Source organism: Sminthopsis crassicaudata, chromosome 2 (assembly GCF_048593235.1).
Source record: "Sminthopsis crassicaudata isolate SCR6 chromosome 2, ASM4859323v1, whole genome shotgun sequence".
NCBI classification, from domain to species: Eukaryota; Metazoa; Chordata; class Mammalia; order Dasyuromorphia; family Dasyuridae; genus Sminthopsis; species Sminthopsis crassicaudata.
Genome location: NC_133618.1, coordinates 314,802,110 through 314,914,181, shown reverse-complemented (window position 1 = coordinate 314,914,181; position 112,072 = coordinate 314,802,110). Strand labels below are relative to the sequence as shown.

The window sequence follows — 112,072 nt, the reverse complement described above, 5'->3', positions numbered from 1 at the left end:
TATTACCCATTATTTAAGAGTCTGATAGTTCAGATTCTTTTACGAATCTTTGAGATGCAAATAAAATGTTGAAAGAATGACAGTTAATAAATAAATGGCTCCTCTTCCAATGGGGTCAGAGAGAGACCATGTGGTTATTTGGGTTTTGTTGTTGTTGTTGTTTTTCCCCTGTGATCCATGAGAATCTATGAAGAATTTGTATTGTGTTCATTTTTCTTAGGGAGTCAGGGAGAGAGTGTGTACTGTGGACTTTTTGTCTATGAGGATCTACTTGACAAACTGGGGAAAGGCAATTAAATTGATGGGTTGTGAGGAACTAGAAAGATGTCTCCTGTCATTGCAGGCAACAAAGTGGGTAAGACAGAGAGAGGAAAAATGTGAAAAAAAAGAAAACTGATTTCAATTTTATCTAATAAGTAGAATTTAAGAGGCTTTATTTGATATTTTGAGAGACACTGGAATAATATTAAATTTGTTGACAAGTAAAGAAACATCAATTACTGATACTTTAAGGGTCTGAAGTAATTGGTGGTGATATTGTTCATAGTCAAAATATTACAAATAATTTATATATATGTATATACATTTATACTGATTATTGCTCTTATTTTTTAATAAGCAATATTCCCAAAAGACAGGGCAATTTTAAGCTTCAGTAGTTTTTATGTTCTTAGTAATTTTCATATTTGTTTAAGTATAGATAAATAAGAATAATTACTAGGGGAAGCACATTGGTGGGGCTCAGGAGCTATATATAGCATTAGGAGTGTGTCAACTCAGAAGTTTCTCCCCTAGAATCCTGAGAGTTATTTTAATAGCTAGCCATTCTTTTGAGGACCCAGCCTGCAATCATTGGGAAAATAAATGGATTTTGGGTGGGAGGGGAACACTACACACAATGGAGGAAACTGAGGTTGACATTAGTGAACAGCCTTATTCAAGAATACATTGCTAGTGGCAGAACCCAGTTCTTTTGACTCCCATCCATGACTCATGTATCTCTGAGGCTTTGAACTATATTTTGAAAGGCCAGGAATATAGTAGTTAGGATGGTAGAAAGAAGAAAACATCTACCTTAGCATCTGGGCTTACTTTTGTGTACCTTTCCCTTACTCATCTATATTAGAGAAGAGAAAAGACTTTAGGTCTGAAAATTGGGAAGTATGAGTCCTAAAGCAGTTTGGTAATTATTAAGATAATTGATTATTATCTGATTTCAGTCTAGCTTTCAGAAATTAAGATTGGGAAGTATATGGAATGTTCACCATAAACTAGAATGTATACTCAGACAGAGAGAATCAAGCCCCTTGGACAGGAAAAAGAGTTCAAATAAAAGAATAAAATAAATAAAGACTAAATAAAAGTCTGAAGACATTGGCTAGCTGGAAGATCTTGTTCTTTATTCTACTAGTTTAGTATCTGTAGTTCTGAATAGTATGAGCAAATTCCCTGAGAGAATCTGAGATTTTTTTTATTTCTGGTTTCTAGGAAAAGAGTTTCATATTTTCTAAAACACCTAGAAAAAAGTCAATGTATTTAAAAACAGAAACATATATGTTGTTCTCTGAACAACATGGTAATAGCCCACTCTTCTCTGAGGAAGAAACAGCTAAGAATGTCAGATCTGTGTATTTTAAGACTAACAGGACAAATTTCAGTGTTGTAAAATTACCATGCATATATCTTATAAATAAAAAGCTATAACAATAAAAAAGTAATAATATTAAAAAAGACTAACAGGAAACAAACTCATTAGAAGCAGCATGATGATATCACTGGAAGATATCAGCATCAAAGTTACAAGTTGTTTCTCTGTGCTTGCCCTGGTTACATGTATTATCTATATATGTAATTACATGCATATGGTTGCCATAAATGTTCCTTATATGTATCTGCTTTGTTGTCAATCATATGTTGTCTGGATTTATGGATTTGTGTACCCCAGTTTTATGAAGGAAATTCTTATGGCCATTTTTCTTACTATGTCATTTTATTAAATGCCTTTGCTCTGAATTAATTATGTTCTCTGCATGTTCTCAGAAAATCCTGGGAATAGTTATATGAACTGATGAAAAGTGAAAGAAGCAGATCCTGGAAAGCATTTTATATGTATACACAGCAATATTGTACAATGATCAACTGTGACTAACTTAGCTAGTGCCACGATTACAATGCTCTAATATAATTTTGAAGAATTTATGATGGTAAATCCATGTTCAGAGAAAGAACTGATAGAGATTGAATGTAGATAGAGGCATATTTTTTCTTTACCTTTTTTTGTTTTTTGGAGAGGGTTATTTGTCTTCTTTTTTACATGACTAACATGGAAATATGTTTTGCATGACTACCTTCTCAATGAGAGAGGGACAGAGAGAATTTGGAAATCAAAAAAATTTTAAGTATTAAAATTGTTTTTACATGTAATCGGGGAAAATAAGAGCATTCAAGAAAATCAAGAAAATTATGGAAAGTCAATCAACTGAAAATAGAGAATCCAAAAAAAGAAAATAATTCCTTGAAAATTAGAATTGGGCAAAGGGAAGCTAATGACATTTTAAGATACCAAGAAATCATAAAATAAAATCAAAAGAATAAAAAAATAGAAGAGAAGGTAAAACATCTCACTGATCTGGAGAATAGATGGAGGAGAAATAACATAAGAATAGTTGGATTACCTGAAGATATGATTTTAAAAAGAATTTTATGCAATATTGCAAGAAATTATCAAAGAAACTTATCATGAAGTTCTAAAACAAGAAGGTCATAGAGAAATAGAAAAAAAAAATCCATTGATCACTACTGAAAGAGATCTGAGGAAGAAAATTTACAAGAATATCATGGCCAAGTTTCAAAGGACTCAGATTAAGGAGAAAATATTCGAAGTTAACAAGAAAAAAAAACTTAAATAATCATGAAGCTACCGTAAGGATTAAACAAAACCTAGCAGCTGCTACATTGAAAGATTGAAGGTCTTAAAACACTATATTTCATAGAGCAAAAGAACTGGGGTTAAAACCAAGGATAACTTACCTAGAAAAGTTAAGTATGAATGAAAAAAAAAGGATATTTAACAGACTCAAAGATTTTCATATTTTTGTGACAAAACCAGCATAACTTCAAGGAAAAATTGACATTTGACATCCAGGAGAAATATAAGGTAAACATTAAAGATAAGTTATAAGGAACTCAATAAAATTAAATCTTTTATTTTGTATATGTGAAAATATTAGCAATACTCTTATGATTATCATTATTATTTGGGTAGTTAAAAAGAAAGGCATAGGGTAAGTTTTATGGGGTGATTCTAAAAATAGATAAAAAGGAGCAATAGATAAAAAGAATAATTATCTCATACAAATGAAGTATAAAAGGAAAAACTGATACAGAAGAAGCTCATAGAAGGAGGTCAGGTAATGCTAGAACCTCATTCATGAAGAATAGGTAAAAGAGGGGGGAAAATACAGATACCTACACATATATATGTTAAGGAACAGGGGGACAAAGTAGTAGGTAGAAATAAACCAGGAATGAGGAGGAATAAGGGTAAATAGGGTAAAAAGGAGTGAAGAAAAAAACACAATAATTGTAGCTTAGAATGTAAATGAAATACATGTACCCACAAAATAGGAAAAAATGGATTAAAATTTTGAATTCAATAACATGCTGCTAAAAATGAGAGTTACATACAAAGATAAAATAAAGGGTAGGAATAGAATTTAGTATGTTAAAAAAAAAAAAAAGCAGGAGTAGTAATTATGATTTCAGACAAAGCTAAAGTAGATTTACTCAAAAGTGAAAAATAGAGAAATTACATTGTGTCAACAATATTATTCAATATTATTTTAGACCATTTAAAATAACTAGATAGTATGAAATACCTAATATATACCTGCCAAAACAGACACAGGTACTAATAAACATAAATATAAAACTGTTTATATACAAATATTTTAATCCTATCCAAATAATTGAAGTATTGTTCATGGTTAGGTAAAGCCAACATAATTTTGTAAATGACAATTTTACCTATTTATTCAATGTCATTCCAATTAAATTACTAAAAAAATAATAATAGTAATAGCAAAGCTCATTTAGAAGAACAAAAAATCAGTAACTTCAAAGAAAACAGGAGAAAGGCTCAGCAGTACCAGACCTTAAACTATATTATTGAAGGGCAAAAAGGATAATTATGATCATTTTAAATTAAAATTTTCTTGTATAGGGGCAGCTAGGTGGTGCAGTGGATAGAGCACCAGCCCTGAAATCCAGAGGACCTGAGTTCAAATCTCGTCTCAGACACTTAATATTTCCTAGCTGTGTGACCCTTGGCAATTAACCCCAAATGCCTCAGAAAAAAAAAAAATTCTTGCATAAATAAAACCTATATAGCAAAATAAAGAAAATTGGGGGGGGGATACTTTCATAGACAATCAGAGAGGATGTGATTGGGTTAGAATATTTCTGTGGTATAGGCAATGATACATTGGTTGATTTAGAAAAAGATGGAAAGACATGGACTTATGAAAGAAGATGCTATGTACCTTCAGAAAAATAGATGATAGGAGGCAAAAGCATAGTGTGGTCTTACATACATGTATATGAATACATATGTTATTATGTATATAACATCCACACTTAATTGTAGCCAATATTAAGGGTGGAGGTGGTAAAGTAAAAAGTATACAGTAGAGGAAAAAAAAAGCTAACAAGGAAGCAAAGAAAAGCTGGGCAACTTTGAAAACGATGTGTAGTATTTATTATATAGATTTTCTTGAAATGGAATTTTTTGTTTTATATTTAATCCTCTCTTGTGATTTGCTGTGTATATGACAATGGTTTTTATTTCTTTTATTTAAGTTTGAAATAAAAACAATTACAAAAAATTTCAAAAAGAATTACATCCTCTGATTGACTATTGAAAGTAGAGACATTGATGGAGGCTCACAAACTACGATTTTCGAGACTGTAGAAGATTGGATCACTTGGGTTATCTCTTCTCTGAAGGACACACACTTTGAATTGGGGGTGACCTTTGACACCAGATATACTAAACGGCCTCCATTTTTATGGGCAGAAAAAGGCACGTCAGAAACACCAGTGGCATAAATAGTAAATGTCTTTATGACCTAAAATGTACCTTCAAATCTGTTTTACCCTCCTAGATATGTGAATATGGGGGAATAATTATATCTGGGACTGAGATGGAAATATCCCTGCTTTCCCACTATATCTGCATATACCTTAAACAAGTCATTTAACCTTTCTTGGGTCTCAATTCCCTCCCACATAAAATAGGATTAAATTACATAGGCTCTAAAGTCTCTTCCAGTTCTAGAGCTATAATCCTATAAGTCACTTATTTTCTGGACTCCAATTTCTTTGCCTAGAAAATGAGCTTGAATTGGTTGACCTTTGAGGTTCCTTTCAGCTCTAAATCCTGGATCCTATGACTATTTCACTTTTACTGTGAAAATCCCCACCCGATCTTCCCCTCCTCTCCCCCTTTGAAAGATCTCTGACTATCCTGAGTCAACGTTGGGTCACTTCTTTCAGCTCCCAGAGGGGCTCAGTTTGGCCATCATCCTTTCTCTCTATATACACCTTCTGCTGTTTCTCATTTACATAAATTATCTCTTCCCAATTATCCATCCAGCTGTCCAAATGGTGATCTGTGGCTAAATTTAAAATGGAATATAATTTAATAATGGCTGATTAGAAGGAGATTAGTTGTAATGGAAAAAGGGAAAAGCAAGAGACAGCTAGTTGTCCTTAATCTGAGCCAATCCCATAGTAATTATGGAAAACATGACCACCACCCTCCTCCTCGGACTAGTCCATGTGCCTCTGTATCCCCTATTCTAAACAGTAAGAATCTCTTGCTTTATTTTCCATTCCAGAAAGGAAAAATTTAAGAAATGAAATAAGGAAGGCCAGACGACATCCAGAAGATAGCCCAATATTTATTTATACCTTTCAGGGGCAGGGAAATTTTGTAGGTAAGAAAACAGACTCTGGGAGGTTTTGTGATATGGGAAAATGTTTGAACCCCTGGGAAAAGAATTAATCAATAAGCATTTATTAAGCATTTACTATATGCCAGGCCCTGGAGATACAATGACAAAAATGAAATAGTCTTTGTTTTGAGACAACCACATTACAAAATTCAATGTGGCTCAAAGGGAAGCAAAAATAAGCATCTCTTCCCATCCCCCTTCCCCACCCATACACAGCCTTCTCAAGGGAGACTTTGATTCTTGACAGGAGGCAAAGTAGGAGGTTGAGGTCAGAGGCTAGCTGCTACTCTGCTCTACTCAGAAGGAGAATTATATCTATGTGCTCTCCTGAATATTATTGGTTAAGGCCAGCACCTACAAAAATATTTATAGCAACTCTTGTGGTGGCAAAGAATTGGAAATTGAGGGGATGTCATCAATTAGGAAATAGCTAAACAAATTGTAGCATAGGAATACTACTGTTCTATAAGAAATAAGCAGGCTCATTTCAGAAAAGCCTGGAAAAACTTACATTAACTTAGTGAACTGAGCAGAACCAGGAGACTATACACCCTAACCGGAACATTGTTCTATGACCAACTATGATTTTCTTAGCTCTTCTCAGCAATACAGTGATTCAAGACAATTCCAAAAAACTCATGATGGAAATTGTTATCTACTTATAGGAGTCTCAATGCATATCAAAACATATTATTTTTCACTTTTTTCATCGTTTTTCCCTTTTGTTCTTTTTCTTCTTTTACAACATGACTAATATAGAAATATGTTTTACATAACTGCATGTAAATAACCTATATCAAACTGATTACTGTCTTAGGGAGGAGATAAATCAGGGAGGGAAAGAAAATTTGGAACTTAAAATTTTATTTTAAAAAGAATGTTTAAAATTGTCATATGTAATTGGAAAAATGGAATGATATTTTAAAGAAAAAAAAGAAAAAGAAAAATATTGTTGGTCTTTTAGATTTTTGGTTTTTTAGATTTAAGTTAAATCCCCAATTATTATTCATTAATGGGGAAATGGGAGTTCCATGCTTTAAGGCTTGAATACCTTCCCAACAAACAGCAGTTCCACAAGCAGCACACATAACAAATAGCAAAGAAACTCATTTACCTGGGTTGATAGGAAAACAGAAATCAGAGAAAGTGTGTATAGGAGAACATATACCAGACAATACTCAGAGTCAATGAGCTCTTCTATTGGGAGTAAAATAACAGTTCAACCAAGAAAGAAACACTGATCTTATCTACGGGAAAATTCTCTTAAGTCCCTAGTGTAGTAAGTTGGGAAGGAGGACATGGTTGAAGTACTACATATCAGCTTCTCTCCAGTCTATCTCTCTTCTGGTACCTGGAGAGAGATTGAGATGGTGCATCTTCTCCCTCAAAGTTGGAAGCTAAACGAATTTGAAGAGATTAAAAGACCAAATCTCTCCTCTCTTTCCACTCTCACCAACCCCTACCCTGTTCCTCATGGAGAGACAGAACACTAGGATCTCCACCAATGAGAAAAAAAAAATCCTGTACCAATGGGTTTTGGGGTTTGTGCTACAATATAGTGTTGTCTGAAGTAGAATTTGAAGTCATTGAATTATTGCTTCTAATTCTAGAATTTTCAATTATAGAGTCATGTTCTCCTCTTGTAAATCTTGAAAAAAAATGTATTCTGGACACATAAAAAGGTCTTGCTTTTATACACAGTAGCCAGTAAGTTTGTGGGACTCTTGTCTACTTTAAGGTAATATGGATTGAAAAAAGAAACCAGTTTGAGAAGAATTAGAATAAATTCATGGATGAGAAAATCATAAAGGAAGCTGTGCCTATTTAGGGCATATCTTAGACTTCTAAGGTGGAACATCTCTTGTAAATCACAACACTGTTCTTAGAGCCATCATCAGACCTGGTTTAGGCTTAGTAGAGATGGCTTAGACCTGAAAGAGGCCTTTAAGGTCATCTAGGGTAATTTCATTCTATAGGAATTCTATATTTCATTCTATAGGAAATTCAAGAATGGAGAGGTTAAAGGGCTTGCACAAAAGATTTGGATATTAGTGGGATAATTAATAATAATAATAATAATAATAAACAATAAAGGAGAAGGAGGAAGAACAGGGGAGAAGACAGAACAGAATTGTGATGCCTGAAACTGCCAATCTTGGATCATCTGGATCACTTGTTCCTCAGCAAATGAGGTATCAGGAGCAACAAGGAAGGGAGTTATGGAGTGTCATTTGAAGAGGGGCTTTACAAAGAATGCATCCTCTCAATTCTGCCTAGATGCTAGGAGATGGGCTTCTTTGGGATATGATCTCCCTATGGAGATTGTGGCTCAAGATTTACTCCATTCCTCAGGTCTTTGAATCATTTGGGCATCAAAAAAAGCTAAGAAGGCTGGTTTCTTGGCTGACATTTTTCCCACCTAGCCAGGAGGAGGGATAACTCTTGACCCAGATATAGTCCAGCCCCTATTTCCCTTTCTTTCCCCAACACTTCACCCCATCCCAAGATTTTTTCTGCTTACCTACCATTTCCATGTCCTTCTATATAAAAATTTGGTCTTTTGCAAATCAGTTTGCTTTTAGCTGGGCACTGCCTGGAAATTATTAATTATCCAAATATTCATTTGCTGTCTGGTGAATCCTCACCTAGGGACCTTAGCATCTTCCTCCTCCCCTTTCTCCTTTGCGTGTCCCTGCCAATGCAGGTCCAGGTGGTCCCCAGGCCCTGAAAGACCTATTTCAGTCATAATTACTCTGCAGACTGATCTTCCAGAATGGAGCCTAAGTGAAATGTTTGTCCATATTGCTTGAGGGGAGGCTTCCCCCATCCCCAGCTTCAGGATAATTTGATATTCAAATCCTGGCAAAGACCTGCTACAAATTGCGGCAAATTAAGCTGATTTTGCCCCTGAATGAAGGATTTTCTCTTACAGATCAGCTCTTCCCTAGAGTTGATGAGGTTGGGATTAGAGGAGGGACCAAAAAAAGGAAGGGGGGTGGAGAAGGATTGCTCTTAGAAGAGAACATATACAGAGGGAGAAAGGACAATAAGAAAGAAACTATTAGAGACCTAAAATTTCACTAATGTTTTAATTTTGTTATCTTAGTCAAGATTTATCAGTGATTTTCAAAAGTGGGGGGGTGGAGCTCTACAGGAAGATCCAAAAAAGCCTCTTCTCTATAATCAGGGGACCTCGAAATAGAAAGAGTATTGGAATGGGTAGAATAGGAGATGCAGATTCTAGTTTTGACTTTGTGAATCACAAGTCTCAATCCTGAGGACATTTTAGGAAGCTCTTTGTTTTGCTACAAAATATGCAGATAACCTCTAGCTTGGTAAAAGGTAAGGTCAATAAACTTAGAAAACCCCAGTGGAGAACTATGTCACAGAAGGAAGGGTTCTTACTTTATTTTTATGGAACCCTTTTACCAGTCTTGGAAAACCTAACAGTACTATGGTTTGTTGCTTATATTTATAATTGAAAGGAATGCTAAACTAGTGGAAATACAATTTAATTTTACCCCAAAGTCTGTAAATGCTCCCGTTGAAATACCATGGATCCTCAGGTGAAAAACTCTGGGCTAAAGGAATTGAGGCTATTCCTCATCTCAGCCTCCTTCAGTCAGAACTCAGCTCAAGTTGCCTCCTTCACCAAACCTTTCTGGCTGCTAGAGATTCTTTCCTATAATCTCCTTGTGTTTATTCTGCATATGTATATGTGAATAAATTGTCTCCCTCAATAGAATATAAGTTCCTTGAGGATAATAGCTGTCATATTTTCATCTTTGTATTCTCAACTGCTAAAGTCTCACCAAGCACAGTAATAAATACTTTTAAAATGTTTGTTGAGTATATGAATCTTTAAAATCTTATCTCACACATGTTACCAATTTTTCCTTTCTGTTTACCACTTGAGAGGCAGCATAGGATAGAGGAGGAGTGTTGAATTTGGAATAACGATATATCATTAGTAGTGTGATATTAATATATTAGCAATATATTAATATCATAAGATAACTGATACAGTGGATAGAGGGCTGGACTTGGAGCCAGGAAGACTCATTTCCCTGTGTTCAAATCTGGCTTTAGACGGTGTGATCTTGGGCAAATCACTTTATCCTTTATGCCTCAGTTTCCTCATCTGTAAAATGAGCTTGAGAAGGAAATAGCAAACCATTCTAGCATCTTTGTCAAGAAAATCCTAAATGGGATCACTGAAGAGTCAGATATGACTGAACAATAAAAGCATTTACATAGTATTTTAAAGTTCATAAAATACTTTACAAATATTCTCATATTTAATCCTTACAACCACCATGGGGGAATAGGAGCTATTATCCCATTCAAAAGGTAAGAAAACTGAGGTAGAAGTTAAGTGACTATCCTGAGTCCAAATTTATACTTGGGTCTTCCTGATTCAGGGCTTAGTGCTCCAACCACTGTCTCACATAATTGCCTTAAGTGCAAGTTCTGGTTTTGTCACCTCCTAGTTGTGTGACCATGGACATGGTCCATATCCCAGGGGAAAAAAAAACCATGGAAGATAATTTTTGCATGACACACTCATAGGATTGTTTTTTTTAAAGTGCTTCAAAAATCCCAAAGCTTTATAAAAATATTCATTTCTTCATTCAATGAACTATTATCATTACTTCTCAATATTCATCTTCCATGCTAGCCAGGACAGACATCTTACTATTCCTTCTACTCTCCAAACTCATTCTCACCTCAGTGCCTTTATTCATTCTCTCCCACCTAACTAAATCCTATCCACCTTGTACCTAGCTCAAAATCTATCTTTTCCATAAAATTATTCTTGTGAATGCCTAGAGGAAACTAAAAGGCATAGTTAATAAAGAGCTAAGCCTGGACTCAGGAAGAATCAAATTGAAATCCTGCCTTAGACACTTACAAACTACCTAACTTATGTTTGTCTCCGTTTTATCAACTGTAAAGTGGGGATAATAATAGCATATGATGGTAGTGGTGATAACGGTAGTCATGGTTCAGTCATTTCAATCACAGTCAACTCTTTGTGATCCTGTAGGTCTCTGTCCATGGGGTTTTCATGGAAAATATACTAGATTGTTTGCCATTTCCTTTTCCAGTGGCAAATGGAGATTATTATCCTAGGAGCATACAGCTAGGAAGGTTCTATGGCTGGATTTGAATTCAGGTCTTCCTCACTGTAAGCCTAGTACTCTATCCACTGTGGTACCTAGCTACCTTCTAAGGGATGTCGTGATTAAAAAGCTTAAGTACGTGGCCTGGTGTATAGGAAGCTTTACATAAATGTAAGTTATTATTATTACTATTATTTCCCATTTACATTTTAATTTAGTTCAGCTTGTGCTGTGCTAGTCTCAAGTTCATACCTCTGCTAGAAAGTCTCAGTATCGTACTTTCAGATATTCTCCTCGTCTCCCTCCCAATGGCTGACCACCTTGTCAGTGCTTTCTAAATATGTATTGAAGGACTGATTTCAGAAAAGTTTGGAAAGACTTACATGAATTGATGCTGAGTGAAATGAGCAGAACCAGGAGATTATTGTACATAATTACAGCAAGATTATGAATTGATCAACTGTGATGGACTTGCTCTTTTCAACAAGGAAGAGATTCAAGGCAGTTCCAATAGGCTTGGAATGGAAAATGCCATCTTCATCCAGAGAGGATTGTAGAGACTGAATGTGGATCAAAGTGTAGTATTTTCACCTTTTTGTTGTTGTTTGTTTCTTTGTTTTTTTCTCATGCCTTTTTTCCTTTTTGTCTAATTTTTCTTGTGCAGCATGACAAATATAGAAATAGGTTTGAAAGAATTACACATATTTAACCTTGCTGTCTTAGGGGGTGGGAGGTAAGGGAGGAAGGAAGATAAATTTAGAAGATTAAGTTTTATAAAAATGAATTTTGAAGACTATCTTTACCTGTTTTGGAATAAATAAAATGCCATTAAAATAAATAAATTTTCACTGATTTATCTTCAAAGGGTAAATTGGGCCTAAGAGCAGTTTGTGGAGTTCTATGAGAGTAGCTGCTTCCTCTGGGTTAAACTGAAATTAGGGTTTGAGGGGTGGAATCTGGGGAAGTTGTTGACTGGAAATCAAAGAGGGCTGAGATGAAGGCATGGTGGGTCTCTTGGGTAGAGCCATGAGTAGTGGTTCTGGTACTAGGGGAACAATTGAAGTTTTTTAGGTGAAAGGGACAGAGGACAATGAATTTGTAATTATAGTAATGTGAGTAGTAGGTCCCCAAAGGAATCTAGCTTGCAAGCCTCTGTTTCATGTGATGACCCCTGATCTATCATGCCCAAGAGGATGAGGTAGCAGGTATGGTGTGTAGTACTAGGGGGAAATGGACCTTAGAGAGGGCTATGACATCAAAATTAACCTGTGAGGATCAGGTAAGAAAGCAGGGGTAATTATGATGTGGTGTTGGGCAGTATGTAGGAACCACAGCATGGACTCAGTGCCAAACCATGAACTGATCCTGACATAACAAGCTAAAGAACAGCTGTAAGGAAGAGGCACATGGCAATATCATCAAAGTCCTGGTCACCTAACTCTAGTTACAGTTCTGTCTTTGGGAAGATAGTTTTCCATGTCATGGGAGGAGTAAAAGACTGAGGTTTAAACCCTGTCCTTTCCTAGAAGGAACACTTGACTTTAAACTTTATGGGGCAGGAGGGAATTGTGCCAGGATGGATAAAGAGAGAGTAGGTCAGTCCATGATTCCCACCTCTCTTCCATCTATTTATCCCTTCCCTTTGAGACACTACACATCTCTTTTCCCTCCCTCCTTTCAGATTCTCATTTCCATCTGGTTGAACAGGAGCTATACTGTATATTGCTAGTATTTCAAATTGCACCATTAAAAATTTTATGTGGGAGATGTTAAAATTAAAAATATCTATGAGCAAATAGCCACAATGAATTTAATCAATTTGATTTAATAGAAAACAGCAAATGGAATTTATGGCTCTCAAAAAAGAGGAGGGAATTTTTTTAAATAATAAAAGTACTTTGTGGAAAACAGAGAAGGAGGGGGGATACCCATCTGAAGAGTTTATTAGAGTCTAATCCTCTGAGAACAAGCCCAGTAGGGACTGTTTGCTTGTTAATCCCAACTGCCATTAAAATATTAAAGATAAATCTAATCGTCTCTTTATCCAAAATAAGCGACTTTTGTGCAGAGAGAAAACATCTAACCCTTTGGGAGGAGAATTACTCCTAATGCATCAAATGGAATTCAGTTCAGACTGGGGCAAAACAGGGTTTAGAAGCAAATGAGATGGTAATAGATTTAAAACCTAGTATAACAAATTAAAAATCCTCATTTACATGAATTAAAATGGCTCATAAAGGGACTTGGTGCCTAACCCACCAACTATTTTTGTGCCTCTCTTCATTCCCTTCCTTTCCTGCCCCTTTTCAACCATGGAGGGAAACCAAGGCACTAAACTCTACCTGACCAATTCCCAACAGCTTCAATCTCCAGATCTCCTGCAATCACTCTGATTCATTCTAACTTGGAATTGTCATTGTTGGGGCATTTCAGTCATATCTGACTCTGTGGGTTTTGGCTTGGTTTCTTGGCAAAGATGGTATCATGGTTTACCATTTCTCTCTTTAGCTCAGTTTACAATAAGGAAATTAAGGATAACAGGATTAAGTAACTTACCCAAGATCACATAGTTAGTGAGTGTCTGAAGCTGAATTTGAACTCAGGAAGATGAGTATACTTATCCACTGACCCATCTAGCTGCCCCCTAACTTGGAAAGCCTTTTCCCTAAAGATTCTCATCTTTGGAGAGAAACTTCTACATCCAATAGGAGACCTTGTGAGCCATTTAAAATCAGCTTCTCATCACTTTTTCCTCTTTGGTTCTGGTTCTCTTCTCTGGAGCTCAAACAGAACAAGGCATTGTGAGGGAAAAGGCATGGAATTTGGAGACAGGAGGTGTGGGTTCAAATCCCAGGTCTCCCGCTTGTTGCGTGTGTGAATCTTGGAAAAGCCACTTACCCTCTCTAGTCCTGTCAGAAAATCAGTTCTCACTTATTAAGTGCCTATTATGTGCCAGGCACTGTGCTAAGTTCTGGGGAATAATACCAAAGCATATCATCTAACTTAGTTTAACACTCCTCATCCACTGGGTCCAGGGCCATCTCCAGTCCTCCTGAGTTTTGTCCTGCTGCTGAATTTCAATAACTCTGGAAAAGAGAGTGAGAGGATGACTTTGTGCAACTCTGCCACACTTAAATCTAATTTACATGAAAGGCAAGACATCAACCCATGATGTTATCAGTTCTCTTCAACAATGGAGGATGAAGACATAACTGAACAACAATATCCAAGATTGTAACTAGGAAGATGGCATCTGGCACTGGAAAAGAAGGTGACTTACCAGAGGAGGAGAATTGAATTTAATCTTGGATAAAAGTCTGTTAAAATTTTTTTCTTGGTTGAAATGAAATCTATACTAAATTTGATGGAAAAAAAAGAAAATGAAGGATGAATAACAATTTCTTCTGTTCCTCCTCTATAAAATGAGAAAGTTGAACAAGATGGTCTTCAAGGTTCCTTCCAAGTCTAGTCTATGACCATATGATTCCAAATCTAATAAGCCTTCTTCCATAAGAAGCCTGCTAAATACTATTATGCCTTTCTAAGTCTACTCTTCATGATAAATATTTCCTAATTCATTCAGTTGATCAGATATACTATTTGGGGAATCATCACAATTCTGCTTGCACTTTCCTTCTTAAAATGTGGCATCCCAAAATAAACCCAGATCACTGACTTTGGGGTAAAAAACAAATTAAAATACTTGCGTATAAGCCCCACCTTTGGGGCTTAATAGCTTTGTGACTTTGGATGACTTCTTTCACTACCTTGGACCTCAGTTTCCTCATCTGTAAAATGAAGGATGTTCTATTAATTGTGTTTGATATCCCTTCCCATTCTGGATCTATCACTGTACGATCCTAGGACAATATTCCAGGTGAGAAAGAATATAACAGTAATCCCACTCCAGAAACAGACTAACACTATCCTGGAGGGATCCAGAAAACCTCAGACAATCTGCCATACTCCATTCATGTCCAAATAGAATGATGGACCTTGGGAGAGTCTGATAAGTGTTGGGAGGGAGATTAGGTACTTGTTAGGTGGTTGACTAGGCAATTGGTAATTAAAATTATCCCACCTATCATAAAAGAGGCAGTGGTCTGAGCCAACAACACTTTATTAAAGGTTCCACAGTCCTCTCTGACAAAGTAGACTTCAGATCTTCCTCATGATCTGATTTGCCACCTCCCCTTAGGGCTATACTTTTATAGGGTTACCACTAAATATCAAGCAGTGATTTAATTGGTTAACATATAATACATAGACTAAAGTATGAATACCAGTGGGATCAATCACAAGTGGGCGAAGCTATCACAGTCAATAATTTAAGTAGTCATAAGATGGTCATCTGCTCCTATTAGCCAAGCAATTGGTCCCCAGGTATCAGGGGACTTTTCATGTAGTTGTGATCTCTGCGACGCTGGGCTTGGTCACCATGACTAGGAAAAACAAGAGTGGACAGCCTCTAGTTAACTTCCTATAATTAAGCAAGTGAGCTTAGAATATGCAGCTCACAGCTGTGGGACCTTATTTACGGAATTTTTATATGATTTTAGCAAATTGATTAATACCTATTAAATCAGAATAGGGGTCCATGTGAACTTATTTTCTCAGGTTCTTGGGCAGTGAGGTGACTTGGTAGATAGTATGCCAGGCCTGAAGTTGGAAGGACTCCTCTTCCTGAGTTCAAATCCGACCCCAGACTCTTACAAGTTGTATGATCCTAGACGAGATACTTAACCCCGATTAATGCTCCCTCCAAAAAGGAAACCTACTCAGAGGTTAATACATGCTTAGCAGTAACTTTTACCTGTGCTAGAATGAACTCATCAGGTCCTTTTCTGTGAACATGTTTTGATAGCAGAGGGGAAAGAAAATAGGGAAAGAAAACATGAGAGCACTGGATTCTCCAGAATATTAAGGAAGAAGCATCAGAAAAGAATAACAAAAGCTGATAAAAGAATGATAAACTTCTCCAGCTTTCTAATTTTGCTATAGCCTAGCTTCATATTTCTGTTGCTTCTTTCACATTAAATACTACCAAGTCTCCCAGGGCCTGCCCCCACCCAGATGCACTAGACCTGAGGGTCCTTCTCCTGGGACAGACAGAACCTAGTCCCTCATCTATCTCCATCCCTATACCCAGCAAAAGCTCTTCTCAGTCCTCTTAACAAATCCATTTGAACAGACAGCTCATGTTGACAGCATTTTATTATGCGATATAAAATGGAATTGGATTTTGAAGCTAAACCTCTCCCTGTCCTGGTTTTGGCTATAAGTCAACCTCCTATCTACCACCCCCCACTCCAATCCTTGCAGATAGGAGGGAAAGAGTTGAATGGACCCTGACTTATCTCCCAAACCCTTTCTTGCACCCCTCTTAGCCTGTGATTTCCCCATTTCTAAGTTCCCACAGCTTCTAGGAAGCAGTTCACAAAAGAATCCAGTTTGACACCATCTCACTTGGTTCTCACAACAATCCTGAAGCTGGTTGAATATTATTGTCATAGAAACCCCCAGACAAGGCTCTATTTGGCCACAAAAACCCTTTCAATTCTCAGTTCCTTCAGTGTGGGGGAAAAAACTTTCCCTCCAGTCCTGATCTCCCTTCAGTATTCACTCTTCCCAAGCTAGGGAAAAACAGAATTCCCAGGATCTTTGTAGCCAGTCCAAGTATTATTGCAGAAGGGGTGTTAAATTCTATCTATCCTACAGATGAGAAATTGAGGCCCATTGACTGCTCAAAAGTAACTCAACTAAATAAGAGATAGGACAAGGATTAGAATCCAGCAAAATTAGCCAAGTTGGCATTTTCTTCACAAATTCTGTCACTGTGTAGATTCCTGGGATCTTGTGGTCTGAGTTCTTGGAGAGTTCTTGGGTAGCAGGCTTACCTCCACTGGGCAACCCTGAGGGGAGATGCTCCTGTGTCCTTAACACTTCAGGTCCCCAGGGATAAATGAAAGGAATGCTGCTTGGGGAAGAAATCCTGTATAAGGAAAGGAGAAGTTCTTGATGGGAGTTGGTAAAGGGAATCTGAGAGTCAAGTGAACTGAAAGAACATGGGATATTAGATTTAGAACTTGAAAGCACTTCAGAGGTTCACCTCTCTCTCTCTCTCTCTCTCTCTCTCTCTCTCTCTCTCTCTCTCTCTCTCTCTCTCTCTTTCTCTCTTTCTGTCTCTCTGTCTCTCTGTCTCTCTCTTTGTCTCTGTCTCTGTCTCTCTCTCTGTCTGTCTCTGTCTCTGTCTCTCTCTCTGTCTGTCTCTATCTCTGTCTCTGTCTCTCTCTCTGTCTGTCTCTGTCTCTGTCTCTGTCTCTCTCTCTGTCTGTCTCTCTGTCTCTGTCTCTCTCTGTCTCTCTCTCTCTGTCTGTCTCTGTCTCTGTCTCTCTATCTCTGTCTCTGTCTCTGTCTCTCTCTCTCTGTCTCTCTCTCTCTCTTTCTCTCTCTCTCTCTCTCTCTCTCTCTCTCTCTCTCTCTCTCTCTCTCTCTCTCTCTTTTGCTGAGGCAATTGAGGTTAAGTGACTTACCCAGGGTCACACAGCTAGGAAGAATTAAGTGTCTGAGGCCGGATTTGTCCTCCTGACTTCAGGGCTGGTGCTCTAACCACTATACCGACTAGCTGCCCCTAGTACTCTCTCTTAAGAGTAGTATTAGACTAGCCCAAGTTGGCTGGATGTTGAAACCCACTTGTGGGAGCTAGCCAAAACTTCAAATTCCACCTTCTCCATAAAGCTCTAACTGACCACTTAAGCTTTTCTCAGAGCTTCCATGACAATTATTGCCTATGTCATTCCTAAGGACTTGATTTATGCTGCATTGTGAGTTATATTTTTATTGGTATACATCCTCCTTTCTCTTCAATAGACTTCTTAAAAGCAGAGACTGGGTCTCAAATGACTTTGAATCCCTCACAATTGAAGGTTTATAACATCTCACTCTTTTTTCTAGTCAGCAATAAAGAAAATCCTTTAATAAATTCCTTTTTAGGGGCAGCTAGGTGGCACAGTGGACAGAGCACTAGCCCTGAAGTCAGGAGGATCGGAGTTCAAGTCTGGTCTCAGACACTTAACATGTCCTACCTGTATGACCCTGGGCAAGTCACTTAACCCCGGCCTCAAAAAACAAAACAAAAAACATTAATAAATTGCTTTTTGGACATGCAAGTCTTATGTGGAGAATGAGTTATCACACAATCACTCACTTAGAGAGACTTTTGCCACCAAATAAAAGAATTGAGATGGGTTTGAGAGCTGCTGATCTAGTCTATTCATTTTTGAGTTCCACTTACTCAAGAAGCCCTAATTGCAATTATTGCACTGAGTGACTCCAATATGTAGTTGCTGATGCAAGGGTGGAGTTCAAAACAGACAACAGAAGCTAGAGTTCAAGATAGATAGACCTGAGAGTCATGTACACAGATATGATTAAGTCACTAAGAAAGAATGTAAAGAAGTGAGGAGAGGAAAAAGGTAGAAGGAGGAGAGGGGGGAAAAGGAAAAAGGAAGAGAAATATTGATAATGATTAGCAAATGTTACAGAAAGATTAAGAAGGGTGAGGATTGAGGGGAAAGCCTTCAGTTTTAATCATTTAGAGATCATTGGTAGATTTGGAAAGAACAATTTCAGTTGAGTAATGTGAAAAAACAAATTGTAAAGAGGAAAAAAAATGAATGAGGGAAGTAGAGGCAATAAGTGTAGATGGCTTTTTCTAGTAGTTTGGAAATGGAAGAGAGCTGTAGGATAATAGCATTAGGGGATGATAAGGCCTAATGAGCTTTTATTAAAAGGATGTGGGAGATTTAGATATAGTTGTAGGTAGGAAGAAAACATATAAAAAGAAATTGGAAACTAGAGGGAGGGGGCTAGATGGCTGTAAAGGCAATCTGCTACAAAAGATAGGCAAGAATAAAAGGGTATATGGGTTGGACTTGGCCAGAAAAGGGTCACCTTTTCATCAGAGATGAAAGTAAAGGAAAAGAAAATTGGGGATGATGTCAAGAGATGTGAGGTTTAGAAAAGGGAAGAAAAGAGAGTACATAGTGAATTCCCTCTATCCTCTTATTAAATTAAGCATTAACGTCCCCAGTTATGAGAGTAATGGAAGCAGGTACTATGTGAGTGCTTGAGGAGAAAAAAAATTATAACTATGTTGAATGAGATAAAGATTCAATTTAATAAGGGAAAAGCAAAAGAAATAAATTTGAAGTTTACTTACTTGTTAGTGGGTATCATCTTGAGCTGATAATAGCTGAGGGAAAGTAAGGAAACTGTGCATATGGATAGGGAAGGAGGACCACCTGCCACCATAGGACATTCCCACTTGGGCAACAGCAAGTACATACTGCTCTATCCCAGAGAGGTCATAAGACATCTAAAAAGAGAGAGTATCTTTTCTTTGTCCTAGCACTGTCCTTTGTACTGGAATTAGCATGAGTAGATGCCAAAAGGCTAGCCCAAGACAACTCCTTCCATAAGCACTTGTATCTCCCAAATTGCTGTCTTGCTAGAATCTATCTGCTATTCCTTCATACACTAAATATAGAGTCTAAGATTCTAGATTCAATTCCTGTCTTGACATTTCTGAGCAAGTCCTAAACCTCCCCAACCTTTAGTTTCCTCATCAATAACATTAGAAGATCTTTTAGCCCTGGATACCCCTGATTACTTGATTGATAATGGATTAGACCTATAAACATTTATTTTAAAATGATCTCATCATTATTTCTATAGATTTTGCTCTGCTTATGCAGAGCTGTGTGACATTTATCAGAAAGATTTTGAGGTGTCCTGACAAAGAGGTACTTTTTCCCGAGCTATATTTCTATAATTTTGCTGGGGAGTACAGAACTAAGCCCATGCTTTAGAGATATCAATTTGGCCATTATGCAAAAGATGGATAAAAGGAAGTAAACTGAAGGTAGAGAGATCAATTAGGAGGCTGTTCACAAGGTCCAGATCTTCTGGACAGTTGGGAATGGGTCTTTAATCACTTCAGATCCTAAATGATCTTGCTAGGTTCACATTCTCCTCTGAAAAATCGTGTAGCTAAAGAAGCAGTTTCCAATGGGTTGCTAAAGCTGATTGATAAATTATCCACCTCTCAAAATCAAAGCCAGGTTTAGAAACATCTGCTGTTTAGGATCTCTATCCAGTGACCTGAGTTCAAGGAAAGAAATACAAAACAGAGTAGGCAACCTGGGATTTGAGGTCCAACTGTAAGCTCAAGTGCACTTTCCTGTTGCCATGAGCTTGGGGTTACAGCTGCCATTTCTGCTAAAGGAAGAGAAATCTTCTTTTGCTAGAAGTCATAGGGACAAGAGCTTGCTGAAACACCAAGAAACGGTGATCCCAAAGGGTAGACCTCTTATTGAGGGGGAAGGTTTTTCCAAAAGACTTGGGGAAGATGTGAAGCAACTATTTCTTACCAAGAATCCAATGCATAAGTCTAATCCTCTGGAGTGAGGGGATATATGTATAAGATTTATATGACAATCTATATAGCTTGGATAGATGTATATAATATATACTATATACCACATACTTTTTGTATTTTATCATCTTATACACATTCATGTGTGCATTTATGCAATATGTGTATGTTTGTATCATGTATATAATGTACTTGTGCATAAAATATATGCATATGTACTTAAGCATAAAATAAGTAAAGTTAAATAATGTAAATTATCTAAGTCTAGACACAAATACATATACACACTTAGAAATAGGTGCACAAGCATTTCTATAATTGCATACTACATGTTTATATGTATATATATATATTCATTTAGAAATATGTACATATTTCTATTCACATATATGTATACATGGATGTTACCCAAACTATATGTTTATATGTATGCATATATATGTGTGTATATATATATATTTATAGTGTATATATGTGTATATATATTTATATATATATGTATATATATACATATAGTGCTAGATGCATATATTTCTATGGATATATCATCAAAACATATGCATATAAATAGCATATGTATTGTGTAAACACATGCATACACACCTAACTAGACATACATTTTTATTTACATACATTCATAAATAGGGTGTTCCAAAAATCTTAATGTAGTTTTCATCTTTAATTAAACTTTAAAACATGATCTCTCTGATCTTAAAACAATAAAATCCATATAAATAATTACTTAAAATAAGAGTCATCCCTTGTAACAAAGGATAAAAAGATTTTGGGGACACCATACATAAAATACATAATGTATATATATATATATATATATATATATATATATATATATATATATGGTATATAAATTGGACCCTTACATTAACCCTTGGAGGAAAGTACTATGATTATTCCCATGTAAAGTGAAAAGATTTGACTATATGATTTCTCTTTTCCTTCTAGCTCTAAATCCTTTTGCTTAAGTTCACATGGGCCTAGAGATTTCCTTTCACTAATTTGACATATTCTGATTCTAGCTTCCCATTCTTGCCTCTGGCCCGTTGCTCATCTTGAGACTAGTCTTGAAGCAGGCTTCTCAGGCATAACAAGGAAAGCTTTTCCTATTTGGGAAACTCAATACTTTCCTCATTATGTGGTATCTGTTTATTCCTAACATGGCTCAATATGACTATGTTACTTAAAATTTTTATTTATATGTTTTTAATATCATCTTTATTCCTTTACATATCCTACCCCAGAAGGCATCCTTTATAACCCAAATAAAATTTTTAAAGAAGGGGAGAAAACAATTCAGCAAAACCAACCAACACATCAACTGTTTAATAGTATTTGCAATATTTCATAGACATAGTTTCCTCACCACTTCTGCAAAGAAAATGAAGACCGGCTGCACCCATTCATAAAGGTTAGTTCTCAGCTTAGTTACTTTCCTAGGGCTTAACACTGCCTGTCTCTGTCTTTTCTCCTGTCAAAGCTGACATACTCTATGACCCTTCCCACAAGTCTCATCAGAACTATGGACCTGTCCCAAGCTCTAGGATGCTCTCAAAGTAATAAGTCACTTTTAAGGCAACTTCTACCATCCCATAGAGGATTTATTCCTTTCTAGAATCCCATCTTACTAAAAAATTCCAGTAATTTACACAAGACTGTCATGATATAATATTTCCACATATAATAAGAAAGATGCCATTTCATTTCAACTTTGTTGTTCATCAGATAAAATATAAACTGCTCAGTTTGGCATTAAAACCCACACCCCACTCCACATCCCTTACTCCTTCTCCTGCACAAGGCTGGTCAAACTAGACTGTTCCATATTTCCTGAACATATTCTATAGCTTCAAAAGTCATTGTGGCACAGAGGAAAGTGATAGACTGTAGAGCCAGAGGACTTTGGTTCAAACAGAAGGGTTCATTTTACAAGTCAGATCCTCATGAATTTTTTTTAACATATTTATATCAGGTATAGGTTTAGATAAAAAATAAAAAACAAATGGTATGTAAAAACTGAAATTCTCTGAAATTTCAGGTTTGAAAAACCAAATTTAGGAAGTTGTACTAAACTATATTAATCTTCCTGTTAGCAGATTATATCAGAATTACCTAGGAATCTCTATAAGTGATTTGGAGTCAGAGAAGCAGAACCTCTTTCAGAACTCTCCTGAGAATAAGGCATATTCCAGAATGTCCAAAGAAAGCTATTTCTGAGGACCAAATGAAATATTTAAGACAAAATAAGATGATTAAGTAGACATTGGGAGAGGGTTACTAAGATACAAGGAGACTTAAGGTTATTTAATATTGATGATCATCATTGTATTGCTTTGGCCTTTTATTTTATAGTGTTTACTGAGTTTTCTTGGTTACCTTGGTGACATGTAAATCACCACTGTCAAAATTAGTCCCTTGTGAATCCTCTAAGTAGTTTGACCTGTAGTCTGACTTACATAATTCTGATTATGAATATATGGAAAAGCTTATAGATAAGTGATTTATGGGGAAGGAGGCAGCCTCCTCCTCCAGGAATCAAAGCAGGGAGAACTAAGTGAACCATCTTGGATCTAACTCAATTCTCTTTCTTTCAATTATGGATCTATTCTAATTTCTGTCTTGTAAGAAAACTTAATTCAATTATAGGTATTTTGGAAAACTGTATTGCATTGTTTGAACCTAGCCCTGTAAGGATGAGAAGGTGGACCATCTCTGCCTGTTGCTTAGAGACCCTTATCTAAGATTATTCTTACCAGAACCCCAGTCAGATCTGAAAAATGATGCAAGAAGTTTTCTCACAATTGTATATCTCAAGCAATCCATATGTATTATCTGAAAACTGGCCCAATAATGGTCCTTTAATTGAATAGACACTTGGGAAGAGTAGGACACCTCTTTTTCTGATTTCAGGGAAATTACACTTGTTTGTTCCCTCTGCCATCTTAAAACTCAGTTACCTAGTTATTCATCCTGTTTTGTATCCTGCTTGTTATTTTTAATACATAAAAATCTATCTCCCCTTGTATTCATGATTTGTACCAAATTTAAAAGGCCTGGTCCTGATCTGTTAGGCAATAAGTATGCATTCATTGCTTAATAAATTGATATTGACAGAAACTTGAACTTTTGTTACCTCAGTCATTTCAGATTTCACCCTCCACAGTTTATATTCACCTCTGATTATCTCCACAATATTGGGGGGTCATCTTACATCTTTCTAAAGTGCATATAAATTCTAAGATCTGTGATCACTCCAGCCTAACTCCTTTCTTTTGTAGGTAAGGAAGCTCATGGTGTGATTTGGCAGAAGTCTCACAACCACTGAGGATTCAAGACACTTAAAACTAAGATTCAAACTAGATCTAACCCTGAATCTAGTGTTTGCCCCATTGTCTTGTCTTGCCTCCCATAAGGCATATTTTTGTTCAGTTTGGCAAAAAATGTATCAAAGATACCATTATCTCTCCCGTTGTACACCAAGAACATTTTTACCATGGTATAAACCAATGCTATAGTGGAGAGTGGGATTTATTACATTTATTAGTCTGATGTAGTGGAATAGCCACAGAAAGATAGTTGTTCTGTTTGCATTAAGGAGGTCACTGTCTACTATATACCAATTTCTAAATTGGTTTCTGCCAATTTCTTTTCAAATAATCATCAAGTCCCTAAATTGGACTAGAACTCTGATATCAGATAGTCCAACTTTCCTGAATAGAAATCTCCTCTCAATATTCTCCAACAAGTGATCATTTAGCAGTCACCTAAAGGACCTCTGGATTTTATGCAGTAATTGGACAGAAATAAATATATTTCTATCCTACATCTTTCTCAGAGTTCCTCCCTCAATTTTGACTTAATTTCCCTTTAGAAACTGATTAATAACATTTTTTTCAGATATAGCCAAAGTGGAAATTTGTTTTGCTTAATTAACTTTGCATATTTTTACAAGGGTTTCTTCTCTTTTTCTCCTCAGTGGCAGGAGTGGAAATGAATTGAAGGAAAGAAAATAAGTGTTTGTTAATTTAAAAACTATATACATACATACATACACACACACACACATACACACACACATAAAGAAGGGCAATTAGGTAGCACAGTGGATAGAGCACTAGGTCTGAAGTCAGAAAAATCCATTTTTCTAAGTTCAAATTTAGCTTCACTTAGCTATGTGATTCTGGGCAAGTCACTTTATCCTCTTTGCCTCAGTTTCCTTATCTGTAAAATGATCTGTAAAAGGAATGGTAAAATATTGCAATATTTTTACCAAGAAAACCCAAAATGAAATCACAGAGTCAGATATGATTGAAACAAATGAATAGCAATATATTTGAAGAAAAAAATGGGTTAGCACTTGTAAAGAATATTGAGATATCACATTAAGACATTGATAAAGTGTCGACAAGGTTTTCTCTTCAGATGAGATCAAGGACTTTAGATAAAAAGACAGAGAAAGTCTGATTTCTTAATATTTCTAAAGAAACAGAAGAGTTGTTTTAGAATGGGTGAGCAGAGGTTAACCTGCTTAAGTCAATTCCTTTCCAAGATGAATATCTACAGTCCCTTTAATCTATTCTTCTATGGAATTTTTAATGTCTTTCTCATCCTAGTTGCCTTTTTTTTAGACAAACTCTGATTTATCAAAGTCTTTCCTAAAATGTGGTACCTGACCACCTCTCAGATTGACTAAGATGACTAAGAAAGACTAAGATGACAGGAAAAGATAATGATGAATGTTGGAGGGAACTGAGAAAACTGGGACACTGATGCATTGTTGGTGGAACTGTGAACGAATCCAAGCATTCTGGAGAATAATTTGCAACTATGCTCAAAAAGTTGTCAAATTGTGTATACCCTTTGATCCAGTAGTGTTACTACTGGGCTTATATCCCAAAGAGATATTAAAAGAGTGAAAGGAACCTGTATGTGCCAAAATGTTTGTGGCAGCCCTCTTTGTAGTAGTTAGAAACTGGAAACTGAGTGGATTCCCATCAGTTGGAGAATGGCTGAATAAATTATATCATATGAATATCATGGAATATTATTTTCTTTAAGAAACGACCAGCAGGATGATTTCAGAGAAGCCTGGAGAGACTTACATGAACTGATGCTGAGTGAAATGAGCACAACCAGGAAATCATTATACACAGCAACAACCAGATTATATGGTGATCAATTCTGAATGACGTGCCTCTTGTCAGCAGTGAGGTGATTCAGACTAATTCCAATGGAATTGTGGATGAAGAGAACCATCTGCACCCAGAGAAAGGATGATGGGGATTGAGGGTGGATCACAACATAGCATTTTCACTTTTTTGTTATTGTTGGCTTGTTTTTTGTTTTCTTTCTCATTTTTTTCCTTTTTGATCTGATTTTTCTTGTGTAGCATGAAAATTGTATAAATATGAATAAAAGAACTGCACATATTTAACATATATTGGATTACTTGCCATTTAAGGGAGGGAGTGGGGAGGAAGGAAGGAAGAAAACAAAAATTGAAACACAAGGTTTTACAAGTGTGAATGTTGAAAACTATCCGTGCATATATGCATATGGAAACTATATGCATTTATTCATATGAAAATAAAAAGCTTAAAAATAAAATAAAATGTAATATCTCTTCATATAATTAATTAAAATAGGCTTGGATTTGAGCCATGCTCTGACTAAATTTTATATAATCTAGAACTAAGGAGAGAGAACAGCCTACACATACAGACAATACTTCTTGGAACAATACTTTCTGTGTATTCATCATTTCCTGTTTATCTAATATAGAGCTTGTTTGTATATATGTGTTTGCATGTTGCCTTCCCATATTAGATTGTGAGCTCCTTGAGGGCTCCTTCTGCTTCTCTTTGCATCCCTAGCACTTAGCACAGTGCCTAGCACACAGCAATGGCTAAATAGATGCTTATTGACTGACTGGTCTCATGCAGATACTGTAGGGAAGATATGAAAACAGAGAAGAATAAGCTTTTGAAAGGAAGATGAACATAGAGACTTGGGGGGGGTGAAACAATTGGGTTTAGCTAACTTGACCAGGGTCACACGACTTATAAGTGTGTCTGAGGTTAGATTTTAACTCAGGTCCTCCCGACTTCAGGACTGGTGCTCTATACACTGCTCCTTCTAACTGCCCTTAAAATAGAAACTTGTTAAGATTTCTTCTTTCCCAGGGAGGTCAGCCTACAATGGTAGAAAAAGCACTGGATTGAGAATCAGGAGCTTCTACAAAGCTCTACAACTTTGGAGAGCACATTACCTTTATGGGTCTCACTTTTCTCCTGTGTAAAATGAAGGGGCTGGACAAGACAATCTTTAAGAATTTTAAGCTTAGAAGATATCTATGCTTTCTTTATTAATATTGATTCAAATTAATGCATAAATTGAGGTTAGTCAATTTATGCACCATTCCTTCCTAAGGTCTACAGTTGTTAGTGCTTTTTTCCCTTCATCTCAAGTCATCATATATATAACGGAAATGGGTTGGTCTATAAGAAGGAAGACTATGCAGATATTTTCCACCTCATTTTAGCCCAAGTGACCATATGGAACCTTGGATTGACCCTAGTGCTAGTCATAATGACTCTGGAGCTGGTATGGACTGGTAAAGAGATCCCAAATTGGCTGTTGAAGGTAATAAAACTGGATAATGACTCAATGAATGCTGAATCAGAACTACTTAGAACTGCTTCTCTATAGCTGCATAGGGATGATAATCCCAAAGACAGCCCTGTCTCTCACCTGGCCAATGGAAGCCATTTCTTTTTTTTTTTAATTTTAATTTTATTTTATAATTATAACATTTTTTGACAGTACATATGCATGGGTAATTTTTTACAACATTATCCCTTGCACTTACTTCTATTCAGATTTTTTCCCTTCCTCCCCCAACCCCCTCCCCCATTTGGCAAGCAGTCTTATATATGTTAAATATATTACAGTATATTCTAGATACAATATATGTGTGTAGAACCGAAATTTTTGTTGCACAGGAAGAATTGGATTCAGAAGGTAAAAATAACAGTTTACACTCATTTCCCAGTGTTCCTTTTCTGGATGTAGTTGGTTCTGTCCATCATTAATCAATTGGAATTGGATTAGCTCTTCTCTATGTTGAAGAAATCTACTTCCATCAGCATACATCCTCATACAGTATCATTGTTGAAGTGTATAATGATCTTCTGGTTCTGCTCGTTTCACTCAGCATCAGTTGATGTAAGTCTCTCCAAGCCTCTCTGTATTTCTCCTGTTGGTCATTTCTTATAGAACAATAATATTCCATAACATTCATATACCATAGTTTACCCAACCATTCTCCAATTGATGGACATTCATTCATCTTCCAGCTTCTAGCCACTATGAAAAGGGCTGCCACAAACATTTTGGCACATACAGGTCTCTTTCCCTTCTTTAGTAGTTCCTTGGGGTATAAGCCCAGTAGTAGTATGGCTGGGTCAAAGGGTATGCACATTTTGATAACTTTTTGGGCATAATTCCAGATTGCTCTCCAGAATGGTTAGATTCTTTCACAACTCCACCAACAATGCATCAGTGTCCCAGTTTTCCCACAGCCCCTCCAACATTCATCGTTATTTGTTCCTGTCATCTTAGCCAATCTGACAGGTGTGTAATGATACCTCAGAGTTGTCTTAATTTGAATTTCTCTGATCAATAGTGATTTGGAACACTCTTTCATATGAGCGGAAATAGTTTTAATTTCATCATCTGAAAATTGTCTGTTCATATCCTTTGACCATTTATCAATTGGAGAATGGCTTGATTTCTTATAAATTAAAGTCAATTCTCTGTATATTTTGGAGATGAGGCCTTTATCAGAACCTTTAACTGTAAAAATGTTTTCCCAATTTGTTACTTCCCTTCTAATCTTGTTTGCATTAGTTTTGTTTGTGCAGAAACTTTTTAATTTGGTGTAATCAAAATGTTCTATTTTGTGATCAATAATGGTCTCTAGTTCTCCCTTGGACACAAACTCCTTCCTCCTCCACAAGTCTGAGAGGTAAACCATCCCATGTTCCTCCAATTTATTTATGATTTCGTTCTTTATGCCTAAATCTTGGACCCATTTTGATCTAATCTTAATATGTGGTGTTGAATGTGGGTCCATGCCTAGTTTCTGCCATACTAATTTCCAGTTTTCCCAGCAGTTTTTGTCAAATAATAAATTCTTATCCCAAAATTTGGGATCTTTGGGTTTGTCAAAGATTAGATTGCTATTTTTATTCACTATCTTACCCTGTGAACCTAACCTATGCCACTGATCAACTAGTCTATTTCTTAGCCAATACCAAATGGTTTTGGTGACTGTTGCTTTATAATATAGCTTTAAATCAGGTACACTTAGACCACCTTCCTCTGACTTTTTTTTCATTAGTTCCCTTGCAATTCTCGACCTTTTATTCTTCCATATGAATTTTGTTGTTATTTTTTCTAGGTCATTAAAATAGTTTCTTGGGAGTCTGATTGGTATAGCACTAAATAAATAGATTAGTTTGGGGAGTATTGTCATCTTTATTATATTCGCTCGGCCTATCCAAGAACACTGAATGTCTTTCCAATTATTTAAATCGGACTTTATTTTTGTGGCAAGTGTTTTGTAATTTTGCTCATATAATTCCTGACTTTCCTTTGGTAGATATATTCCCAAATATTTTATACTATCGACTTTTATTTTGAATGGAATTTCTCTTTGTATCTCTTGCTGTTGGATTGTGTTGGTAATGTATAAAAATGCTGAGGATTTATGTGGATTTATTTTGTATCCTGCGACTTTGCTAAAATTCTGAATTATTTCTAATAGCTTTTTAGCAGAGTTTTTGGGGTTCTCTAAGTATACCATCATGTCATCTGCGAAAAGTGATAATTTGATTTCTTCATTTCCTACTCTAATTCCTTGAATCTCTTTCTCGGCTCTTATTGCCGAGGCTAGAGTTTCTAGTACTATATTGAATAGTAATGGTGATAGTGGGCAACCTTGTTTCACTCCTGATCTTACAGGGAAAGGTTCTAGTTTATCACCATTACATATGATGTTTACTGAAGGTTTTAAATATATGCTCCTTATTATTTTAAGGAATAGTCCATTTATTCCTATACTCTCAAGCGTTTTTAGTAGGAATGGATGTTGGATTTTATCAAATGCCTTTTCTGCATCTATTGAGATGATCATATGGTTTTTATTAATTTGATTATTAATATGGTCAATTATACTAATAGTTTTCCTAATATTAAACCAGCCCTGCATTCCTGGTATAAATCCCACTTGGTCATAGTGTATTATCCTGGGGATGATTTTCTGAAGTCTATTTGCTAATATCTTATTTAAGATTTTAGCATCAATATTCATTAAGGAAATTGGTCTATAGTTTTCTTTCTCAGTTTTCGATCTACCTGGTTTAGGTATCAGTACCATGTCTGTGTCATAGAAGGAATTTGGTAAGACTCCTTCAATCCCTATTTTTTCAAATAGTTTACATAGCATTGGAGTTAGTTGTTCTTTAAATGTTTGGTAAAATTCACCTGTAAATCCATCTGGTCCTGGGGACTTTTTCTTAGGAAGTTGGTTAATAGCTTGGTCTATTTCTTTTTCTGAGATGGGACTATTTAGACTACTTACTTCTTCCTCTGTTAATCTGGGCAAGCTATATTTTTGAAGGTATTCTTCCATTTCATTTAAGTTATTGAATTTATCGGCATAAAGTTGAGCAAAGTAGCTCCTAACTATTGTTCTAATTTCCTCTTCATTAGTGGTGAGTTCACCCTTTTCATTTTCAAGACTATCAATTTGCTTTTTCTCTTTCCTTTTTTTAATCAGGTTTACTAAGGGTTTGCCTATTTTGTTGTTTTTTTTCATAAAACCAACTCTTAGTTTTATTAATTAATTCAATAGTTTTTTTACTGTCAATTTTATTAATCTCACCTTTTATTTTTTGAATTTCAAGTTTTGTGTTTGTCTGGGGGGTTTTAATTTGTTCCTTTTCTAGCAATTTTAGTTGTAAGCCCAATTCGTTGGTCCTCTCTTTCTCTATTTTATGCAAGTAGCCTGTAGAGATATAAAACTTCCCCTTATTACTGCTTTGGCTGTATCCCACACATTTTGGTATGATGTCTCATTATTGTCATTTTCTTGGGTGAAGTTATTAATTATGTCTATGATTTGCTGTTTTACCCAATCATTCTTTAGTATAAGATTATTTAGTTTCCAATTATTTTTTGGTCTATTTTCCCCTGGCTTTTTATTAAATGTTATTTTGATTACATTATGGTCTGAAAAGGATGCATTTACTATTTCTGCTTTATTGCATTTGATTTTGAGGTTTTTATGCCCTAGTATATGATCAATTTTTGTATAGGTTCCATGAACTGTTGAGAAGAAAGTATATTCCTTTCTGTCTCCATTTAGCTTTCGCCAAAGATCTATCATATCAAACTTTTCTAGTATTCTATTTACCTCTTTGACATCTTTCTTATTTATTTTGTGGTTTGATTTATCTAATTCTGAGAGTGCAAGGTTGAGATCTCCCGCTATTATAGTTTTGCTATCTATTTCCTCTTGCAGCTCTCTTAATTTCTCTTTTAAGAATTTAGATGCTGCACCACTTGGTGCATATATGTTTAATATTGATACTGCTTCATTATTGATGCTGCCCTTTAGCAGGATATAATGCCCTTCCTTATCTCTTTTAATTAGATCAATTTTTGTTTTTGCTTGATCTGAGATGAGGATGGCTGCTCCTGCTTTTTTGGTTTTACCTGAAGCATAATAGATTCTGCTCCACCCTTTTACTTTTAGTTTGAATGTCTCACCCTGTTTCAGGTGTGTTTCCTGTAAACAACATATAGTAGGATTCTGACTTTTAATCCAGTCTGCTAACTGCTTCCTCTTTATGAGGCAGTTTGCCCCATTCACATTTATGGTTAGAAGGACTAATTCTATATTGCTTGCCATCCTATTAACCCCTGCTTACGCTTTTCCCCTTTCCTTCCCTTTTACCCTCCTACCCAGTATTAAACTGGTGACCACCACTTGCTTTTCACAGCCCTCCCTTTTTAGGATCACTCCCCTACCTTAAAGATCCTCCCCTTATTTTACCCCTTTTCCTCGAAATTTCTGTATTCCCTTCCCCTTAGCTTACTCCTTCCCTTTCACTTTTCAATGAAGTGGAAGAACTTTCACCATAAATCGAATATGTCTATTGATACACGCTATGTTCATCTCCCCCCTTTCTTTCTCTCAGATATAATACGTTATCTTTGACTCTTCATGAGATGTAGTACCACCACTTTACACTTTTTTATGATATAATCTCCTTTCCACCTCTAGTTTCTAAGACAAATTGTACATATGTTCTTTACATATTTTTTTGACAGAAGTATAGTTCTCAAGATTTCTTTTTACCTTTTTAGAAATCTCTTGAGTTCTGTATTTGAAGATCAAACCTTTTATGTAGGTCTGATTTTTTCATTAAAAATAGATGGAATTCATTTATTTCGTTAAATGTCCATCTTCTTCCTTGGAAAACGATGCTCATTCTTGCTGGGTAAGTTATTCTTGGCTGTATACCAAGTTCCTTAGCCTTTCGGCCAATGGAAGCCATTTCTATTAGGCATTCCTGGTTTTTTTTGCATTTAGATAGGATAAATGTGGGCATATTAAATATAGAGATGGCATGGATAACATGGATAGATATCTGAAATAGTATTTGACCTTCTCTTTCCGAAAAGACTGTGATTTCCACCTTTCTAAAAAGTAGGAGAGCCATGATTGGATGCTACCAATAGGCTTGTGAGGAAGGGACAGGCAGGATATCTCCAGGACAGTGTTGGCTGAGTAATCTCCAGTCTTCTCTCTCCAAAAAAGCTATTAAGTTAGAATTATATTTATAATACCTCCAATATTTATAATATAGGAATACAACAAAGAGTTCTGAATAACAGGGTACTTTCTTTGTTTGATGTTAGAGGGAGGGTGATACTTAATTTACTAATGCTAGCTTAGCTCCCTCTCACCAAAGGCTGGTTAACCAAAAAACCATTATACCTAGTGAAGCTCTTTATCAAAGTAAGTAATCAATAGAAATTGGAAAAATTATGCAGATTAGAATAGACCAAACAATATACAAGAATAAATGAGCTTTTCCGCTGGGAATATCTCGGTTGAAATCAGGAGAGAGAACTCACTGAGTGAAGACTTTCTTCTCCTCAATCATCCTGAGGGTTGCAAACTCTGGGAGTCATAGCATATGTTATATTGGGATGGATAAGGGAGAGATACTCCTTATGTGTGACTTCTAACAGTCAAAATCTGTTCTTGTTTCTAAGTCTCTTTCAACCTACTTTTCCTGAGTGTATCCTTTATTAGTCTCTGAAAGAGTTCCTTCCCTATTTATGCAGGTATTAGATTAGCTTTTTCTCAGCCATTCAAAAATCAAGTTCCTTTACATGAATACAATAAGCCAGTTCTTCAGCATACCAATCACTGAGGCAGTTCTTGTCCAGTCATGTCCAATTCTGTGACCCCATTTAGTGTTTTCTCAGTGAAGATACTTGAATGATTGCCCATTTCCTTCTTCAGCTAATTTTACAATGAGGAAGTGAGGTAAACAGAGTGAATGACTTGCCCAGGATCACACAGTTAGCAAGTGTCTGATTCCAGATTTGAACTCAAAAATGTGACTTTCTGATTCCAAGCCCAGTGCACCACCTAGTTGCCCCACTGAGGCAGTGGAGATGTTCTATTCATTTCTCTAAGAAGGTAGCTCCTATTGGATATGTCCAAACAGTAACTTGTACCATCAGTAAATGGAGCCTACTGGCAATAGCTACTGGAGATGTTAATCGTTTATGAGAGTAAAAGTGCCAGGATTAGAGGCAGAAAACTGCCACTCAATGAAAGCAGCTGTTTCAGGGAATACTCTGCAGTAGTTGTGGCAATTGAGGAAATAATCCAAAAGGAAAGCCCTAAATGTATATATTTATTTATAGGCATCTCTACCTTGCTCTAGGGATATATCCAACTCTAATGTTATCCTTCCAATGCAAGCTTGAAGACAGGAATTTTTGTTTCATCTTTATTTCCAGAACCTTATACATAATAGACATTTAATAAATGCTAACTGATAGATTGCATTCAAAGTGTCACCCACATCATTCTGAAACCTTATAACCCTCATAATATGAGACATTTGCAGACAGGAAAATTAAGACATAGAGAGATGAATACACTTGCTCACAGTCACACAGCAGGGCAGTATGGATCAAGAATTATATAACCTGGTAGTATTTTCATGATTCTGTGTTGTCTGTGTGGATGGAAAGACAACTAAGTGGTACAATGAATAAAGTTCTGGACTTTGAATCAGACTCATTTTTAAGAGTTCAAATCTGGCCTCTGATACTTCCTAGCTATGTGACCCTAGGCAAGTCATCTTACCCTGTTTGCCTAGTTTCCTCATCTGTCAAATGAGCTGAAGAAAATGGCAAACTACTTCTGTATCTTTGATAAGAAATTCCCAAATGAGGTTACAGAAAAATGGAAAAGACTAAAACAGCTAAATAATAAATAAAGGAGAATGATAATAGCCACTCATGTTTATTATTGAGATTAGAAAGGATTTCCCTTGTGATAATCCTTTGAGGTAGGTCATATAATTATTACTCTCCCCCTCTTACAGACGGAAAAAACTCAGAGGGGCAGCTAGATGGCACAGTGGACAGAGCACTGGCCCTGCAACCAGGAGGACCTGATTCAGTCTCAGACACTTAACACTTCTTACCTGTGAGACCCTGAACAAGTCACTTAACCCCAATTGCCTTTCAAAAAAAGAAAATAAAAGAAAGTTCAGAAATTAATTTTTATTCATTTTAATACATATTATTTATAAATCATGTTGGGAGAGAAAAATCTGAACAAAAGGGAAAAACCATGGAGAGAAAAAGAAACAGAAAAAAGAAGTGAACATAGCATATGTTGATTTACATTCCATCTTTATAGTTCTTTTTCTGTATGCAGATGGCATTTTCTGTCCAAAGTCTATTGGGATTGCTTCATATTACTGAACCACTGAGAAAAACCAAGCCTTTCATAGGTGATCATTGCACAGTCTTGCTGTTATTAGATACAATATATTCCTGGTCCTGCTTGTTTCCCTCAGCATCAGTTCATGTAAATCTTTCTAGGCCTTTCTAAAATCAGCTTGTACATCATTTTTTATGAAACAATAATATTCCATTTCAGGGGATCATAAATTTAGAGCTGGAAGAGACCTCAGAGATCATCTTGTCCAACTTCCTTCATTTTAAAAATGGAGAAGTCAGATGACTTTTTTCCAAGTGATAGACATTTGAACCAGGTCTTCCTGTTTCCAGTTGTCACTCTCTTCACTACATACCACACTGATTCAAATCACATGGCTTGTAAAAGTCAGCTGAGATTAGGATTTTCCTGACATCATATCCAGTCTCTTTCCACCATATTTCATGGCTTCTCCATGACTCTATATGAATGTGACTGAAAGTCATCCACAGACTGTGCCATTGGAGGCAGGGTAGACAACTGCGAAGCAAGAATCCAAATTTCTGTGATACCAGAACAATAGCAAAATTTAAGGGAATAACCAAATCCTCATCTCCTCTTCTTCCTCAAGCAAAGTTAGGTGGGAGATATGGGAAAAAATGTAGCAAACAAAATCCTAGGTCATAAAATTAAAACTGAAAGGGACTTTGGAGGTCTAGATTAACTTCACTTTACAGATAAAGAAACTGAGTCCCAAAAAGATTGAATGACAATTATGAATCAGTTCTACTGGAGAAAAAAGAATTAGATGGAGCTCAGAGATACATAATACAAGTCACCCAATCATCTGAAAAATGCTGAGAAACAAATAGTTTAAACACCTTTTTTTTTTCAGGATAGTGCTAAAGAAAATTCCCCAGAATTCTTAAAACCAAGGGACTGACTATAAGTTGATAGATTTCTCTGAACATCCTCAGAGAGAAACATGATATTTGACTGACCCAGACAAAATACCATCAAACTCCTAAGCTACATTGATAAAAAAAAAAAGGGGGGGGGTGGTTACAAGCAGCTAAAAAGAAAAATACAATTCATCAAGGTACCCGAGTTTAAATCACATAGGATTACTTACTTGTCAGAGTAAAAAGAAGAAAAAGATGGAAAGTGATTTAAGATAGTCAAGAGGAATCAGACTTTGCTCCTGAATATCCTACCCAGCTGAACTAAAAATAATGTACTCAGATGAATTTATGGTCTCATCAGTGTGCATATTCCCACACAAGGTGATAGGAATGACACGACTTACATAGACCAGGCCAGTTTCTCTTAAAGGAGGTAAGGAGATCATCCTATGAATTTAGCCAGTACAGAGGGTTAGGAAGAAAGCACTGGTGAGCTTTCTTTGTTGGCTAAGACATAAGGAGCCCAGCTTCTGCAGAGTTGTTGTTTCTGAGATTTGGGTGGAATTCCCCCTGCCCTGTAGGAATTCTTTCTGATATTTTGTTGCTACTCGGAAACAAAGGGAGCAACATCAGTTCCTTATAAGTTGTATCCTTTTAATCTTATTGTTATTATTGAATTTTATGGCTTGTGAGTGTTTTATTGCTCCTGAGAGTGAATTTCTGAACTGTCTTGCCTTCTAGGACCTAGGACATTTGACATCTCTATGCAAGACTGTATCAACTTGACTTCATTGCTGATATTGCCTTGCTGATATTGCAGTCGAAGTAGGGGAAGAGTCTTGTGACAGAAAAAGAACCTTTATATTTTATTGTCAGATTTAGTACCTTGTCACCCCAGGGCTGTTGCCCTTCTAGACACCCATGGGGAGCCCTCTCAATGAAATAAGAAGGGAGTCCCTTTGGACCCATGGAATTAGCCCCATGGGTGTTTGAAGCACTTAAGGGGAAGAGCAAAAGCATTGAAAAAGCTAGTATTCCCTGGCTCTTATTCATGGTTTTAGAAAAGCTGGACTGCCAGAATAAGGAAAATGAAAATAAATGGTCTTTTTACATTCAGTGATTAGGGACAGATATGAACATACCTTCAAGTCAGAAGCTATCATATGAACTTAATGAAAGCACAGGTGAAAGAGGCAGGGCTGATGGGCATAGGAATCATCAAGATAAAAATGGGAAACATGGTGGTCTCTGACTCAGGTCTTACTGAAGAATATGTTGAATTACATTAAGATGAGGGTATAACCTTAATTTTCTCTTAAGAAAGATTGATATCCTTCATTGTTGTATGAAGAGGTATTCTGATGGAAGTGGATATCTTCAACATAAAGAACATCCAACTCACTTCCAATTGATCAATGATGGACAGAAATAACTACACCCAGAGAAGGAACACTGGGAAGCGAATGTAAATTGTTAGCACTACTGTCTATCTACCCAGATTACTTATACCTTCGGAATCTAATACTTAATGTGCAACAAGAAAATGGTATTTACACACATATGTTGTATCTGAGTTATATTGTAACATATGTAAAATGTATGGGATTGCCTGTCATGGGGGGAAGTGTGGAGGGAGGGGGGGATAATTTGGAAAAATGAATACAAGGGATAATATTATAAAAAAATTACTCATGCATATATACTGTGGAAAAAAAATTCTAAATAAAAAAAGAAAGATTGATATCTTACATTAATATAATCTCTGCCCTCATGAGGGAAGAGAATGGGAGTAGAAGTGAGAATGAAAACTAGGAACCAGGACTAATGGTAGAAGGACTTTCAGTTTATTCTTACTGCTACCCAAAAATCACCGTTTCTTCCTAGTAGATGGAGGTGGGTGGAGTTGGAAGGTAGGTAAGCTTCAACTTCTAAGATACTTGGGAAGCTACAAAAGTAACCGAATGAGTCATTAGAGTAGTAGTTAATTAGATGGTTCCTAAGAAGAGTTTCTCCCAGGTGCAGAATTCCATTGGCTTGGGAAGCTCTCAGAAGATTTTTGTGCAGCCAGTTAAATCAATTAGAAGCCTCAGATAAGGACCATTCTTTATTTCTTTATTTTTATTATTCCTCAGATGAAGAGTTCTGAATAAATATGAATTCCCTCTGCAGCCAGTTTCCCAATGGGAGTCAGCAAAGGGAGAGGATGAAATTACTAAATTTGGATTTATGCTGCTCTTCTGTTCCTTCCTGCCAAGGCCCCTCTCTGTCTTACTCCTATCCCTTAACTATGACCCCGTCCTATGTCAAGAGAAATTAATTAAAATAGATACTGGGGTTTTTTTTGGGGGGGTGGTAATCACTTTAATGAAAATCATCTGTAAAAAGATGATAAATGGACCCATGGCAATTGATGATGTGATTTTAGAAAAAGTATATAGGAAAAAAAAAAAAAAACGTATCTGCTCAAAAATATTCCTAGCAGCATTATCTGCATAACTGCCTCACACACTCCCTAGAATAATTCTCCAACTCCATAAGTATTGGCAAGTTGCTCCTTACTTCTTTTACTTACTTTTTGCTTTTATTTTTTATTTTTTTTATTTAAGGAATAACTCCAGGGCCTAGATCTCTAGTATCATCATTTATATATCAAGCCATATTGGTTTTCTTTCCATTGATTATCAGTTCATATCTTCACTTAGCTTTTTAGGAATATTTACTAGGCAGTACAATGATCCATGATTATTCTGAATTATCTTATTCATATCCAGAGAAGGAACTGATTGTGTCTGAATACAACTTGAAGAATTGGGGTTTTCCCCAATTACATGTTTAATTAGTTGGTTGATTGATTTTTTGAAAAAAGGAATATTTACTCAGGAAGTATTATAATTGGTATTAAAAGAGAATACTCTATCCCTGATCCCTTCATCCCTTCCCTGTCCAAGTGAATGGGTTTAAATTTAAAGTATTGTAGTGGTGAAGTATACTTGTAGAGAATACTTAGAGCAAAGGGATAATTCACAATTTCTAATGCTTGAGAATCTTTCCTTGAGTCCATATCTGGCTTCCTTCTTTGGAATTTGGGGTTCACATTCATTGAAGCTGCTTCCTCCTTTGAAGCCTCTTTCTATATCCATCTGAATTCACACTTGCTTTGCCTTGATGTATCCTCTGGATGTTTTGTCTGCTGCTGGCCCATCCTCTCAAAGAGACTATGGTCAATGGGCAGGAGGGAATGAAACCCTCCCTTTGGGACCTTTTCCTTCTCCCTTTCTGGTACAGGAACAAAGGTCTGACTCAAAGTGTTGAGAGCTTGGAATCCTCTATCACACAACTGTTTCCCTGCTATACTAGGGAGAAGTGCTCAACTTTCTTCACTATTTAAAGCCCCCAGGGTCTTGGTTACCTCAATTATTAACTAATCAGCTCTTCCTTTCTTGATCCAATTAAAGAGAAATTCACACCTTGCAAAGAGATAGCTTGTGGAAATCATGTTTATACATTTTAAAAATTCAGCAACTCAGTCAATAAGCATTTATTAAGTACCCGACAAATCTCAGACACTGTGCTAAGCCTGGAGATACAAAGAAAGGAAAAGATAGCCATTGCTCTCTTAGAAACTCACCCTCCTCATATTACATTTACTGAGGTAGAGGTATAGCACCCCTTCCTTTTACATCTGTAACATCAAAGAAGTCAAAAACAATAGAAAACTGGAAATAAAGTAAATGTCCAACAATTAGGAAGGGACTGGCATATATGTAAATATAAAGGAATAATATTGTGCCATAAGAAATGATGGCATTAAAAAAAATTCAACTCAACATAACAGTCATTTAATTAAATACCTACTCTGTATAAAGCATTGTGTTGGTTGCTAGGGATATATAGACAAAATAGAAAATAGTTTCTACTCTCAAATCCAAGAGACAGTGTGAGGCAGAGTAAGAGATGCTGGCCTTGGAATCAGAAGACTTGGGTGTCAATTTGAGTTCTGCCACTTTGGATGAGTCACTTTATCTCTCTGAACCTCAGTTTTCTCCTCTGGAAAATGAGGGGTTTGGATTAGATGGCTGGCCCCCAAGGTCTCTATCAAGAGTAATTATTTGACTCTCTGATATTAAATGAAAAAAATGAAATCTTTAAGTTCACATGTAAAAATAGCAATAACACGGCAAATTTATATTATTCACAGTCAAGAAAGTAAAAAAAAAAAATCAGGAAACAAGGATGATGAGGGAATCACCATGTTAAAGTCAATATACACATCTTTTGAGGGTGGGGTTAGTAGTCAATAAATCATGGAAGCTAAGGGAATGTGTAATCATTTATAATCTCTTGTTATCTAGTTTCAGATTATACCCTCATTTTTTGTGGTTTCTTTTACTTATGTCCTTGTTCATATATTTGAATGTCTGTACTTATCAATGAAAGTCAAAATAAAATTTATATACTTTTTAAAAAGCAAATAGAATAGAACATGATAAATGCAGAAGGAAAGTATGAACAAATTACAATTCAATGTCTAAGAAAGGGAATTCAACATTAATTCAACAAATATCTATTAAATGCATTCTTTGGGCAAGGCACTGTGCTAGATACTAGGGAAATCAGGTGAATTACAAAGCAATCCCTCCCCCTCAAAAAGCTTATTATCTAATTGAGGTGGGTAATTTCTGATTACAGGGAATCTTTTCAACGGAAGAAATAACACTTGATCTGGGTCCTGAAGAACAGGAAGGATTTCAAAATGCAGAGGTTATGGAAAAAAGAGGAAAGGCATTCCAAGGATAAGTAACATCTTGAGCAAAAGCAGTGGTTAAGATTATTTGACAGGTAAACAACTGCCATCTTGAGTTTTGTTATTATTTGTTGTTTTATTTGTTTTTTAGTCCTTCTATTTCCTTATAAGTCTTCTCTCACCTGTGCTATATAGGACAAATGACATGTAGGCATTCCTCACCTTCCTGCTGTTAGATGAAAAGTCTAAAGCCCTTTCATCATTCATGTCCATCTCTTTCCCATCATACCGCTTAATCATAGTCCCCTCCTTCTTAGCTTCTTTCTTTAGTCCTCAACCCTTCTACTGAAAATAGAGAATTAGATTCTGTCAAATTGACAAAGGTGACAAAAAAGGAAAATGACAATCTTTAGCTGGATTGTGGGAGGACAGGTGCACTAACGTTAGTGGAACTGTGAGGTGGGTCAACCATTCTGAAAAGCAATTTGGAATCATAGCAAAAATGTGTTTCAACTATGCATGCTCTTGGACCAGACAATATAACTTCACCCAAACATCTTATATTCCCAAAGAGATCAAAGAAAGATGGAAAAAATCCATATGCATTTAAAAAAATGTATAACAGCACGTTTGTTGTAGCAAAGAAATGAAAACAATGTGGAGGATGAGGAAGAAAAGAAGAAAGAAGGAAGAAAAGAAGAAAGAAAGAAAGAAAGAAAGAAAGAAAGAAAGAAAGAAAGAAAGAAAGAAAGAAAGAAAGAAAGAAAGAAAGAAAGAAAGAAAGAAAGAAAGAAAGAAAGAAAGAAAGAAAGAAAGAAAGAAGGAAAGAAAGAAAGAAAGAAAGAAAGAAAGAAAGAAAGAAAGAAAGAAAGAAAAGAAAGAAAGAAAGAAAGAAAGAAAAGAAAGAAAGAAAGAAAGAAAGAAAGAAAGAAAGAAAGAAAGAAAGAAAGAAAGAAAGAAAGAAAGAAAGAAAGAAAGAAAGAAAGAAAGAAAGAAAGAAAGAAAGAAAAAAAAAAGAAAGAAAGAAAAGAGAGAGGAACAGAAGGAGGGAGGAAGGGAAGGAGGGGGGATGGAAGGAAGAAAGAAAAAGAAAAAAGGGAAGGAGGAAGAAGAAAGACATTTGAAGAATATTGACACCAGGGGTGAATCTAAAAGAGAGCAGCCAGGATTTGAGGAAACTAAAAACTATAAAATCTGAAAAGAATGGGAAGTTTTATATAGAAAAAAAAAAGTCTTAGCTGGGGTGAGAGCAGGAGATGAAGGCTGAGAAAGAGTTCTCAAAATTTAAATATATATGAAAGGGCAGTTAGATGGTGCAGTGGCTGGATAGTGACTGGAATTAGAAGGATCTGAATTCAAATGTGATCTCATACATTTTATAATTACTAGCTATGTGAGACAACGTATTTAACCACAATTTCCTTGCCCCCCCAAAAAAAATAAAAGAGAAGAGAAACTAGAAGGAATCACAAACAAGTAGAATAACTGTAAAAGTTCCATTAATTATATATATATATATATATATTTAAAAGCAAGTTCTACATAATAGAGATTTACAGGTTCATATGATTCCCTCCTTTCATTCTACAATGTATATGGAAATGCTTATTTTATTTGGTGTTTGTTAATTTCAGAATTTTTAAAAGGGAAAAGAGAAAAATACAAAAAAAAATCTATTCTCTGGGAAAAAAAGAAAAAAGATATAGGGGGAAGCTATTTTCTAGGATCTGAAGGACTGCCATTGGGAAGGGGGATTGGGACTTGTTCTCCTTGGCTCCAGAGGACAGAACCATGAACAATTATTGGAAGTTGCAGAGATGAAAGTTTCAGCTACATGTAAGGAAAACCTTAATAACAATATTTCCTCACCTGTCCAAAAGTGCCCAAAGAGATGGTAAACTTTCCATCATTTAAGAAGCTAGATAAGAACCTTGTACAGGATGGTGTAAAGAGAGGATTCTAGCTCTGAAATTCAAAGCCATAACTAATAGTTTTTGTGCCCAGGACAAGCAGTACAAAACAAACCTGGACCAAGCATCATGGTCATGTGCCCTCAGGCAGTAGGGCTGGTTAGTTATGGAGGTGGGGACTGGAGAGTTTACCTGAGATGCAGGGGGGGGGGAGGGGGAAGTATGAGAGACAGACACAGACACAGACACACAGACACACAGAGACAGACAGAGAGACAGACAGACAGACAGACAGAGACAGAGATCAATAAGTTGTTAGTTATCACTATGTTCCAGGAACTGTGCTAGGTTCTAGGAATATAAATATAAGCGAATTAGGTAGTACTTACTTTCAAGGAGCTCACATTCTAAATAAGGAGGAAAGATGAGAAAAGAGGCAGAGGAGGGGAGGGTACCCACAAAAGGGCAAGATTTCTAGTGAGGCTTCAGTACATGCTTCTTATCTGGTTGTTTCTACTTGCTGAAGAAAAGATGTCTTTTAAATTTCAGCATGCTGAGGCAAAGCCACTGTCATTCTGCCATTGTTTTGGCCCTGCCATCTGATAAGGGTGATATAGATTGAAATGTCGCTGAGTTACTATTGTTCAATACACATTTATGACTTTCTTTCTCCTTCAGGACTATCTTTGGTAAAGTTTGCTCAGCTGGAGAAGGAGAAGGGATATTACTTTGTGTATGGGTTGACTAGATGAACACTGAGGTTTCTTCCAATAATTATATGTGGTGATTCAAAAATAAAGATATTTTAAAAAACAAAAGATATCAATAAAAATGATTTTTTAAAGGCTGCCTTTTGTTCTTCAATTCAATTCCAATAGAGGACTATATAGTGTGATTACCTCAGGGTCTCCCTCTCTCTACGGATGACCCTAGATATAGCATTCGTCCCCTTTACAGGAATAACTCTGACCATAAGTCTGATGCAGAATGACAATTCACATATTGAGATGAGAGTTACAGAGCAGTAGCAAGCAACATATACTTAATCTGCAACACACACACCATTTGCTCCACGGACAATCTGCAATGTGGCCCCCTGAGATTAGTTACAAAAATCCCATCTGCAAAATTCATGGATTGTGAATGGACACCAGGAAGTCTCTGCTGCTTTGTTTCTATTCCCTCAGTTTGGGAACCCACATTTATTATCTTCAGAACAATGATTCTACAGAGAGCTTGTAAACCCCATCTCAGGATTATTTCACCAGAATTGAGGATCTGGCATGTCCACCAGGAGTTGGTCAAGGAGTTTTTCATCCTTATTTCCTGACAAGATCTATTTTCTGTCATTCAAATCCTTTGTTTTCCATCACTCATGTCCCTCCTCGTAGTGTTTCATCCAGCTCATCTTGGTTGTCATGTGATGTCGGTGACATGACAAATGCCATTAACATAACATACACATTCATCCCCAGCTATAAAAATGGGAACCTTTGAAACAGACAGGTTTCATTCCCCTTAGAGACCACCCTTGTTCTAGTTACTTTTTAGAAGCATTTGAAATTTTTGTCTTTTTCTCCCAAATGCTTTTCAATTACAAGGAGATGGGCTGATAATGATAACAGGAGCTACCATTTCCAAGGTAATTTATAGATTACAAAAACATTTTACATGTTGTCTCACTTAAGCAATCAACAAGCATTTATTAAACACCAATTTTTGTGGCTGTCACTTTGGGATACAAAGATAAAAATGTAATAAGCAATCTCTGCCCTCAAGGAATTTATATTCATTTACACACACACACACACACACACACACACACACACACATATACACACACACACATATACATACACACACACATACATATAGTAGATAGAGCCCTAGGCTTAGAATCAGGAAGACTCATTCTCATGAATTCAAATTCTCAGAGACCTTTCAAATTCATTAATCATTAATTCAAATCCTTAATAGCTGTAACTCTGAACGAGTCACTTAACCCTGTTTGCCTCAGTTTCCTCATCTGTAAAATGTGCTGGAGAAGGAAATGGCAAATTATTTCACTATCTTTGACAAGAAAACTGCAAAATTAGATCAGAAAGAATAGGACATGACTGAAAATGATTGAAGACAACAATAAACATTGAGATAGAGGTAGCACCTGTGATTTCATTAACTTAAGGAATTCTGGGATGAGGAAATTCCCTCTATCAATGCAAGTTGGTACCTTTTATGCAACTTAAAGTCTTCAAGAGTTGTCTAAGTTCTAAGAGGGGGGGGGTAGGGTAAGTGACCTTCCCAGAGGCAATCATCCAGAATGTGTCAGAGGAAGGAGTTTAACCCAGTCATCTTGAATAGTCAACTCCAGGGTCAATTTTCTCTTGTCTTGAATTTGTCATTGCTCCTCTTTTATGTATGGGGTGTATACATTTTTTCACTGGGTTCATCTCTACTTGCATTATATTACATGATAAAAATCCCCAAAGGCTATATCATCTGATAGAGGTTATATCTATCAGAGAATTCTAATCCTTCATAGAACTCCAAATCTCCTATTAATCACTATGGAGAATGATGGGCTGGTCCCCAAAACATCTTTCTTCCTTCTGTGGTTTTTGTCAAAAGGGACTATATCTCTTCCATTTGGATCTCTTCTTGGCTTTCCTCAAATGGATTGAAGTATCTTTCAGTTAATTTATCTAAAACTTTTTTTCCTTTTGGTCAATTAATCCATTTGTTTGCATGAATTAAACTAGTTGGGGTAGAGATTTATGAAATTTTATAGTGTGGTCCTCTTCCCTGTCCATCTTGGTTCCAAAAAAGTCAGTAAAGTATTTTTTAAACACTTGCTACATGCTGGGCACTATGTTAAGCACTGGAGATACAATTAAAGAAAATAAAGACAAAAATGCAGTCTTTGCCTTCAAATAATTTACATTATAATGAGAAATAGCATGCAAAACCCCCCAACACTATGTACATACAAGATATATACATCTCAGAGGGATAAAACACATATACATATAATCTCAATATTATATATAAAATATATTATCTCAGTAGAAAGGCATGAGCAATTGGGAGTGAAGAGAAGAGGAAGACCAGGAAAGACCTCTTACAAAAAGTGAAATTTGAGCTGAGTCTTAATGGAAGCTCAGGAAACCAATCAAGAGGAGAAGATGAGAAGGAAGAGCATTCTAGTCATGGAGGGCAGTCAGTAAAAAGACATGGAGTGAAGTAGACCAGGTTTTTTGAATTGTAAAATATGTGGAAAAGAGACAAAAATAAGAAAACTGAACAGATAAGGAGGCCAGGTAGGGAAAGACATTAAATGCTAAACGAATTTATATTTGATCCTCATAGGGAGCCAATGGAGTTTACTGAGTTCCATGGTTCAAATCTGCACTTTAGGAAAATCACTTTGATAGTCAAGTGGAGTATTATTAGAATGGGAACAAATTTGAGATAGGGAGACCAATTGTAATTGTCTACTGCAATAGTCCAGGTATGAGGTGATGAGGCTCTTCACCATGATAGTGGCTGTGTGAATAGAGATTAAGGAACACACATGAGAGGTATATGGGGCAGCTAAGGTTCAAAGTGGATGAAGTAGCAGGCTTGGAGTCAGAAAGATTCATCTTCTTGAATTCAGATATGGCCTTAGACACTGACTGGCTGTGTGACCCTGGGCAAGTCACTTAACCCTAATTGCTTCAGTTTCCACATCAGTAAAAATGAAATGGAGAAGAAAATAGCAGTATCTTAGTAGTGTTCCAAACCAAACCAAAACAAAAGAAATCCCAACTCCCAAATGGATCCAGATGGACACAAATGAACACAAATAATAGCAGCAAAAAAGATAAAACAAAATTTATTTAGCATCAAGGACTCTAGAATCTATTCTATTTAGAATCAAGGACTCTAGAATTATAGATTAATCTGCACTTAAGAGGTAATGGAAAAATCCAGGACTTAAAAATCAGGATTGCTAGATCTTAGTATAGTTCATTACTAATTAGCTCTGAAGCCATTAACAAATCAGTTAATTTTCTGAATTTCATTTTCTCTTCTTTAAAATGTGGACAATGAGATTTACCTTATCTATCTCAAAGAGTGGTTTGTAGATTAAACAAGATGATCCATGTGAAAATTCATGTGTAATACAAAGGTATTATTGGAGCCTTCGCTGCAGACCACTAGGATGACATTAAGTAAGTCATTTCTCTAGTTTAACCCCTGTTCTTCAGATAGTTTTGATTGTCCCTGCATCCATCTCTCTGGTACCAGAGGTGGCTGGTCCCTTAACAGGGAAATAGCTAATATCTGTCAAGGACACAGGGACCCACCCATTCCCTGGGAGCTGGAGACTGTCTTTCTTGATTAATAGACTGGGGGTTGGGACTTTGGGGGGGGTGGAGAAGAGATCCTCTAGCCACACTCCTAAGATGACTCAGTCAAGAGCCCTGTGATGGTTTTTTTTTCTCAGAGCCCCAGTTTCTTCATGCCAATGGTATCATCCCCAACCTTTGGATCAGAATGCTTTTTCAATTTTAGCCTCTTCCTGATGGGGTTAGTCTGGGTTTGAGTTATTTCCTTTCCTATTTGGTACAATCTTCTATTTTTGATCTTTCCAGTAATCCTAAATCTTCATTAAAATTACAGTTCCAAAAATTTGTTTCCTCTTTAACCTCAAACTCAATCCCAGAATCCTACCCCCAAAATATCATTGGTTAGATAGCCAGCATCCTAGTGTTTTGCTGAATGGTATGTTCAATACACATCTTCCTCCCCTCCACCCCTAACATGTTTCCTCAGATAAATTCTGAGAAAATGCCATCCTCTCCAAGAGAGGTAACCCTCCTCTTTCTAGTAGGATGACTTCTCTTAGACAATTCCCTAATTGCTCTTTATTCTAACAGAGATTCTATAAGTCCTTTCAACTTCCCCCTGGAATATCCTCTTCTCCTCCCCCGACCCCAACACAGACTAGATTTCTTTTTTTTTCCAGATCTCCCCTCTGGTACTTATTTTCTACTTGCCTAGGCACCATCATTTAACCTCTCACTGCCTCAGTTTCCTTGTCTGTGAAACCAGAGGATTGGTTTTCTAGCTGGTCTTGTGGTCTAGTCTCCTTTCCCAGGACTGAATACATAGCTTTCTTCTCTATTGAGACTGTTTTTCTACCCTTTTAAAAATGGTCCTTTCCTCTTTAGCACTGCTGCATGGACCAACTCTTTGGGCCTGAGACTCCTTAGCTGTGTTTTAGACATTTGTGTTTTGTTTTTTGTTTTGGTTTGGTTTGGTTTTTTTGGCCAGGAAATTTTTTCTAAGTTGTCAGAATCATCTTCTCCTACTCCTCAGAATCCTCCAAAGTATTCCACTTGTCTGACACCCTTTCCCACTCCTCATCTGCTCCAGCTGAATCTCTGTCCACTTTCCCCAGTTTTTCTATTCTCTTTTTTGGGCCCCAAATCTCTTTGCCACGCTGTGCCCTAGAAACAGGGGCCTGCCTACCAGGTCCTCTCACACGGATCAGAGCCCTCTTTGGCCTTTTGGTCCCTGTCCTGGTGCCCCTGGGGCCCTCTGTGCCGCCTGCCGCCTGTAGCCTGTAGCCTGTAGGAATTTTTTGGAATTCCTAATCGCTCCTGGCCCCGGTGATTGGCTGCTCAGCTCTGACCCCACTTGGGCTGCTGCCTGGTTGGATAAAAGGGGAATCTCCTTGGGGCTCCAGAGCATTAGACACCAGAGGGGGCACCTGGGACCAACTTCAAGAGGAGGGGAGAGACGAGGGGGGGTGGGGGGAGGAAAAATCGGTTCGGGCTCTGCCCCTCCAAAGCACCCGGAGATGACAGGGAAAGCTGGGGAAGCGCTGAGCAAACCCAAAGCCGAGACTGTGGCCAAGAGTAACTCGGGGGGGAACCCGCCCAGGTGCACCGGTTTCGGCATCCAAGAGATTCTAGGCTTAAACAAGGAGCCACCCAGCTCACATCCACGGGCCGCCCTGGACAGCTTGCCTACGGGGCACCTGCTGACTGCCCGCTCGGTACTCAGCCCGGCCGGTGTGGGGGGAATGGGGCTTCTGGGGACAGGGGGGCTCCCGGGCTTCTACACGCAACCCACCTTCCTGGAAGTCCTGTCCGACCCCCAGAATGTCCACCTGCAGCCCTTGGGCAGAGCTTCGGGGCAGCTCGATACCAGCCAGACGGCCAGTTCAGGTAGGAACCGAGCAAGAAGGGATGGATGGTGGATGGGAGAAAGGGGGAGATTAGGAGGAGAGCCTGGAGAGCTGTCCATTCGTCGCCCTTGGAATCCCTCCCCAGGACAGACAAGCAGAAAAAAAAGTTAGTGGCCCACAAAGTGACCGGAGCAGGGAGAACAGAGACCCTCCGCTTCCATCAGGGCATCCCAAGGATCCCGGTTCCCAGCATCCTTAACCCACCCGACCCCCGCGCCTGGCCGTCCGCTCCTGCTCAGCCTGGCCCCCCTCCAACAGCCCGCCGACAGGAACGGCTTCACGATTTCTCGGGGTTTCCGGATAGGCCCCCTCAACCCGGGACGCCGCCTTTCGTTGAGAACCTAGGGTTCGGCTTAGGCTGCAAAGCCAGGGAAAGAGAGGGGGCGCTGGGTGCCAGAGTCCGTTGTGTATTTCGGGGGGACGAAGGTGGACGCGCGAGAAGCGCGGATCTCTTGGGGCAGCTCCCAGAAGTCCCCGTTCATTCCCAGTTCACGTCTCCTGCAGCCTGGGCGATGAGGGCCAGGCAGGCCGGGAGCTAGAGATGAGTTGGGAGAGAGCCCTATTCGTTTTCCGAGAGGGGCCCGGGCCCCGCGGCGGACACTCCCGGGACTGCGGAGCCCAAGCCGCTGCAGGCTTCGCTAAAATCCCCGGCTATCTGGTGTTGCTGCCCGCCTCCGCTGCCTGCGTCCGAAGTTCTTATTCCCCTCCATTGCTCCCTTCCTTTTTCGGTTGTTCTTGGGGTTTTTGGTTTTGGGTTTTTTTTTTTTCTTTCTTTCTTTTTTTTTTTTTAGTTCAAAAGACCAAAATTTTCTCTTTTGAAAAAAAAAAAAAAAGCCAACGAAAACTGACCAGGAATGTCACCTCCTTCCATCCTTCATCAGTTTAAAAACAAACAAACAAAACAACCCTTGGAGGCGCGTAATATCTAATACCTCGAAAACCAACCTCTATTTTAATGAATTAATTTATTTAATATTTATTTTCAATGAGCCATTTCTGGTTCCTGGACTGTGATGCCTCTCAGCAGTGCTCGGATTTCAGCTGCAGCTACTCTTCCCCACCCCTTCCGTTCTTCTCCTTCCTCTCCCCTTCAACAAGCGGGGTGCAGACCCTACAATTTCCTTTAGGCTCCTTTTTCTTTCTCTTATTTTTCGTTTTCTTTCTTTTTTCCTACCACGAAATGCCGGGCCTTCAAACACACCTCCTCGTAGAGGTGACCCGGGGATCTTGCCCTTATTTCCCCCCATTCTTGTTCTCCCCTTCTCTCTCCCCTCCTCTTTCACCTGTCCAAGCCAGGTTTTCCTACCAGCAGTTCCTGGCTTTTTGGGTCCAACTTTACTGCGTGTGTGTGTGTGTGTGTGTGTGTGTGTGTGTGTGTGTGTGTGTGTTGAAGAGGGAAGGGGGAGGACACAGAGTCAAGGCGCTCCCTCTGTTCCCTGGATCTCCCCCGGGACTCCGGGCACAAGCCCTCTTTCCCTACCCACCCACCTCTGCATCTCCTTTTACTCTATATGTCACTCCCTCCGCCGATCTTTTCAAGACACCATGGGCTTCTTCCTTTCTTTCTATTTTCTATCACAAACAAATCTACAAAAATCTTTCTCATAATTTGCGTTGAGAACGGGAGGATGCGGTGCACCCTCCAAACAGTGGTGAGAATAGCGGTAGGGATGGGGTGATTCCAAGAGGAACTGTAGCCCTCGGGCCCCAAAGTTTGACCCCTACTCAAAAGCCACTACTCAATCAGAGCAAGGAGACGTGATTCCACATAGTGCTATATGTCCCTCATTCCCCTTTTCAGATTCTGAAGATGTTTCTTCCAGCGACAGAAAAATGACCAAATCTTCTTTAAACCAGACCAAGAAACGGAAGAAGAGACGACACAGGTAAGGGCCACTCACTCACTAGTCACTTACTACTGTGGCTCAGTCCAGCTCTTACGGGAGCCACCTTCTAGCTCTCTTTCCGTTCAGTCCATAATCTGTCCTCAGCCCACCCCAAGGTCTGTACCCCTGCTCCCTAGGCAAAGGCTTTGTGAGTGGAGGGAGGCAGTCTGGGTTTGGTGAGAAAATGCGGTGCTCTGACCTTCAGAATTATGGGTTAGATTTAGGGGTACGAGGAGCTGCCGGCCCAGCTGCGAATTATTCTCCTCCCATGTTTGCCTTTTCTTTTTAATCCAAAACGAAATTGGCAGAAATCCGGGTCCTAGACAAAGTGGGAACGGGGGAAGCGACCATCTAGATTTCAGTGTATCAGCATATTCCTCAGATCTGCACCAATTCCTCGGCTCCCTACAAATCCACTCCCGCTTTCAACTAAAGCTGATTCCTTCGTCTCCCGGCTGCCACGACACAGAAGGGGTGCTACTAAGGACTAGTAAAGCGACTAGATTCCCAGTTTCTTAGTCTTCCAACAGACATACCATCTCTTCCTTCAACCATTCCTTGTCACTAGATATTTCTTTTCCATATTCCGATTCTCCTTTTAACCTTAATTCTTTCTCTCTCCCTCCTTTCTTATTCTCTTAGAACCATTCCTGTTCTGCCCCCTCCTCCGCTTTATCATCTCTAGATTATTGCTGATTTCATTTTTTCCCCTTCCTCTCCACCCTATCCTAGCAATCCCTTTCTCTCCTTTCTACTCGATTACATTCTCATACTAAGTATCTAGACCTCTTTCCTACTGTCTCCTGATCTTTTTGTCCTTTAGAAATTCTCCGTTTTATTCCCATCTCTCTTTTTTGAAAAAATTCATTGTATAGATGCCTTCTGTCTTAATATCACGTTTTCCACTACTATCTCCTCTAAACTAACCCCCACTTTGGACAAATTAAGCAAAAATAAAACAAAACAAAACTACACTGATATATGCAATATTTTGTCCTAACAGTCCCTTACCTCTCTGCTGGGTAGAAGGTATTCCTAATTATTCTTTAAAAGTTGTTCTTTAACTGAACCTTTTTCTAATATACTCTTGAATGAATATAAGCCTGGAGTTTTCTCCTATATTGACAATATCACTTCCTTTCAAGTGGTTTCTTCTTTGGCCCCAAATCATTTTCTGAATCTCTTCTAATCCAGTCCCTTACTGTTTTCCATCAGAATTATACATTTCCCCATGATCCTACCCACCTAATACTCCCTTCCCACTCCCATCCTCCCCATCTCTTTAGGATGAGAGGGATCAAGGAGATCCTGGATCAAAGTCAAAGCTAACTATTGCTTAATAAATGCCATTAGTGTTTTGCAAGCTCTCTAACCCAGTGTTTTATTATTAAAAAATAAAAAGTTTATTACTTAAAATCTTGGGTGCTCCCATAATGTTCCTTATATTTCAATTTCTTTCTTTCCTTTCTTTTCTCTCTCTCTGTCTGTCTCTTTCTCTCTCTTCCTTTCCTGCTTTTCCATATATATTTGATCCTGCTAGATCAAAATGAGAGATCATTAAGGAGTTTTTCCATGCCCTTTTTCTTAGCCTGAAAATTCCATCAAATCTGCTTTAAAATTATGATCTCTGAGATGGGTCATCATTGTAGATATTTTGAAAGATTCATGAACATGAAAATTAAACTAAGAAATTAGAACTGTGCAAGAAATGGTCTCCCTCAGAAAGCAGTAGGTTCCCTCTCATTGGAGGTCTTCAATTTTGTGATTTCTGTTGCAGCTTATCCCCTCAACTCCCCCTCCCCCTTCATTCAAGTTATTTCAGAAGCATAGGCACCTGGGAGTAGTGGAGATTAGAGAACAGGCTAATTGCTGACACTTGTTTTTTATTAATTGAAGTAGATTTTCCCATACTCCTCTGATTTGCGAATGTTCAACAAAAGAAAATGTTTGGCAATAGATTTTTATCTCTAGGAAATAATCCAGGTTTAAAGAGATACCTCACTTAGCTGGGGGTTGAGGAGGAAGATAGGAAAAAACCAAAGTCAGATACGGGGAGAGGGACCAAATTCTCCCCGTGCTGGTCCATTCAGATGCCAGAACATACTTTTAAAAATGCAAAGTGAATTCTTTTACAGATTAGTTTGGCATCAGATTTTGAATGAGATGATCCATTTTACAAACATAGGATTTGAGTCACTTATGGAGTCAGGATCACTATAGACTGGCCAGGTGTAGGACTTGGGTCCCAACTACAGGAAGAATCAAGATTGATGTTTTTAGAGACTAAATTCCAACAGCCTCTAAAACCAAATGGATTGGGAGGCAGGATTCTTGTATAGCCCTATCTACCTCTGATCCTCTCTTTGACCTTGACCAGATGGTACGCCTGTGCTCATCCATTTCAATAATTATGAGAAGGAATTGTGATTGGGGTGATTTATGTTGGTGAGCCCCTCCAGTTATGAATAAAAGAGAATCAGAGTAAAAAGTGAAAGACTTTCAAAATACCAAAGAATTTTTTTTTGGTACACTTAAACCAGGAAAACCAGGTTTTGTATACAAAACCAGGAAAACGGTGAGGGGGATGAAGGGAGAGTGGAATTTAGAAAGTCAACTTGGAACTTTCTATAAGAAATTGATTTTTTTTCCTTTTCTTCTCAACCCCAGTCCCCAACAATATTAAGTCAATCTCTGGCCCACTGTTCCCTGTATACATATAGTATACATATATACATATAGTATACATTAATAAGTAATTATTGAATTGAGAGTAGATACTACATTTGTGATTCCCCTTTAATTAATGCTATTTACTTGTTTGGAAAGAAAATGGGAAATTCTAAGCATTCTTAAAGTCCTGTAGTATATCTATGTTGATTTAATAGATTTCTATTGGGATCAACTATAAAATATCATTAAAACAGTTTCAGGATTAGAAGCCTAGCTTGGATTTCAATTTTCATTGTTAAACAGTATCCAGGTAAATGTCACCTGAAAATAATTTTGATATCAATACTAGGAGAAGGAAGAGGTTGTGCCTATCTTTAGATGGCAAAAAACAGTTGAAGTGCTTCCCTGGGAGATTAAAATATGCCCCATCTGCATCTTGGGTGCTTGAGAATATTGTAGTTTAGTGCTTCTTAAACTTTTTCCATTTGTATTCCGTTTTCACTCAAGAAATTTTTACATGATCCTGGGTATATAGGTATATAAAAAGGTATACAAATAAAATATGTACTTATAATTAATCATGATCTCATGACCCTCACATTTAGTTATAAAATCTCATATGGGGGCATGACCCACAGTTTAAGAAGCTGGGCTGTAGAGCATCAGAGACTGAAGTTGTAGAAAGGTCTGGATGGAAATTCTAGAACATATCAGGGCAATTGATAGAGTTTTGGCTATTTGACATTTTAGGGATCCCAATGAAGGAAAAGCAGAGGAGAAAGTTAAGAAAATAATGGTGTAGGATTAAAGTTGTAATGCAAAATAGGCTCACAAAAGAGTATAGGGAAGATAATAGGTGAGAAACTGCAGGATATATTTCTTTAGTTGTAGTTATAGTGGAAATATAAGAAGTCTCTGAGCTTTGGAAGGATTCATGGACATGCTTGTTGAGTAAATAAATGAATGGTATCTATAAGGGGATAAAGATTAATAGATCCAGTCCCCTTTCTCAATATCTGACTTTTTCAAGGACTTCTTGAAAAAACTTTCAGTAGGACTTAAGAATTCTCTCTGCTATACATCTTTGATCAAACACAGAGCGACTTCTAAATGAAATATCATTGACAGGCTCAGATAAGATAAAACAACACACTACTAAACTAACTAAAGGGACATGTAGGATTCCACTCAAAGAAGTTAAATTGTTTGCATGTTCTTCTGTATGTGCATAATTCTAGGTATTATTTTTTTCTGGGTAGAAGGGTCTCAGTTTTTATTCTTCAGAGTGGTGCATCAATATAAGGTCCACGCTATATTGGATCCATCCAGAATTATAAGCTATACTACCTTGACTTCTCCATTGGAATTAGATGTATTCTGAATGGCTAGAGAGGTGGTACAGTGCAAAGAATGCTAGAATTGGAATCAGGAAAACCTGAATTCAAATTTTCCCTCTGACATTTATTAACTATATGAGTCTGGACAAGTAATTTAACTTCTGTCTGCCCCAGTTTCTCTATCCATAAAATGGGGATAATAATAGTATCTTCCTCACAGGGCTAGTGTGACATCAATTGAAATAATGTGTGAAGCACTTTGAAAAAAAAAGTGCTTCAGAAATTCTAGTTATTAGAATTATCATTATTATTATTATTACTGATAGTACTTTCATGTTCCTTTGTGTGAAGAGAGAAGGGAAGGGCTGGGGAGAGTAAGCATTCTGACTTAAAGTACTATAAAAATGCTAGGTATTATTATTACTAAAGTAATAATAATGTGTTCTTTTCTAGGGGGGGAAGAGAAAGGCTGGCAAGATTATCAGTCTAACTTAAAATGCTATATAAATTCTAGTTATAATTATTAGTAGTATTATTATTGCTGAAAATGTTTTTGTGTTCCTTTAATGGGGGGAGAAGTAACAAAAAGGGGAAAGGCAGGGGAGGGTCATCAGTCTAATTGACAGCTGATAACCGATATTGTTTCTTCTGCTTCCATTATCTTCAATAAGTTTTGTCTCCCTCAGGACGATCTTTACATCTTACCAATTGGAAGAACTAGAAAAGGCATTCAATGAAGCCCACTATCCAGATGTCTATGCCAGGGAAATGTTGGCCATGAAAACAGAACTTCCTGAAGACAGGATACAGGTAACCTATCTCCAAGACCTTGTATCTTCCTTCCCTACAGTTTGTGCATTCCTTAGGGTCAGAATACAGGGTTGATTTTCAATTTCCTGTGTATTGCTTCAGAAAAATCCCTCTTTGCTTTCTAAATCTATAAACAAAGTAGTCCATTGGTTGATGAGTATCTTGAGGAGTCAGGTGGTTTGCATTGGAGAAGAGCTGAGTTAAAATCCCACCTCAGAGAAACTCAAACCAGTGGTTGGAAAGGACTCAGAGGCTATCTAGTCTATCTCCCTCAATTTAAGGGTGGGAAAACTGAAGCCCAAGGAGGTTGTGACTTGTCCAAGTTAGTAAGTAGCAGAAGTGGGATTTGAATCAGGCTCTGATTCTGGAGCCAATCTTCTTTCCAATGAACTATAGTAGATAATAACTTGTAGCCCTTAGCAAGACATTTACCTTTCTAAGTCTGTTTTCTTATTTGTAAAATGAAAATAATAATAGCATCTTCCTCACAGGGTTGTTGTGAGGATCACATAAAATGTCATAGTTTGAATACTTTATGTGGTTATATAAGTGAATGAATGAATGAATTCAATTCAATGAAAAAAGGAAGCAGTCCTTTTCCTTAAGGAGCTTATATTCTAATAGGGGAAAATAATATGCTTGGACTTGGTCGGAGAGAGTCTTCAAGAGCAATGACTGGGATGGATAAGTCTGGGAAGTGATGTTCAAAGCCTGGATCAGGGCAAGGTGAAATGAGAACATGTAGTCTTGTGGGTGATGCCTTCATGTGAATCATAATCATTAAAGAACATTTTATTAAAATAAGCAAATGTTTGTTATGTTTTGGGGTTTGGTTGGATAATTTTTTGAGGCAATCGGGATTAACTGACTTTTCCAGGATCACACAGCTATTAAGTGTTTGAGGCTGAATTTGAACTCAGGTCCTCCAGCTAGCTGCTCTCACAAGCATTCATCAAATACTGTGACTCTGTGGCAAATGCAGTGGGGAATATAAGAGATGTAAAAGATATGAACTCTGTCTTCTGTGAGCTTAAATATAGTTGAAGAGGTGAGACTAATATTTTTCGATATCAAGAAATGCATTTTATGAAATGATAAAGGCTAGAGGTAACTCAAAAAGGGAAAAAATCATGGGAGTTCTTGGCTCCATTTATGATCTATGGTGACAGGGACCTTCCCTCTTTGGTCACAGAAAGTATTGATGTGCCCTCCATCAAAGGTGAAAAAAGAACTGGAAATTACCTTCTGAGGTACCCAATGCTAATGGACTTTATCTCATGGCTATTGAATCTCTTGCTGAGAACAGAGCTGAGATTTTGCCTTTTCTTATTGTCCCCATTCTCTGGAGAAAAAAAGAAATTTTCTTTCCTGCTTCTTCTAACCAAATAGGTCTCTTGTTTCTCCCAAATCAATCCAGGCTCCTGGCTCTCCTGGTCTCCTGCTCCCACTCAGAAAACGTGCAGGTGTTCACCTGCCCTGGTGTCTGGTCTTTTTTTAAGTGGCTATGGGGACCCAAATGTTCTGGACCATTCTGATCAAGCTGGAACAGTGACCCCTTTAGCACTGATAGAAGAGCATTGATGTAGGGTTAGCCATGGTGTGAAATTCACTCTAGTTGGGAACAGGGTGCAAATGTTGTACTTGATAATTCCATTGGTAAATAATACATTGTACCCCTTATCCTTCACACCAGGCAAAACATCAGTGAAAGGGATAGATTGTGTGTGTGTGTGTGTGTGTGTGTGTGTGTGTGTGTATAAAGATCCTTATCCAACTAACTGTCTCCATAGTAACTTAGTAGCTGCTCACAAGGGACTATCATTGTGATATTTTGTCCCTGCACACATTGCTCAGTATGGCTGGGTCTCCACTTGAAAATGACTTCTCTAGGATTCATTCCCTGTCGATCAAATTTTCTTGTAAGTGACATGGCAAATAGAGAGCAGGATTTGGAGTCAGGAGATGCCTGAATAAATCACTCAAATGCTGTCTGTCTCCATTTCCTCATCTGTAAAATGGGGATAATAATAGCACTAATTTCCCAAGATGATTGTGGGAATAAAATAATATTTTCAAAGCACTTTTCCAATCTTAAAGCATATAAATGCTATTATTATTATTCTCCCAATTATATTTTTTAAAAATAATAATTTTATACCCTGCCTTATATAGGATAAGACAAATACACTTTGTACAGGGAAGAAGTTTCCATAAAGAAATTTTTAAAATAAAGAAATTTAAAGAGGGAGAGTTTACTTTCAGCTGGGAAGAAGAATTAAGAAAAATTTCATGGAAGAGGTGATTCCTTAGCCTGGTAAACTGGTCCTTTTCTTTCTTTATACTTATTTTTAATTTTTTGCCTGGTAACAGTTGTCTAGCATTAGCTTCATGTATACCGATAGTCGGATTATATAATCCTGGTTGTTGTCAGCCAGTCAGTGAATTAGAATTTAAGTATCTACTATGTTTCAGTCACTGTACTAAGTGCTAGGGATATTTAAAAAGACAAAGGCAAAAAAAATAATAATAAACTCTAATCTCTCCTGTTAGCTCACAATCTGTTGTAAACTGTAACTCCTGTTTCAAAGCCCATTGGAATAGGACTTTCTCCTCATTGATGGAGATGAACACCTTGCTCTTCATGAAAGGTAGAGCAGAAAAAGGCCAAGGAAAACTTGAGAAAGGGATCAAGAAAAGCTTCTTGTAGAAGATGAGATTTAATATGAAACTTGAAGGATGCCAGGGAAGCCAAGAGATAAAGCTGAGGAGAGAGGATTGTAGGGATGGAGGAAAACCAATGAAATTACTCCAAGATAGAGCATCTTGTTCGAGCAGACTCCTGGGATAGTGTCTTACTCCCAGGATTTACCACCGACACTCCTTAGCTTTATCAGCCTCAAGAAAATGAGGTAGTCTGAAAAATAACTTTTGTTAGTGAATTCAATTCAGTTGACACTCATTACCTACTAACTGGAAATGACACTATATTAATGGCCAGGACTAACCCTAATTCTGAGGCCATCTTGTTATGTGAAATGAATGATAGAAGAGATATTAACAGAAGATATCTGAGTGATGTACAGGAAGGGACGGGAGAAGGGGGAACTTCTGCAAATGGCCTCAGTGTTCCAGTGATATGAGGCAAGGTTCTCAACTGAAAGGGTAGAGGCTAGAGGAGATATGGGAGGTTTGAGGAGGGATGAAAAAGTGAAAAAGTGCTATGGTAACTCTTTAGAGGAATGCAAAGGAATTGCCTTGATGAAGTGAGGGTCGAGTTGGTATCAAATAACATAAACTTGCAGTGGACCATCAGCTTGGTTTTATCATTTTTCTCCTGCTTTGTTCAGCAACGTGAGAGAAGCAACGGCTGGGGGTGATGAGAGTAATACAAGGTTGCTAGAGTTTGAAAGGGCAAAATCTTCAATGGGATAAAAAGGAAGGGAATGAGAGGAGAAATATAGAATTGAACTGGTTCACCAAGGAGTCAAGATGGGGAAGGCAAGAGAATGTAACCAATGCAGTCTGTGAAAGAACTAAGGTGATGATGAACAGGGTTTGGATTTGCAAGGCAGAGAGAGAGGTGGAATGGAAGAGATGATCAACAGATAAAGGAATTTGAGAGGCCATGAACATGAATGTAGAACACTTATGGGTTATGGTAAGATCAAAGCACAACCATTTTTACATGTGGCTATAGTAAAATAGAGAAGTAGGATGTGGGAAATGAGTAAATTGAAGAATTGGGAGGTTGGGGGTTGAGAAAGTATCAATATGTATGTTAAAAATTCCTAATATTAAAAAAAAAAATTCCTAATATTAAATTATATTTTATCCTAGAGCCACTGATGTTTATTGAGTGGGAATGATATGATCAGACCTGCTTTTTTAGGACAATCAATTTCATAGTGAAGGAGAGGATTTATTGACTCGGGGAGAGAAGACTCAGGGAAGTTGGGGAAGAGAAAAAGATTGTGAGCCAGATACTTAATTCACTGAGTATAGAAGGAGAATGCCCTTTTGCTCTATGGGCACCATGATCACAATGATGGGGATGGAGATTGATGGGGGGCAGGGATTCTATACTATGAAGCTTTGTTGCCCTATTTTGTGCTCAAGGCATTAATGGCATCAGGGCATAGACCCACACTCATAAGGGCTTGAGGACCTGCTTCCCTCAACATTTCCACCTCTCACCAATCACATATAGTCCCTCCTTGAGATAGATGGGTGGTTGCACTGGTATCGGGGATAGTGCCTGAAATTCATTATTTTGGGGATTGTTGGGATCATGTTTGAGTTGGATGAATTCTCCTAAAATTAAAAATGGCCCTCTTCTTACCTAGGATTAAAAGCCATACTAAAAATGCAATCAGGTGGTACAGTGGATAAAGTACTAGAGAGGAGTCAGAGAGACTTAAAGTCAAATTCACCCTCAGATATTTATTAGCTGTGTGACCCTGATCAGGTGTCCTAACTTCTCTGCCTCAGTTTCCTGTAAGAATTGAGTTGTAAGGATCAAATGACACTGCAGTTGTAAAGTATTCTACAAACCTTGTATTTTCTAAATGCTGTTATTATTACATTTAGTTAGATAAGGGCTTGCCAGCTCTTGAGTAGGAGGATTTCAGGGATGGTAGGAGTGAGTTTGAGGCCTTCACTTGTCATAGCTGTCATGGCCAAATCTTCAGACCCATTTAGTTTTGGGGGTTGTTTGAGTTGGAACCAAGATTTTTTCTTAATTCTTACAATAGAAGTGATTATATAGCACAGTACTTTAGCTCACTGTGAGGTGCTTCAGTTCACATTTCATCCTCTATTTCTCTGGGATACTCTGGAGAAGTTAAGACAAGTCTGACAGTTATTTTACATAGGGGAGAATAGGACTCTCAGTCCCATGCCATGCTTTTCTGAGATAACTAACCACTGGAAGATCCAGCTCTTGAGTGAGTGACTCCTGGGACCAGAAGTTGGGATAATAGGGGCTTCAGGAGCTTATTCACTTTTTTTGACTTTTAAAAGAGGAAGGATCATATGGCACCCAACCCAGTATTATGAAGATTAACACAAAGTTTCAAAGAGCTTTGAAGGTTTTTATAGACAGTTATGAGCATAGGAGGGGAATATGAGAAAGGGATTTTTTTCCTTAACAGGAACAGTGGGATTTGAAATGAGGGTTAGATAAAAGCTGAGACCAGAGATCAGTTAGGATGTGAGAGATGCCAGAGGGATTGAGATGGAGAAAAGGAGGGAATGGGATTTGCTGTCCTGCTTTCTATGACAGAGTGAATTTCCTAGCATTTAATTCAGTCCATTAGCAGAGAGAGGGGAAACCATTTGTTAAAGGACACCACAGATGACTGTGCTTTAAGAGACACATTCACTGCAATGGGAAGGTTCTCAAGATCTAAGAACCCTGCCAGAGTAATCTCCATGACATTCCAGAGTCCTTGAACAACTGCTTCTCTAATCAGAGATCAGTGGTAACTCATTATTAGTGTGGAGGGATGAGGAAGGAAGCAGTGTTAGCAGTAGCCCTAGATAAAATGGGTTAAGGTTTTGCTAGCCTAATAAATAATTATCAAGCCTAGCTTCAGCCATTGTGCCCCACTTGCATGGAGAAGCTGAGACTAGACTGCTCCAGTTACTTACTGGTGCTCTAAAGGGTGGTATGCTAGGTGGTACAATGGCTAGAGCACTAGCTCTGGAAGTCCTGAGTTCAAATCTATCCTCAGACACTTATTGGCTGTGTGACTCTGGGCATATCACTTAATTTTACAGATTAGGAAACTGAGGCCACTCTGATTAACAGGAAAGAGAAATGGCAAATCACTCCAGTATCTTTGCCAAGATACTCCCAAATGGGGGCACAAAAAATTGGACATGACTGAACAATAATACTCTAAAGAGCAGTGAAATTGTACCATGCTAGAGAACTAAACTCTGTTATACCATAGGAAGGGCCCTTTGCCACCAACTAGACCAGAGCAGGGAGATCTTAAAGAGCAATAGACCTTATTCCTCCTGGGGCAAGCAAAAGGTTCTAGAACTTCCTAGCAGGGGCTCTTGGGAACCTGGGAGGTATGATCACTGTGTCTTCTACATCTAACTGTTCTGTCTGGGTGAAAAGGAAATAGATGGGGAGGAGCTGGGGTAAAGGGTTAATAATGTATCAGTCCAAAGCAGGGATGAGGAACCTTTTTTCTGCCGGTGGTCATTTGAATATTTATAAAATCACTAGTGGGCCATATAAAATTTCAACTTATAGAATTCAAGCAGTAGATGGTTATTGTACCCAGCTTTCAGCTTACAGAAAATTACTTTAGAGCCTGTAAGCAGGTTGGATGTTCCCCACCCTAATCTAAAGGATAGAACAGGATTTATCCACACAGATTTGGAAGGGAAATTTGAAGTTCCCCTCATCTTACAATTGGATAAATGGAAGGCCAAAGGAGAGGACCCACTCTCACAGCTATTAAATGGCAGAACTGAAATTTGAACTTACATCCTCTGACACCTGTGTTTCCCACTATTATTCCATGTCTCTTACATGAAAGACAAGGTCTTACTACTGGTTCCCTTATAAGTGTCATGGTGGATTGCGTGCTAGGAGTTAAACCCTGTCTCAAACATTTACTATCTAAATGTTCTTGGCCAAGGCATTTAACTTCTTCCAGCTTCAGTTTCCTCACCTGTAAAATGGGTATAATAATAGCACCTCCTTCCCAGGGGTATTGTGAGGATCGAATGAAATGGCATATATAAAGTGTTATGTAAATACTAACCATCAAGTTATTTGAACCTTAGCTAAATCTTATTTTTACAAAAGTAGTAAAGCTCTACTATAACTGAAAGATAAGGGATATTTTTGTGTCAGACCCTATCCAGGAAGCCTAGTTTTAACTAGAAAGGGGTTATTTAAAGAAAGACCAAATCTATCCATTTGAATGAGGGCAAAAGAGATGGTAGAATTGCCCAGAGTGAAAGGGAGGTGTTTCTGAGCCTACCCATATTTATAAATGTGTGTGTGTCTCTGTGTAAAGTGTGTGTGGGGGGAATTTTAGGGTGAGAGGAGAGCCGCTATTGGAGGTTCCCACCTTCAGGGAAAGGAAGCCCTGTGATATCACTGGATTATGTATTAGGAGATTTAGCCTTGAATTCTAGCCCTGCCACTATTTAGCTGTAAGAACTGGACAAGTCATTTAACATAGGGTTCTCATTCATAAAATGAGGGGGTTGGATTATATTATCTGTAAGATGCCAGCCAGTTCTAAAAGTCTCTGACCTTTAACAGAAGAAAATGCTGTGATTAGCTATGCAGCCCATGTTCCACCTTTTATGGTTGTCATCTTGCTTCATCTCTTTTTTTATACACCTCATAGAAAGAGCTGTCACTGTTAAGACTAATAATAACTCTGAATAGAGGGTAATCAGAGCACTCCCTGATTGTGATGGTGGTAGAGCATGCTTTCAGAATCAGCCTCAGAAAGAGAGAATAGTGGACTGGCCGAAACCATAGCTGGCCAGCTTGGACTTGAGCCTCTTGGTGGCTAGAAAGCTCTCTCTCACTGGAATGTGACTACAAATGTTAAGCATAATGTAAGGACCAACTGTATCCCTGTAAGACTGACTCATTTGTTCCTTCATATTAAGTTATTTTGTCTTTGCCAGAGGAAAGACGTCCGTCAGAGTTCTCCATATCTCTAGGCCTGGGGATGGGGTAGGAAGGCTGAAAACAAAATCTTATTCAAGAGATCAGAAATCCTGGGGCCCCATGTCAATCACAGTCACATTTTCAACTTCTTTTATCTCAAAAAAAAAAAAAAAAAAAGCTCAGGATCTGTTATGCTGGAGATCCTGACTAATATAAGGTTGAGGGGATGGGAACTGAATTTCCATTGTGACAGTCATAATAATCTTTAATATATTGAAGAGTGAAGAGGTGATAATAATATATTACATTTTATATAGTTTATATTACAGTTTATATAGTTGTCTTCTTTGGATTCTTGATTTTCTTAGTACTTTTGAATTTAATTCCTTTGATTGTACAAATAGATTTGCCTTTTAAATGTTCCTAGCCTTTACGGGAAAAAAATTATGAGATTTTTAAAATGGGTCCCACTTATCTGTAGGTTATAGTCAGAGTTGCTTTAAGTACTGGGATATTAAGTTATGCAATCATATAGGTCACAGACCAACTTGAACATTTATTCTTTGTCTTCCTGGGGTTAAGGCCAGCCCTCTATCCAACATTTGGCAACCATGTTCTGAGAGACTACTGAGCTAGCCTGTGCTATTTGAAAATCCAAAGACAAAACCGATAATAGTCTTTGAAGACTTTTGTTTTTGTATGTCTGTTGGAGAGAATTGCATGAAAAAAGAGGCTTTAGTTGAGTTCGAGACAGACTAAATGAACTCCGAGGTCCTGTCCATCCCTGACTTACCTGGCTATGAGTGTAATTCTGAGAAACTTCACGTACTAAACTACCATCTGGTGGCTACTGGAGTCCACATTTTTAAAGGGTCCAGGTCTGAAAACAGCTTTGCTGAAATATGGTATTAGAAGTGCTGAGTGGGGCTTGGTGTGTCAGGGCACTAAATCATACCAACAATGAGACTAAATTAATCAGCTTACAGCTCGAGAAGAGGAAAGTGGATGAGGGAGTCTCACTAATGCAGAGGCAAAATGGCTGCCAATGCCTTGTCTTACTGAGGACCTGAGAGCTAAGTCTGCCTGTGGGTGAGAGGCTGGAAAAAAGCAGGAAGTAGTCAGTGTCTCTAAAGAGAGGGCCAGTTTCAGGTAAAGTCATCTGTGATTAGTGGTTTTTCTCTAAAGGAAGACTTTTGGCAAAATCAATGGGACTCGTTAACCAGTGGGTAGTCATTGCCAAGATGGGACCTTAAGAGAAACAAAACATAGCACATGGTGACTGATAGATGGGCTGTTACTGCCTGGCATTTCCAAGTTGGGGCCAGGCCATAAATGTATACCAGTAATGGCTGTGTCAGATATCCACAAATAAAGGTGCTTGATTTTCTAATGAAGGAAAGAAAAATAAAATAGGTAGTGGGACAGAGAAAGAAATATAGATATAGACCAAGAGGATGAAAGAAGAGGAGAGAAACAAGGATAATGAAGAGAGAAACAGAGGAGAGGAAGACAGAGATAGAGAGAGACGAGAGAGACAGACAGACGAGACAAGAGACAGAAAGAGAGGAGGAGGGAGAGAGGGAAAGAGGGACATAGAGAGAGAGACAGAGAGAAGGAGGAGAGAGAGAAAGGGGAAGGGGAGTGAAATGGGAGGAGGGAGAAAAGGGGAAGGAGGAAGGGAGAGACAAAAAGAAAGAGAGACAGAGACAGAAAAATGAGTGAGAGTGAGTGAGAGAGAGAGAGAGAGAGAGAGAGAGAGAGAGAGAGAGAGAGAGAGAGAAAAGGAAAAAAAGTGAGAGAGTCAGGGAGAGAGAGACATAGGTAGACATAGACACAGAGACAGAGAGCCAGACACTGACCCGCAGAGGCAGAAAAAGAGAGACTGAAGAAAAGTGAAGCCTACTATTGGACCCACCTATCATGTCTTCTTCTGTGTCTGAGAATATACTTCTATGATTGGTATTTGAAGGCAGAAATGAGACTTCTTACCTGAAATCATGGAATATCAACTCCCTTTGAATAACAATAACTTACACTGGCATTACTCCTTAATACTTGAGAACACTTCTCATGACAATCCTGTGAAGTAGTTGGTACAAGGAAGATGATCCCCATTTTACAGATGGGAAAACTGAGGTTTAAAGGCTGAAAGTCTTGCTTAAAATTCCAGATCTAGACAGTTTCACAGCTGGGAATCCAGGAGAATCCTGATTCCAAGTATAGAGGATACTTGACATTATATATGCTAAGTAGAAATGGTCCAATTGCCTGACAGCAAGGTGGTTCAGTGGACAGAGTACTGGGTCTGGAGTCAGGCAGTCCTGAATTCAATTTTAGACTCAGACATTTATTATTTGCTTGTCCCTGGTCAAATCATTGAACTTGTCTGCCTTAGTTTCCTTACAGCATTTGCCTCCCAGGATTATTGGGAGATTCAAATGAAACAGTAAAACTGCCTCCCTGCCTCCCTCCCTTCTTTCCTTCCTTCCTTCTTTTCTCTCTTCCTCCTCTCTTTCCTTCCTCTTTTCCTTTCTTCTTTCAACTAGAAAGTCTTCTTAACCCTCTGTTATCTGGGCTTTCAATCCATTCTATTTTGTCCTTTGGTCTAAACCTTAGATGGCACATGGATCTTTCTTTTGGGGTCTCATGCCTCTCCCCTACTAGGTAGGATTAACCTGAGTTATCCTTGGCTCTTGACCTAAATGTGGCCTGGGTATGAACTCATCCAACATATTCATCAAGAGTTATAGTTTGTAGACTGAGGTCATGGATGTGATTAGTGCCTTTACACTTAAAAAATGTATCTAGTGAGCAGGATCCTCTCCACTATGGAATGAGGAATATAGACACCTCTATCTCTGTCTCTCCCTTTGTCCTTCTCTGTCCATGACTCTCTGAGTTCTATAACCTAGTACTGATAGTGAATCCCAGGAAGGAAAGGAGACTCCATAAGAGAGATGAAAACTAAGCAAGTGAGCAACAGAGCAAAGACATTACCAGGAAGAAATGAGAAAGATTCAACCCATTCCAGGCAGAGGGCATAGTTTGTGTAAAAGTGGGAAAGTGAAAAAGAATAAAATAAAATTAGAGAAAAAAAGAAAGTTGAATTTGGTCATATTTTAGAGTGCAAGAAATGGAAGTACCATGAAATCAGGCTGGAAAGTTAAGAAAGATAAGAAGGTTCTAGGAAGAGAGTTTACAAGAGTAGGTTATTTTGTTTTTGTCTTAAATTAAATTTAGTAGGTACAGTTAGGTGGCAAACTGGATTGAGCACTGGCCATGGAGTCACTGCCTCAGATTTAACCCCCAAAGCCTTAAAAACTTTTAAAAACTAAATTTAAATTGTATATATTCTCTGCTTCTAGGAGCTTGGAAGAAAAATTCTCAATACTAGGTGTGCACAAGGTCTTGCAGGCATGTGTTGGGCATATGACACATGGATATGTTTATATTTAGACTCCTAATCAATAAAAATGCTGGTAGATATTAGAATATTTGAAATCCCATACCAGAATAAGATGTGCTCATCCAGAGTCCCTTGAGGAGATAAGCCACAGGAAGTATCTTGGAAGAGAAAGATGCAGTCACTACTTCCTTTGGTCAGTCCATTATGTGATCCTCCTTACTATAACTGATAATTGCTCCAAGGTGTATATACTGTGTCACCCTTATCCTAGTCCAGAGGAATAGAGCAGAGGTTGAAAAAGGAAGAACAGGTAGGTAAATGCCTTCATTAACTCTCACCTCTTTGTATTCACACACTCAAATAACATTTATAGGAGTCACCTTACTTTAAAAAAACAAAAAACAAAAAATGAATCTGATGGAAAAAAAAACTTACAAAGTATTCTGAGTAAATATCAGCTCCCTTGGCAACTTCCCCCAAGAGCTCTGCTTCCAGACCCTGGCTGGCCAAAAGGACACCATTTGGGCCATCTAGGTTTCTTCCCTAGATAAGCATCATTTGCTTAGCTTGGCATCCCAGAAGTCAAATCCATTCAGTTGAGCAAACACTGATTAAGTACTTAGTTATTCTATGCAGAGCACTATGCTGGGCACTGGAGATACAAAGATAGATATAGCACAGACTGCCTTCTCGAGGGGTTTGCAGGGCTCTGGATGGCTCCCAGATTGGAGTTTCAGCTGGCACTGAGCAACTCTGGAAATCACCTCTGGGCAAAAGAGACTCTTGCCCTGAAGGCCTGGTCTTATTCTATCTAAAGTTATGAGGCCCAAGAGGATAACTTAACTCTAAAACATTTCCCATACACATCACTCAGGTTTTTTCTAAAGCTAGAATTTTAGACCCTGAGGAAATCCTGAGTCTTTACCCCTATTATATAAATATCATTGATCCAGACTGAAGACCCAATTTTACCTAGGACAGATAGCAACTCCGCTGAGTTTCAGAGGAGCTATTGAACATCCATTTGGATAGTTGTTCTCTCTTGCCATCTTTGTCCCCAGAGCACAGGGGGAGAAGCTGGGTTGCCACTGGTATTCACGGATGGGACATCTGCTGCCTACCTGTAAAATATACAAACTAGACTGGAAAATTTAGGAGAGATGATGGGAGAAGGAAAGGGACTGGAGGAAGAACTGTCCACAAATCTACCTCAGTCAGTTGTAACCGAATCAATTCCCCAAATAGTCTGGGGAACAGAACAAGTAGGTGGATGGGCCCCTAAGAAAAGTGTTCTTTCATTATTCTATCCTGAATGGCACTATGGATGGAATACCAGAACCTAGGCAGGTCATTGCACCTCTATCTACCTCATTTTATTCATCTGTATATTTGTAAAATGGGAATGGGGCAGCTAGATGGCACAGTGGAGAGAGCTCTAGACCTGGAGTCAGGAAGACCTGAGTTCAAATGCTTCATAGCTGTGTAACTCTGGGCAAGCTTGTCTCAGTTTCCTCAACTGTAAAAATAAGCTAAATTTTCAAAATTTCAGTGGGAGTCACAGAAAGTCGGGCATAACTGAAACTGAACTACAACAACAAAAAGGGAATGATAACAGCATCTACCTCTGATTTTTGCAAATTTTTTAATATATAAAATTATTAATTAATGTCAATATTATATATTGACAAGCTGGGAGCTGATTATGGAGTTTAGGAGGGGAAGAAAATAACAACATGTATGCATATAGTCATATATGCATGTATACATATGTATTATTATATATAATATATAATTGCATATAACATATAGGTATATATTATGCATTATTATATATAACATCTATATGTATATATTACATATGTTTGTATGTAATATCATATTCTATTTAATACAATTATATATAATATATACATTATATATACAATATAATATTTATAATATATATCATATATTATATATACAATACAAATACAATGCCATATAATATAATATATCAAATATCACATGTATAATTATATGTGATGTCATATTTTATTCTATAGAATTATACTTTCTATACACAATGCATATGTACATACATACATGACTATATACGCACATGTTATTCTGAACTCCCAGCTTGTCAGGTGATGAGTCTGTCCTAAGAGCTGAGAGTAATTAGTCAACATAAAAAGAGGCTTTAGAGAGATGAGTGTCCAGCTTCACTGTGCAGCTTGTAAAATAGAGATAACCCATATTCCCTAACTACTATGTTGGAAATGTGCTTTTAGCTAACACTGGGTTCATAAAAAGGAATCTATTTTTTTAACTTGCTGATGTAGTGAATAAGAAATATTCATCATAGGGCCCACAATACATATTGATTTTGAGCTAGAAAGAGCATCCAAAGTCATCTAGACTCGACTCCTTATTTTTACAGAAGAAGCTAAGGCCTAGAAAGGCTTATCCAAAGTCACTGAGACAGTAAGTATCAGAGCTAATCTATGAAAACAATGGCTTATTCAAGCCAGAAAGAGGCAGGCCTGAGAGTTCTCAGGTCTAGGTGAATACAATATTTGGATTTTTATAATGCATATCCAATTCTTTCACATCCTGCTGCTTTTCAAGAGACTGTTGGAGATGATGGGTGGGAAGCTGTGCTGGGTTTCCAATGACAACTTCCTCTTTCATAACACTGTATTTTGTTGTGGAACTTTCATGTGTAAATATAGGGCAGAAAGTGAGGAGGCTGGGACATAGAGATGTCAGGCCTACAGAGAAGTTGAAGAGGGGGAAATGAGGGAGACACCTTTGGCAACAATGTAATATCTTGGCGCTTCACCCTTTCCTAGCCCAGCCCACAGAGCAAGAAAGAGCTGGATAAGTGCAGAACTGGGAGAGCCACTGGGGACTTAGAAGCTTAATTTACTCAGAAGTAAATTGATGTAACAGCCAGGTGTATTGGAAGAAGTGCTGGATTAAAGTGCAAGGAGCAGGAGTTCATATCCCACCTCAGATATTGCTGCCTGGATGATCAAATCACTACTTCATTGGGCCTCAGTTTCTTCACCTGTAAAATGCTGGATTTGGATTGGATTCTTTCCAGTTAAATAACGGGGCCTGGAGGAGGGCTGCATCCAGAGATGGCCCACTGAATAAGTGGTCCCCCTCTCTTGAGGGGGGATGGGCCGCCCCGTGGGGGTGCAGTCACCTGCCAGAGTGCAAGTACAGGCTGTGGTTTTAGCCTCCCATCTCTCTGGAGACCGTCTCGGGCAAACCTGGGCCTTCAAGGAAGCGAGATTGGTTCTTGTGGAGTCTGGTCAGAGGCACTCAGTACGGCATCCGTTCTCTTTGCTTTGTGGGGAAGAGTCTGTATGGGGGCCGGAGAGTCAGGGCCCGGGAGAGGTGGTCTTTCCTCCGCCACTCCCATCGCCATCGGGCTGCCGGGGAAAGCGAAAGCATCCTTCCCTTCATTGCGTCAGTGGTCTTACTCCTCCACCTGCTGGCGTTGGCGGGAAATGGAGTCTCCGGGATGGTTGCACCAGAAGCATCCCCGACCCACTCGCGCTCCCCTGGTGCTCGGTGGGGCAGAGCCCTCTGCCGGCTGACTCTGCAGGCTCCGCGTCCCCCAGAGGGGTTCGTGCAGGGGAAGGGGGGGAACCAGCTCGTGCCGGCACACGCGCCCGGTGCTTGGGTCTGTGGGTGGATGCGACGGCTGCCTTTCTTCCTCCTTCCGCCTCCCCCCACCCTCATCCCCACCCCCGCCAGGGTGACAGGAAAGAGTTAAACTGTCAGCTCCCGATGTTAAACAGGTGTCAAAGGCGCCTCCATATATCTGCAGATGGAAATCAAATTCTTTGCCGTATAAAAAGATAAATTACCCAGGCGCTGCCGCCGCGTCCCACTCATCACGCCAGCACCAGACGGCAAGCAATTTTTTTTTTAATGTGCTAACGACCTAATCAAGCAATCAACTAGGAGAAGATTGCAGAGTGACCCGGGCATCCATCTGCCAGCGAACCCCGCGCATTCATCTCCAGCCCTGCCCGCGCCTCCCCGGGAAGGGGCGGGGGGCGCTACCAGTGGGGGGGGGGAGAAGGGGAAAAAAGTCCTAAACAAATTAACACCCAATTTTCCCTGTCTAATTAGTTAAATGAGAAGTGTTTGGGGGTCCCCCGGGAAGGGGAAGCTCGGCTCCCGAAGAAGCGAGCGCTAACTCCCCGGCATTAATTAGTGCGGGTCAATGGTGAGGCTCCCGGGAGAGCCACCGCTTTAATTTCCCGTGATATTTCAGTGCCTGAGGCCCATCGATTCAAACTGAAATTAACTTATTTTTCAATCAGCCCTGGGCTGCCCCTGGGGGTGACTCTTCTTTTGCCGCCTCCTGAATAGAGCTCGAGCAATTTTTCATCAAAAGCTGATACCTCCACGGGCAAGGAAAAGGCTGGTGGGGGAGGGGGCGGGGGCGGCAGAACGGGAGGGGGAGAGGAGGGAGGGGAGGATGGATGGAGGGCGGGAGAGAAAGAGAGAGGCGACAGGAGAAGAATGGAAATCAGAGAGAGAAAACTAATAGATTTTCCCCAGCCGATCTCTACCCCCCTCCTCGTCCCTCCTCCCAAGCCCCATCCCCATCTCCATCCCGTCCTCATCCCCTTCCTTTCCCTTCTTGTCTGGTACTCGCTGCCCCCCGGGCGCCACTACCAGCGGGCGGAGAGATGCAGCCTCCAATTTCTGGAAGAGACGAGGGTCTTTTTTTGCCTGCGTTCGCAAGATGAAGCGGGTGCCGTCCCCCTCTCTGCGGCGAGCCCCCTCCCAAGCCTCAATCTTCTCCGCATGCCTGCAGGGACAGGGCTCTTTCTTTTCTCCTAAATGCCGCCCTACAGTAGCCGTAGGACCCCACAATCACTCACCTCTCCTTAGGCTGGGGGCTCCTGAAAAATGCCGACTCTAAAACCCTACTACCCCTTACTCCTGTGTAAAGTCTGGAGTGAGGTCGCTTTGGGGAGACAAGACCGAGAGGCTAGGTAAAACTAGGATGAAGGGACCTCTCGGTTATCAAGGACAATGACAGTAATAACTAGCATTTATATGGAGCTAAAGTAATGCTTGCAAAGCATCTTACAAATACGATCTCATGTTATCGGCACAATTCTGGGAAGTGGGTGAGATTGTTATTTCCATTTTACAGAAAAGGGAACTGAAGCAGACAGAGGGTCACACAAGCTAGCAAGTATCTGAAGGAGGATTATGATCTTCTTGATTCCAGGTCTATGGGTCTACTTACTTGATCACCTAGCTGCCCTACAGATTTAGGGAAAGCCAGGTTCCCTTTTCTCTCTTGAGATGATGGTTACTTTCTTAGGTGGCCCACGATCTAAATACCCCCTCCTACCAAGCTCTGTGTTCCCCTCCTAGTTCTCCACTTTCCTCTCCTCCTTTTTAGACTTCAGTGGAAAGTGTGCCGATCCAGAAATAGAGGACAAGAGGGATCAAATTCTCTCTCATGCTTATGACCTGGATCGCTTAACCTTTCTGTAATCCTATGATTTCCCTACTCAGCAAGATCAACTGTAGCTATGATACAGAGATGGGGGGAGGAAGAGATAGCCTGCAGTGATCATCATAGCTGACATTTACATGCATCTGTGCGTGCATTGTGTCCCACATCAGCATCCTCACAGCCCAGAGAGGTGGGTAGTAGTTATTATGACCCCTATTTTGCAGATGGGTAACTGAGGCACAAAGAGAATAAAGTCCAATTTCACAGCATTAGTAAGTTGGTAAGCAAAAATTCAAAACCATTTTTTTTAATCCCAAATACTTTTTCAAATTATTTCTTTATTGTAGAGGTCTGTATTTAGAACCTATTGAGAAACAAGTTGTGGACAACATAGGAGCTTAGTGAGTAGATAACCTGTCTGGGTAATCGCCATATCATCATCACCTTGAGAAACACTGAATTCCATGATATTGGGACATAAGCATGTTTTTTTGTTTAACACATGACTAGTGTTTACAGGAGACTTTGAACCTTACCTTTTAATATATGATTTAGGTTGTAAATTTATAACTAAAAGCAGTCTCAGAGGTCATCTGGTCTTCTCCCCCTCCCCCTCTTCCCCTCTCCCACTATTCCCCCCACCCCCGCCTCTCTTCTTCTCCCTCTCTCTCAAGGAAAGTGAAACCCAAAGAGTTAAATGAGTTGTTCATGGCTATATAACTATAAGTATCCAAGTAGCACTTGTGCTTATCTAGCATTTTGTTTATTATACTACACTACTCTGCTTTCTTCCTCCATAGGTCTGGTTCCAGAACCGTCGAGCCAAATGGAGGAAGCGGGAGAAGTGTTGGGGCCGAAGCAGTGTTATGGCAGAATATGGCTTGTATGGAGCTATGGTTCGACACTCTATTCCATTGCCAGAGTCCATCCTCAAATCTGCCAAGGATGGCATCATGGAGTCCTGTGCCCCATGGCTACTTGGTAAGATACCATCATCCTTAGAGTCCTTTATGGAAGCAGTTGTCCTTGAGCTAGAGAGACAGAGCTCGGGACTTTCCTTGTAGGTCCTGCACTAATTCTAAAAAAAGAAAAGCACTGGGAAGATAGCTGATTTCCAACCAGATAGGATGAAAGGATGAGGAAAAGAAGGGAATGACTGAAAAAGAGACCTGAAATTCTGAAAATGAAATATTTCTATACCTAATCAGAATCCTCTCCTGGAGACCCTTTAGGGATCTGCTGTCCCATCTTCCCCATGCCCTTAGAAAAAGCATCTCTGCTCAGAGCTCAGAATCCCAGAAAATTTATACTGCTGCCTAGATATTGGAATTCAGATAATAAGTATCTTTCAGAGTCTGTTACAGTTAATATTATCTAAACTCATCCCTTTCTACTGGGGAGCTATGTCTTCATATCTAATAACTTATATCTCAATGGCTCCTACAAGGAGTTCTTCCCAATGAATATAGGGGTACAGGTTTTAATACTATTCTAGAATTTTTTTCATCTCTTCTCTCTGCTTTAGTCTCTCTGAATGAGACAGTCTAGATTTCCAGGCCTTAAGTGAATCATAAGTCCCTCTGATCTGCTTCCTGACTCTTCAGACACCCTCTAAATCAGGAGTTTCGCCACACTCCTTGTGTGTCTGGGACCCCTTTGTCTATGTGACTATAATAGACTGTCATGGCAATGTAGTGAAAACCTAGAAAAAAAAAGTCTGGAGACCCTTTTTCAAAATTATATTTTCAAATGCATAAATAAAATATATAGATTTAATTACAAAGAAAATCAATTCTATTTAATGCAATTAACAATTTCTAAAAAAAAAAAGTTTATATACTTTTGGCTTCCTTTCCTCTCTCCCCTCCACAAATCTTATTTTCTTCCTTACTTTCTGGGTGAATTTCTAACAAAAGCACCTTGATGATATATTTTTGTACACCCAACTTTTTTTTTTTAATCTCCATGCCTAGTATATAGAAAGAGTTTAATAAATACTCATCGACTGACTGAGTGACTGACACTCTGAATACATAGGCCAATAGCCCCCACCTGAAGCTGGGTCTTCTCCCCCAAGTGCCCTGAAGCTTCCTCCTCGATCTCTCCCACTCCCTGGCACTAGGTTTCACTTCCATAGCTTTATTTCTTCACCCCTTTCCCCAGTGCCCTCAACCCTTAAGTGACTTCGGTGTGAAGAAACAAGGCTTTCTGCTCATCCTTTAATTCTGGCCTCTCTTTTATCTTTGCTGTTTTCAGTTCAAGATGGCTTTCCCATGCCCAGGCGCTTTTCTAAACCCGAATACCAACAATTCTTTTTAGGGATGCACAAAAAGTCTCTGGAGGCAGCAGCGGAGACCGGGAGGAAGCCCGAGGTGGAACATCAGACCTTGCCCAAGCTTGACAAGAATGAGAAGGAAGAACGGGGTCCTGACCCCCAGGCAGCCACCATCTCTCAAGAGGAACTGAGGGAAAACAGCATCGCTGCCCTCAGAGCCAAAGCTCAGGAACACAGCACTAAAGTGCTGGGGACCATATCTGGGGGGGAAGCCCTGGCTCGGAAATCAGAGAAACAAGAGGAAGCAGAGGAGGAGGAGAGCACCCCTGAAGAGGAAAGGCAAACAGAGAGACCCCCACCACTGCAGCCAGAGGAGAAGATGGGTTAAGTCGAGGGCAGTCCCTGATGGGGCTTCTGCAGGACTCTTCTCCTCAGGGAGCTGTAGCCCTTGAAGTTTTGTTGGTAGGGGTATCCTGGATGTGGGGTCCCCAAACCTCTGGGCAGTGCAAAGGGGCCTGCTCCCTGTGGCTCCACCAGAGACTCTTCCCAACCTCACCCTGCACTCCATAGACCCCCTCAGTATTCCCTGTTAAGTGGCACTGAACAATTACTATTTTAGTCTTGGACAGAGGCTTTGGACCATATTGACCTATCTCTTTCCTATTATCTCCTATCCTCAAAAGACTCTCTCACTCCCCTTAAACCATTCCTGATAATGTCTTTACCTCCCTATTTTTAGCAACACTTTGCTGTCCTAAATCATCCCTTCACTGTCTCTTTTGTAGACTTGATTCTAAAGCCTCCTCCAGCATTACCCATTCCCACTCGGCATTCCGGCCCCTTCTGAGATCCATCCTACTTGTTTCTGAAGACCTGTTGTGGTTTACAGTCTAAAAGAGAAGGAAGACCCAAACTCGTATTCCAATACCCTCAACACATTGTCGTGTAGGCCCCTCACTCAGACTGTCCTTCCTTTGTGTCCATTCCTACCTGCTATAAAAGGATCTGCTATAGAGCATCTGAGGTCCATTTATTTCCTAGTCATTTAGGGGCGTGAAGCTCATACTTACACTTTTTCCATTATTGATATACTGATTCCTACTCAAAACCTACCTCTCACTGGTACCAGACGTGTGGTCCTGTTTCCCAACCACTATACCCTCTTAACCACTCAAAATCCCTTTACAGGCATGTGGAGTCCATGCTGGACACTCAACTCTTCTATGACCTCCTATTTGCCTGGAGGATGTGACTCATCCCTTTCATATCCCCTTTATCTCACCTGATTCTGTTTATCACAGGTACTAGCATCCATCTTTGATTAGGTTCATTGGAGCCCCCAACTATAGGCCCTGCCACTTGGCTTGAGAAGGGAGTTAAGTTCCCAGCCTCACCTCTCCCAGGAGCCTGCAGCTCTCTGTTCTGATGGGGCACATCTAGGCCCTGATCTTCTCAGATGCCGAAAACTGTTTGGGGGATTTTGTCTTTGCTTTTTTAGGAGACTCGTTTCCCATCAATTCATGCAATATTTGTATATTTTTTTTTTGTTCATTTATACCATTCCAATGGGAGAGAGGCAAGTTGTAGACCTTATGGGTGGATAGTCTGTATTATCCCCCAAAGGCCAGACAAGGTCAGATAAGACTATTGGAGTTGATCTCAACAAAATATATACCAGGAGTCAATCTCAACCAGAGAATGGAAGCAATACCTGAAGAGAGTATGCAGGAAACTTAGCTGTGTCTTTTGGAAGTTGACTCCCAGATGTTAGTACAGCCCATATGTTTGTAGTTACTATCCCACAATCACATATACTTTTGAATTATGCAGTAATAAGTCACTGGAGAGTCCAAAAGAAATTTGGCTTTGGAATTAAGAAGACTTGGGTTCAAATTCTGCCTCTGACAAATACTAGTTATGTGATCCACTGGCTCAAGCCTGCCTAACTTCTTAGTGCCTCCAGGAAATTTTGTAAGATTTTACTGCTTTGGGGGCCGCTAGGTGGCGCAGTGGATAGAGCACCAGACTTGAATTCAGGAGGACCCGACTTCAAATCTGGTCTCAGACACTTAACACTTCGTAGCTGTGTGACCCTGGGCAAGTCACTTAACCCCAGCCTCAGGGGAAAAAACAAAACAAAACAAATTTAAAAAACAAAACAAAACAAAAACAGATTTTACTGCTTTAACAGAAAAAAGACACAAACCCCAACTCCAATAATCTCAACACCATAGCACGTGACCACCTCACTCAGTATGTTTTCTTTCTTTAGTATCCATCCATACACACATACACAGCCCCCTTCTATTCTAGCTGAACTCTCCCTAGACCATAGATAAAACATAACAAGAAGGACCTAGCTCCCTACAAAAGAAACTCTTGTTTCCCTCATCCCTCTCTTCTGACAATACTCTCTGAAAAGAAAGGGTTCTAAAAGAATGAGTCTTTGCAGTCTTTTATGGAGTATTGTTTTTACTTTGTATCAAAAGGCTGATCTGTTCTCTCCCACCTTTCCACCTGTCATCCCCTTCGTCTTTGTCTCTGTTTGTGCTAGATTATAGCCCACCCCCACCCCATGTGTAAATACTGTACATACAGTGAGAAAACAACTTGATATTGAAGTGTTTGAGATATGGAACTGTACCAACTGCTAGTAATTCTGAATTTGTGATTTCTGTGTCATTTTCTGTAAAGATGCAAACAAAAATAAAATTGAAGTAAAGACAACAGGGAGATTGAGGAGGAATCAGTATCTATTTTTGATAGAGAGTGTGTGGTCCAGGACTAGGTGCAGTTGTTTGTCCTACATCATAGCAAATCACTTTATGGGTCAAAGGGCTTATGTTCCCTCCTTCCAAAGAGCTATCACTAAGCTAAGTATGTCTTGTATCCCATTGGGCATGGCAGTTGATGATGCCTCTGGTTGTATACTGAACTAAGATAGCTTAATGGATAGAGTGCCAGCCCTCGAGTAAGGAGGACCTGAGTTCAAATGTGGCCCTAGACAGATAACACTTCCTAGCTGTGTGACCTGCAGCTAGTCACTCAACCCCAATGGCCTTGTCAAAAAAAAAAAAAACAAAAACTGACAAAATTCTACTTCAGACATAACCTTTCCATGACTCAGTTTCTCCATCTGTGAAAGAGTATTTACCTTTATAGTTGTTGAAGTTAAAATGAGTTAACATATAAAAAATACTATGTAAATGCTAGCTATTATTATTATTATGTGTTGTTATGGTTGAAATCGTTTTTCAATTGTGTCCAAATATCTGTGACCCTATTTTGGTTTTTCTTGGCAGAGAGGACTACATTTTGCCATTTCCTTTTTCAGTTCATTTTATAGACAAAGAAACTGAGGCAAATAGGGTTAAATGACTTGGATAGGGTCACACAGTAAGTGTCTGAGCCCAGATTTTAACTTGGGAAGATGAGTCAAATATTATTATGCAGTAGTAAGGCACTGGAGCCAATTATTATTATCATAGTTATTACCCCCTATGTTGAAAGCTTTTTTCTAGCCTTTTAACATTCCCTATGTACCAGCACAATTCATAGATTGTCCATCCTTTTGCCCTCATTGTCCAGCTGGCCTAGCTCCTATTCCAACCATCCATATATTCTTTACAACCCATGAAACAGATATGAGAATAGTTTAAAAAAAAAGGCAAAAGTATCCCAGAAATGATTGTCAGATAAATCTATGCAAAGTCCCAGCCAAAGAGAAATGAAGTACATTTCCAAGAGATCAAGAATAAGGAAGGGCCAATATAAAACTGGAAAAGCTATCACCCACTGAATTGTCTAAAGTATAACAGTGACCTACCAACTTGATGGTCTGTGGGACAGAATTATAAAATAAGAGAGTGAAGTGAACAAAGTAGACAGATAGATTGCATTGGACCTTTAGGCTCAGGGAATCTCTTAAGACTTTTTCATATTAGCTTGGAGATGCAAGCATCTGACAGAAAGGTGAAGGGCTGGCAGCCCATAATAAAAGAGGAATAATTTGGAACAAGATTTCAGTTTTGGATATATTCTAGGGAATATGTAATTCTCCTGCTTTGGAGAATAGTGTCCTTATTCTTGTTTGAGCAGCATGCTGTTGAAATTTCTGTGCTGCCCCAGAGGGACCAAGTCTGAGTCCTTGCTAACTAGATCCCCCTCCTCATAAGGCACTCTGTTGTTCCACAGAGCCTTAACCAAGTGAACAGTGATTATAGTGGAAAGAATGCTAATTAGACTGTTTAACACAGTGCCCCCTCCAGGGTTCATTCAATCTTTTCAGTCATGTTTGACTCTTTTTGACCTCACTTCAAGTTTTCTTGGTACAGATACTGGAGAGGTTTGCCATTTTCTTGTCCAGTTCATTATACAGATGAAGAAACTGAGGCAACAGAGTTAAGTGACTTGTACAGGGTCACATAGCTGGTAAGTGTCTGAGGCTGGATTTGACTCCAAGCCCAGCAGTCTATGCACTACGGCTTCACTTAGTTGGCACATAGTAGAATCTTAATAAATATTTATTAATTATCTATTAAATCTAGGGCCCAGGAGAACATGGGGTAGTGGAAAGCGTGGCTTGAAGCCAGAAGACTGCATTCAAGTCCTGGAACTACCTAGGACTAGCTGTTTACAAAGAATATAAGATTAGGGATAGGGAGTAGACCTGTGACTTCAATGAGATTTATCTAAGTGAAGACACTCTACCTATATACAGATTGAAACTTCTGAAACTTTTAGTTTTAGCTGTCTGGAGCACTCAGAGTTCAAGTGACTTGACCAGGATGCTACAGTCAGTATGTATTAGGACTTGGATCCAGGTCTTCTTGGTTTTGAGACCAGCTCTCTATCCACTAAGCTATGCTGCTTCTATGTGTGACTGTAAGCAAGTCACAATTTCTCAGCTTGCATTTTCTCACCTGTAAAATGGGGATAATAATGGGTATACTACCAACTTTTCAGATCTGTAATGAAAGCACTTTCTAAAGGGAAGGGATTAAGTCCCTACTATATGCCAGGCTCTTGCTAAGCACAGTATACAAATATCTGATTTGATCCTTACAACAGTCCTGAGAGATTATATAGATGAGGAACCTGAGGCAAATAAGGTTGTGACTTGGCCAAGGTCACCAATTAATGAATATTTGAGGCCAGGTTATTTGAGCTCAGTTCTTCCTGATTTAGGGCCCAAAGTTCTATCTCCTGAGAGCCAGCTGTCCTTAAACTAATATACTTCAAGAAGACAATGTACTGATAAATATGGAAATATGTTTAAAAGAATTGCACATACTTAACCTATATCAGATTACTTGATGTTTTGGGGAACGAGGAGGTAAGGAAGAAAGGGAAAAAATTTGGAACACAAAGTCTTACAAAACGAATTTGAAAACTATTTTTACATGTATTTGGAAAAATAAAAAAAAAAACTACTAAAAATTGTTTAAAAAGAAGACAATGTTCCTGAGACTGGGATCAGAAGACACAGATGTGAATACCGACTCACAACTTGTGTGACTGTGTAAGCCATTTAATTTCTCTGGTCTTTTCTTTCCTCATCTCTAAAATGGGATAACAGTAATGCCTTCAACTTTCTCATGAGTTTGATAGAAGGATAAAATGTGATAATGGAAGATATGAGAAAAAACAGAAAGTATTCATTAGTAAATAAGCATTGTTAAGTGCTCACTATTTGCCAAGAAAACTCCAAATGCAGAAAAAGAAAAAGACACACACAGACAGATACAAAGACAATAAGAGACAGAGACAGATACACACACACATATATGCATGAGACAGACAAACATAGACAGAGCTAGACAGAGACAGACAGACACAAAGAGAAAGAGACAGAGAAACATAGAGAGAAAGAGCCATAGACAGATAAAGACAGACAGATTGATGGAGATAGAGAGACAGAGAAGAGATACACAGAGACAAAGACAAAGAGATACAGAGAGACACACAAAGAGAAAAAGGCAGACAGAGACAAAGAAACAGACACAGAGAGAGAAAGAGACAGAGACACTCAGAGAGAGACAGAGACACTGAGAGAGAGACAGAGACAGAAAGAGAGAGGGGGGGATGAGAGGAGAGTGATAGAAGAAGAGACAGAGACAGAGACAGAAAAAGGCAAAAGAGAGACAAAGAAACAGAGACACAGAGAGGCATAGAGACACACATACAGAAAGACAGATGTTTAGGTGTACATTTTAGGAAAATTCCTTTGACAGTTGAGTGAAAGGTGAGTTGGAATAGGGACAGATTAGATGCAAGGAGGTTCTTTAGAAAGCTATCAGTGTAGTTGGTGAGAAGTTATCAGGCCTGCTCTAGGAGCCAGATGTGTGAATGGAGAGATGGAAGCTTACAAGAGATAATGTGAAGGTAGAAACGGAATTTTGCGTGCATCTATGTGAGGTGAATAGTTCAGATTTAGGGCAAGGGCTCCCACATTCTCATTTACTTTGGAGATTTTTCCCTAGCTCAGGAAAGGTTGACAGAGCAAAAAAAAAAAAAAAAGAAAAAAAAAGAAAACAAAAGAAAATGCTATCCAGGGACCTAAGAAAGACCCTGTTTCAACCACTTACCAACCAGCTCCACAAAAAATGAGATGAGAAAAATAACCCGGTAGGATTTCAACCCAGGAAAAGACAAGCCACCCTCTGCAGAGAAATATATAATTAGGTTCACAGATAATCAATGAGAAGAGAGCTCTGGGAGGTCACAGAAACCAAAGGAAACCTGCAGCAGGAGAAAGTAGGGCAGTTGTCATCTGGCAACAGGCCTGAGTCAGACAAAGAATCAGGCAGTGAGGGAGGGTGACCTGTGGCCCCAGAAGCGTCCCATAGCAGAAGCTTACCCCTTGCCGGTTGGGGCAATGTGGTACCAAAAAGGATGGTTTTATGCGGGGGGTAAGCTCCAGAGGCAGCAGATTGTTCGCTCCAGAGAGAAGAACAAGAAGAATAATACAATAGCTGGAGGGCCTGATTTATGAGGACTGCTTAAAGTTGCTGAATATGCCTGGGGGAGATAAATGAAGGGAAGGTGTGGAGAGAGAATGGATAGGGATCTTAAGCTTGAAAGAAGCCAGGTCAGATGAGTGAGATAACACTATAGATTCCCTTGGGTAGGGAACTGAAGAGGTTGAATAAAGGGAAATTTTATGTTCAGAGAACCCATTTTGGATGGTTCCAGACCTCTGTTATAGTCACTGCTGGGTCCTGTCTCCCTACTATCCTTTCTCATTTCTTGTCCTAATTCTCCAGCAGCAAAGTCTTTCTTCTTTCAGCTCAGGCGTAAATCTTTAGTATATTTGGTTTTCACATCAGATTAAGGAGATATAAACAAAGAAGAAGGAATTCCCATCACACCATTCAAAGGCATACATCCCAGAAAAGCTGTTGTTGTTGTCCTTTGTTGTCAGAAGAGGATCATGACATTATGGAGATGACGCCATGACATGCAAGTGAAGTGGATTCGAGAAAGGGACCAAAGCCAAAAATACAATGAAAGCCAGGAAGATATTTAGTCAAACAAGAGGCCAGGCTCTAAGGAGACCCTAAAGGTTCCTCATCAAAGAGAGGTTTTGTCCATGGCTTTCCATGAATTTTAGGGAATAAAATTAACCATGGATGGGATAAAAAAAAAACAAAAAACAAAACAACAACAACAAAAAAAAAAACCAACCTATAAAAGGGGCAGCTAGTTGGTGCAGTGGATAGAGCACCAGCTCTAAAGTCAGGAGGACCCGAGTTCAAATTTTACTTCAGACACTTAATACTTCCTGGCTGTGTAACCCTGGGCAAGTCACCTAACCCCAATTGCCTCAGGAAAACAAAACAAAACATGGATGGGATAACTAACATCCTGTCTCAATCTTTTCTTCTTTTAAAATTCCTCAGTTCTTTCAAGAAGTCCTCTCTGATTAATGCCATCCCAGTTGGATCATTCCTTGTTCTTTGTCCCCTCAGCACTCATGTATTCCATTCCTAACCCAATGGAATCTCTTTATAATTGTGAGAAGGACAAACAAACAATACCTGCCTTAGACACAGTAATAGGATAAAAGACAATACTTATGTGTCAAGTGCCTAACAAATGTTTATTTATTGACTGACTGAATGGAAGACAGATTGTATTCATTCTTCTTGGCCTCAATATACATGATAGGACTGTAAGTAATGGGTAGAACTTCAGAGAGGCAGATTTCAATTTGGTATTAAAAAATTTTTCCTTTTACTAACAACTAGGGCTGTTCCAAAGTGGAACAGGCTGCTTCAAGAAGTATCCAATTCTCATTAAGTGGAAGTCTTCCAGTGGAATCTGGATGACTAATTAGAGACAGTTCATTTATTCATTGACCCAGAAAAATTATAAATATCTATGCCAAGGTCCTGTAAATGTGGGGGGGAGGAACCCACTACTTTATACAATGTTTAAGCCAGTAAGTTCCCTAACATGCACCAGCTTCTATTTCTTCTGTCACTCACCCACTAATTTCCCTTCCCTTTTATATACCCCCTTCATCTTTGGCTCCTATTTTATCATTTATAGGACTCTATCTTCTACTCCCTCACTGTTCATTTTCCTGTTTGCTTCCTCTCTCCATAATAGACCTGACATCTTCTATAAGCTCTCCATATTTATAGGGAGGATGAGTCCTCCCTTCTTTCCCCCTGGCTCCATCTGCCAGAGTAATATTATCCTTGTTTCTTTCTTCTCCCCTTCCTACTTTTCCACCTCTTGTCTACTCTCCAGACATACATAGGCAAAATTGACAAGTAGGCAAAGTTTAGTATTAGAGTACACCTCCTCTCCTATACCCATTATTTCCTCATGCTTAATTCCAGCTGTCTAGGACTATCCACTGCAGGGTAGAAAAGAATATTGTAGCCTATTCTCCAATTATAGCCTTCCCAATGGATGCTATCTGGCCTGAACCCTCTTTTCTCAAGGGCATGTCCTCCAAATTGTGGCTAGCTATTAAGTAAATCTTGGTTAATGTATTGATGTGCAATAGTGTCTCTGAGATAGAAAAAAAGACTAAATTTGGATTTAGAAGATAGTTTTTAAGGGACAGTTGTGTCCCTTCTGTGGATCTATCTGTAACATGAAAAACTTGGACTAGACTAGGATTCTTTCCAGTTCAGAATCCCACAATCTAATGATTTTATGATATAAAGAAACTTCATGGCTTCTCTTTGGATTAGAATAAGGGACAAGCCCACTTAACTCCTCTCTAATTCATATAATCATCACTAACATTTCTTATAGCATTTTATGGCCTGCATATTATCTCATTTGAGCTTTACAAACAACTCTATGAAGTAGAGACTATTATTATTCCCATTTTACAGATGAGGAAACTGAGGGTAAGAATGGTTGAGATCACAAATTTAATAAATGTCTGAGGGAAGATTTGAATTCGGATCTTCCTGACTCTCCACTTCACCATATCACTTGATTGACATGACAGGAGCTAGAACACAATCATTCCTAGTACTCATTTGATTCCCTAGTTCAAACTAGTCTGCTGTCCCAAGAAACTGCTGGCATTCTTCTCTTCTCCCTCCATCAAAACTGGTTTGTGGAGGAATAATACTCATTGTCTTTTTTGATATTATACCTCAATTTCTTTGTCTTTATTTGCTTCCTTTTCTCCAATCATTACCCTGCTTCCTCCCTCCCTGCTAGGTCCTCTCCCCTTTCAGAAAGTGATCATGTCTATTTAGTCACAGCTGAGCCAGCCCCAGAGTGTTTTGCTTCCTTAATTTTTCATCACAGATCAATCCCTCCCCTCCCTGATTATTCTCATTGCTCTTCCCACATTCCCTCCCACCTTTCAATTTATCTACATCTCATGGCTCCCAAGATACCTCAAACATATCCCAAGATTCCAGGAAGCCTGTCATAGGAGAAGGGAGAACAGTGAAGAGAGAATGGGGCTAGGAGCTTCTCTGAATGAAAACAGCCTTGCATAGGATCAAACTGCCTACCCATCTGTAAGCCTTAGGGATCATTTTGCCACCAAATCTGTCTATGGTTGTAAGTGAACTGAGTGAGAAAGAGTAGATGGATCGAAGATGACTCAGGACAGCCCTTGACCACTATTGGAAAGATATTCAAAACTCATGCTGTAATGGGAGTCAATAACATCATGTATCATCTTCATAGTGATCAAGGGATTATTGAGTACGGGGAATCCAGCCCAATGCTAGGAGATATCATAGATTAAGAAAACACTGTCTCTGCCAACCAGGATCTTATAAAATAGAATGGATAAGTCTTATATTAAGTAATCTGTGATAAGCCAATTTGAGTGGAAAAGATACTGTCTCTGGCACGAGAGGACTGGGGTTCAAATCCTGATTTTCCCAGAGACTACCTCTGTGATCTTGGACAAGTTACTTTACCTGATCCTGTTTCCTCATCTGTAAAATGATGAGGTCCCTTCTAGTTCATACTTGTGGTCCTATAAAGTAAAATTCTGAGTTGTGAATTATAAAAAAAAAAATTGTAGACTATATAAAAGATGGTCTGTTTCTTCTGTCTTGTTGTTTCAGTTGTGCCCCACTTTTTGTCACCCTAGGCCCAAGACTCTATCCAAGATTTTACCTAAATACTCTATATCCCCATATACACTCTTTCACACACTCAACATTCTAATCAAAGCAGCTCAGAAGTTATGGACTCTATTAACCAGTTTCTAGCCCCCAAATGTTCAGTGGCTAAATTAATCTGAATAATTCCACCTGCTACCCAAAGAGATCAAAAAAGGGAAAATGACCAACAAGGAAAAAAGTATTTCTAGCAGCTCTTTTTTGTGGTGGCAAAGAATTGAAAATTGAGGAAATATTCTTCAATTGAGGAAAGACTGAATAAACTGTAGTGTATGAATGTAATAGGAACACTATTGTGCTATAAAAATGATGAACAGGCTGATTTCAGAAAAGCCTGGAAAGACTTACATGAACTGATGCTGAGTGAAGCAAACAGAACCAGAAGAACGTTGTACACAGTAACAGCAACATTGTGTGATGATCAACTATAATAGACTTAGCTCTTCTCAGCTCTACAATGATCTGAGACAATTTCAAAAGACTCATGATAGAAAATATTATCCACATCCAAAGAAAGAACTGATGGAGTCTAAATGTAGATCAAAGAATATTATTTTCATTTTACTTTTTCAAAGGTTTTTTTTTTGTAAACTAATTTTTCTGCAAGCCGTTTCCTCTTTTACAACATAATTAATATGGAAATATGTTTTACATGACTGCACATAGATAATCTATATCAAATTGTTTTCCATCTTACTCAGTTGGAAGAAAGGGAGAGAGAGAATTTGGAACTCAAAATTATATAAAAAATAAATATTAAAAAATGTCTTTACATGAAATTAGAAAAAATAAAATACTATCAAATTAGAAAAAAAAAAATGATGATACCCAGTGGAATAGGTAGCTGGTTAGAGCAACTGGCTTAGAGTCAGGAAAGACTGAAATTCAAATCCCATTTCAGATGATTACTACCTGTGTGATCCTAGGCAAGTCTCTTCACCTCTGTCTTTTTCAGTTTTCTCTACTGTAAAATGGAGATAATAATAGCACTTAACTTGCAGGGTTAGAGTGAGGATCAAATGAGATAGTATTTGTCAAACACACTTAACACAGTGTCTGGCTCACAGTAAGTGCTATATAAATGCTTATTCCCTTCCCCCAGAATAAAAGCTCCTCAAGAGAAATGATCATTTTGTCTTTTTTTTTTCATTTTATCTTTATATCCCTTAGGACAAAAGCAATATCAGACATTTAAGAAACACCTGTTGAATTAATTTAATGATGACAAAGAGCAAATGGAAATTTTCCCTAGCAGCAATTATGACAAAGAAATGAGTTAGCACTTCTCTTTCTTAGTCCACTGTTCCATAGACTTCTCTTGTATATTGTTTCTCTATCATCTTCTAGGTACCCTTATGAAGGCTATGAATTTATGTTTGCTCAAGCATTTCAGTTAATTTTAATATAAACATATGTGATTCCAGAGCCAGGTGGAAGCAATTCAAGTATTTTTCACTGGCTTGGAGTCATCTCTGTTATCATTCCCTCTCCCGGGAATATTTACTATAATTGATTTTTCATATGAACAAAATCAATGCAGTTAAAATTAGAAAGAAAACAGTACACTAGGAAAAATATTGGTAGCATATTTCTTTGACTAAAGCCTGATATCTGAGACATTTAGGGTGATAATACGAATATACGAGAATAAAAACAATTCACCAAGAAATAAATAGTCAAAAGATATGAACAGGCAGTTCTCAAAAGAAGAAATATAAGCCATAACAACCATATAAAAATGCTCTGAGTAATTATAATCAGCTGACAACCATTAGACTGACAAAGATGACAAAATGGAAAATTACAATTGTTGGAAAGTCTATCAAAAAACAGATATGCCAATACATTATTGGTGGAGCTATGTATGGGTCTAACCATCCAGAAAGCAATAAGGAATCATACAAAAAAAGTTACTAAACTTTCCATATACTTTGGCCCTGCAATACTACTATCAGGCACATACTCCAAAGAAATAAAGTAGGAAAGGATACATTTGTACAAAAATATTCATAGAAGCACTTTTTGTTGAGTAAAGAAATGGAAATAAAGGGGGGTACCCTCCAAATTGGGGAATGACTGAACAAATTATGTCAAAAAAAAAAAAAAAGGAATTTTTGTCCATGGAGAAACTTGTCAGAGAGAAACTGGGAAAGTCCCATGAACTAATTCAGACCAATGTCTTGCAAATAATATTTGCTTAATAAATGCTTATTGAATTGGATTGGGGTGGCTGGACTTGATGCTAGAGCAAGCTCCTACTGGCTTTGGATCAGATTATTAATTTTCAGCATGAGCATTTATATCTTGGAAATAAGCAAATGCTACAAGTGAGGGCTTGATTTATTGTTCTGTTGATTGTCTAGACTTATGAAAGTGATGGAGAAAATGTTAATTATGCAGATTAAACTTAAAACTATGTTCTGTGTACATTTTTTTCTGGGGAGTTAATTGTTAAACATTTACCAGCACACCCTTGCTTCCAGCTGTAAAATTCTATGATTCTATGTTCAAGTGTGTGAATCCACAGAAGGAATTTTTAGTCAGATGGACAGTAGGCAAAACATAGTCAGAAAATTAATATGAAATGAATTCATTTGCAGGGATTCCTCTGCTTGTAACAAGAAAGAAGCCTACCTAAGGCCATAAGATATTAAATGTCAAAGCTAATATTAGTATTAATAAGCATCCTCCCATAACCATATTGAGGATGAGATTGTAATATATGTAAAGTACTTGGTAAACCTTGAAGTAGTGCATAAATATAAGCTATTGTGACAGACTGAGGAGCTATCAATATTTGGGCTGGCAGTTTATTAATTGACTTTGTCTTCTATACTAAAACTAAGCTCCTCCAGGACAGTCATGGTGTCAATTCTATTGCACATGGGCCCTATCTGAGTCAGTGCTGGCTCCCTTTGCCTATGTGCCCAAACTCATGAGACATTTTCTGACATTTGTCATGGTATGGAGTAAAGGAAGGAAGGAAACCAGCCCTAAGCACCTACTCTGTGCTAGTCAGGTGGCATGGTGATAGAACATGGGGCCTGAAATCAGGAAAACCTGAATTTAAATCTGGGTTCAGACAGTAGCTGTGTGACCCTAATTCTGTGTGCCTTTGGAGAATAAAATAACAAGCCATTCCAATATCCTTGTTAAGAAAACCCTATGGAGAATTGGCTTAATACAATCCACGGGATCATGAGAATCCTACATGACTGAACAACAACAAATGTGCTGAGCATTGTGTTAAGCAAACAAATGCTCTCATTTGAAACTCACAATAACTTTGGAAATAATGGAATAGGAAACAAAGTGGGTGCCCTCTATTGGGGAATGGTTGAACAAGAAAATAAAGAAATAGTATCATTTCATAAGAAGTGATAAAAACAGAGAGTCCAGAGAGACCTGGAAAACTCTTGTGAACTGATTCAGACCATGGCTTGCAAATAATATTCACTGGTTCTTGAGCTGAATTGAAGTGGCTGGACTCGTTGATGCTAGAGCAAGCTCCTATTGGCTATGGATCAGATTGTTAATTTTTAGCACAAGCATTTATACCTCAGAAATAAATTATTATTATCCTCACTTTACTGTTGAGGAAACTGAGGCAAGCAGAGAGGTATGATATACTAAAGTATGCAAAATAAATATAGCAAATTCACAATATTTACAGTTTTTCCACAAGCCCAATAGCATGTCAAATCCAGGCGAGAACCTCACTCTGTTCAGCCCTTGGACCTGATCTTCTCATGGGATCCCCAGAGATATTCCAGTCCCAACATTTAAGTCGTTCTATCCAAGGACAATATATGCTAACTGTGAGGATGGACAGCATACAACGGAAACAATCTCAAGTGGAGAAAGGACTGCTGAAGTAGGAAAGAAGAATTTCTAAGCTCTTAGAGCTTATGATTTAAAAAAAATAGTATGTTTTAATTTTCATTCAATTAACATCAGTTCTTTCTCTTGATGTTAATTGCATTTTTCATCATGAGTCCTTTGTAGTTGTCTTGGATCATTATATTGCTGGAAATAACTAGTCATTCACACATGATCATTGTAAAGTGTTTCCAGGGGACAATGCTTTATATTTATTTTGTATCACCCATTGTATCTAGCACATTGGCCAGTAGAATAATAGATTAGAAGCCAGAATCAACCTTAAAGACCACTTAGTCCCAGTTTATAGACTGGAAAGCAAAGACTTAGAGATGTTCAGTAATTTGCTTTACATGGCACAGAGCAAAATGACAGAGGAAGAGTGAAGATTCTGACTCTAAACCCAGCATCCTTTCAAATATACCAGTCAAGAATATGTATTGAATTCAATAGCAAAATAAAGCAAGTTTACTTGGCTTGGGGAGAGATTTCTAGGTGGAGGAGGGCTCAGGGGAAGTAGGTGGAAATAAGTTGAATTATACCAATGGTTCTTACCCTGAAGAAGCTAGATGATAGCAGGAAATAGAGCTGGATTTGGGGATCCAGAGTTGGGAGGACTTGAGTCCTGAACTGTACAAGTTCAACATGAGACACTTAACTAGCTGTGTGACCTCTTCCTGCCTTGATTTCCCCAGTAATAAAAATGAAGATAATAATAGCACTTCCCTCCAATGTTGTTGTGAGGAGCAAATGAAAGCAAATATGTTTGCTTAGCACAATGTTTGGAACATTTGTTGTTGCTCAGTCATGTATTGTGGACCATATTAGGCTAATACTGTCCAGAACTGGTTTTCTTAACAAGGATATAGAGTGGTTTGTCATTTCATTCTCCAGAGGCAAATAGAAGTTAAGTATGTGACCAGGAACACGAAGTTACTAGGTGTCTGAGGCTAAATTTGACTTCCTGACTCAAAGCCCAGTGCTCTATCCACTGAACCAGCTAGCTGCTGTCTGTCTGGCACATAGTAAGTAGATTGTTGTCTCCTGGATAAGATGTAATCTTTCTAAGGCCACAGGCTGGATCATTTTTTTAATTCTACTACCTACGATGGATTTGCTTAATAAATGCCTTTTAGCTGATTTAGAACTGGCGTTTTTAATTAAAAAAAAAAAAAACAAATTGGTGAAGATTTAATGGACATAACAGTACTTGGGCAAATGAATATGGGAAATCGAGGCAGAAGGGCATAATATGCTAGAGGAAGTCATTCTAGGAAATCATTGCCATGACAAATATAGAAGCCAAGCTGGCTCAGAGACAAATGAGAGTCAGAAATTGGAAGCAAAGAGGAGTGACTTTGTTTTGTTTTGTTTTGTTTTTTAATTAAAACTTTTTATTTTCAAAATATAGGCAAGGACAATTTTTCAATACCGACCCTTATAAAACCTTGCGTCCCAAATTTTCCCCTCTTTCTCTCCACCTCCTCCCCTAGATGGCAAGGAATCCAATATATATATATTAAATATGTTAAAATATATGTTAAATCTAATATATGTATACATATTTATATAATAATCTAGCTGCATAAGAAAAATCAGATCAAAAAGGAAAAAATGAGAAAGAAAACAAAATGCAAGCAAACAACAAAAGAAAGAGTGAAAATGCTATGTTGTGTTCCACACTCAGTTCCCACTATCCTCTCTTTGGGTGTAGATAGCTTAAGGAGCGACTTTGGAAGACTGAGAAGGAAGCAGGTCTCAGGTTTCTTAGAGAAGTGGTAAATTAGGGATGAAAAACAAGACCAACAGATTCAAAAATAGCTAGATTGTTGAAGTTTTGGGACTTGTTTGTTTTTTATTTTATTTAATTGCTACAAAGGAGATGTGGGAAGGAGGGAGGAGTAGGAAATGAATGGAAGAGATTTTTTTTTCAAAGAAAATAAAATATTGGATGGAATAGCAGTGTCAGAGGATACTCTAGGGGTCAGTTGTCTGTGAAAGAGGAAAGAACCAGTGAGCCTTCAGTATTGTAATTCTGGGAAGAGAAACTCTGGAGTACTTGTTGAAAAGGATACAGTATTTTAAGGATTTCCTCATTCTTTTTCAGTAGTTATAAAATCTGAAGCTATCAAATAAGATTATAATCTCCCTCAAACCTTGGAACTTCCTTTGGAGCCTGAGACCTTCTCATTTTGAGAGTTTCTTAGCCCTGTGGTCCTTTCTCCCATTGGTAAATTTCTTTCAGGCAAACATTTTGGGAAAGGACTCAGGCTAAACATGCTCCATTCTTCTCTCATCTCTGCTTGTGACTATGTGGACTTTTATCACCATTTCACAACTGGTATTTACCTTCCTCCCCTTTTCCCCTACAGGAGAAAAAAAACAAGCTGGTAGTAGGCAAAATATTACTTGGGGTATTTGTTAACAGAGAGAAAAGTTGGTGGAAGACAAAATATTATTTGAGGAACACTACAGTACTTCCTTTTGAAAAATGTCATTGTCAGTATTTTTCCATGAGTGTGTTCTATAAACTAATAGCTTCCCTTTAGAAGGGACTGTCATGGTGGTCTCAAGACCACCAGGCCTAATTTGATAAGACCATGCCTCTCTGAATTAATTTTTTTTTCTGTATGGTAACATTCCAGTACGTTTATTTAATCATTCCACAACTGATGGGCACCTGACTTTGTTTCCAGTCGTGAAAACTAAGCTAAGTGCTTTAACAAATATTATCTCATTTGATCCTCACAACAACCCTGGGAGGTAGATGCATTATTATCACCATTGTGTTACTGTTGGGGAAACTGAGTCAAACTGTTTTTTTTTTTCTTTTAATGTCTTGCTCACAGTCACAAGGTAAGTTTCTGAGATCATATTTGAATTTAGATCTTTTCTGGCAGATTCTAGGCTAAATACTCTAACCTTTCTCTGTTCTATAACTCTGGACAAGTCATGGGATAGCAAATGTCTGCAATCCCTGTCAGGGTGGAGGGAGGAAGGGAACAAGCTGAAGACAGCAAATCCAAAGATAAACTTGCCTACTTAGCAATCTTGCCTAAGAAACCTGACCTCTTGATCTTACAAAGTACATTTTAACATGATGTTGTTTCTGTTCCTAATAACAGAAAGTCTGGGAATCACTTGAGAAATATGCAGGGGTATCTTGCTCTTCACTTGCCTGTTACTGTACAAGTCAGATGGAACTCTGATTCATCAACTCTGCTCTGAGATCTGCTATCTTGTTACTCATAAATAATTCATGTTTTCTTGTGGGCATGTTAAGGACACAGAGAAAGGGAAGAGTCAAGCTCACTCACCATAAGGTGACTCAGTCATTTTTCCTTCTGTGTACTAGGGATCTGCTCTCCTAGAATCAGATAGCTAGCTCAAAGGGTAGAGCACTAGGTCTGGAATCAGGGAGATCTAAGTTTAAATGTAGCTTCAGACACTTCCTAACTGTGTGACCCTGGGCAAATCACTTAATTCTGTTTGCCTCAGATTCCTTATCTATCAAATGAGATGGAGAAGGAAATGGCAAACTATCCTATATCCACCATCCTTGCCAAGAAAACCCCAAATGAGGTCATGAAGAATTGGACACAGCTAAAAATGACTAAATAAAAATTGTTATTACCAGATGGCTCCATGCCCCTACCTCAGTATTAAGTTCCCTGTCCTTCCCTAACCTGGATTATTTTCCTAAACCTTCAGTTTGAAACTTTTTGGACATTTTTGGAGTTTAAATCAATTTCATTTCTAAATTCATCTTCCCCTCCATCCTTTTCTTACCTAATCTTTCAATAAGCATTTATTAAGCACCTGCTAGGTAGAGACCCTAGTGTTAGAAGCTATCAGAACTGACAAAAATTCAAAAATCCCTGCCTTCAAGGAGCTTCCATTCAATCAGGGAAAATAAAACACACATATAAACATATTTTGGATATTTGCAAAATAAATACAAGGTAATTGTTTTGTCTGAGAGCTGAGAAGCAAATAAATAAATAAATAAAGTCATATGACCCTGATGCTGAACTCAAGGACAATAAGTTATAAGGAATCAGTGAATGCTTTCTAAGATTAGACTGAAGTTTATGCAAAGCCACAATAAATGAAGAAAAGCAGGGAGGTCAGTCTGGCTGAACCATAGAGAGTGTGTGTGTATGAAGGCTGGTAAGACAGGCAGGGGCCATAATATAAAAAAGTTTTAAGTGCCAAACTATGCACAATATGGAGTTGAGAGAAAAGAGGTGGCAAAGGAACCAGTACCTCAACTGAGTTTAACAATAAATGTATTAGCCATAGAACAACAAAATTTGAGTTAGAAGTAGCTACCTATTCCAACTTATCTTATCTCCTAAAGGAAATCCTTCACAAGGTCTGATGGGTGATCATTCAGCTTTTGCCTGAATATTTCCACACAAGGGGAATCCACCCCTTCTGGAGTGGGCTTTTTTCACTTTGGGATACTTTTTTTTTTTTTTTTTTTTTTTTGAGGCTAGGGTTAAGTGACTGGCCCAGGGATCACACAGCTAGGAAGTGTTAAGTGTCTGAGACCACATTTGAACTCGGGTCCTCAATTCAAGACTAGTGCTCTATCCACTGCGCCACCTAGCTGCCCCTTTTGGGAAACTTTCTACAATTGGTTTCAACATTCAGCCTAAACCGTCCTCTTGGAAGTTTCCTCCTATTGTTTCTGGTTGTGGGACCAAACAAAATAAACCTAATCCTTCTTCTAAGATGACAACCCTTAAAATACTCAGTTATCATGTTCTCGAATTAAGAAATTAGGAATTTTCATATTTATTTTGTCATTGTTCAGCCATGTCCTACTCTTTGTGATGACCCCCCTCTTTGGTGTTTGTTTTTGTGAAAAACACTGATATGCTTTGCCATTTTCTTCTCCAGATCATTTTATTGACAAGGAAACTGAGGTCGACAGGGTTAAGTGATTTGCCCAAGCTCATGTGACTAGTGTGAAAGAGAAACAAACATTCCCTTTAATAACAGGGCTTCCTGGATCTTTGTCCTCATCTTTCTCAGAGAAGAGTCAGTCAGAAGAGGATCCAGGAACAGGGAAGATAGAGAGGAAAGAACCAACTGTTCTCCAATGGCCTTCCTGGAGGGCAAAGGTATAGCTAATAGTACCTAACATTTATATAACCCAAACTATGTGCCAGGCATTGTGTTAAGGACTTTATAATTATTTTCTCTTCTGATTTTTAATCCTCACAACAACTTTGGGAGATAATGCTATTATTATCCCCATTTTACAAATTAGGAAACTGAGGCAAACTTTAGTTAAGTGACTTGACCAGGGTCACATAGCTAACAGTTACATCACACTTTTTATGGCAGGCATTATGCTAAGTTCTTTACAATTATTATCTCATTTGGTCCTCTCAACAACCCTAGAAGATAAAATGCTTTATTATCCCCATTTTACAGATGAGGAAGTCAAGACAAACAAAAGTTAAATGATTTGCCCAAACAACACAGCTAATAAGTACCTGAAGTCAAATTTGAACTCACATTTTCCTGTCTCTAGACACAATGCTGAATCTACTGAATCACTTAACTGCCCTCAAGCAGACCCTGAATTGCAGGGTGTCTATGAAACGAGAAGGTCCCTCTATTCTGGAGACATGTTTATTGTACATTTGTATTTTTTAAATTAATTTTTCTTCAATCAACAAAAAAACCATTTTCTCCGTCCCTTGCCCACTGGGAACAAAATAAAAATAAAGCCATTGTTCTAAGCATGTATAGTCACACAAAACAAATTCATTAACTAGCCACATCCTTCTTTCCTCACAAAATAGGTCTAGATCTGTGCTCTGAATCCATTACCTCCCAACATATTTCACCATGGGTATTCTGAAATCATATTTGATCATTGCATTAATTAGAGTTCCAAGGTCTTTCAAAATTGTTCGTGTTTACAGTACTATGCTAATACCATATAAATCATTTTCCTGGTTCTGTTCACTTTACTCTCCATCAGTTTCTATGACTTCAACAGCTTTCTCTGACATCATGCTTTTAAAAAATTTCTTAATATAGCGTTTAAAAGACAAAGAATCACCTTCTAACAATTTGGGGGGTGACCCAAAATGTAAATAATATAAATTCATATCTTTTCACATGCTTTAAGATGACAAAGGATTTTCCTCACAACCAGCAGACAATGAGTTAGGTAACACCAAGTATTAATTTCCAATTTTAAAGATGAGGAAACTGAAGTTCGGATGATTTAAGCAACAGCAAGCAACAAAGTGTCAGAACTTGGCTTTCATCCAACATGTCCTAATTTCTCTCAGTAAACTACACTGTTTCTTTGTATATCCTGCTGCAACCTCAAGATTCTGTTAAAATGTGTCTCAGTTACCTCTCTACTTCTTAATTCGCCAATATGTGAAAGATTGGTGACATCTTTAGAATAGAGTCATCCCCACATAGGAAACCCTGAATTGAATGGCTAGGCTTTACTGAGTAAAGATAGGATTAGGATAAAGTTGGATTAGGGGTAAAGGGACTCTGACCAAAGTATGGTCCAAAGAAACAACCCTGACTCCATCTGAAGTTACTCCCAGACTGTTGAAATGACTTTCTTGGAGGAAGCCAATGTCCTCTGGCTCTTTGTTCCACATATAAGAAAATAACAAAAATAAGAGAAGATTTTACAACCAGAGTTGAAAAAATCCTATCCAGATCTAATCTTCTTTGTGGCATCTAGTTGGCACATCAGTCAACAAGAATTAATCATCTATTATGGGCCAGGCATTGTGGTGGGAACTGGGGACATAAACACAAAGAATTTTTAAAATCCCTATTCACAATGAGCTTATATTCTAATGAAGGAGAAAATAAGTACACATAAAAATAAACATTGTGGGGCTAGTAGGTGGTGCAGTAGATAGCACTCTAGCCCTGGAGTCAGGAGAATCTGAGTTCTCAAGACACTAGCTGTGGGACTCTGGACAAGTCCTGTTTCTCTTGGTTTCCTCACCTGTAAAATGAGATAGAGAAGGAAATGGCAAACTACTCCTGTATCTTTTCCAAAAAAAACAAATGGAGTCATGAAGAGTTAAACATATCTGAAACAGAATTACAACAACAAAAAAATGCTTAATAAAATGTTTGTTGATTTGAGTTATAAAACACTTTGCAAATCTGGAAGTGCCTTCTATAGGAAGCCTTCCCTAACCCCTCTTAATTTCAGAGTCTTTGCTCTGCTGATTATTTCCTATTTATCTTCTACATAACTTGTTTTGTCTATTTTTGTTTGCATGTTGTTTCTCAGTTAGATTGTAAACTCCTTGAGGAAGTCTTTTGCCTTTTTTTATTATTCAATTAGCATAATGCCTGGCACAAGGAGGCATTAAACTAAATAAATATTTATTGATTGATTATCATCTAGTATTGGTAAAATTTTAAAAATACAAAGTTACCAAGTCCATGAATAATTGTTCTCTAAGAGTTCAATTCTAGTGATGAGGGTGAGGAAGCTGATGTTTATGAACTAAGAGGACTATTTCATGAAGATCTGTATCTCTGTGACAGCTCCAGCTTTATTGCCTATACTTACTCAATTGTCCTAGAAATGGCTGGTATCTGTTTTGCTCCATGACCATCATATCCTGAGGGAAGCTATCTTCTAGTTAGTTTCCTCATTAGCATTAAGTCCCCTCTGATAGATGTTAAGAAATGACATATACTCTAATGGTGTCCCTATGATAAATCTGATCAAGGGTAAAATTCACAGGTCTTGGGAGAGCTTGAGGTGGAAACAGAAGGAAATATTGTCCAGGGTGACCTCCTATCTTATAATGAGATACTCAGAACTCTGTGCCGGGGTCTAACTTGAGAGGGATCAGACTATTTAAAATGACCAAAATTCCTTTATGGAGACTTTCATCAACCCCCCCCCAAAACAAAAAACAAAAACTGGTTTAGAAGGTTGAGGGATAAAAGGGCAGAGAGTTATGGAAGTGTAATAATCGATCCATAGGTAACATCAGAAAAATGAAACAGAGCTAAGAGATGGCAACCCTTACTAAAAATGTAAAATGATGAAATAATACTGTGCTGTAAGAAATGATGATGAGGATTTTTAGCAGTATAATGATCCAAGACAATTCTGAAGGACTTAAGATGCTTTCATAAATTCATCTCCAGAGAAAGAACCTGAATACTTTTTATTTACTTTCTTTTTCTTTTATCTGTTTTCTTTCACTCCATGACTTATATGGAAATGTTTGGCATGAGTACAGTTATAACATATGTCAATTTTCCGGTCTTCTCAATGAAGGGCAAAGGAGAGAGAAGAGAATTTGGAACTCAATATTTGAAAAGAATGTTAAAATTGTTTTCTGTATAATTTGGGGAAAAAAAATCAAATTTTAAAAATGATGAGCAGGTTGATTTTAAAAACATGGAAAGACTTGCTTGAAATAATGCAGATTAAATGAGCAGAATCAAAGAACTTTGAATTTAGTAAAAACAATTCAAAGAATAACTGTCAATGACTAAGCTATTCTGAGTTATATGAATATTCAAATCAACTATGAAGGACTTATGAAGGAGGATGCTATTTACCTCCAGATAAAGAATATAGAAGTATATATTATATATTTCTACACATATATTTATATCCAGTGCTGGCCTTCTCTAATGAGGCATTGGGAGAGGAGGGAGACAATTTAAAATTCAAAATATAACAAAAATATGTTTAATATTTAAAAAGAGAATAAAAGGCCTGGTACCCAGGCACTAATTTGACTATCCAAAATTACTCTGAATATATTTGGTATATACTTATTGCTGTAATATGGGTTTGTAGCTAGGGTGTAGACTATATTTGTATACATAATATTTTTCCTATAGAATTTAATTTCCTTAATGGAAGGACTTTCTTGTCTTCTTTAATCTTTAAAGCTAAACAATTTTTGCCATGAAATTGTTCTCTTAATGAGAGAATTAAATAGAAGGATAAAGTCAGATAATGGTTTATCAGCTATGAGGAGGGGGGGAAATAGATGGGATCTGCAGATTTTTTTGGCTCTGCTGCTTCCTTGAATTGGGAATTTCTACTTCACTGGAAATGGTGCCCATCATTCCCAGGAGGGTGATTACCAGCAGCCTGGGAGGTTTGATGATGGGACTAATGTGAGAAACTACTGGCTGAGCACGGTTGAGATTAAGAACATAATTGAGAGTCTCTAGGCTCATTAAGTCCTCTTGTAATAGAAAAAGAAGCATGTCCTTGCATGTCTCCTCTCAGAGAGGTCCCTTTATCTAGATCAAGGATTCTGATTTTTTTTTTTTTTTTTTTTTTTTTTAGTATCATAGACTCCTTTTCAGTCTGGTGAAGGCTATTCTTAGAATAATATTTTTAAATATCATAAACTAAATGTGAAGAAAATAAATTATATTGCAATACAAGTATAAAAATATTTTTTAATCATTACTTCTAGCTTGGACTACTTCTGTGGCCTCCAAATTGCTCTCCCTGGTTCAAATCTCTCCCCACTCTAATCCATCATCCTGACAATATAATATTCCTTAAGCACAGGTCTAAAGCATGTCACTCCTTAACTTAATAAACTCTGGTGGCTCAGTATGGCCTCTGGGATAAAATATAGGAATTTTAATGATTGATTTCTAAAGCCTGGCTCAACCTACCTTTTCAGCCTTTTTATACCTTACCACCTTTCCCATATTCTAATACCATTTAGCTAAACTAAATTTCATGTTTTTCATAGATGGCACTCCCGCTCCCATCTTTATGTTGGTCACAGCCTATACTTGAAATACTATCCATTCACATCTTCACCACACTGAATTCCTTACTTCTTTCAAGACTCAATTCAATCACTGCTCTGTATGAAGTCCTTCCCAATTTCCTCTACTGCTAGTATCCTCCCTAAACTGTGTACTTATATCTATATGTATCATCTCCTATAGAGGAGGGATTGTTTCATTCTGTACCTAGTATGGTGCCTGATGCATAAAAGGCAATTAATGAATTCTTGTTAATTGATTTATTGATGAGCTAGGGAAATTATCTTCATTTCAGGTGCTAAGAGGTAGGATTTTAAAGGTAAGGGAAAGGATATAACTGATATAGGTGGAGCTATCTATAGAATGTCATGTGAAGAAGGAAATGTAGGCAAAGGTTCTGATAAAAACATGTCTATTAGGTCTACCTCACATCAGGAAAAGCAGCTGCAATTGATGAGAATCTCACTGAACCAAATCTTAGTTATCACCCCCCATAGCTTCAGTCTGGATCAAGAGATTTGCTGCTAGCTCTCTCTGCAGTTTCTGATTTAGAACCCATCGTGTGTGTGTGTGTGTGTGTGTGTGTGTGTGTGTGTGTGTGTGTGTTTCCTTATGGATCTCTCGAAACACCCTAAATAATCCTTGCTGGCACTGTTCTAAGACCGGATTGTGTGTCCTTTATTTTATTTGGAACAAATTCCAAAATTGTTAGACTTAAGAAATCTTAACAAAGACTTAAGAAAGTCTCAAGAAGAATGTTTCACTAAGATCTGTTGGAAATCCTTTCCTCTGAAAGCCTCAGGGGTACAAACTTGCCAACTTGCCTAAAGGGTTTGGGTTGGTTTCTTTCTTAAAACTATGAAATACTCAAAAGACTCCAGTACTCTCTTAGATGTAAATCTTATCTCTGACACTTCCTATGTAAAAACCTCTATGATATTCAGTTCAGTCATTTGTAAAAAGAGGGGGTTGGCCCAATGAAGTATGAAATTCCTTCTGATTCTAAGTTATGATTCTAGTACTTTAATCTTAATGACTCTGTTCCTGTTTCTTTTCCTCATACTAATAGTAACTTAAGCTCGCAATACCAAAGGAAATATTCCCTAGCATAATCCTGTAGAGCCCTATTATCCTACCATTCCTTAGGAGATCTGTGTCTCCGTTTGTCATCCATTTTTCTTTTTGAGGCTGTCATGCTGTGAGTAGTAGTTCTGAGATCTGCTATTTTATACAGTATAGATAATTCCTGCCTGTAGGTATAAGAATAAGATGTCTAGTCAGACAGTCAATGTTTTCTTCTATCTTGCTGATCCATAATTGTTATAAGGGAGAATTCAATGGGCAGGAGGGGAGAGTCCTTTAATAGTGACAATTATATAAAAAAATATTAATAAGACATAAAACAATTTTTGCTGATTAAACAATGAACCAAGAGGCAAATTTCTGCAACTAACCATATGACTGAGCCCATCTCTTAACTCCTCTGGGTTACTTTCCTAGGATCAGTAAAATGAGGAAGTTGTTCTATATCTGTTTTTTTCTTTAACTTTCTTTTATTTAATATATGTACATGTTATTATTTCTCAATTACATGTAAACAAAATTTTTAACTTTTTTTTTTTAATTTTGAGTTCCAAATTTGTTTCCTTCTTTTCCTTCCAACTCCTTGAGAAATCAAGAAATTTGGCTCTTTATTATCTCCAGGATGAAATAGAAAATCCTCTGGCTTTGAAAGCTCTTTCCTAATAAAATTTCCCCCTCTCCAGATTCCAGTCTTCTCTCATCTTACACACCCTTCCATCCTTGCACTTGCTCAAATAAGACATGACCTCCCAATATGAGCATTATCATTGACTGTCCCCTATATCTAGAATGCTCTCCTTTCTCTTATCTGCCTCCTGGCTTCCTTCAAGTCTCAACTAAAGTCCCACTTTAAATCCTTCCTTGGCCTCCTTAAAGACCTGAGTCTGAGACCCCAGTTTATCCTGTATGTATCTTGTTTGTACTGTTTATATGTTGTCTCCCCTATTAGCTTCTTGAGAGAAGGGATTATTTTTTGCCTTTCTAGTAGGCATTAATAAATGCTTGATGATTTATCATTATATGTATTTTTATGCATTTAAGAACATTAATCTGAAAAAAACTCAATAAGCTTTATCAATTGGCAAAGGGATGCATGACCGGAAAAAGGTTAATAACCCCTGGATGATCTCTGAGGTTGCTTCCTGCCATAAAGTTTTATAATTCTATCCTGAAATCTCTCTACTACTGGGTCAATCCACATAATTCAGATACCAAGAAAGGAGCCGCAGTCCAATCTTATGGATCTGATTGGGTAGAAGGGAACTTTGACCTATTTTGCTTTTTTTTTTTTTTTTTTTTTTTTTTGGTGGATTATTTCTTATCATCTTTAGGTATTTCTTTAGCTTGGTTAAAGATTGTTTTCTTGTCCTGACTTGAATCTTTAGAAATCTCCAGGAGTGATGGTGGCAGTAATTTTCTTGGCAAACGACCTGTTCAAGAAAACAATGACAGAGCAAATGATTTTTTTGTTTGTTTGTTTTGGGTTTTTTTCCCAGTGTTTACTTAGATCTTTAGGTGTAATGTAGAAAGCAAATTTATATTTGCTTAGTTTGGCTTGCCCTGCTTATCTAGAAAACAGAGAAATACGTATTTGTCCTCTGGTATTGATCTCCCACTGAGAATGGGCCTTTACATTATATATATATAAAATCTATAGTTACTGGGAAGCAGATATGGGTTAGGAAGTTCTAACCAAGTGAAAAATTTTCTATCAGAGACAGATACTTTGCCATGCTGTGACTTCCCCATTCTTGGAAGCATTACATCAAGAAGCTGAATGACTACTTTGGAGAGGTGTTGCAATAGGCTGGACTAAATGACTTCTAAGGTTCCCTCAGCAATTATTTTATCAACAGTTATTAAACATTTTTTAAGTACCTAAGCATTAGGGATACCAATTCGAAAAGAAAGATCCCATCCCTGCCCTCATGGAGCTTACAGTCTAATAAGGGAAGACAATACACAAAAGGAAACTGAAAAGATGTGGCCACCAGGATTCAGTTGAATCCAAACAGAGCTGCTGATGGAGAATGAAGAGTTATGTAGAAAATTTTGAGCTCTCTATAAAAGGAGGCTGGTCTCCAGCCCTCTAATCAGAGGGGAATGGGACTTCGGAATGCTAAAGAGATATTGAGTATCCAATGAGAGGTCAGTCTGCATGATAATGAGAATATCAGTTTTCTCCAATTAAAAGTGCTAAGTTCATGGGATCCTTTAGAGTTCCCCTTAGCACTTCAGTAGCACCACACATATAGGCGGACTTCTATGGAAAGCTATCCTGAGACTGTGACTTCATGAGAACTAACTCATAGAATGACAGGTTTAGGAAAGTTCTTCCTGTTGAGTCCAATCTTTTTATTTTAAGAGAAGCCTAGAGAATATAGGTGAATTGCCCAGGATGTACAAGACTCAGAAATGAGAGACAGAATGTTATGCACGAAGGATAGCAAATAGGTCAGTTTGGACCATAAAATGAGGGAAGGGGAGAGATGTAAGATAAATCAGAAAGATAGAATGAAGTCATGTTGGGAAGGGTTTTAAATGATTAAGAAGTTTGTATTTGATCATAGGGGCAATAGGGAACCACTACAGGTTACTGAGTAGGGAAGTAGTTGCATGTTCAAACCTGTTCTTCAGATATATCACTTTGGCAATTATGTGATAAGGGGAGATACTGGACTAGGTAAGGGTATGTTTAAAAATGAGGCCATTCTCAGAATGTCTGATAATTCTGGATGCAAAATGATTTAAAGTACAGAATTGAGAGAAGTAGATTTAATGACCTCCAAAACTTGGCACACTGACTGGAATATAGTAGGTGCTTAGAATGTGCTCATTGACTTCATCTTAAGGTTCCATGCAGTTCTAAATGTATGTTTCCATGGAAATAATGTATTGTTAGAGTTAACATATAGAAATCTGTCTATTTATAGATAAAACTTCAGATCTAAAGATGGCTCATTCAGAAGTCAAAGTTAAAGACATTCTCAAAAGAGAACATTGACTAATGACATTGTCCTTGTCTCTAATTGAATTTAAAAGAATAAAGAAATCTCTGACCAGTGGAGGGGGGGAAGCTGGCTCTTTTCAGGGATCTAGAAGTTTTAGCAATGATGATGACTTTACTTGTGCAGATGTATTCTCTCTTAGAAATATCTGCCTGAGAAATTAGATATGGATCCACACTTAACACCATATACCAAGATAAGATCAAAATGGGTCCATGATTTAGGCATAAAGAGTGAGATAATAAATAGATTAGAGGAACAGAGGATAGTCTACCTCTCAGACCTATGGAGGAGGAAGGAATTTATGACCAGAGGAGAACTAGAGATCATTATTGATCACAAAATAGAAGATTTTGATTACATCAAACTAAAAGTTTCTGTACAAACAATATTAATGCAAACAAGATTAGAAGGGAAGTAACAAATTGGGAAAATATTTTTAAAAGTAAAGGTTCTGACAAAGGTCTCATTTCCAAAATATATAGAGAACTGACCCTAATTTATAAGAAACCAAATCATTCTCCAATTGATAAATGGTCAAAGGATATGAACAGACAATTCTCAGATGATTAAATTGAAAGAGTGTTCCAAATCACTACTGATCAGAGAAATGCAAATTAAGACAACTCTGAGATACCACTACACACCTGTCAGATTGGCTAAGATGACAGGAACAAATAATGATGAATGTTGGAGGGGCTGTGGGAAAACTGGGACACTAATACATTGTTGGTGGAGTTGTGAAAGAATCCAGCCATTCTGGAGAGCAATTTGGAACTATGCCCAAAAAGTTATCAAACTGTGCATACCCTTTGATCCAGCAGTGCTACTACTGGGCTTATATCCCAAAGAAATACTAAAGAGCGGAAAGAGACCTGTATGTGCCAAAATGTTTGTGGCAGCTCTTTTTGTTGTAGCTAGAAACTGGAAGATGAATGGATGTCCATCAGTTGGAGAATGGTTGGGTAAATTGTGGTATATGAAGGTTATGGAATATTATTGCTCTGTAAGAAATGACCAGCAGGAGGAATACAGAGAGGCTTGGAGAGACTTACATCAACTGATGCTGAGTGAAATGAGCAGAACCAGAAGATCACTGTACACTTCAACAACAATACTGTATGAGGATGTATTCTGATGGAAGTGGAAATCTTCAACATAAAGAAGATCCAACTCACTTCCAGTTGATCAATGATGGACAAAGGTAGCTACACCCAGAGAAGGAACACTGGGAAGTGAATGTAAATTATTAGCACTACTGTCTGTCTGCCCAGGTTACATGTACCTTCGGAATCTAATGCTTATTGTGCAACAAGAAAATGGTATTTACACACATGTATTGTGTCTAGGTTATATTGTAACACATGTATAATGTATGGGATTGCCTGTCATCGGGGGGAGGGAGTAGAAGAGGGGGGGGATAATTTGGAAAAATGAATACAAGGGATAATATTATAAAAAATATATATAATAAAAAATAATAATAATAAAAAAAGAAATATCTGCCTGCCTTACTGGCTACTGCAAAGTCAGAGACTATGTCAGTATATACTGCAAATATGGGTGTGTTTCCACATGACACCAGATAACATGACCTATACACCAGAACAAACCTACATGGAAGGACTAGAAAGCAGTCCAAAAGCTGACATTTCTTTGCCCCATGTGGGGAGTGTGAGGAATTTGAGTTTAACAATAGTAAGGAAGGAAAACAAATTAAAAGAATTATAGTAAAATATTTTCACAAGTTCACCCAATAAGAAAGCAAGCACAACATCAATTAGCACTAACATGAGGTAAGACTTAATGGTATTTATTTATCTGTTTATTTTTTTGCTGTAGCAATTGGGGGTAAGTGACTTGACTAGGGTCACATAGTTAAAAAGTGTTAAGTGTCTGAATCCAGATTTTAACTCAGATCCTCAGACTTCAGGGCTGGTGCTTTATCCACTGCACCACCTAGCTGCCTCCCTTAATGGTATTTATTACACAAAGAAGTAAAGCTTAGATAATTAAATCAAAATGAAAAATTTCTACCGATCAAATCCCAATATATCTGTGATTTAATACATGTAAAGGCAAATAATGATCTGTGGGTCAAATCTGGCTTTTATATGGCAAGTGAGATAATGGTTTTTACATTTCAAAATAAAGTTGGCAGACCACATTTGGCATTTGGGCCACTGTTTACTGACTCCCTAACTTGGTAGATATGCCTTCGTTAAAAGAAATGTTTAGCCTTGAAGAAGTCATAGGGGAATATTATATGATGGCTGTCTCCAAGAACTGAAGGGCTATCACTATAAAAAATGATTAGATTTATTCCGTTTTGTCCCAAGAGTCAGAACTAAGAATTCGGTTTAACACATGAGGAAAAAAATATCAATTAGATCAATTCATAAGTGGAATGGGCTTACCTTGGAAGGTGGAGTCCCTTCTCATTGAAAGTTTTCAAGAATTTGAATGACAATCTTTTGGGGATATTATAAGTAGGGATTCTTTTTCAAATATAGCTTAGATTATATAAATATTGAGGTTTGTTTCAAATGTTAAAATTCTATGATTCTTTGATTTTAGGCAAAAAGAGAGTAAAGGACTTGAACAGGGTCAAGAGGTAGAGTGAGACTGAAATCTAGGTCTCTGTACTTAGTCATGGCTTATTAAAAAGTAATGGAAAGAATAGAGACACGATATATATAACTAGTTACGAGGAACTTTATTTATACCTTTGCCTAGTTTTACTATAGAACTCAAAGACAGATTAAATCATTAGCTTCCTAAAAGAAAGATGAAAGGGGGAGGGTGAAGTTCCAGAAAGACACTGGCTATTCTGAGCTTTGCTTGTTCTTTGATCTTTTTGGTCAAGCGTTCATGAGCAGGTGTGGGTTCCAAAGGGGAGGAGAAAATAACACCAATCGGGAGACAGAATTGAGACTAGTTTGTGGTTCTTTCTGAATGGCATTCTGTTTTAATATACAATGGAAGAAAGAGAGACCATGTGTAAAATCCAGGGAGCCCCATGACCACAGTTGGAGGACAAAAAGTTTCTTTTACTCTTATTCATTTTGAAAGAAGAGCAGTAAAAAACAGATGGTTTTTTGGCAGTGGTTTCTCCGTATTCGATGAAGTAATATGGAGGCTTTTCTAAGAAGCTTTTATCCTTAGATCAGAGCTAAATCTTTTATTTAACTGATTGTAACAAGTCCATATTGAGACATTCTTGACTTAATTACACATTTCATGAAATATATGAACTTAATACATCAATAAAAAATTTGGGAGAAAGTTTCAATTGGAAACTTCCAGTCAATTCAACTCCATTCATCCAGTAAGCACCTACTATGTTCAAGGCACATAGCTGGAGATCCAAAGACAAAACTGACAATCCCTCTCTGTGAGGAACTGTTTCAACACATATACAAAGATAAGGGGATATAGAGCATATCTAAAGTAATAAAATGGTTAAGAGGAAAAGAGCAATGGGGCCATCAAAAAGAGTTTCAAGTAGAAAACAGAACCTGAGTTGTGCTAAGGATTCTAAGCTAAGCTAAGGATTCTAAAAAACAGAATGAGAGAAGAAATATATTCCTGATGAGGAGGCAGGATATAGAATGTTCTATCTAACAAACAAGTGACTAAAATAGAAATGATTGAGAAATAATATGAAGTAATTCTGTTCTTATGAAATAAGAACAGAAAGGTAGGTGTACATTAATCCTCAGATTGAGGATTTTATCTTTTATTTCAGAGGCAATAGAGAGCCAATGAAGATTTCAGAGTATAGGGGTGAGCTCCTTGGTACATTAGATCTGATATTATAGATTAGATGTGTGTATTAGAAATTATCAAGTGGACAACTGTGTAAAGATTGGATATGAAAAATCATAGTATTCTTTGGCTATATAAGTAGTTGATTACCATAGTAAGTCATAAATGGGACAGATGCAAGTTGGAAAAAAGATAGTAGATGCTTAGGGTATATTAAACCGTTTCCAAAAGTAGACTATTTTATGATTTAATATTTTCAAAATTATGAATTATATTTTATAATAAATATCTGCTTATATATTATATAATATATAATGCCATTAACATAATAATGCCATTATATATTTGCATTTCATATTGAAAATACAGTACTGAAAATCATATGCTTATGTTTATAGTTTTATATATATAGTATATTCTATATAGACATACAACCACCTATACACATATACACATATGTACACGTGTTTTAAAACTCATTAATGCCTCTTGTAAATATTTGTTTAGAATGCACTTCCTTGTACCAAGCCCACTGGTCAGATATTTGCATTCTATTCTTTTAATATATTTTGAGCATCTTTTTGGGATTCTGAGTTTTATCTGGGGAGTTGCTAAAGATTTCTGAGAGAATCAACATTTTATTTGGGTCATGCTGACAGAATGGATGAAAAGAATACTGGATAGAAAGTCAGGAGAGACCTCTGTTCAAGTGAAAGCCACTAGAATTCTGGCCAATGTGGTGAATAATATACACTTTAGAAGGCTGATAGAGGAGACTGAATGGCTCCATTGAAAAGAGGGGCATTCTGCTGGTTTGTCTGGCCTAATTGTATTGTTTTATTATGAGATTAGGTTCTTACAGGGCAGAGTTAATGGAAAGTGACAAAAAATGTAAAAATATCACAAAAATTTTAATTTTTAAAAAAGAGGCTATTCAGCTCTTTCTGTGGTGGACAAGAATTGGAAATTGAGAGGATGCCCATCAATTGGAGAATAGTTGAACAAGTTGTGATATATGAATATAATAGAATACTATTATGCTATAAGAAATAGCGAACAAGCAGATTTCAGAAAAACCTAGAAAGATGTGAACTGAGCTGAACCAGAAGAACATTGTACATAGTAATAGCAACACTGTGTAATGATCAACCATGATCAATTTAGCTCTTCTCAGGAATACAACGATCTAAGACAATTCCAAAAGAGCCGTCATGGAAAATGCTATCCCCATTCAGAGAAACAACTATTGGAGTCTGAATACATATTGAAACATGCTATTTTCACTTTTTTTTGGTTTGTTTTTCTTCCTTTTGTTCTGTTTCTTTTGTGACACAACTAATGTGGAAATCTATTTAACATCATTGTATATGTATAATCTATATCAGATTGCTTGCCTTCTTGGGGAAGAGGATGGGAAGAGAGGGAAAGAGAAAAATTTGGAATAGAAAATCTTATAAAAATAAATGTTGGAAACTTATCTTTTTGTGTATTTGAAAAAATAAGATACTATTGAGGAAAAAAATCCTGTATATTTAAAAAAAAGAATGTTGAAAACTATCTTCACATATAATTGGAAAAAATAAAATACTATTTATTAAAAAAAAAAGACTATTAAAACAATCTGAGCAATGTAAAGGAAGCAAAAACATGTTTGGAAGACTATTGAATCTGGATCAATGCATCACCTGCTGTGATGGTGCCCCCTGCCCCGCTTCTCCCCGTCGGTGCCTTACTAAAGGCCTCCCGATTCCCTTCTCTCCCCGATCACATACCAAAGAGCCCAGGCTCTGGGCCAGAGCAGGGCTCCAGGCCCACTCCCCCGAAGCACAGGGTCCCCCACACTGCTGGGGTGTAAGGGGCAGGGACGTGGTTTTTCTATTCATCTATTTTTCTTCAGATTAGAATTTTGGTAGGGCGAGCCCTCAAAGTCCTGGCACTCCCCAGTTCCTCCTTTGCTGTTGGCAACCACACGGGGACACCTCATAGCCCTCCCTGGCCCCATGAGCCCCCCCCAGACCACAGGGTCTGCCCAGCAGGAGAAGAGGGTTCGGGGTGAGTCAGGATGGAGAAAAGGGACAAGACAGGAACCCCCAGGAGCCGCTGCCAAAGTCGTCAGCCCCCTTCCTTATTCAAGTGCAATGATCATGCTCCTGTACCCGACCCCTGAGGAACTCACCGGCCTGGGGGGTCCCACCCCCTTTCTGTCTGGCAGTGCCTGACAGGCCCGGGGCAGGCCGAGGTAGCCCACAGCTCCCTGGGGCTTTTCCTGGTAATTCTTGGCAGAGAGAGATAAAGTACTATGATTTTAAAATAAGACATTTTTTCAAATACAACCAAATATGGATTTAATTTGCTTGTTTATATTTAATTGTTACAACAGAAGGCTTTTATTTTGGGGAGGGGAATACATTGTATGGGAAGGGAGAAACAGAGATGCAAAAAGAAAAGATTGTCAGTGAAATACTTAAAAATATACAGAAGAGATCAGAGGGAAGTTCAGGAGAGGGACACAGAAAAGCAAGGTACATTCATATAAAATTTAATATATATTTTAAAAAGAAATAGTCATATGTATGTAATGGTGATTTACAGTTTCATACATACAATGTCATTTTATTATTTGTTGACATTTGATAGGTCCATAATAAAACAACCAAAAAACAAAAAACTGTCCCAGCAAAAGACAATTAAAATCTGAAGAGGTTAAAGTCTGGTTGAGCAAAGAGAAGAGGAAAATTCTAATCCTTCAAACCATGTGCAAAACACATTGTCTAAGTCAAAATGGAAAATTACCTGGTTTATGACCAAATACTGCAGTGCTACTCAGTTTCTTTGTTTTGTTCTTAGTTGACAATCAGAAAAAATGAATGATTAGAAGGCAGGAGTCTTCCTCAGACCATTACCACACACAAACCCCACAAAATGAGGGTGATTTCTAACCCGGAGCTTAAGGGATTTTAGGACTATTATTCCCAACAGATAAAAGGATTCAACTCTCCTCCCACAAAAAATGCCATTTAATCTTCATTAAAGGCCATTAAAAATTTAAAGATTACCAGCTAAGAAAAGTTTTTAGGCTTAAAATTTTATAATTTAAAACAATTATATGTGTAACTTTAAAAAAAATTTTAAGTGGTGATAAGATAAAAATTAAACCTTTAATTAAATCACCACTTAATTTAGTTAGTTTCCCATTTCTGAACCTTAATGATCTGGAAAGTTTAGACAGTATTGCAGTGCTTAGAAATCAGATCTGGAATTTGAGTTTAGCTTTAGCCTCAGATTTTTAACAGACGCTCGGCAAGTCCCTAAACCTCCATTTTTCAAAGTTTTCTCAACTGTAAAAAAGAAGATAATTTCTACTCTCTTACAGAGAGGATCAAATGTAAAAATATTTGTAAAAAGTACCTAGCAGGGTGCCTGGAACATAGTAGGTACTATTTAAATGTTTATTCCTTTCCTTCTCTTTTCTTCCTCCCATCTAACCTAGCTCTTTCATTTTACAGATGAGAACTCTGAGGCCCACATATAAAGTCAAACTAGGGCCTAGTTAGTGGCAGAATTCAAACCAGAAGAAAAGGCCCAATTCAGTGCTTTTTGAGAATACCTCTGTTTGAGAACTTGATAATGGTTTCTTTAGCAAATGTGTACTATGTCACTTTTTTTATTTTTTGTTTTTTCTTTCTCATGGTTTTTCCCTTTTGCTCTCATTCTTCTTTCATAAGAAAGGTACTTAAAAATACCTTTCAAATATCAACTCAAGTTATTTAACTTTAAATAACTCTGGTACTTAAATAACTAAGCATTTCAAGGATCCTGGATCCTGGCTAAAATTGGGGGATGTCCCTCAAAAAGGCACTGGAGGTAGGGGCTGAGCACCAACTAAACATTCTGCCCCAATTAAGGCAGCAGCAGCAGATACTTTCAATCCACAGGAAGTCTACTTAAGGGTTTAGTCCTAGCTTACTTAATCAGCTTTCCCAGTCATTTCTGAATAAATAGCTCAAATGGGGCTTGGCTCCTTTCAGAAGCTGCCCAGTTCCTCAGCTGCTTCACTCTTCTTTGTTGATGATCAGTTCCCATTTTCCTCCTCCACAAAGTTTCAGAACTGAAGAATGGAACTACAAGAAAACAGACACTACAGTGAGACCAGATCTTGGGGTGCCTCTGTCCTGCCACTGCCCTGTCTGACCAGCCCTTCCTCCCAATCCATGGCTCTTGGGCCTGCTCTTCACACTTCCCTCACACACACAAGCAGTGGACACAGAAGCCTGATCAGCACAAGCCCCTGGGGCAGAGGAGCTGGTCCCCTTACCTTCTGCAGACTTTGTCGATGACCCACGCTGATGAGTGTCATACCCAAATGTTGGCAGATTCGGTACAGCTCACTCTCCACCTCTTCCGTGAGAGCACTTGTGGCTTCGTCCAACACTAAAGGGAAGAAACCAAGAATTCAAGATTATAACCCTTCTCTTACACCAAAAGTTAAGCGGTACAGTGGATACAGCCATGGTCCTGGAGCCAAAAGATCCAAGTTCAAGTCCAGACTCAGTCATTTATTAGCTTTGTGAACTTGGACACAAGTCTCTGTCTACAAAAAGGACAATAATAGGATCAACCTCTGAAGGTTGTTGTGAAGATCAAATGAAATAACATTTGTAGAGTTTGGCACAGAGTAAACACTTAACAAATGCATGTTTTCTTCCTACACCATCTACGTCAAAGATCGGCATTAATAGCTAGCATTAACAACAAAATAATAATAGTGCTTTAAGGTTTGCAAAAGCCACAAGCTGCTTTATATAACAGGGAAACTTCTTCCCTTAATCTGGCAACTCAATTTTTTCTTTTCTTTTTTTTTTTTTTTAATTCCCCCCACCACCACTTACTAGCATTTCCCCCCTCTTATTATATGTAAAGATACTGTTCAACAATTACTTTTGTAAGATTTTGAGTTCCTCCCTCCCTCTCCAAGACAGCAAGCAATCCAATATAGGCTACATATATACAATCATATTAAGTATCTTTCCATGTTAGTCTTGTTGCAAAAGAAGAATGAGAACAAAAGGGAAAAACCATGAGAAAGAAAAAATAAAAAATAAAAAAATAAAAACCAGTATGTTTTGATCTGTATTCAGATCCCATGGTTCTTTCTCTGCATGTGGATAGCATTTTCCATCATGAGTGTTCTGGAATTGTCTTGGATCATTGCATTGCTGGCAGCTCAATTTTCTTTCTTTCTTTTTTTTTTTTTTTTTTGAGGCTAGGGTTAAGTGACTTGCCCAGGGTCACACAGCTAGGAAGTGTTAAGTGTCTGAGATCAGATTTGAACTTGGGTCCTCCTGAATTCAGGGCTGGTGCATCCACTGCACCATCTGGTTGCCCCTCAATTTTCTTAAAGTAACAAAATTCATCCCTCTGAGACTTAAGAGATTTATCCAGTGTGTTTTCTTTTGCTATGTGGCTAATGTGGAAATATGCTTTATAGGACTTCATATATATAATCAATATCATATTGTTTCCCTTTTGAAGGGGTGGGAGAAGGAGGAAGAGAATTTAGAATTAAAATGAATGTTCATTTTTTAAAATATAATTGGGAAATAATTAATCAAATTAAAAAACATATCTTTTTTAAAAGGGATTCTTACATGAATGGAGGGAAAGTGAACAGAGCCAGGAACACAATTTCATATGAAATGACTACAACAACGAAAATACAAAGAACCAACCACTGCAAAACAAAAGATTGAATGTTCTGAAGTTAAAAAGCATAAACTCAGCTCCAAAGAAGAAATACAGAAGATCTGTTCCCTGGTTCTTCTGCAGAAATTAAGGGGTGGCAGAGGTTACACGAATATGGCACATTTCATCATAAAACCAGATTTATTTTTGGATTGTTAAAGCTGACCTCTTTTTCCCTTACTTCCTTTTATTAAAAAAAATTTTTTGTTATAAGAGATGACTTTCCAGAAGAAGAAAGGAGAAAGATACAAAGTAT

At 38.0% G+C, this 112,072-nt stretch overlaps 2 protein-coding genes across 3 annotated transcripts in view; one reads left to right on the top strand and one right to left on the bottom strand.

The window, feature by feature from the left end:
• The first annotated feature begins 48,033 nt into the window (after positions 1 to 48,033).
• Positions 48,034 to 76,670, top strand: VSX2 (visual system homeobox 2). 2 transcript variants are annotated; one of them, XM_074290036.1, is made up of 5 exons: positions 48,034 to 48,403; positions 50,225 to 50,309; positions 55,003 to 55,126; positions 72,463 to 72,643; positions 73,982 to 76,670. In XM_074290036.1, exons 1-5 carry the CDS (start codon positions 48,034 to 48,036, stop codon positions 74,323 to 74,325), a joined length of 1,104 nt encoding a protein of 367 aa, XP_074146137.1. In that variant the 3' UTR covers positions 74,326 to 76,670. The 2 variants fall into 2 exon arrangements, with proteins under 2 accessions (XP_074146137.1, XP_074146136.1); XM_074290035.1 differs by having other exon boundaries at positions 73,919 to 76,670.
• A 31,722-nt stretch (positions 76,671 to 108,392) lies between these two features.
• ABCD4 (ATP binding cassette subfamily D member 4) overlaps positions 108,393 to 112,072 on the bottom strand; it is a 32,144-nt gene continuing 28,464 nt past the window's right edge. The window contains 2 exon segments of the mRNA XM_074290034.1: positions 108,393 to 110,195; positions 110,390 to 110,505. Coding sequence (XP_074146135.1) covers positions 110,127 to 110,195; positions 110,390 to 110,505 — 185 coding nt within the window. The 3' untranslated portion in view covers positions 108,393 to 110,126.

What these genes read in the sequence shown, in the direction of transcription:
- VSX2 (XM_074290035.1), top strand. Translation starts at nt 48,034, where the DNA reads ATGACAGGGAAAGCTGGGGAAGCGCTGAGCAAACCCAAAGCCGAGACT. An exon ending in CGGAAGAAGAGACGACACAG is followed by an intron (nt 50,310 to 55,002) that starts GTAAGGGCCACT and finishes TGTCTCCCTCAG; the next exon opens with GACGATCTTTACATCTTACC. An exon ending in CTGTGCCCCATGGCTACTTG is followed by an intron (nt 72,644 to 73,918) that starts GTAAGATACCAT and finishes TGCTGTTTTCAG; the next exon opens with TTCAAGATGGCTTTCCCATG.